Source organism: Cupressus sempervirens, chromosome 3 (genome assembly GCF_028749045.1).
Source record: "Cupressus sempervirens isolate cs-2001-9-10 chromosome 3, ASM2874904v1, whole genome shotgun sequence".
NCBI classification, from domain to species: domain Eukaryota; kingdom Viridiplantae; phylum Streptophyta; class Pinopsida; order Cupressales; family Cupressaceae; genus Cupressus; species Cupressus sempervirens.
In genome coordinates, this window is record NC_143120.1 from 532,105,751 (window position 1) to 532,249,929 (window position 144,179).

At 33.8% G+C, this 144,179-nt stretch overlaps 2 pseudogenes; both read right to left on the minus strand.

Moving 5' to 3' along the window:
* Positions 1-16,334: 16,334 nt before the first annotated feature.
* Positions 16,335-34,652, minus strand: LOC149567510 (subtilisin-like protease SBT3.9; annotated as a pseudogene).
* Positions 34,653-37,721: 3,069 nt separating this feature from the next.
* On the minus strand, positions 37,722-111,060 carry LOC149567511 (DNA mismatch repair protein MSH2-like; annotated as a pseudogene).
* Positions 111,061-144,179: the final 33,119 nt, after the last annotated feature.

Sequence of the window (144,179 nt, forward strand, 5' to 3'; positions counted from 1 at the left end):
GTGTTGATGAATCTATTATGTTTCATGTCTACATTTCTACAAGTTTTATGTGATTGCATAATCTTATGGATTTATGTATGATGAATAATGTTTTATGGGTTCAATAAGCTATGAAAAGTTTTATTTATACATCTAAACCTTGGATAACTAATTCACCCCCACCCCCCTCTTATTTATTCTAAAGTATTCCAACAATTGGTATTAGAGCCATGTGCATAAGAGGACTATTTTGAAGGTACTAGAAGCACAAAGATCAAGATGTCAAAAAGAGAAGTACCCAAGCTCAATAGAGATAAATTTCCTGCATGAAAAAGTTTGATGAAGCTACACCTTGGAGGACTTGGAGATCATGCATAGTCTACCATTACCATTGAGCATGTTAATCCTACTAGTGCCCCAACTGCTAAGGATATGAGAAAGAAGAAAGAACACAACTAGACAATGTTGGATATTCCCTTTGCTCTAAGCTATAATAAATTTGATGATATCAAAGCTCTAGATAGTACAAAGAAAATGTGGGATACTCTAACCACTATCTATGGAGGAGATGCAAATGTTCTAAGACCCAAAGTTGAAAGTCTTAGAGGTAAGTTTGATGATGTGAGAATGGAAGAAGGTGAAAATATTGCTCAATATGTTGCAAGGATAAAAGAAGTTGTTAATGCAATAAGAGGAGCTATTGGTAAATTAGATGATGACATTGTGCTAAGTAAAGTCTTGAGAACACTATTGCTTTTATATGCTATTAGAGTTTTTGCAATTCAAGAACTAAGATGTATACCAGGGAATGATCTATCACTTGACGGTTTGGTAGGTAGACTCCTCGCTTTTGAGCTATAACACTTTGATAATTAGAAACCTAAAAGTATTGAATCTAAGGTATCATTAAAGGAACCTAAAGAGAAGAAAAAGAAGAAATAGAAGTATGTGTTCAATGACAATGATACAGATGAAGAGGATGTAGAATAGCTTGAAGCGTTATTGAAAAAATGATTCCACAAAGGTTTCAAAGCTAAGGTATCATTAAAGGAACCTAAAGAGAAGAAAAAGAAGAAAAAGAAGAAGTATGTGTTCAGTGATAGTGATATAGATGAAGAGAATGTAGAATAGCTTGAAGCACTATTAACAAAATGATTCCACAAAGGTAAAGGTAAATTCAAAGGTAAATTACCTATCATTTTTTTCAATTGCAATGAGGATGGTCATATTGCTGCTAGATGTCTAGAGAAGAACTATAGAGGTGGTGACAAATATAAGAGTAGAAGAGATGAAGACAACAAGGATTACAAAGACAAAGGCAAGAAGTCTTGATACATTGATGAAGAGGAAACAGAGGATTATTCTAATGAACATGATGATGAAGTGGTGTATGTTGCAATGAAGGATGAATCTGATGAAGATGAGACAACTACACTTGTGACTTGTGTGAACAAGAATGATAAATAGATCATTGACAGTGGGTGTTCACATCACATGACTAGAGACAAAAGTAAGTTCATTACCTTGAATTGTTGTGATGGAAATAGTGTAAGATTTGGTAATGATGCACCATGTTTGATAAAAGGAAAAGGTTCTATCAAACTCATAGATTAGATTTTATGTGCCAATGCTTACTATGTTGAAGGAATTAACTATAATTTTTTGAGTGTGTCACAACTAAATAATTTGGGTGTAAGGTTGAGTTTGAAAACAAGATTCCTAAGAGATATGAAATTGATGGGAAATTGATTAGAAAGAGTGATCAGACTAGAAGTAATATATTCTATCTTGATATAGAGGATGCTACTTGTCTTGTTGTAAAATTTGATGATGTGTGGCTATGGCATAAAAGGTTATGTCATGCCAATTGTAATAACTTGGTCAGTATCAGTAACATGAGAAAAGTTAGAGGTTTTCCTAAGTTGAAGAATCCCAATAATGTAATGTGCAAACAAAGTTAGTTAAGAAAAATGACAAAGTCAAGTTTTAAGAGTAAAACTGATACCTCTAAAGCAATACTAGAGGTTGTCCATACTTATTTGTGTGGTCCAATTGATGTGTAAAGCTACAAAGGAGATAAGTACATTATGTTTCTTTTTTATGAATACTCTAGAATGATGATAGCTATGTTTCAAAAATAGAAATCTGATGCTTTCCAAATGTTTAAGTGGTACTTAGCAAGAGTTGAGAAGGAAACGGGCAAAAGTCTGAAGTGTTTGAGATTTGATAGAGGAGGAAAATTCACGTCAAATGAGTTTGAGATGTTCTGTAATGACAAAGGAATCAAAAGACAGACATCTACCCCTAGAACACCTCCACATAATGGAATAGATAAAAGGAGGAAGATATCTATAATGGACTATGCTAGAACACTCATGATGGAGAAGAATTTTTTATTGAAATACTAAAGAGAAGTTCTAAGTACAGTTGTCTATACCTTGAATTGTGTGCAAGTCAAGAAAGGTACTCATTCAAAACCTTTTGAATCAATGGTATGGATACTCACCCAATGTAAAATATTTTAAAGTATTTGGTAGTAAATGTTACATTCTTAAAGACTTCAAGAATGGTAAACTTGACAGAAAAAGTGATGAAGTTATATTCCTAGGATACTCCACAAGAACTAAAGCTTATAAGTGTTTAAATACTAACACTGGTAAAATTGTGGAAAGTGCAAATGTGAACTTTGATGAATTTACAGAGGTATATGAGGCTGAACCTATGAAAGAACCAAAAGAATAAAAAGCATTTTTATACTTTTATGAAGGTATACCTACTAAAGAAGATGCTACAAATCAAGCTATAAACCAACAACAAGTTTTAGTTACTGTTGAGTCACAACCTATGAATGCCAAGTTACATTCACCAACTGAGTTGCATTCATATGTTGAGCTACAAAATAAAGTAGGAGAACATTCTGATTGTGAGATTAGTGTTTATAAAAGAGATGTTGAACTACCTAATAGAGATGTACATAATGAATTTGAAGCTAGAAGACAAAATGAAAAAATAAGAGTTGAACTAAGATTGTCCAAATATTTGAAAAGGGATTATCCTACTGCTCAAATCATTGAAGATAAAAATGCTTGACCAATGAAAAGAAAAATATTGAGAAATGATACATGTTTGTTGAGTATGAAGGAACTCAAATTAGTGAGAGATGCATTAGAAGATGTACACTGGAGTAAAGCCATGAAAAAAGAGATTGAAAAAATAGAGAAAAAAAAAACATGGAGTCTAGTTCCTAGACTAGAAGACGAAAATATGATTAGCACCAAATAGGTATTCAAAAACAAGATAGATGAAAATGGTGATGTCACAAGGAATAAAGCAAGATTAGTTTGCAAGGGATATGCACAAGAAGAAGGAACTGACTATGGAGAGACATTTTCTCTTGTTACTAGATTGGAAGGAGTAAGAACTTTACTTGCTTATTCTACATACAAAAGTTTCAAAGTTTATCAAATGGATGTTAAATCTACATTTTTGAATGGTATATTAGAAGAAGAAGTTTACATAAAACAATGAAAAGGTTTTTTTTTATGTTAACAATAGAACATGGTATGTAGATTACACAAAGCTCTATATGGTTTGAAACAAGCACCAAAGGCATGGTATGAGAGACTTCATAATAATCTTGCGAAGATTGAATTTGAAAGGATTGATGATAACAACAATCTATACATGAAGGTAGAGAAACGAAAAGGTATTTTGTTATCTGAAATTTTTGTTGATGATATCATATTTGGAGGTCAAGATGCTTTACGTAATGACTTTGCAAAATAGATGAAGCAAGAATTTGAAATGTCTATGTTTGGAGAAATCAAATTCTTTGTGGGTTTGGAAGTATATCTGATGAAATATGGTATATACATTACTTAGTCAAAGTATGCCAAGGAAATATTGAAAACTTTTGGATTGAAGGATTCCAAACTAGTAAGTACACCTATGGTGACAAGACACAAGTTGTCAAAGAATGATGATTCAGCTATGGTGAATCAAACATTGTACAAGTCCATGATTGGTAAATTGCAATATATAGTACATATCAGACTTGATATTGCATTATCTATAGGGATAGTTGCAAGATTCTCTACTAATCTCAAGGAGAATCACTTGATAGCTATAAAGAGAATAATGAGACATCTGAAAGGAACAAAAGAGTTTGGTCTATACTATAAGAAGAATAAGAAATTTAAATTAAGATCCTATACTGATGCTGATTGGGTTGAAAATATTGATGATAGAAAGAGCGTCAATGGAGGAGCATTTTTCTTAGGCAAGAGGTTGCTTACATGGACTAGCAAGAAACAAAATTGCACTTCACAATCTACTGTTGAAGTTGAATATGTTACTATTGTTGTAAATTGTACAACCATTGTATAGATCAAACAACTACACAAAGGAATGAAGGAAGAGATCACAGAACCTGTAACACTTTATTGTGATAGTACAAGTGCTATCAATATATCAAAGAATCTAGTGATTCACACAAAGAGTAAGCACATTGCAATCAAGTATCATTACTTGAGAGAGTTAGTTCAAGATAAAGAGGTGGAGATGAAATATGTTAACACAAGAGAAAATTGTTGATATCTTCACAAAATCATTACCTAAGGATGCTCATGAGTATCTAAGAGGTAAACTAGGGGTGATACCCCTATCAAAGGCTATCTAAGTAACAAGTACCCTACATCAAACAAGTTGACGTTCATATGTTACACATTGATGAAATGGATCTTACTTTAGGAATTTCCTAAAGTAATCAAAGATCTAGAACTTCAAATTAGTCACAAGAAAGGTGACAGAGGGAGAAAACTAAAGAAGCTTATATCTACATGTTAAGATGAGAAGTTTTTGGCATAAATATTTGGCATTGTTGTCAAAGAGGGAGAGTTTTACTGATCGTAGAGGGAGATAATTGCTGATGATAATTATGATGAGGGAAATAGTAATATGCAAGAAAGATGGAGAAATCCTAAAATATACCTAGTAAGAGGGAGTTATAAGAAAGAGTTTGTAACCTATTCAGATGATGCAAGTTGCTGATAGAGGGAGAGATTTCAATACAAGTTTTCTTTTGGTATTGTCTTACTATTTTAACCTAGTTAGTTTGGTTGAACAAAGTGTTTACCATCTAGTTGATTTGGTTCATCAGTTTGGTTTGCCATCAATACCAAAAAGGCAAATTATTAAGAATAGATTGAAGAAGCTAATCAAAGAGGGAGATTTTAAAGGGAGATTGACGAGAAGATACAAGTATGACAAATATGCTTCAATCATTCATTTTTCACTAACGTCAAACCTGCTATTTGATGGTGAGACAATTGTTTATAAATTCAAGTACTATCACTTATTTGATTGATGAAGAGGATTTGATCAAAAGATATAACAATAGCACCTAGAGGAAAGGTTAAGTTATGATTATATAAAGGAGTATAAGAATCATTTAAGATAGTGGTGACATGACGCATTCATAATCTACTTAAGGTTGCAAAGGTTGGTTACACTAAGAAAATTTAGAAGAACAAGTTACACAAAGTTTGTCTGCCAAGCTTGACCAAGTGGATAGTAGGTGTCGAGAAAAGTTACTACAAGCTGAGAAAAAAATTATTTGGAGCCGAGTAAAATTTCATTCTAGTATATGCCAAGTGGAACAGTGGATGTCAAGTAAAGTTTAGTTGATGTTGAGCACTAGTAAACTTTAGTTTGTGCTGAGTGATTTCATAATGGATGTTGAGCAACACAATATGTGCCAAGCATTAGAAGTAAGATAATGTGGAGCTACTACATTATTTAAAATATTGTGAATTCAATGGATCTAAGCCGACAAGTTTGTTTTATTGGATTATGTGAACCAAGTGGAAGATAAGGTTGATGAGCTAATGGCACAGAATTCAAGGTAAACTATTTTTAGGTGAATTCAAAGAGGATTCTAGGAGAAGTTTCTAGAAGAGATATGGAATGAGTGGTAGATTCATTTTATCCTACCTAATTTATCCAAACCCTAAATTGGAGAATGGAGAATGAGTGACAAAAGATCTTAATTTCCTATTTATAGGAATGACTGGTCATGAAGCAAGGTTGTCATGTGAGAGAACCTAAGGATGACAAGGAGTCAAGGTTTTTGCTTCATTAAGTGACCTAAGAGAAGAGTTTTTAATGACATGTTAAGGAAGAATGCTTAAGGATATGAATGCTTGAAGGGTGATCAAGCTATCAGAGTTGTAATGTATGAAGGCCAAGCAGAATGGAGGACTAAATAATGATTTGTAATTTGTAATTAAAGTTGTAAGTTGTTATCAGATCAAGCTTTACTGTTACTCTCTAACAATTGTATTAGTCTAGGGTAAATCCTTTGGATTAAGGTTGACCTAACAAACATTTGTAAATCCTTTAACTAGGTGACATTCCAAGTGAATGATCTAAAGTCCTTTAAGAAGATTCACTCCTAATAGGGTGATTGAAATCCTTTAATAGGGTCACATTTTATAATGTGTATTGTAACCTTTAATAGGGTTGGCCTTTCACAGGACATCACTTTAGAAGAGTGAAAAAGAGTAGCATGTTACTGGTGATTTTTTCCAAATTGGGTTTCTATGTAAATCATTGTGTCAAGTGTGTTGATGATTTTTTTATGTTTCATGTTTACATTTCTACAAGTTGATTTGATAGCAACCTACAAGTTTTAAGTGATTCCATAATCTTATGGATGTATGCATGATGAATAATGTTTTATGTGTTCACTAAGCTGTGAAAAGTTTTATTTATACATCTGGACCTTGAATAACTAATTCAACCCCATCCCCCTAGTTATTCTAAAGTATTCCAACACCTTCTTCCTATTTTCTCATGGTTTCTTTGTTTTAAGACATGTAAAGGCTCATGTATCCATTTAATAATATAAATAAGGATGGTGTCCTACTTAGCACTAGTTAGAGAGTCAGTTTGTACATAAATAGATTTATTTTATTAGTTTAGAAGAATATGTTTGCATAAATGGACCTCTCACTCTCAACACAAATTGAGGAGATGATTTCTTCTAAATTCAGGAATGTAACATGTAGTTTAGGCCATTATTTTGATGCAATAATATATGTTATTGGTACTCTCATTTAGAGTGTAGTTGTTCTTGCCTGAGTGTGTTATATTTTGTGAATGTATGTTCATGGAGTGTAATGGAGCCATTAGTTTTATTGGATTATTTTGATTGAGTGAACTTTTAATTCTAGTATTTGCCACATGTCTACAGGTTTTGCTAGTGTACATAGTTCAAGAAGAGATCACCCTATTGTTCTTGCATAGCTTTTTGTCTCACATGAGTGCACTTTTTGTAGCCTTGCGATCTGATAGTGAAACATCTTACGGTTACTAAATTCCCATTGATGATTGCATCAATGGAATTAAGGAAGCATTGCTCATATTTTCATTGCTTACCTACCTATCTTTTCAAAGGCTTAACTCGTAGATGTGTTGTTTCTATTGCTTATGTCCATTAGGAATTTCCCTTTCATGTTATTTTCTTTCATCTCTGATTACCTTATCTTTGTTATTTTCTTTGCTAACCCTCGGTTAAATTAGGAATTCATATCGTTGCATTATTAGATTGCATTCATTTAAAAATAAAAAATACCAAAAAGATATCTTTTTTTGTGGTTAATTTTGAAACAACAAGTAGATTGATCATCTTATCTAAAATTGGTTGGAACCAACAAAGGCCTCCTTATGAACACTCACATTTATCTTCTATTGAGTGAATTCTAGTAGGTCACAAGATCACCTAGAACCTTGGAGTTTATCCCAGATCAAATTTTAAAGAGAGGAGTTCGTAAGGATTCCTATCGTTAAGCATCGTGAAAATGACAGCTCAACACATAGTAACACAAAAAAGTGAAAGTCAATATTTATGATTTATAATGGAAGGAATAAAATAAAGTAACTAATTGGAACTATTCAAAGTCGTCTCTACTATAGAAATCTCAACTTGAAACAATAGTTATAAATATGTATATAGCTATGATTTTCTTTAGTCAATATGTCCAAGGATATATATAGAATCCTAATTAAGCATCGATGTAGTCCAAAACATAATAGCCAGAGGAGAGAAAGGGGCAATATATATCTGACAAATAGATCTAACTTAGCAAGAGAAGAGGGGAACCGAAATCATAATCATTATAGATATACCTACATGCCACTACAAATATACAATGGGTAACCATGTGAATGAGAGAATAATATGTCAGCAAACCCCACAAAGCATTGAAAAGATAATTTTTGTCGAGGAACTTATGACATTAAGTCAAGGATTCCTTTGTAGTTTTGTAGCCACCATAATATAATGTGTAATTAATCATTTAGATTTACACACTCTTTCATGGAAAACCATAGATTTTGAATATCTTATCACCAACTTCAAGGAAAATACTACACTAATGACACATATTTCATAGCTACTATGCAAGGAAAATGCTATAGTGGCAGATCAAACAGATGCTACAGGACCCAACATGATTTAAAATGCTACAAGAAGTTATGCAAAAAGTTAATATCATGCTTTAATATTTTCAATTTTTAATGTTTGTAATAAAGTCCTATGTTGTGGTAGCATAAAGGGAGGAGTGATTTGATAAAATCTCCAATTATAGCCACATAGGACAAAGTGTGTTTCATTTGGATATTGAGTTGGTTTTATTTAAGTATGTTTTGTGAGTTTAATAATTAAGCCAACTAAACAACAGACATCTATAGGAAGTTGGTGGCAAATTCTAATTCCCCATGATTTCAAAAATGACTATCTATTCTTGATTTTGGATGATGTTTCATCTTCCTACATTAGAGATAGGAAAGTATTGAAAAGGAAAAAAATTTAATGTAATTGGGATCAGATACCGAGAGGAATAGAAGTTTTGAGTTTTATTTCTAATTTTTATGGTTTTGATTTAGAATGTGTGATTTTTTATTTGTTTTTCTAGAATTTGAGAGCCTAATATTCTGAGCATATGTTGATAGTCTAATGAGTGCATAATAGAATAGTATTTGGTTTTTTGTAGCTAAACTACATTTGCAAGTTTCAAAATTTACTATAGAACATTAATTTGGTTGAGTCATGAATGTAAATATCTACTATTTTGAGGGTCGTAACAGTCGATAGGAGTTGTGTAAAATCTCTGTACTCAGTTTTAGAGATCATAGATGAGTGATGTATCATATTCTTTTCTTGTTTTCATTTATTTTACTTTTTTTTTTTTACCCTGCATGTGGCCATGCGGGAATACAATCTCTGAATTTAGTGAATATGGTCCATGTATTTACCAATATGTTTAATCCCATAATTATCATGTGCTAGTGAGAAGAATCAACCCAAACCATGAAATGACAATTTTGATTCATGTTTGGAATGTCATGTTCGATAACTGGTTTGGGTTCAAGTTTTGTATTTTGCATGCAGACATACAATATAGATTTGAACATGGTTTATTGTTGATTGGGAGCCAGTCTAAAATTATTTTTATATTTGGTTTTACTTTTGAAGTAATCAAGTTGTCCATTTATTTTTATTCCAATGGGGACGAGTCTAGTCAGTATATGTTAAGTTGATGCAGAAAAAAAATGTTGTTATAGGGCATTAAAGAAGTTTATGTCGCACATAAGTGTATCAATTAGAATTAAGAGAATCAATTGGATAGAAATATAAGATTAATTTCAAATTGATCCTAGAAGGTGTATGTGCCCCTTAAAGCAACTTAGTCTAGTGATTCATTTGCTCCTGAGTTTTCCAAGGTGAGGCTCTGCATCATATTTGGTATCAGAGCTAAAGTGTTTTCAGATTGTGTGTAGTTACACGTTGTATATTCCTAAGAAAGAGTATTTAGTAGGGTCAAGCATGATGGTGACCAATGCAGAGTTAGCTAAATAGGTTGAGGAGTAGGAACAACTCTATCAGAAAGAGAATAGAGAAGTGAAGGGGATATTGACAAAATTAGCCAGTAAGTTAGTGTAAGGAAACTCAGGTGTGGAAATAACTTCCTACACTAATCCTTTAAGGAAAGTATTGTGCAAATTCTATTTAAATCCTAACAATTTTAGATTCAATATTATGTAAACAATAACATGGTAGTCAACAATGAATATAGAAAATAGATAAAGAAAGAAAACACAAACACAAAGATATGCTAGTGGGGAAAAACCTTTTGGTAAAACAACCCCACCCCTCCAAAACCTGCACAATGTATTATCTTCAACACAAAGGTTACAACACACTTGCAATGCAAGTTCTTTCAGAACACAGAAGACTAATCTAGTCACAACAAAACACTACCAATAATGCACTTTCACTCTCAGCTATCTACAACCCTAAAGTCACTTATATCATGCACTTTCCATTTTAAGGAAACTTTCAAAGAAGAACCATATTATGGTTTTACCATTCTTCAAAAAAGTAGGAACCCAAAAAAAAAATTAACAATGATGCCCTAAACCCGTGCACTAGATGGAGACTCGAGTGTATAGTACTCAATGAACAATTGCCACATGTCTTCATGTCTTCACCAATCATCATATCTTCCAAAGATAGCTCTTATGTGTCATACGAATCCGTCATAACCATTTTAGTCATGATCTCGTTACACACTATTCAAGATGCTAACACATGCAAGTGGAGTGACACATCAACATGCCAACTAGGAATGTACACTCACACTTAATTACATTATTTGAAAAAATACATTTAGAAAACAAATAATAAGAATAGGAATTGTCCAAGGTTGAGACACCTTATTCCTAACATTCGCCCACTTGTCAAACACCTTGTAAGAGCAACAGGAACATAATAGGAACTAACCACTATAGGCGAAAAGGCCCAAAGACTTTGAACACCATCTAAACTTCTTTGTGGCCATTGGTTTTCTCAATATTGTTGGAACTCAAAATTGAAGCCCTGATTTTGAGTACCATTGAAAAATCAAGCCCTATAAGTGCTTTTAATGCATACATACCCAACTATACTTGTGAAGCCCAAAAGGTATTCAATGTTTCTAACACCTTGTGTTTAGTGTATTCACTCATTCCATGAAGATAAATTGCCATTCTGAGCCATTATGTAAAGTCCTATTTTGAGCAATGTCCAATTCTGCATTTTTGCCTAAGTGCCAAACAACGATAGGAGGCTTAGTTTGCAATTGAATATCTTACACCTGGTAACGTTTCATGACTCACCACTTTGGGAGTGTTTAGTGTCCATTTTATAGAACCTATATATCATATTTTGAGTCATTTTAAATCTGTTTGACTAGGTTTTGAATCCCTCAAATTTGGTCATTTATTGTTGTCATGTTGATGTGAATTATTTTGAATTCTAGGAAGCCCTATTTGACTTGTTATTACTTTGCCCCAGTTGGCCAAAATACTAAAATTCCTATTGCATTTCATTCTAGAGGTTAGAGACTTACTATGTTTCAATTTTGAGCTTATGACGGATCCATTTGATCAATTTTTGAATGTGATTCCAAATGTAATCCCTAACTTTTACTAGTGTCAAGAAAGACAAATTGGTTAGTACTCCTATTCGTGATGTCATATCTCCAAATCCATGATGGGTGAGATTGAATGGATTGTACCACTTTGTTCTCCTCTAAAAATATTTCAAGTGTGTCAATTTTAAAGGTTTCACAAATCTGTCTGCACACTTTCCCAAATCAATTCCATTTGCAAAAAAAGTTTGTCATTGTTCCCAGCTCTGCAAATTTGAGTAGCCCACCTTGGCTGCTCACCGAACGTGACCAGTTATTGGTCATGAGCCCCAATAATAGATTCATATTTTCCTCCTGACACTAAACCAAAGTCCCAATTTTCATTTCCCCAAGTGTCAGTTTGCCATGTTTTTAGAGTCAATTCTAAATGTGATTTAATTCTTTCTGACATGTTTTCTTGCAGGCAGTTTTGAGAGGGCAACTTTGGCGGTCAATATCTTTTAACTGGGAATTTTTCATGAGATGAGATTCAACACAGTAAGAGTATGTGGAACAAAGAATTAGTAGGTTTAATTTTAGAGCCCGATCAAGTATTTTTGTCAGTTTTTAAACCTAGTCAAAGGACCTCCTAATGCAAAATTGACAATTTGCAAACAAGATGTGAAATGAGTTTTAATGATTAATTAGTGCTCAAAATTAATTCTAGTCATAAAGATAGAGTCAATAAATTAGTTTTATAGTTTCGTTGTTTGGAAATGAAATTATTTTTAGCCGAACCCACTTTTGGGGTCCGACTAATTGCATCTAACTGAAATGAATGGCAGGGTTGGTAGGCATCTTGAGTGAGTTATGGTAGCAATATGGTTACTTGGGTTGTAGGTAAAGAACCAAGTAACAATAGAATTCACAAATATAATATTCATTTTTTTAGATGTGATGATGAAGAAATGCAATGCCTTGTGAAGATTTGAGCTTTGGGAAAGAAGCAACATCAATACCTTGTGTGATTGATCAAGATTTAGTGGATCCATCTACCTATGGGCTCTTTAAAGAGGGTAATGATTTAATCATTAAAACATATGTACAAAAAAATTTCTATATCAAAGAAAGGCTTATGGACCCTGCACCTAGTCCTGATACAAAGAGTTCACAACTAGGGTGCACTTGCACACAACCACGGTGCTCTCCTAAATCTTGTGATCACGTTTATCACTTTGACAATGACAATGATGATGTAGAAGATATATGTGGACAACACATGCATGGGATATTTCCATATGATAGTACCGATCGAATAATTTTGGAAGAAGAGTACTTGGTATATGAATGCAACTCTATGTGCAACTATAATAAAGAATGCCCAAATTGGGTGTTGCAAAAGGGTGTACAAGTCAAAATTGAAGTTTATAGAACAAAGTAGAAGGATTGGGAAGTCAGAGCTGCATAAACAATTGTGCGTGGAACATTCATTTGTGAGTACCTTGGAGAAGTATTGCATGAAAAGGAAGCGGCATGAAAAGAGGAATGTGCAGGGGAGCACATCAAATCATGGTAGGGAGCTCTATGTAAAAGAATAAAGCCATCGCCATTTGCAACAATCAGAATGTGAAGCATGATCAGATGCGTTGGTAGGGATCAACCAAGCATTCATCCACCATAATTACTTGGTTCATGTCAGAGAAATATTTGATTAAAAGTCAAAATGGGAGTTTTCTTTTATTCTCATTATCCCACATTGCTTTTATGTGTGAGCTTTTGAGTGTTTAAACAATATTCCACATGCATTGTTAGTTATCTTTAATACAACTCCTTTTTGGGAAGTCGCAGGTTAGATGGAGGGGCCCACCATGGATGGCCAACTAGCCCAAAGACTAAATTTTGACTAAGCATGCAAGTCAAAATCTAACATGTGGCAGAGGCTTCAGACAAGGCATGCTTCTTGAGGTGCTGACATGGCAGAAAATGACGCCTGTCACAAGGTCTTATTGTTGTGATGACATGGCAGAGTGCTGACTAGGATAGCAAAATAGCGATTAGTGATGTGGCATAGTAACATGGTGATGCAAGTGGCCAATGAGATGATGCCATGTGGCATCCAGGTGGCACAGATTGAATGATGAAACAAAATCTAGCCAATCAAAACACGACACGTGGTAGGGTTGGTCAACCAAGTTTGACCCAAAATAAATTTGAGAGGGAAAAACCAAAAAAGTCATAAAAATTAATTTTTTATGTTTTTCTCTCAAAAATACGTGTAGGAACAAATTTAAATAAAGTTTGATTTAATGTTATAGTTTAAACTTTATAAAATGATCAAATATTTGCAAATATGTTATATGAAGCCTTAAGAAGAGCTAATTTTTCAAAGCTAGATCTTGGAGTTCCCAATAAGCTAATATACGCGTATTATATATCATCGAAATTGGGAGAAGGTTAACTTTCTGATTCTAGTGTTTGTTTTTGCATAGGTGGTCACTAGTTCAAGTTATAGGCAGACATGTGAAATTTGGGCCTTCTCGGTGAAATTGGTGAAAATTGAAAACACAGTCGTAGGCCTAGTAAAAATACATGGTAAAAGGTTTGTTGGGGTAGTTTTGAGAAAATTATGCCATTCTGGTATAATTTGGCTCCAATTTTTAGTTATGAGGAATATTATGTTTTCCATCTGTGATGAATTTTGGGATTAAAGTTGGAGTCATGATTGAAGAATCAGATCTTTTTGGAATGAAAGAGAAAAAATGGAAAATATCTCTTGGTGAAGATTGAATTCTTTCATCATCATATATGTATTTTCTCTCGTTCATTCAAGAGGTTGGAAAAAGGGAAAAGTTAGGAGTTGGAAATTGAAGCAGAAATAGTTTATGAAATTGATGAAGTTTGAGTGGAAAGTATCTGGGATGTGCTAGTTCCAAACCATGAAGCTATGCTTTGGTTGTGATACCCCCTTCCCATCCCATTGGTTTCAACTAGTAAATTTGAACTCAATTTTTAATGATTATTGGTCAAAATTTTGACCAAGTAGTTCATGGTAATTTTTCTCGTCAAAAAATTTTAATTTTTGCTAGCTCTAATTTTTTAGTGTTGGTAAAAATTTTCACCAATGTTTGGTCGAAATTTTTTTTGAATTGGTTGAAATTTTGACCAATTCTTAGTAGAAAACTACCAAGAATTGTTCAAAATTTCCACCAATGTTTGGTCGAAATTTTTTTTTATAATTGGTGGGAATTTTGATCAAGTCTTGGTAAAAAACTATCAAGAATTGGTCAAAATTTCCACCAATGTTTGTTCAATTTTTTTTAATAATTAGTAGAAATTTCGACCAAGTCCTCGTAAAAAACTATCAAGAACTTCTCAAAATTTCCACCAATGTTTGGTCAAAAGAAATTTCTATGTTGTATCAAGCAATTGTTTCTTATCCAAGCCATTTAATTTGCAACCTTTTAAATCTCTGCAAAGATAAAGTTGGAGCACAAGAATTTTTCTTCTCAAAGGTGTCCTATAATTGTAAAGTGTCCATTCCATTATCTGTTGAACTAGATGTGTCTTGTTTCTTGAATAGATAATGGAATGGATGCTTTACAATCAAAGGACACCTTTGAGAAGAAAAATTCTCCTGCTCTAACTTTATCTTTGCAGAGATTTAAAAGGTTGCAAATTAAATGGCTTGGATAAGAAATAATTGCTTGATATAGCATGGAAAAAATGGACATTTATGCATGGGCACCATCAATTATGTGAGTGATGCAACCAAATTTTTTGGGGTCAAAGCCACCAATTAATATAAGGTTTCTAATCTCTACAAGGTTGACATTGTGGTTGTAAGGGCTATGGAGAGGGCATTTCTTCATTGTTTGCTTCATCACTGATTAACTTGCACCATAGACCAATAGTCTTCATCTTTGATATGGGCTCCTATCCCTTATGCAAGTCAAAAAAATTAACAGTCTTCATCTTTTTTGTGGGTTCCTATCCCCTATGTGAGTCTTCATCTTTGTTATGGGCATGAATCAATATTTCAGAACTATTAGAACTTTTGAATGCACATTAAACAACATAAAGTATTAAAGACTAAAGAGAGTAAGCATAAAGATGCATACATTAATTTATTCACATAAAACCTTTATGGGTAAAAAACCACAGCATGCAAGAGCCTTTTATTAACCAAAATGAAAAATGGTCACCAACAACCCAGACTACAAATGCAAGCACCAACACAAATGCAAAACTTAATACCACTTTTCAAAAAATTCTCAACATTTTAGATAACTTTTTTATCAGCAATAAATGAAAAATGAATGTTGCACTATAAATATCATCTTCAAAGACAACATCTCAACTATAATGAAATGCACAACATCAAATAATATCTATCACACAACTCATTCATTTCTCCTTTAATGTATATTTTCACCTCCCAATCTGTAATAAACTTCTTATTTCTATATATCTGCTCTTACTACATTGTATGCTTGACTCGACTCATTCATAAAAATGAAATAGCAACTATATTCTCCAAGAGTTGGATATATATAAGACTTGTACCCAAATCGATACTCACTTAGTACACACATGATAAGAAGAATCATAGTTAGCCAAATCTCGAGCTCCTCACACATGCTCCAAGAACTGATATGACTTTCTTTATAAAATAACGACATATTCACCCTGGACTAAATAGTGCATGGCCCATGATAGCAGAAATAAAGAGTAATATTTTTGAAATTTGTAGTAGTGTATATTTCCACCAATACACATGTCTTTTCCTTCATTAAACTTTATCACAACGCATATAAGAAATATTCAACACAGAAGCCCAAACAAGGTCAATGTTGTATCAAATACATCCTTTATACATGACACTCCATTTTTTAATACAAAACATTCTCATACACACCAAATAGTAAGCTCTGACTGTCAAGAATAAAGACAAATCAAATCATTGCCAATAAGTAAATGATTTTACTTCTAAAAAAATGATTATTAAATAATCAATTTTGAATCCATTCAAGAGTATAATATATGCGATGGAATTTTGAAACACCCAACATTAGGAAGACAATCCTTTATGAAAATCAATCCGAATAAAGATGGGTCCCACAGTATTTATTATATCAATAGTGACATGGTAGTAGTGCACAAAACATCTCAAGGTAAAACTAAAGATGAAAATGAGTACAAGCATACAGTTGACTTACCTTAGACAAGCTTCACCTTAGAGAAATTCAACAACACGTGAACTAGAAATACTAAAGCTATGGGATGAGAAATAGATTTTAAACAGTGTGATCAGTGTTTGGTGTTTGTATTACCCAAATTGCTTGTGAAATTTCAAATTTAAATACAAGAGAAGAGGCCTAGTTTATAAGCAACTCAACTAAGGCAAAGGATATACTAAATGCACTGCAGACATTTCTAGACTTGGTTTCTATGCTGAAAGGACATCCATGAGAGGTGTGTTTCAAGAAGCCTGCTTATGATAGTCAAACATATGCAATTGAAAGCAAGTGTAAATGGCATATCATAAAACAAAAATGAGCAATAGACATAAGAATTTTTTTACATGATTATTCAATTCAATAACAAAGCAGGGGAATACATTCATTGCAACTTTCGTCAATATGAAGATTTCCATTTCTTTTTTGTTACAATGTTGACTTATAGTGACCCCAAAATTGTAAATAATTATTTCTCTCAAATTGTACGACACTTTTATAATTATATTTAACAAGAAGAACAATGTTTGTACTAAAGAATATCCAAGGTTAAGTTTTAGAGGCATTCAAAAATTTCTTGTTTTGCATCATTGTTTCATTATTGAAAGGAGACATTATCATTTGATATAATGTACACCGATCAAATTGGTTTCATAGTAAATAAATCATATTGCAAAAGGGCAAGAAGATTGCTATTGCTTACCTTTAATATTGTTGGAGACAAAGAGCTAGGTCCTCTAGAGGAGAAAAATGCAATTTGTGGAGTAAGTGTCATTTTGATAGCTATCTCTATAGCGGCTAGTCTCAAAAGTGGAGAACTATAGAGTATCAATATCAAGGAATTTTTAGTCAAAGTATTTTTTTAAAAATATTTTAGTTGCAAATGCATGGTGATAGCTACCTTTTTTCCTATGTAGAAATTACCAATTGATTACCTTGATGTCTGTATGTAGGAAAGAATACTAGTGCCCACTTCAAAATCCATGTACACATGGAATAATAGGGGAAGAAACTATAGTCTTGGTTTTGATCTAAGCATAGATCACTTCAATTCCTTGGGCATTGTAGACACTAAGTGTTGTAGCACTGCTTGGCTTTTGTGTTCTAGTTTGGAAGCACAGAACAAATTTACCTTTTGCTCAAGTAGTGTACACTAGAAAAGGTGCACTTCTCTAAATCATTCTATCTGAGGTTCTCCATAGATTGGAAAGCTCGAATGCCGACTTAGAGCTCCCTAGTCATGGAGTGCAAGGGGCATACAAATGAATATATAGGAGCTCTCAACTGAGCCTTAGAAATATAGCCCTTGCTAGTAAACCACAAAATGGGAGATTCTTTAGACAAGAGCAAGAGTGCTAGTGTCAAAGAACTCTTAGATCATGCAATGCAAAAATGAAACTAGATTAGGATGAGATGCACAATGCAAGCTATGCTAACAATGAGATGGGAATGTTAAAAATCCAACTATTAATCTATGTGATCTAATTATTTGCAAAGGAATCAAAGTTAAACTAAAATGCAACTATACTAAGAATGCCATATGATCTTATGCTAATGTGATGGAATGAGAGAATGAGACAAGAAATGAGAAGTTCTCCACAAAGCTCCAAAGCAACTTGTTAGAAAACCTGCAGCATAACAATATTCAAATGAGGATGGATCCTTTGAGGGGGAAAGCTCTCTCCCTTTTAAAGATGTATGGATGGTGGAGATCAAGATGAATATGGTGGATGATCAACGGTTGAATTCGAAAATAGGAGTGATCCATGTGCGCACACACAAGTCAACCAATAGAATATAAGTTGACTTGTCATATGAGACAAAAGTCTCACAAACCTTTTCTTTTAATTGTAAAATAGAAAAATGACTTTATGTGTGCACTTTAAGTGGGTTAGAAGAATGGGGTCTTTTATTTAATTAAAAGGAGACATGTTCTTTTAATCAAATAATGAACTTAGGATAGCATAGTCAAACTATAGGTTATAATCAAATAAATTGATTATTAGCAATTTGGTCTAGGTAAATGATTAAATTAATTTAGCCAAAATGCTGAGAAGGGGGCTAATAGTCTAGATGACCATTTTTAGGTGATTACATTTGCCCCTCTTTGACTAATGCGTGATCGATCTGGGAACACATTATGTCAAAGAAAATCGAAGCCAAGTAGGCGATGATAGATATAGATATCTGTTCCAAAGAATGAAATGCAGAAATAGATAGCAAGTCCTAAATGCACAGCCTGATAGCGGTAGTACTGAACATTAGGAAGATGATGTTAAGATCCTAAAAGAATTTTAACACCTAGCAAAGCGAATAGGTTGAGAGCAAGTGATAAGGTCAAACAAATGCTCCTAAGAAATATATAGCTGTAACAATCAGCAATAGAGTATTTCTGCCCCCTCGGGATCGAAATTGAAATGAGGTAAGGGGATGCAAAAAAATGGCTAGACATGAGCAAAATAGAATAAAGAAATGTCCAAGATGATAGATAGATGATTAGAACCCAAGAATGACTATAAGATATTGATAAAATGCCCCAGTTTGACTAGAGTTGACCTTGAAGGATATGGCATAAAAATTAGGTCAAATCGAGTAGAAAGAGGATTTAGATGTGAAAAGGTGAATAGAAGTAGATATGAAGTATGGAAATGATGAAGACATAAAGAAATGAAGATGCCCCAGTGATGATTTAAAGATTAGACCTCAAAAGGTCAGCTAACTGCTTAGAAGAAAGTAGAATTTTAAAAGACAATTTTGACCATCAAGATGAACTTGAATTTGGATTTTGATCCCGAAAATGAATCTAGGACATTGAAATTATTTAAGAGGTCAAAACTTTATATAATGTGATGATAAGATAGAAAAGAGATAAAGTGATAGATTAAGAAGGTGAAAATACATGAATAAGAAGAAAGTAAAGAAAATATATGAAAGGAGTTAGCCGATATGTCCACAAAAAGATGAAGAGAGAGCTCTCCCCATATGCAAGAATGCAAGACTAAGATAGAAAATGAACCTAAAATGCAAGCTAATATGCAAAGTGGTTTACCAGCAAGAAGTGCAACATTTAGACTCTTAATTTCATCATTGAGCATTGAATAGGGACATCATGAGATCATACAACCATCACTAGTATAACTATGAGGATATGAATATGATCAATATTAGATAGGTATGTGGAAATCCAATCTAAGCATCAGAGACATGTAAGTCAAGATAACTACATGATTAGATTCCCTAAGTTTAATTTAGCAAGATTACACATGTATCAAGGTATAAGTACCAGGATAAACCCCAAGTGTGGTCTTCCAAAACAGTCAAGGATGATACATTTATAAGTCAAAGTGTTAAATAGGACCAGCATAAATGCGTACAACACTATAGAAAAACAAAAGTATACCCACAAGCAGAAATCAAGAAGACATGCCACATGCCCCCAGTCTTCTAGTCAATGACATCCTTGAAAGACTATTAGGGAGGTAACACATGGCAAAGAAATCATCATAGACAACACACAAAGTAGATAAATGTCAGCATAGCTCAATCATTTAAGTGTTAAAGTGCATGTGTGTAAGTCACTTGGCCATTTCTTCCAGACTTGATTCTGATAGTGAGAAATATTGCGACATCGGAGACCGTAGGTAAACTATCTGTAAAGTGTTGAAAAACACTTGATGTCAAGGTGGGGGAAGTGTTGAGAAACACTATTTTGTGAGTTGTCAAAGAAACCCTAATGCACAAGAATACCTCAATAGGCTAAGCAGTTGTGCCCCCAAGATGAGGACAAGAAACAATTCCAAGCTAGGAAATGTGTAGTGAAGTGGATGGTTGAGATTGATAGACATAGGTGCAAGGGTTTCAAGTAGCGCCTATTTCCAGGTTTTCACCACTTGACAGATTTTTTTTTTTTTGGTGATACATCAAAGCGCCTTTTGCTAGGTTTTCACTAAGATGATCATTTTTTTAGGGCATTTTATGATTTTTAGGATTTTTTCAGCATCATATATGATTTTTTTTGGAATTTTTTAGAAGGTTTTAGATATCACTAGTTCTCAAGAAAGATCACATCATTTTCTCCCAATGTCTAGCAAGGTATAGGATATGATGGAGCAATGAGCCAGTGGATAAGAAAAGATGGATGAAAAAGAGTATGAAGCAAGTGAAAGTGATCCTCAAGGACTGACTCCTCAAGAGTACCCAAGCTAGGGAAAGATAGCCATATGAAGCATATTTTGGATAAGCAATGGAAGTAATGAGAAAGATAGCATGTAGGATAAGCAATGAAGCCAACAAGTGAGATAGCATGAAGTGTGTAGTCCAAAAGAGTAGCCATGTCAAGAGACCTATGAGAACCATGTTTCATTTATTATGATCAAGACTAAGGGGTCAACTAGATAGTATAGCAATGGGATAGAGCAATAAGAATAAAGCTCAAGATAGAGGCTATGAGTGAATGGGAGAGCACAATAGAAAATCTGGTGGATAAGATAGCCAATATGCAAAGATAGCTCAACATTGTCAAGATCAAAGAGAGAAGAGGGGATAGATGGATGATGGAAGAATTACGCATGACGCCTGTTTGCCAGGTTTTCATCATGGTACTTATCCAAGGTGCCACAAGAAGTAGTTTTCACCATAGGATAAATTTATTTCTCTTTACTTTTGCTACCAAGGTGCCACAAGAAGTAGTTTTCACCAAGGCACATTTTTTTATTTTTTTTGAATATTTAGAAAGAGCTCAAGTTGTTTGTAGATAGTGCTCCTATAGAAAAGATAAGTCATGATAAGCCAAGGCCATAGAAAGGTATGCTCAAAGATGTTGATAGGGTGATGAAAGAAAAATGGTAGTAGAAAGAGTATATGGAGGATCAGAGTTCATGTATGGAAAGTAAGTGTAAGCTTTAGAGGATTTCATGAGGATAGCTGAAATATTGGACAAGATCAACATTGACACACACCTTGAAGGGTATTGGAATGATGTAGGAATAATGGATGAAATAGCTTGAGATTTAGATGTATGAGCTGGTAGAAGAGATTTGGAAAAAAGTGGAGTAGAAGGCTTTGGAATATTTTTAGAAATATTTTTGCAAGAAGATGGAATGGAAGCCTTTGGAAGCTTGAATGTCAACTTTGAAGTATTTTCAATATTCAAGTCTTTTAAAAGAGACTTGGGAATCCATATAGCTTTAGATTTTCCTTTCGATACTTCAAAACACATTTTTTCAATAATGGGTTTAGGAACCCACATTTGCTTTGATTTAGCTCTCTTAATAGTTGACCTTTGCGGTCTCTTTTTTGAATTCTCCTTCTTAGCATTCACATGTCGATTAGATGGGAGATAGTGATCTTCATTTTTCAATGGATTCTTATGTTTATTCTCACTTCCAAAGGACTTGGGATTTATGGATGAATAAGGATGATATGACTGGTTTAGATGTATAGATGGGTGAAAAGTCATCAAGGATGAGTGTCTTTGTTGATCTTGAGGTATTATAGGAGAGCTAGGGAATGAGCTAGGAGTGAATGTAGGAGATGAAGGAACGTAAGGCCCCAATATGGATGGAAGGTTTGAAGGCTTTAGCTCTAATGGATGAGGACCAAGGATAGATTTAGAAGATGCAAAGGGATAGTGGGAAGGGATATCAACATCTTTAGAATGAGCAACATGGTCAAAGCCATCAATAGACTCATGATTACCTTTGATAGGAACAACATTTTTAATAAAAGCACTTGAAGCTTGAGCACAATTTTGAAGTGGATGTGGAGAAGTAGAACACGAGGGGACACTTTGATCTTGACAAGTAGCTTTGGATAGCATATGAAGAGAACTTTTCTCATAATTTTCAATAAGCTCAAGGGAGATAATGGAAGTTGTGTCTTCATCATACTTAGGAGGTGGATAAGACATAGGATATGGAGGAGTGACATTTTGAAGGAGATGAAAGGGTGCTTGATCTTGATCTTTCTTAACATTTATAGCTTTTTCTTTTTGAGAGTCCTCTTGACATGAAGCCACTTCTAAGGACAAGGGAGAATGAAGAGTGAATGGAGTAGTGCTTGGATTAGGCATAGTAGTGTATGAAGGTTGAGGATGTTTAGGATTAGTAGCATGGAAAAGGTTTGCAGCCAAATGAAAGTTAGCTTGAGTTTCTTTTAGAGGTAGCCCTTGAGGATACACGTAGTCAATGTGGAAAGCATTAGGTTCCTTTTTTGATAGAGGCATGTTGGAAAGATTTGAAGTGTTGGGAGATGCACGAGTGTTGGAAGAAGTGGAGGTATCAAGGAAACCATCACTAGACATAGGCTCATTAATATGATCTTTCTCAAGAAAAGTATCCTCATCACATGAATCATTAGAGGTATCAATAATTCCATTATCAATAAGATCTTGGATTTTATGTTTTAGCTCAATGCAATCTGAAGTACTATGCTCATTATGTTGATGATAAGCACAATAGTTATCCAAGAATGGGTTTCCATATGAGCTAGACTTAGGTAACATGATGATCTTATTGCCAAGAAGTTTTTGCAAAGTGTCATCATAAGAATTTTCCAAGGGAGCAAAAGTTCTATTAGAAGTATGTCTACAGTCCTTTGGTTGTTTCTCAAGTGAATAGAATGCATCCATGTCTTCATTATTATCTTGGTCAAAGATAGGTCCATCATGAAATTTTGGCATAGGCTCAAATAAGGTATGACTTGCTTGTTCTCTAAAGAGGTCTTTAGATCTAGAAGATGAAGACATTTGATGTCTTGAAGTAGAGCATGTAGACCTAGAAGAAGAGGATGACCTCAAAGAATGTGACTCACATGCATGTAAAGACCTTAAGTAAGATTCATGTAATGATGCAATTTTCTCCTCTAACCTTTTCTCAAGTTTAGACTTCATTTCTATCATGTGCTTAGAGGGATGAAGGTAAGAAAGATCATTTGTCTCTTCTAGTTCTTTGTATTGTGCATATAGATCTTGAAACTCTTTAGTGATATGGAGGATATCATGATCATCTAGATTTGGTTCAGGTTTGGTAGCACAAGATTTGAATTCCATAGTTTTAGATGCAAAGCCAAGCATAAAAGAACCTAGAAGATAACTTGATGTTGAAACTATAGGAGGTAGAGTGTTCACTTTCCAAGATAGTAGAGAGAGATTAAAGTGACTTGTAAAACAATATGTCCAAGAAACTTACGACATAAATGACTCAAGTCAATAGCTAGGCAAGATGCCCAAATAGCCAAATAGATAGAGCAAGCAGGGTGACAAGTAAACAACTCTCCAACCCAAGAGTGTAGTCAAGAAATCAAGGTAACCATTTCATCAAAAGAATAACTAGCAAGTAGACATAGACCATGAAGATAGGAAGACCATGAGTACTAAGACCAAAGATTCACTTTAAGCATGTTCAAGCACTAGAGACATATAAAAGAAAAGTCAAATGATGAGACTCCTCTTAGCAAGCAACACAAGAAAATTTTTGCATTTGATGTTTTGACTTGGTTGACAAAGTTTGACAATAGTTGATAGCATAGCAAGTTTGATGTTCAAAAGCAATTTCTTTCTAAGCAAGATAGTGACACATGGAGTAGTCTTCAAACAATCAAGCAAGGGACAAAGCAACCTTGCATGATACAAGCATATTTGAGGTCTCAAAAGAAAGTTGTATAACTATCATCACGTGTATGTTCAAAACATTTTCACTGGTATAACACATTCGAGAACACATCAAGCAATATCTACCTAGAAGTCATGGTTCATTACTCAACAACTTGGCCCACGCTTGATGCTCCTTTGCCTCACATCAAGTGGTTGCCCACAAGAGATATTGGCTTTGTCATGGAAATGCCATAAGCACAACCAAGGGAACACATATGGTGAGTGTAAAATCTTGGGGTGATCCGGGTAGTCCACTAGGATCGATCCTTGCACCAAGAAGTTAAGTGGCTAAAAAAAGTAGTTACTAACTTAAGGTGTTTAGATAGGGCTTCCATTCATAGTGTTCCTCTTGCTCCCAATTATGGGACACCTCACCTTGCGATGAGTAACCGATCTCACGATCACAAGAGTACCTTAAGCATTCTTGCCTAGTGATCTCCCTATGGTCGAAATCCCATAAACAATCACACTAGGCGAAGACAAACACTACGTCTACCAAAGTTTTGTGTCCTTGGTAGCCTTGAGTTTATAGTGGGTTGGAAGAGCCAGGTAATCAGCTTGTCCCCACTTGGGTCGTTCCTCTCAGGTTGTCCGAGAGCAGGCCCTCTAAAGGATTCTAAACTACACAAAGAGTGGATCAATTTTTGGAAGTCAAGATTTTTGATTCACCACAAGGGTGAAGAGCATACTCTCCTATTCCAATCATTTTCTCCCAAACACGCCAAGAAGATTCAATTGCCTCTTACTCTTGAAACCAAATGGTAAGTCAAGATTTCTGATTCACCACAAGGGTGAAGAGCATACTCTCCTATCACCAAAAGATCTCAATCGTAAGTATTAATGTGCCTAAAAAAAAATAAATAGTATATGCCACACATGTAAAAAGTAAAGAACAAGAAAAATTGGGTTTTTATGCATTGGGCAGCCCTACAAACAATGTTAGTAGCCCTTGCGCATTTGAAGCTTTGACATGCGTTCTTTTTATGCAATGTTTCAATTTTTTTTTTCATAAGGATGGCAACCTATAATCACAACTTGTTAGAACTAAAAGTTAGTATGAAATAACATAAAAATATGCAATAAAAAGTAGTGAGTTGCCTCAAAAATCCAATTTATCTTCCAACCAAGTGCATGCAAAGAAAGTGCAAGTTAATCACAAATGCTCTCATTTTTACTCTTTGATTTTGACCTAGTCAACAAGATTGGACTTGTTTACTATGATTTTTTATCCAAAAATAAAAATAGAAAGAAGAGACCCCTATTAAAAATCAGAGAGCTTTCCAAAAATGCAAAAAAAATTTAAAAATCTCTTCATTTGCGCTCTAGAGATCAATTTTGTCAAAATAAGACAAATTTATCAAATCGAGTTTTTGATCTTTAATACAACCTCAAAATTCAAAATACAAAGAAATAACCTCCATTATAATTGAAACCCATTTCTGAAAAAGTAAGTTTTTTAAAAAAATTCGCTGATTTGCGATCAAAAATGGCTTTTTATGAAAAAAAAAAGAAAAAATTATAAATTCCGCAAATCAAGTCAAAATTCTTTGAAAATTTAACTGAGACATTTAATACACATACCCAACCTGCAAAAAAAAATTCAGAACCAAACTCTAAGCGGTTTAAAAGATATGATTAAATCTTTAAACCAACTAAATTTTTGGCCTTCAAACCAATTTACTTATGGTTTGGCCTTAAAACCAAAGTGATAATTTTACAAAAGCATTTGATTAGATCCAATATGCTGCTGTAAAAAACCAGAGATGAAAAATAAAAGCAAATGGAGCTAGAAGCTTGATTCAAGCCCCACGGTGGGCGCCAAAAATGTACACTCGAAAGTGTCCCACTCTAAACTATCCAAACAATTCCATGAGTTGGAATGTTTGGATGCCGGCTTAGAGCTCCCTATCCATAGAGTACAAGAGAGTATATTTCAAGTTCAAGGGCTCTCAGATGAGCCTTAAAAATACTCTTCTTGCTAGTAAACCATGCAATGGGAGGTTCCAAAGACAAGATGCAAGAATGCAAATGTCTCAAGGAGTTCCTCAAGAATGCAATGCAAATGAAAATTAAGCTAGAATGAGATGCAAAGTGGAGCTATGCTAAAACATGTATGAGAGTGTTAGAATACCATTATTAAGCTATGTGAGATTAAGCTACATGTAAAAATAAAAGCTAGGCTAAGCTAGAATGCCATGATGCCATGGATGAGAGAATGTAGACAAGAAATAGAAGTTCTCCACAAAGCTCCAAAGAAATCTATTAGAAAACCTGCAGCATAACAATATTCAAAAGATGGATTGATTGAGGGAGAAATCTCTCTCTTTTTTAAAGATGTACGAACGATGGAGATCAAGATGAAGATGGTGGATGATCAACGGTTGAATTCGAAAATAGGAGTGATCCATGTGCACACACAAGTCAACCAATAGAATATAAGTTGACTTGTCATATGAGACAAAAGTCTCACAAACCTTTTCTTTTAATTGTAAAATAGAAAAAGGACTTTATGTGTGCACTTTAAGTGGGTTAGAAGAATGGGGTCTTTTATTTAATTAAAAGGGGACATGTTCTTTTAATCAAATAATGAACTTAGGATAGCATAGTCAAACTATAGGTTATAATCAAATAAATTGATTATTAGCAATTTGGTCTAGGTAAATGATTAAATTAATTTAGCCAAAATGTTGAGAAGGGGGCTAAAAGTCTAGATGACCATTTTTAGGTGATTACAAGTAGCATTAAGAGAGTTTGTTTCACAAGTCCTATAGATTTATTATTCCTATGAGAACCATTACTTCATTCAATGTGAAAGTTAGCAATAAATGTTAGAAGTCATACCTAGCTTGCGAGGCAGTAGCATCCCTAGAAGCAATGTTTTTTACATAAACAAGGCTATACAACTTCCCCATAAGCTTTTTGGTATACAATGCTTGACCCTATAGGACAAAATATGCCTTATATTAATGCCATCAAACTTTAACTTACTAAATTAGTAGAGAAAGAAAATTGATTTAAAATTAAATTGTGTACATGTTTTTTGTATCAATCTTTCCGATCAGATTTCATGATTCATCATTAGGATATTATGAATCATAGAGGGGTACAAAAATTGTGTACAAATTTAATCCAAAGATAGCTTTTTCTATATAATGTGGATTGTGGAAATTTATTATTATTGATACTAAGTATGAATGATCCAACTATATTAAACATCTTACACAATTTTCTAAATAGAGAAGAATGGGTGTTTAACCTTGAAGGTTTGATTGCTTCCAAGAATCAATGTAGTAAGGAAACTTATGTTAATTGTTTTTGCTACTACTGTGATTAACCAGGGAGCTATATTTGTAACTGTATCCAGGTAAGGTCCAGAGTTTCCAGCTAAACCTTTTTCCAAAGCATGAAATGACCCAATAGAAATTGCATCATCAAAATAAGCATCTAGTGGAGGTGGTGATCCAAGAGACACAGAGAGCACATCCACACCATCATGAATTGCATCACCAAATGTAGCAAGTATGTCGACTAAACTACAATCACCAGTAGCCCAACATACTTTGTATGTTGCAATGTGATATGTTGGGGCACCCCCCCCTCACAGATCCTAGAGCTAGCCCGAGAAAGCTCACATTATCTACCAAATTACCCATTGTTGTTGAAGAAGCATGAGTTCCATGACCTAATGCATTATGAGGTGACAAAAATTCTTTTACATTGCTCCTATTTAATGGCCCAAATTTAGCTTCATATGCTTTAATATACCAGCATGCACCGATGATCTTCCTGAACCATAAGCTCTAGTCAATAATGAATGTGTAAACATAGAATTTGACTACTTAAAAGAAGAGATGAATAAAACTATTTACAAATAAATCCATATTTTTAGGTGAAACTCATGAAGTATGACTTTGTGAAGCATGGCTCACATAACATCTAGGCCTAAAACAAAACTATAGTATTTTCACAAATATTTGAAGCTAACCCTGGCAATAATTTGAAAAATTACAAGATCTATTGAATAAACTTCACCCCCTATACATTAGACTTTATGAATAATGAGATGCCTAAGATATACAATATACCTATCACAATGTGATGTATTAAACAACTCTCCTTTCTGACATATTTCCTTCCAATGGGATGGTATTAGCACCATGTAACTATCGTCAAAACTTTGAGATTCAGGGTGTCTTGTTGGCTATATTGCCTAGTTTTGGTTTGTACAGGTGATATTGTAGCAAAAAATGTAACTAAAGTTATTATAATAGGTAAATAGTAGTTTTTAGATTTTGGGATTTCAATTTTATAATGGAGGAGTTGTTCATTTTTTATCTTATGACTGGGAGACCAATTTTGGGATTTTCTTTTTATGAATGAGGGACTCAACAACCTTCATTTAATGAATTGTATACAATGTATATGTACTTTAATTTTCAAAATAAAAATATTTTTTAAAAACCTAACCATAACTTGAAGAAATCAAAAGAAGTTGAAGTGTTCAAGTGCAAGGAAATCAGTTGAACTTGGAATCCATCTGATAAACTGATAGTAATAATTATAGACATATGCAAGAAAAGAAATGTTGCATTATACATGATACATAGCTAGTGGAAACATTGAGTCACTAGATTAGAAAGTATAGGCATCATCCAATGGATATATTGGTAGCTACTCATTGCTAGAAACTTGGGATACAAAGTTGCAGACTTTCTAGAATGGGGCCTTGATTGGCTGCACATCTTGGTTCTTATCAAGTTGTATTGGCTTCTTTGGCTCTACATTCTATTATGTTGGTAGGCTATACCCATAATGGGATGTCTTGTGAGGCATGATATTCAAGGCATTGTGTATGAACACATGCTTCTTTGCTTTTCAAGAGATAGGTTATGTTCCTCTTAGCAAAGTGGATGAAGTTATATGTTAGTCTGCTCTTTTTTGTAGGAAAGGATCTAAATACTTGGTAGAGAAGGTGAATTCCATGTGGATGCAACAATCTTCAAGGTTTATATAGTCACCACCACATATTTGGCCTTTTGCATGCCTTGCTGACCCTATCTGTATATGCTAATTTATTTGGAGGTCTTTGCAAGGCTCTTCTTTGTTTCACTGTTATCAATGGGAACACCTCTATTGGGTTTTTTTGCACATCATTTTGGATTCATGACATATGTTTTCATTGGTCAATGTGTGTTCAACTTCTTTCACTTCTAGTAAATATTGTTGTATTAAGCTTCTAAGGTGGTGTCACTCTCATGAATTGTAGCTTTATTCTAGGTAAACATGTTAACAAGGCACTTGTACATGTAGCTTTAAGAATCCCCAAATCTGATGCCAATGGAAAGTTGCGCTCAAATCCTAATTAACTCAAACTTGATCCAAACACATTGCTGACCAAAACCTCCTTATCCAATTTTCTTCCCTTGCCTTGAACTTTCACTCTTAGTCCAATCTTTTTTCTTGATTATAACTTTCTATGACTTCTACAACTTAATCATTTTCTTCAAAAAATGAAGTAGGAAACATACCAGATCTCAACTAGATTGAGGAATTCTTTCATCGAAAAGGATTGAAGCAATGTCAAGGAGTTATGATGGTTACACGCAAGCATGCACACCTCCTTTGTCTCTATCACTACCTTCTTGAACCATTGAATTTCACCAATGTTCTTGATCTCATGACATACACCTGATAAAGGGTACACTAGATGTGCATGTAGTTGGACACAACCAATTTACTTGGTTTCTCAATGAATATATGTAGCATTTTTAACTACTTGAACTTCATTAGAAGAACATTCTCCTCAATGTGCTCTCTAAAAATTTGTTATTGGAACCTTGCATCCTTACATTTTCTTGAGCTAGTGATCACCCTAAGGAAATAAGATCCATTCAACATGAAATCATTTTTTTTTTTTATTGGCTTAATAGAAAATATTTCTTAGAAACAAATTACAAAGGAAGTGACCCAACATTAAAAAACTTGAATGAGAGTAGAAGTGAGAAATGAGAAAACTAAACAAGGAGAGGAACAAAAAATGACATGATCAGCACAACTAAAAATAGTGATTATTCCCAAAAGAACTTAAAGTAAGAACAACATGTTGGTGTTTTAAAAATACTAAGCAACAAAATGCTTAATACCAAGATGACAATACTCACACAATCTAAAGACTAGCCAATTCTTATTAGCAATTGTATGTGCAAAACCATTTGGGCCCAACTTCAACAAAACCATGGGTGGTTTTCTACTCTTCAAGCTCTGCAAAACCAGGGTGGGTATACCCAGGGATGATTCATGACTGGGAAACACTGTATGAGGATTATTTTAGTTTCATTCTGATTCTCATCTCAAATCCTCAAATACATGTACAATTCTTGAGAATTTGATAAACACATCCCATATAGTAGATATGGCCAAAATTCTTCTATAGATCTACAGGTGTTCTCAGCAATAGTGGCTAACTGAAGCTAAAACATTCCATGCAAACAAGTACAAGCCAACTTTGAAAATCTTCAAGAAATAAAAGTAAGATTGATTTAATTCTACATTTTGACAACCATTTGTGACACATTTCTTTTTCAGCTGGATCAAATTTGATCAGTGCCTAATCCATTAGGGTTCAAAGTCTACTAAAAATTTCTAGATCTAATTTGTTGCCTTACAACAAATTTTATCATCAATTCTTATCATAATTCATCATTCAAAATCCTTTCCACTACTATAGAAATCTTATCACATTCATCAAAGCTTTTACTTAATCCATTGAATTAATAGCAGTGATAAACAGATATACAACCTAACTGAATTGCATTCAATTGCACAAGCCTTTACTCATACAACATCAAGATAACCAAGTAATCAAAAGGAGACAAAGTTTAGAAAGAACTAATATGGGAACAATTCATAATTTGTATTTGTTTTCCTTGAAAATTGTATACAATTTATAGTAAACTCAGAATGACCTTCACAAAGAAACACAAATCATTCTATATTCATGTATTCTCAAGATCTGACAAAGAAAATACACCACCAATTTTCTCAAAATAATAGACCAAAAATAGACTAAGTATCACTTAGAAAAATAGAATTCAGACCCTTTCTCTAGCCCTAGAATCTTACTTATATAGTGTGAGATGCAACAAGCTTCAGGCTAAGAGAAATTGACAGGTGTCCTTTTACAAAAATGAGTATATTACCCTTTTACAAAAGGAACCAGACATCTTAACTCAAAAAGGAACAATAAAAATAATAGCAGATGATAGCTGGAGCATAAAATCTTTAACTTTGTCTTTTTCTCTAACTGCTCCCTATTGGTAATGCTTTGATTTCTGTGATTGCTTCCCAGACAAAAACTTCTCTTTTGGTGGGCCATTCACATTCCTTAACTGTTGTTAATTCATCAACAGTTTTCTACCACCTGGCATTAGTAATCACCCTTCCTTCTATGGTAAACCTATTCATTTTAGTTGCAACCTTGAAAAGGGTATCAATTAGTTCATTGAAAAGACATTCATCAATACCATCTTGGAAAATGAATACCACTTGTGGAAAGTCTATAATACGATCAAAAGAACTAGACCACTCATTAAAATCTTTTAGCTTGTCATCAAAATTAATAATAGAAAGAATTAAAGAATAGAAACCACTTGTTAGCATTTTCATTTTTCTTTGAATTACTGTCAACTTCCCTGTGAAGATTTGTAATAAGTCTTTCACTTTATCCATACCTTCCTTCACAGTAATAACTTTATCTGGGAGATCTGGCTTCTTGGCTAACAAGGGTATCAACATGTCAAAGAATTGCATATATGGCCCCCATTGTTGAAAAATAGGCTCAAGCCATCTAATTGCATCCCTGCATACCTATTCTGCAAATTGTAGATTGATGAATGCATTATAAACATCTTGAGATATTCTTTTCAAAATGCTTATTCTATGATTTAATACATTTATCAAGGCATTTTTCTTGGTGTTACTGTTAGATTGGGAAACTTATGTTTCCACACTAATCACAGGCACTGGCACTGTTACCCCTATAGGTATTTCTTCTGTTTCAACCTCTGCTTCTACATTGTGCCTTCTTTCTTCCTCTTGTCTTGGTGCATGTTTTGCCTCTGTTTCTACCTTGAGTTGTTCCTTGAGGTATCTTATTTTTGTTTCTAGAATTTTAATTTTTTCCTCCAACTCTTCTATTCTTTGCTTTTGTACATGGCTCATTTTGAGCTCTTCTTCATATATTCTTCTAATATCAAGGCATTCATTGCACATTGCAGCTATCTTATCCTCAATTTTATCAACCTTTTCCTCATTCATGAGAGCAAAGTGTTTAATCAAACTTGAAATTTCTTTCCCAGTAGTGCTCTCCAATATCCACACAATCATATTGTCCTGTGCAGTCTCTTCTATATCCATCATTTTGGGCTTCTTAGTGTCAGAGGCTACACTCCATACTACTAGGATTTTTGTGTTTACATTAAAGCATGACCCTCTTTTAAAACCTTCACTGCTAGTGGCTTCATAATTGATGGCCTTGTCTTGTCTTCTCACTTGATCTGGCACAAAGGCCTTCTCAATATCCCAATGTGGTATTAGAATCATACCACTCCTATGTACCAATTCTTTGGCTTCTGCAGCAGTCATTGTTTCACTCTCAGGATCATAAGCCAATAATTTTTCAACTAATTCCTTATTCTTCTTTGGATCCTCTCCTAGCATGAGACCCAATGTGAGCTCATTTTGTTTGATTTTATAAAGAAAACTTTTAAACTCTAATGATTTAATGAAATCATCATCTTCCATGAACTTTTCAGATTGAATGAGCCTGTCATCCAATCTTGATGCTGCAACTTGTAAATCAATAGAAGCCTTCCCTGCTTCTGTAGCCCTTTGGTGAAAATAATTTTGCCTAGTATCAGCAAAATAGTCACTATTCCCAGACATTACTTGTATGGCTCTGCTTACCACCTTTTCAGGGATGTGCATTGTCTTTTATCTCTTATTTCCTTGTGGCACCCAGGCTGAAGTTGATGGTTGCTCCTCTTCTAACTCAATCTCCAATTGTGTATTTGGCTCAAGGGATTCTCTATTTACAATGGCTTCCTCTCCCTCTGGCTCATGAGGCATTTGTGACATAATGTGGTCAAAATTGTCCACCATATTTCTCAAATTATTAGGATATGGAATCTCTGTATAAAAATCCTTAAAATCAGGGTTGGTCCTCTTCAAAGCATTCTCCACCTTCCTTGTTTCCTCATATTTCGTTAATAACTCATCTACCTCCCCTGTTGCTACTATGTTGGCAATTAGGTCCTCTATAGGGATTGGCTTGCTTGAAGGTAGAATGTAACCCCTAATGCCCTTGACCTCATTTGTAATGTAATTGTCATGATCATACATCCTATAGGGCCCAGTAGCAAGTTTGTACTGACCTAAATACTCACTTAATTCCTCAAATGCATTCTTGCCTATTTCAAAATCTCCTACTTTAAAGGTTATACAGACAAAAGTAGGCTTATGCAAAGAAGGAGGGATCATTTCTTTATTCATCAAAAGAAATTGCCAAAAGAATTCAATAATAGCCAATCTAGGGGATAGATATTTAGGCAGTAGATGAGGAGACAGTGGGCATGCAAATACTCTGATTAAAGTGCACTCCATAAACAAAAAGATACTTCCCCAGTTATGATCTAATTTTTTTTTTTCATCTAAGAAAGAGGGCCTAAGCAGAGTCTTCAAAACATTGGGTGCCCTAAAGAAAGTATGATCTAATTGCCTCATGATAGCAGAACTAAACAAATTAAAGAAAACAAGGGCATCTGAATAACAAAAATCCTTATGCCAAATATGAGTCCAGAGTTGCATAGGTAACTCACCAAATTCATCAGAAGTTTGGTCAATGAAGTCCCCGCTGATGTATCCAATGTTGCTATATAGGATAAGGTGCATCAGTAATGAATAATGGTGGAACTTGAAGTCTTTCATCTCTCCCTTCTTAGCATCACAAATCTGCATGTGCATACTGTCAATGATGAAGGCCACATAATCATACTCCTTATGGTGGAAAGGGTCCTGTATATCACATGCCATTAGAAAAAGAGAACCATACACAAAATCCTCTGCACCATCACTTCCCAATACTTTGTGCAACCCATAGACTGTATTTTTGAAATAATTCTTGAACCTACTCAAAGGTAGAAAGTCTCCCACCTTTTTTGGAATTAACCTTACCTTTTTTACCCTATAAGGAATATCTGGTAGCATAACATTGTTCACAAAATAGGTTTTATTCCTATCAAACTTTCCCTGCAAATCTACAATGTCAATAGGTACATCCATTTGTCCTATTAATCCAAAGGCTTCGACAAAAGAAGTTTTGTCCAATGTGCATAATATACTCCCATTATGCCTATGGAATGTTTTGGTTATTGGATTGTAGGAATTTATTAGGGCCTTTAACAAATCAACATCAATGAATACTTTTGGAAATATCAGTTTTGTCATGTTTATGTTCCATGGGTTGCACACTGGCACATTTTCTATTCTATTCTGATAAAAGTACATGAAAAGATCGTAGTTAGTCACTCTAGGGAACTCAACATCTCAAACAAAAACATAAGGGTCTCTAAAAATATGGTCATTTTTTAGAAATAACATTTGACGACCTTGGAAGGAGTTTCAGCCAGTCTTCTGCATGCTTGTTTGGTTTTCTGACCCTTGTCTTCTTTTCTATCTTAGCAGCAATTTTTTTCCTTTTTCCCTCTGGTGTGACCTCTACAACATCATCACCCTTGTCTTTGACTTTGACTTCTTCTTCATGTATCTTTTCAACTTCTTTGTCATCCATGTTCTCTTCAAACTATATTTTGAATTCTTTCACAATAGCACAGAACACACAGAGTTCTATAACTTTCAAATTTCAAAATGGAACAAAAAACAAGCTTCTTCACAGTGGCAAATACACTGACATTCAATCAAATCCTTGATGTTTTAATCATACATCTACCAGATTTTTTAATAAATTTAGCATGCACAAGCTTTAAAACCATTTATGCAAGTTGTCATCAAGGTATATCAACCGCAACACTTGATTCTAATGTACTTTTTAAAGCTTTATTTTACTTGGCTACAGCGATTTTGTCTTTCTTGCTTACCTAGTGTGACATAATTAGTTGCTTTCTTTCAAATGACTATCTCCCATTCTTACGTTGAGTCAAACTTTTAATCTTCGTAATGCCAAAAATGCCCTTGATGGATCTCTACGTTCACTCGGAGATGCTTTAGCATACCCTAATCGTAAGAATGTAATGATGCCTTGGCACTATTTTGAAAATTGCTTTTACATTCTTATGATGCCCTTTATCCCATAGGATCTCAAACCTTTTCACTACATACTTTCATTTTTATGACTTAGACTTTTGTCGTATAAGCATAAAACCCTTATCTTAGCCTTCTTCACCTTTTACACTTATACGTAACCCTTCACACCGTGGGATCAGAAGCCTTTTGACTATCACCTTCGATCTCATGATTCAACTATTCCTTTTATGAGCACAAAACTCTTGCTAAGGCTTTCCCTTTTTCCTTTTATGCTCACACGTCCTTGTATCAGCAAAAACCCTAAAAATCTCTTCTATGTCGCTCCGCTAACTTCATTTCTCGAGACACCATAAGACTTCAAAATCTACCTTGCACTCTACGCTCTTAACTTTAACCATAGCATTGAAGTACCTTCTGGCTCTCTTTTATTAATCCTTTACGCCTTTATAGGTTACCTTTACCTCGTATGCTAAGAGAGCCTTCTCAATTGATATCCCGCTCTTACGTTTACCCTTTCTTGTAAAAGTGTAAAACCTTCTCCTTTGTCTTCTTTTATTTACCATTTTACACTTACACGCTGAGATTAAACTCATAACCATGGAGAAAGGATAAAATAGCCTTTCATTCATACGCTTGTCTTGCAAGCGTAAAGGTGTAATGACAAAATTTCCCTTTTCAAAAATCAATGACCCAAATTTGATCTTAGAAAAACAAAAAATAACCTCGTCGTTGATTTCGTGCACATATAAAATTCATACCTTAAGTTATATGCCACGCGGGCTGGGCCCATCTGACATGGATCTCATGTCTTCATCTAATTTGCTTGCACCAGGGCCCATCTAATAATTCAACATGTCCCACTCGACACCTTTACTACTAAAAAAGGGCTTTACGATTGTCTATGAACTCAAGAACGTATGCACATAATCACATTTGAACCTTACTTTCGCTCTTATGGAATCCTTTTACCCATAGAACCGTAAAACCTTTCATGCACCCTTTTAGATCAAACTTTATGCCATGTCGAGGCATTAAGCCTTTATGCTATCCATTGAAATGTATATGCGCATATCACAACTCAGTACCTCTCCAACCCTTTGCTCAAACTGCTTACTCATAACCTCGTAACAAGATTTTTCAAAGCACAATAGACCTTTACGCTTCTTTGCTTACAAAACCATTTGTATGATTGAGAAGCCTCTCGCCAAACCATTTTGCTACTACAAAAAACAAAAGCGTATCCCCGTAGAACATGAAATCCTTTACACTTCTTCGCTGCACTATAAAATAAGACCAGGGAAACAAAAGGAAAAAGGTATTCTGCTCTTACGTGAAACCTTACACCGTAAGATCATAAAGGACAAACTTTAAGCATTTTACAAATCCTTTTCAAAAAATTGAAGGGGAACCTAAGGTTTTCATATTTAGGGCATTTTCATGGCTACGTTAAGAGACCAACCTTGAGAAGTTAATAGAATCTAACAACACATGAAACAGGGCACAACTAGGGCAACCTAAAAATTTTGAGAAATAGGAGGAAAGAAAACCCTAATATGCTTAAATCAAAAAACCTAAATGATTTTTTCACCAGAATTTTAGAGTTTTTCTACACTGTGAAAAATCAGACCAACACAACATTCACTACAAATTCTAGAGATTGGGCAAGAGCAAAGAGAATTATAAGGTCTAGTTACTTTTAGAAGGAAGGATCATGCAATTAAGATAAAGAACTAAATCACTCCAAACACCACCAAATCAGAGCAAAAAACAAGAAACTTCTAGGTTTTTTATAGAAAACAAGAGTAGAATTGTCGAGATGCAACAACAGTTTAAGGCTAAAGCCACAATAATTCTTAATTGCTCACATAAAGATACTATCAACTTTGGCAATTCTTAGTGTATGGGCTCTACAATGCTAGATCAAACAATATCCAAACCAAAACAAAATCACAAAATTTTAAAATATCTAGTTCAATTTGACTCGGTTCACTTTTAAAATAAAAGATATAAATTGAAAACATATTAAGTAGCGTGATGTAAAGGAAAATAAACAATATGTAGTGCCATAGTCAAAATAAAACACCATACCTACCTAATGAAAGTTGATTTACTTCCCATGTTTGGTCCAGTGATGATTTGGAACTAGCTTTTACCCCTCACCTAGAAAATAGCCATATGATTAACATTATTACAAAGATAATAATATTATTGTAATGTAATGAAGGAAAGTAAAGATGAAAAAGTAGGCATTCTTCTGAATCCTATTTACACAATTCACAAGATGGCAATCATTGGTATGAAATTTACACCATCTTGAGCTTCAACAAAAGGATGCCTGCTCCCCTTAAGTATAATGTCTTCTTCCTCCTAATAACTCGAAGACATGGAAAACATATATTTTATTTAACAAGTCACAACCAACATAATTTTAGAGACAATTCAAATAAGAAAAATAAAATTGAAAACATATTGTTTGGAAAAGAATTTATCGATGAAGTGATATCTAGCCTCACATAAGGTGTCAGACAGCTCATAGCAAGATTAGAAAAACTAGGAAAAACATCCAGTTTAGAAATTATATTGGCAATCACTTCAAAAACTTGCATGCAACATAACAGATTAATCATATGAAACTAGAATTCTGAATTAATATTCATGAAGAAATCTCTAGAACACTTTAGATTATTCATAAAGGAAGTGATAAGTAACATTAATAATATTGTTGATATATACAAAACATATTACAAGTATTATTAATTTAGCACTTCAAGATTCAAAAAACCAAACTGTCAACTTCAAAATCAATTTTCTTTACACCTGATATGATACAATGGGCTCTCAAGCTCTACTTAAGAGTAGAGCATCTCCATTAATATACACAATACAAAAAATGGTCTAAACAAACTAAGAGTAGTGAAAAATCAAAATGGAGCATGACAATTGGAAATGGGGCATGAAATTTGGAAATGGTGCCAGAACTTAAGGTCATGCTACCATCTTATACTAACTCATCCTTAAAAGTGAGCTTAGATTTCCTGAGAGATATTGCTCTATAACAACATATAGTCTACATGTACACTTATGGACTTAGCTCAAATAAAATTACCCCATTCCCAATGATTAATGGTATCACAAATGGTCCTTTAGTTAGATTTCATAAAGGGGTAAAGGAGCTATCTTAAAGAAAACAAAAATGTAACCTCATTTTCTAGCCATTGCTGAAAAAAATATTACCATGAGGAACACTTGCCTTTCCATTACTTATACAATCTTGAAAAATTCCTAAAGAAATATGAAGCATAGAGTTAACTACTTAAGTGTTAACATAGTTTGTCATTATATGCTATCAAAGGCCTATGAGTTCAAGAACCAATTCATTCAAAATATTTCTAACAACATTTCTTTATTTCCATACAAAATCATCCAACTGGCATTAAGAAAATTTCAAATCAATCATCACCTACAACAAATTTAGTTTTCTTGCAATAATACATTCTTTTTGGAAGATTCAATAAACATGCAAAAGGAATAGCTTAATCTAGCCATTATTATTTGAAGTAATCATATAATCTTTGAGGACTTTAAATAAAAATAGTTAGGACTCAACAACGAGTAAGGGCATATGAGTTAAAGCCATAAATATATTTAAAAAGAACACACAAAATCAGAGAAAATTTTATTAAGACTATGTATAGAATTATTTCTCACAAAGATTAAATAGTAAATAAGGTAAAAAAATAGACTTGAAAAACTTACCTCAATAAATGTTGTTTCTGTCTATACCACATGAGTAACAAGTTGTCTTTGACTACTTGAATATTCATCTAATAACTTAATATATTGCTCACCAAGTCACTTAAGTTTTGCATTTTTGAATTTGACTCCATTCTTTCGTGTCTCTAAGACTATATATTGTGTATTCAACTTCTTCTATACTTTTGGTTCCTCTTCCTTTGTAATCCTAAATACATGTCCAAATTGTTTTCCTTTGTCCAATTTTAAAGCCTTGTCAACAAGAAGATCCAAATCATATGTTGCTTTATGATGTAATTTTTGAATTTGTTCTTCCACTTCATCTAGTTCACTCTTAAGTTTCATCAAAGTAGGATTGTAACCAGCTAAGATCATGTGCTCTCCATTGTCAAGTTGATCGAGATCAACAGCAGCCTCCACAAGTGCTGCAAACTTTGTCAAATGCTCTTCATTTGTCCAAAGGTCAAAGGCATTCAAATATCTTTCCTTGATCAATAAAGAAAAGTCCCCTTGATGTCATTTGAGTGAATTTTTGAGTATAGGAAATTGCATGCTTGTCTGTCACATGTACAATACCTATAGTGAACAAAAACAATCCAAAAATAGTGTTAAGTGCTTGAAAACCATAGTTCTTATCTTGTAAAATATGTGATATCTACTAACTACAAGCTTAGCATGATAGTTAAGAACAATCATAGATGAAAAAATACACCATTTAATTAGTAATTGCAATTGCACAGCACATAAGTGAATTTAGATACAAAGAATGATCAACTTTCATTCAAAAGCACAATGTCATTATTGTGAAAGAAACACTTAAGTTTAGTGCAAAAGTATCCATGTGATCATAGAAAAGAAAATACACAAACCATGTTTATTGCAAATGCATAGTATAAAAAATCAAATATATTAAAACTTAAAGGTCCTTGCCTGATAGAGCTTTACAATATCTTGTAGATTGGCCCTACCCTTCTCCAATTTCCATACAATTCAGTCAATATCTACAATTCTTTTTAGATGAAGTCTTAAATCTTGGCATATTGTTGCATCCTCAACAAATTCCTACACTATATCTAGTCTACACTTGGTCTCTTCTACATCTAAGAGAGGTTTCTTAAAACACCTATTTAACAGTCTCTTCCCCATGCCAGTAGTACATGTCATGTTCATCAATCCAAACAAGCTAAAGTTCTTGTTCACATTTGTTTTACTTTCAAGAACATTCAATGCTTATAAAGCTGCAGCATCTAGCTGCATAAATCTGCCTATGTGATAATGTTGAATGGTAAACTTTCCATAATTGTTTTCATCTACAAGAAAATCTATGTAAGAGAGGAGGGCCCCTAAAGCTCCAACAAAAAACTCTAAACTTGCAACTATGTTCTTCAATGACTCAATTGAACCTTTTACAGTGCAACAAAGATCTTGATCAACATCCCTAGACTTGAAATCAAATTTCTTCTTTTTAGTTAAGAGAACATTACAACTTGCCAATACATCATGCAGGCATTTATTATTAGTGGACTTTCCACTACCTAGAGGTAACAAGCATTTCCTAAAACCAAGAGCTATCATAGCATATTCCAAGTTTGAGTATTGGTTGTCATTAAGAAACTTGGTGATGCCTAAAGTTCTCTTTGTCAAGTCAACAAAGGCCATACCCACAAGGTAATCATTCTCATGAATAACATATTGAAGAGCAATTATCATTGGTGTATCTTGCATGTCATTACTAGCAAAGAGAATGTCCTCAAAACTGCCAAGCTTGCCAGGGGTTCTAGTTTTTGTCAACCTCCAATTTGATCCACTTCCCTCAAAAAGATGCACAGTATGATCAGTCTTCTCTAACAACAAGTTTTTAATAATCATTTCAAACATATTCCTGCTATTTCTCACACTTGAGAGAGTATCATGTTCATTACCCAACTGACAAAGAGAAATTGTGGTGTGGTAGTAAGCTTTTGCAATGACGAATGCATCATCCCCATGAGTACTATAGTAATCCTAATATCATTAAATCTTTAGTCAATTCTATGATCATCTTATCATTTTTCAACTTTAATAACTTAGATTTTGTGTTATTGGTAGAGGTTTGTGACTGCTCTTCTTTCATATCTCTTATATCTCTGTGTGCCCCCATCATTTGATAATCTATGATAGAGTGTTGAATCTTATTCAATGCCTAGGTGAATAGATGACTTCATATCTTAAAGCATTATATCAAAACCTCCATAAACCAATGACTATTTTATATGTGACTCTTGATTTGAGTCAAAGTGTAATATTTTGATACTTTTCCATTAATCAATAACTATCTATTGGACCCTCACCAATATTTAGTTGATATATAGTTGAACTGCTACCATTGAAGACTTACTGGTTTCCTTTCCACTCACTACCTTCCTCAAATGGGATGTTAGCATACTCTACTACTGCAATGTCCCCTATTGAGACTTTTACTGACTTACTCTACTATTCACAACTAGGGTTTAGATCTCACTAAGAAATAACGATATAAAACTTTCCTTACTAGGAGAGTGCCAATTCGTAATGATCAAATTTCATCATTATGCATTTGAATTACATTAAGGAATTATTGATGATTCACAATACATTTTCAACCATTCAATTCCTTGTTGCACTCTTCATCACTAACCTTGAGAAAGATGGGGAATTACTTGTCTGTGGGCCTTGGAAACCATTTCTAAGTAGACTCCCTCAAAGGATTTGTAGCACATATATCTAATACCTATCATGAGGCTATCTCCTCAAGGATTAATTGCTTGGCTATCTAAGGGACTTCAGAGAAGAGAATTTCTAATGAGGAACACGTAGGTGATAATTGGATGAACCTCATGGTATGCTTTTGGGTTTAGTTTGAAGTGGAGATGGTAAACTTCACCCAATTGGGTTTAGCATGGGATGAACCTAATCCCCTTCCCAAGTATCTACTTGTACCAAGACAAAGGAAAGGAATGGGACCTATAGTGTAGTGCAAAATACACTAACTATCCCTCCTTTAGGATGCACATGGGCGAGGAATAATTAGCCATTATATGTGAACTAGTCACTATTGTCTTGTGATTCACATGTGAGCAGGTCACTATAGTCTTTGTGATGTATGTTGGAGCTACTTACTATGTATCCGATGTATGGAAAGCTAGTTAACTCATGTACCTATGATGTGTATGAGAAATTTTTTGTATATGAGATAGGTGCTCATTATAATCACGATGTGTGTGATTTGTGATATGATCCTTATGAATATGTGTCAGTTGCTACAAATAATAATAGGTGACGGTAGAGATGGAACCATTACTTGAATACAATGAGTATATTTATTTGTGATGGGACTAAGTTTACACTTAATTAATAATAATAGTTAAAGAGAGATTAGAGATATCCTCAAGAGGAGAGAATGAGCTCCCTCTAACTATGAACTATGAAGCCTCTAACTTCCCACTCGAGAATACATAGGTAGGATCAGCAAGAGTGAACCCTTGAGGCTAAGTTCTAGGTCTAGAAATGACCCTAGTTAAAGAAACTAAACATTATCATGAGTATTCATGAAGTGTGGTATCGATTTATTTCCATTGTGATGAATGGAGGAGTTAAGAAATAGTTAAGCAATCATAAAATTACTTCTACTGTTATATATTGCACCATGCTACTCTAATATTGATAAATATGAGACATTTACTGCAGCAAGTCAAACTACAATATTGCTATTAGGGTTCAATTCTAATATTATCATTATACATTTTTTTCTTATCCAAAGACAAGAATGTAGGTCATTCCAAACTGATGTCAATTGAATTTGCAAAAACCAATGTTTGCAAAACAACATGCCTTAAATTCATATATTTTTTATTTCTCCTAGTTATTATCTTAATGTAGACCAACCAAGGGTAGAAACACACATGGAGCACATACTTGAGGATGCATGAATATGTGAAGAAAAAGGATATGCAAAATATACACATTGATGCATGAAGACATGAAGAATACATAGAACATACACATGAATGCATGAAGACATAGAGCATACATGAAGTATACACATTAATGCATGAAGACACGAACCATACACAAAGTTTACACATTAATGCATGAAGACACAGAGCATACACCAAGTATACACATAATACATTACGTTGTTAGAATTATTCTTATTGACTTAAAATGATTCCTTATTTTCATCCAATACCCTATAGGGTGGCAAGATAGTGCTTTGATCTCATTGTAAGGTCCCTTATTGAGACCTCCACTAATTTACACTACTATTCCCAACTAGGGTTTAGATCCTGCACAAAAATAGAAATATAAAACATTCCTTACTAGGAGAATGCCAATTCCTAATGATAAATGTTCATCATTATGCATTTTAATTGCGTTAACAAATAATTGTTGATTCATAATGCATATTCAAACATTCAATTCCTCACTGCACTCTTCATCACTAACCTTAAGAAAGATGGAAAATTACTTTTCAAAGGGCCTTAGAAACCCTCTACAAGTAGGCTACCTCAAATGATTTGTGGCACATATAAGAATTACCTATTTTTGGGCTACGTCCTCAAAGATTCATGATATACATCCATACCACTAGCTTAAAAGCTTCCTCCAACATGGTATTACTCCAACCCTAACAAGCCAACCTATCCTCTTAACTATATTAATGAGTGAACAAGGATTAGACTAAGTATATATTAATAACTCATAAAGTAAATGCACTTGGGGATATCAACTTGTAATGTTCCTTATCAGGAGAGTGTCAATTAACAATGATTAATTATGCAACACTACGTCTTACACTAGATTAAGAAACAATCACTTATTTAAAAAACATACCTATGCATTTAATCTCATACAACCCTTTGTACTCCCCAATCTTATGAAATTTGGAACATTACTTGTCCATGGGAATATTGGAACCATTTGTGATTAGGAGTGATTTAAATTTTAAATAAATGTTGATGAACTGTGATTCTATTCTATTAAATGATGAGGAGCAATTTAAATATATGATGAATAAGCATGATCAAAATTTAAGGAAGCAATTTTGATTTGGTGAATGAAGTGATATGATTTAATTAATATGAATTATTTCAATTTATCTATTTTTTGAGTCATACACTTTGGACTCTATAGCCATATAAAAAGGAGCCTACCCACTTCATTTCAAATCATAAACTCAATCAGCTCAAGAAAATCAAATAAGGAGAAAAGTAAATCTATTTACATCAGCAACTAACCATTTTTTAACAAGAAAAATTTGTGCACAATTTTGATCAATGTTCATGATCAAATCCGTAAACATTGAAACTAAGACTGCTCAATTATACAAATCCAGATTTTTGTGTGGAGAAATCAGCTCTAAAGGTTGCAAGCTATAGGTGTGTGTTGAATTTGTAAAATCTGAAAGTAATCATACCTTGTGAAAATTCAAAACATCTCCATCTTTGAATTTCAAGATAAGAGATCTCATTGAAATTAGGCAATGTGTCAAATTTTTAAAGTACTCACAAAATATGTGTGGTCGAATTGCTTAAAGAGTCATTAAGAAGAGAAGCAAATGGACAAATTAGAGTTAGTTGTGATCTTGAATTCTAATTTCTTAAATAATAACTCCTATTGATTTAAAGAAATATAAAAAGAAAAAACTTAATGTAGGGTGTTGCATGGCAGGTTAAAGAATGGCAAGAGCTAATTGAGGAGAAGGCTCAAAGAAAAAGGAAAAGGCACCTAAAGATGGAATAAACTCAAGAAAATGTAGAATTGTGCAGCTCAAACATGATTTATGAGACATGCTCCTCGAGACAAACTTTACATCCAAATGGAAGAAAATAAATGACACCAAACTTGCTCCCTATAACATGAATTTGATAAGAGATAAAATATTTCAACACAATCCATCACATGGGCAATAAAAATCTTGAAGTGTGGTATAGTTCATGCAATTGCATTTCCACTAGTCAAGCAATGGCCCAAGCTAATGGCAGAATGTACTAGAAGATATGCTATTAAAAAAAGTACTTGCCCCTAAAGGAAGTCTTGTGGTTGCAATCATACTTGACAACATAAGGGATCCATTCAATATCTCATAGCACAAAGATGGCTTAATCAGAACACGAGAGTTTTTCATGAAAGAGTTTGAAAAAAAAAAGAGGATGACTACATCACTCTTGTCAACAATGAATGGTTATAATCTAGGAAGCACAAAGTTGTCAAAGTTGACCAAGGAAGATTTTAAAGAAGATATCAAGACCTCATAATCACATTGAATAAAGCAATTGGAAGCTCACAAGTAGTACTATTCAGACCATGGATGAGCTATTTAATCAAGAGTATCATTCATGCAAGTGAAAGATTTGATTGGGCAACAATGATCAATGACAATTTAAATATACAATTAAGAACTATGATGAAATCAATGACATTTTACATGAGCTCGTGTATGATCTACATGATTGTGTGAGTACACAAGTACAAAGGATTGGAATGTTTGGGTGTAATTGGAATTGGACCAAGACAATATATGATATATTATTATTATCCAAAAATGTAACCTCAAGACAGGGATGGGTTTAAGATTGCAAAACAAGCCTTTGCTGCGCACATAGTGAGAGTATTACAAGGCACTTCTGACAAGATTATCAAGTTGAGTGGAGAAATTTGTGAAGAAGTATGGATAATGGTATGCTAAGTTTCCAAAATTCACCTACATCTGCGTATTAGAAAGTACAGTATGCCCAATCAAACTCCCAAGGTTTCTGCCAAATAGTTGTTGCTCAAGGAAGTTGCAAGGTAGTTAGTTATAAATGGCAGGAGTCAAAAGCATACGAACAGGCTAGGAATTTCATTTCCACATATTTTTGACACCAAAGCTTGTCCATTTCTTCTAGTAGTAAGTAACGGAGAGAGAATTTAAGCATTGTTCTTTGGAGTTATAGGAAATAAGATCTCATTTTGATTCATAATATCAAATTGAAAGAGCCTATGGAGTAAGATACAAGCACTTGACACATATTGAGGATCATTGATTGAATGCATTTGATGATTAAGAGATCATTTCCAAGATGTCAATATAACTAATTTGCACAAACATCATATACTCTTCATTGTTGAAAGGAGAACATATTGCAGAAATCTAGAAGGGCATATAAATGATATATTTAGATTCTTTCTGAATTCATTATGACATATGGAATTAAAATCTCACCAGGATGTTGTAACCTTCAAATGGAAAATCATGTGTTAATTCAGCTTGTCTAAGTATCAGATTCAGCTTCCTCCAGTGATTTATTTGCAAGAAGATGCAAATTCAAGGCACCATAGGTAAAGAATCCTTGCACTTGGGAAGCTTGGCTTTAGAGTCCATGGTGTACTTCACCTGTTGAGAAAATCTAGCCCAAGCATTCATTCTGGGATTCTTGGAATGTTGCTTTGATCACAAGTTCACCCTTTCAAACTTGACAAAATAGTGTAAACACTTCCTACTTTCTTCCTCCACCAATGTCTTAGAGCTGCCATATAATGAATGTAGTGATCATTCACCTTCCTCTAGGAATCATTCACCTTCCTCCAATGATGGATCCTACAAAATTTACCCATGAAGCCCCAATATTGCCCACAAGGATACCCTACACGGGCGGGAATGAAATAAGATCAAACAATAATATCATAGACTATAAGCCTATGTACATTTAAGATTAACATTTTTTTATTTCTTATTACCCAAGTTGGTTGAAATTTTGACCAATTTGGGAAAACTTAATACATTTTTGACCAATATGGGGATGAAAACCAAAAAAAAAAAAATCATACCTTTGGTCAAAAAATTTGGTAGAAAAACAAGTGCAAATGTACTAGTGTTCTCATTCCCACCATTTTCTCTCTTGTATGACAACATATGTATATTGTATAGTATTGTTTGTTTGGTATTTTGTGAGTTAATTTCATGCATTTTCATGTATTATTTCAAGGAAATCAATACAAAGAACAACAGGTATTGAGTTTCATCTTAAATCTTGTCTCCTTTCTCAATGATTTGTAATATTTTATGATCTTTGAACAAAGAGCTTAGATCATAGTTGCAATCCCTTAAGGTTGTATGCTGTTTCATTATTACCTATAATTCAATGAATTATGTAAATGCTTGAGGGAAATCAATAGGGTTGCAAGTTTATTGAGGAGGATATTAGGTAAGAATGAGATTTAGATCGAACATTGATATCTAATTTACAAGGTAAATGGATAGATCTAGAGTATTGGCATAGGATATGTGTCTTAGATGTCCAAAATGCATGAGAGAGATTTGTGAATTTCCCAATGGATGAGGCACTAATCAACTACAGGATCATTAGTTTGTTGTCCATATTTTGTTTTCATTCACTTTCCCCACCCACATAAAATCAAAACAAATTCAAATCACCTTTATATTTTATGTTTGAAGAGCTAAAATAGAATGCCCTCACTCAACTTATGAATTGCATTTAGTTATTGTAGATCTATGTTATTAAATGAGTCAATAGGAGAAATAAGGGTTTCATCTACCATTAATAGATTCAAGAATATGTTTAGCACTGGTACCATATAAGTGAATTTGAGGTACACCCACGTAGGTTTTGCAAAGCCGGAAGTAGAAGAAGGGTTTAGCCTTATAGTTGGCCTAATGTCTGAAAGGTATGTTGAAGATGAGAATTAGCTACCCCTAGATGTATCTTGTCTCATCGAGTAATTTGAAGCCATAGCATTTCAAAAAACCAACAAAATGGTGACTCTACTGGGGATAAAGGTTATAAATGCATGAATTATGGAGCTAGAAACCTCTGATATATTGTGCATATTCAGTTTTGTATGCAAGGCTTTGTGTTCCCCAATGATGCTTTGTTCAGGACAATAGGAGCTTTGAAGGATTGAATGTAGATTGTATTGCTACTGAGTTTTATTTTCAATTTACTTCAACCAGTTTGGTTCGCAAAGTGGTGTTGTAAATTTAGAGTCAGAATTGTTTAAAATTGGTTTCTCTCTTCTAAGTGTTTAATGATTTGCCAAGTTCTACAAGTTGAAAATCCAGTTCAGATCTATCATGTTATAAATCATGTTTTTAAAAAATTTCTCACAAATTTGAGTGGTGACTCTCTAAAATATCTTTGTACCAATGCAAATTTGTTCTATATAAATATTTTCAAGAGTTCTTAACTAAATTGTGCAGATATGAAAGTTATGATAAAAGTTAAGCAAGAAGAGAGAACATATAAGTTCTTGATTAATTGAGTTTTGAAATGTTGTGCTTGATTTGTTTTCATAGGAAATTTGAATGTTAAAATGAATCACAACAATGATTTCATTTTATTCTCCCCAAGGAGATGACAACTCTACAAGGATTTGATTAGTGGTGTGAAGAATTGAATTTTTCACCAGTGCCAAACTAGTAGATCAATAGTTTCAGCATCAACACTTGAGGTATTTTATTTTTCATGATGTTTTTATTGTCATGAAGGAAAGTGGTATATGTATGTGTTCTCCATCAAGTGATTTCCAGCACTATATAGGAGAATGGTTTGATACATCTCAGCATACTTTGTGAAGAATAGATTCAACAAATTGTTTTTATATTTTGAAGTATGTTCAGACTTTGAATTGGTAGAAGATTTTTAGATCTACTGCAAATAATAAATTCTAAAAATAATTATGGTGAATGAGTTTTAAGTTTGTGATAAATTCCAAATTTCTCTTCACCTAGTACACAGTTCATGGGTAAGAATTATAGATATGTTTCTACCAAGAGATACATGCCATTAGTTTTTGATGGCATACATGGTTTCCCAAACCCTATATTGTATAATCTTAGAAATTATTTGCCTAAGTTCAATGGGAAATATGAAAATTCAACCAATCATCATGTTTAAATATCAAGTAATTTGACAATGGATTTTGAAATTGCACATGAAGATGTACATATGAAGTTGTTTGTTCAAACTTTGGAAGGTGATGCTAGGGATTGGTTTTCCTTTCTGTTGGCACGTTCTATTTCATCTTGGGATAAATTGCATTTATCCTTCATGCAGTAGTTCAGGGAAAGAGTAAGCATCTCTGATTATTTTGATAAGTTCTTGAAGATTAGAATTAGGAGTGATGAATTAGTTCCTAAATTTAATATTAGATTTGCAAAGGTTGTAAGTGATATCCCTGAAAATGGTAAGCCAGATGATCAAATGTGTTTAGTGGTTTATCTTGATGCATTTGATAAGAAGATGAGTTATCTAATAAGAGATAAAGAACCTAAGACTTTGCATCAAGCATTCATGACATCAATGGAGATTGAAAATAACATAAAGTACAAATTAACTAGAAGTCATTTCTCTAAAAGTTTTTGTCGGCAAGAAGAGGTTCAAAGGAGAAATCAATATCATGTAGAGTGTTCAACTTCAGATCAGCAAGTAGGTACCCTTGTTGTGGTAGATAGTTTTGTTGAAAATTTAGAATCAAAGACATGTGCAGATGAAATTTATTGGTTTCAATGAAGGGATGATTATGTTATTGATGAACAAAGTGCACATGTTTGTAGTATTTTAGTAGTGGATGATAAGGTGGATTCACCTGATTAGTTAGATATGCAAGAAATGATTTCTCTTATTGATAGATTGGATCATGTTGAGAGTGTTATAAAATTTGAAGTTGAAAGATATTCATCTCAGTATGAGAATAAAGAAGTTGAAAGTCATGCTTCAAGTGATGAAGATAAATTTGTTGATCTGACATATTATGAAGAAGCATCATGTGAAGACAATGATGAGAGTTGTTACTTGAGTCAAGAAGAAGAAATGCATAGTGCATGTTCATCTTCATGTCAATCTAATGCAAATTAGGAATAAGAAAGTGATGATGGAAATGAACATTCATACAAAGGTGAAGTTATGAATTCCTTTTCTAAATCTGAAAGAGAAAATGCATCTTAGTTTTTGCATTATACAAATCAGTTAGTCAGTGAAGAATGATTTGTCCTCAAGGTATGAAGATAAAGAAATGGTGAATCCAATTGATGCTAATGAATTTGAATATGAAGATTTCAAGGAAGGGTTGTTAAGTGTTCTTGCATTAGATAGCAAAGTTGCAACATGTAGTAAAGGGTTTAGGAGTGAATCATTGTCTATCAGTAATGGTTATCCTAAACAAGAGAATGTAATTATGGATATTATATGCTTGGTAGAAGAAATAGAAAGTGAGTCTTCATATGGTTCTAATTTTTCTTCATATGCTGAGAATCTCCATGAAGATGAAATGGGTAGTGAGTTTAAAGTGTATACTAACACTTTATAATGAAGATTTTGATGATAATCAACCCATTTTTTGTTAAAATGTTCAAAGAGGATCATTGCACGGAGTTATCAATCCATTATTTGAAGAAGACATGGAAGTCTCAAATTTAGTTGAGAATGAGTTTAGTGATGATACGTTGTCTTACTACTATAAGAGATCAAATGATGCTTCTTCCAGATGTGACAGTGAAAATGATGATGTTGCATCTTATAATGTTGATAATAAGGTGTTTGATGAAGTTGTTATTGAAAATCAGCATGCACCTTGTAATGAGTTTTATGATGAATATTCTAGTATGATGGTTAACCCATTTTCTGATTTCAAGGAACCATTGGAGGATCCCATATTAGTTTCAGATTCTAACATTAATGACATTTGTGAGTATAAGTCTAATTTCTCACCCGAATACCACCCGATTATACATTAGGATGCACATTTTCAAGGTATGTGTGATTTTATTCCCCAAGTTGAGTATGATGCTTTCATATTCAAGATTTATAGCATGCATGATTCATTAAATGAAGTGGAGTTTCAATTTGAATCTGACATTTTTGAGCATGCTAATCAAAACTTTCATAACAAGCAAGTTGTAGAAAATGAATCTAGTTTTTATATGCATTATGAAAGTGAAGGTGTAGGTTCAATTTTTCCAAGTGACTTGTTTCAAGATGCTAATATGATTGGTGAAACTAATAGAATAAATATTTCAAGCTTACCTCATGAAAGCATAGATGAAAATCAGATTTATGACAGAGGTAAAAAAATTGTTCAAGTTCAATGGCCCGAAGCCATTGTTTGTACATAGTAGTAGTTGTTGTTTTTGCTTTCAATAAAGTTGTGCAAGAGAAGTTTGTGTGTGTGGTCTGCTTCTTTTGGAGATATGAATCCTTTCCATGGTTGCAAGGGACATGCATCCCCAAATAGAGCCACTATTGGGACTCAAAATTGAAGCCCTGATTTTGAGTACCATTGAAAAATCAAGCCCTATAAGCACTTTAAATGCATACATACCCAATTGTACTTGTGAAGCCCAAAAGGTGTTTAATGTTTCTAACACCTTGTATTTAGTGTATTCACTCGTTCTATGAAGATAAATTTCCATTTTGTAAAGTCCTATTTTGAGCAATTTCCAATTCTACGTTTTTGCCGAAGTGTCAAACAACGACAAGAGACCTAGTTTACAATTGAATATCTTGCACCTGGTAATGTTTCATGACTCACCACTTTAGAAGCATTTAGTTTCCATATTAGAGAACCTATGTTTTATATTTTGATTCATTTTGAATCTGTTTTTCTAGGTTTTGAATCCCTTAAAGTTGGTCATTTATTGTTGTCATGCTGATGCGAATTGTTCTGAATTCTAGGAAGCCCTGTTTCACTTGTTATAACTTTTCCCCAGTTGACCAAAATGCTAAAATTCCTATTGCATTGCATTCTAGAGGTTAGAGACTTACTATGTTTCAATTTTAAGCTTATGATGAATCCATTTGATCAATTTTTGAACATGATTCCAAATGCAATTCCTAACTTTTTATTGGTGTCAAGAAAGACATTGGTCAGTACCCCTGTTCATGATGTCATATCTACAAACCCATGATAGGTGAGATCAAATGGATTGTTCCACTGTGTTCTCCTCTAAAAATATTTCAAGTTTGTCAATTTTCAAGTTTTCACAAATCTGTCTGCGCACTTTCCCAAGTCAATTCCATTTGCAAAAAAATGGTTTTTTGCCATTGTTCCTAGCTCTACAAATTTGAGTAGCTCACTTTGACTGCTCACCAAACATGCCCATTTATTTATCATGAGCCCTAATCAAAAATTCATATTTTCCTCATGATAATGAACCAATTTCCCAGTTTTCATTTCCCCAAGTATCAGTTTGCCCTATTTTCAGAGCCAATTCTAAATGTGATTTATTCCTTTCTAACATGTTTTCTTGCAGGCAGTTTTGAGAGGGCAACTTTGGCAGTCAATATCTTTTGACTAGGAATTTGTCATGAGATGAGATTCGACAGGGTAAGAGTATGCAGAACAAAGAATCAATAGGTTTGATTTCAGATCCCAATCAGGTGTTTTTATCAATTTTTAAAGCCAATCAAAGGACCTCGTGACGCAAAATTGGCAGTTTGCAGACAAGATGTGAAATGAGTTTTAATGACTAATTAGTGCTCGAAATTAATTCCAGTCAGAAAGACAAATTCAATAAATTATTTTTGTTGTTTAGTTGTTTGGAAATGAAATTTTTTTAACCGAACCCACTTTTAAGATCCGACTAATTGTATCAAACTAAAATGAAAGGCAAGGTTGGTAGGCATCTTGAGCAAGTTATGGTAGTAATATGGCTACTTGGGCTAAAGGTAAAGAACCAAGTAACAATAGAATTTTCAAATATAATATTCATGTTTTTGGATGTCATGATGAAGAAATGCAGCACCTTATGAAGATTTGAGCTTTGGGAAAGAAGTAACATCAATACCTTGTGTGATTGATCAAGATTTAGTGGATTCATATACCTACAGGCTCTTTAAAGAGGGTAATGATTTAATCATTAAAACATATATGCAAAATTTCTATTATGTCACAGAATGGCTTCTGGACCCTTCACTTCTTCTTGATACAAAGAGTTCACAACTGGGATGCACTTGCACACAACCACAGTGCTCTCCTGAATCTTGTGATCATGTTTATCTCTTTGACAATGACAATGATTATGCAGAAGATGTAGACACCTAAATTTGTCCAAATCCCCTTATCCTAACTAATTAAATAGATATTTATTATTTATTTAATTACCCTACCTTTAATTAAATAAATTTACATTTATTTAATTATAGTCGTCTTTCCTTGATTTAAATAAACTAAGGTTTATTTAAATCCTAACCTATTCCCCTTACATGCTAACCCATTCATTTTAATTAAGTACTTCATTTACTTAATTAATCCCTTTCCTAATCCCACTTGGAATCAAATATTAAATTTAATCCTATTTGAGCACATGGCTCCTAACTTTAACCCTCATCTAACCTCACTTCCCTAACCTAACCCATCCTTCTAACCTAGGTCAATCTACTTACCCACTAATTAATTCTAGTTTCCCATCTAATCACATCCTTAATCATTTGTACAATCCTAGTCAAAAGATTAGCAAACCCTAGTCACATGTGACATGTGACTCTTACACATTTACAAATTTGTCCCCCTTCACATGTGAACCAAATGTGTCTCACACATGTGTGAGGAAACCTTGAGCCTCCAACCCTCTTACACATGTCATTGACCCATCACTTTCAAAGGTGTCTCACACATGTGTGAGAAACCTTGAGCCTCCAACCCTCTTACACATGTCATAGACATGTCACATCAAAAGTTTCTCACACATGTGTGAGCATATTGCCCCCTTTGAATGTTCAAAACCCTAATCCACATGGAGTCTACTTGGCCTCCACCTCATGGACACCTTATTGATCCTGAGAGATCCTAGCCTTCCATCTTGCATTCAATCTTAGCCATCCATTGCACCTCTTTTCCTATAAAAGGAGAGTGCTCTCCTCATTTCTATGAAGCACTATCTAGCCTATTGTTATGCTGCAGGATTTGTGAGCAACCACATCCCACAACAATGTGAAATCATCAATCACTTGGTGATTTCATGAGGTTTGCATACGTGCTATTTTCAATAGTTTAATACCCTATTTATTTCATGTTATGCTTAGTTACATGTTTATCTTTCATATTTTGAGGTTTTCATAATCATGTAGGAATATGCATTAGTTGCTTAATGTTTATTCCTCTTATTACATTTTTATGCAATACAGAAGATATCTATGGACAATGCATGCATGGGAGATTTCCATATGATAGTACAAGTCAAATAATTTTGGAGGAAGGGTACTTGGTATATGAATGCAACTTTATGTGTAGTTTTAGTAAAGAATGCCCAAATCAGGTGTTGCAGAAGGGTGTATAGGTCAAAATTGAAGTTTATAGAACAAAGAAAAAGGGTTGGTGTTGGGCCCATTTACCGTTGCACCAAAAGACATGACTGTTAGTGAACATGGAACACCACATAATTAACCACCTATGGGTAGGGGAGCGCATCGCATCACCCAACAATCTCCCCCTCGACGCCCATACCAGGTGCTTATGCGGGTCAGGAAGGCACCGGGGAGATTTGAACCCATGACCAAGCCAAAACCAGGCTCTGATACCAATTGTGGGGCCCATTTTCTGTTGCACCAAAAGCCATGACTGTTAGTGAACATGGAACACCACATAATTAACCACTTGTGGGTAGGGGAGCGCGTCGCATCACCCAACAGTTGGGCAGTCCAAGCTACACAAACAATTTTAAGTGGAACATTCATTTGTGAGTGCCTTGGAGAAGTCTTGCATGAAAAGAGGAATCCATAGGGGAGCACATCAAATTGCAGCAGGGATCTCCACACAAAAGAATAAAGCCATCCCCATTCATAGCAATTAGAATGTGAAGCATAATCAGATGTGTTGGTAGGGATCAACTAGGCATTCATCCACCATAATTACTTTTTTCACATCGGAGAAAGATTTGATTAGAAGCCATTTTTTATAGTCAAAATGGGAGTTTTCTTTTATTCTCATTATCCCACATTGCTTATATGTGTGAGCTTTTGAATGTTTAAATAATATACCACATGCATTGTTAGTTGTCTTTAAGACAACTCCTTTTTGGGAAACCACAAGCTAGATGGAGGGGCCCACCGTGGACGGCCAGCTGGCCCAAAGACTAAATTTTGACTAAGTGTGCAAGTCAGAATCTAACATGTGGCAAAGGCTTTAGATGTGGCATGCTTCTTGAGGTACTAACATGGCTGAAAATGACACATGTTGCAAGGTCATTATGTCACGATGACTTGGTAGAGTGCTAACTGGGATAGTGACATAGTGACCGATAATGTGGCATAGTGACATGGCAAAGCAGATGGCTAATGAGATGATGGCACGTGGTGCCCAAGTGGCAGGGGTTGGATGACGAAAAAAATCTAGCCAATCAAAACACAACACGTGGCAGGGTCGGTCAACCAGGTTTGACCAGAAATAAATTTGAGAGGGAAAAACCAAAAAAGTCATAAAAATTAATTTTTTTATGTTTTTCTCTTAGAAATATGTATAGGAATAGATTTAAATAAAGTTTGATTTAATGTTATAGTTCAAAATTTATAAAATGATCAAATATTTGCAAATATGTTATATGAAGCCTTAAGAGGAGCTAATATTTCAAAGCTAGATCTTGGGAGTTCCTGATAAGTGAACATAGGCATATTATATATCACTAGAACTGAGAGAAGATGAACTTTTTAATTCAGGTGTTTTTTTTTGCACAGGTGGTCATTGGTTCAAGTTATAGGAAGAAATGTGAAATTTAGAACTTCTTAGTGAAATTGGTGAAAATTGAAAACATAGTTACAGGCCTGGTAAAAACACATGGTAAAACATTTGTTAAGGTAATTTTGAGAAAATTATGCCATTTTGGTATAATTTGGCTCCAATTTTCAGTTATGAGGAGTATTATGTTTTTCAGCTGTGATGAATTTCAAGATTAAAGTTGGAGTCATGATTAAAGAATTAGATCTTTTTGGAATGAAAGAGAAAAATGGAAAATATCTCTTGGTGAAGATTGAATTCTTTCATCATATATATGTATTTTCTCTCTTTCATTCAAGAGGTTGGAAAAAGGGGAAAAGTTAGGAGTTGGAAATTAAAGCAGACATGGTTTATGGAATTGATGAAGTCTAAGTAGAAAGTATCTGGTATGTGCTGGTTCCAAACCATGAAACTATGCTTTAACTATGATACCCCCTTCCCATCCCATCAATTTCTCATTCCTACCATTTTCTCTCTTGTATGATAGCATATGTATATTATACAGTCTAGTTTATTTGGTATTTTGTGAGTTAATTTCATGCATTTTCATGTATTATTTCACGGAAATCAATACAAAGAACAATAGGTGTTGAGTTTCATTTTAAATCTTGTCTCATTTCTTAGTGATTTGTAATGTTTTATGATCTTTGAGCAAAGATCCTAGATCATAGTTGCAGTCCCTTAAGGTTTATGTTGTTTCATTGTTGCCTATAATTCAAGGAATTATGTAAATGCTTCAAGGAAATCAACAGGGTCACAGGTTTATTGAGGAGAATATCAAGTAAGAAAGAGATGTAGATCAAACATTGATATCCAATTTACAAGGTAAATGGATAGATCTAAAGTGTTGGCATAGGATATGTTTCTTAGATATCCAAAATGCATGAGAGAGATTTGTGAATTGCCTAATGGATGAGGCACTAATTAGCTATAGGACCATTATTTTGTTGTTCATATTTGGTTTTGATCCACTTTCCCCACTCACATAAAATCAAAAAAATTCAAATCATCTTTATATTTTATGTTTGAAGAGCTAAAACAAAATGCCCTCACTCAGCTTATGAACTGCATTATCTTTCATTTAGCTATTGCAGATCTATGTTATTGCATGAGTCAATAGGAGAAATAAGGGCTTCATCTACTATTAATAGATTCAAGAATATGTTTAGCACTAGTAGCATATAAGTAAATTTGAGGTACACCCACCTAGGTTTTGCAGAGCCTAAAGTAGAAGAAGGGTCTAGACTTATAGTTTGCTTGATGTCTGAAAGGGTATGTTGAAGATGAACACTAGTTGCCCCTAAATGTAGCTTGTCTCATTGGGGTAATTTGAAATCATAACATTTCAAAACACCAAAAAATACATCCACAACATTCTTTATAGTATCTACCTTCTCCAAATTTACGTTTCCATCTTCCACCATATCTCTCATAAAGTGAAACTGCACATCAATGTGCTTTGTTCTGGCATGGAAATTTGGATTCTTTGCAAGGCAAATAGCACTCTGACTATTGCACCAAATAGTAATCTATCTTGCATCAACACCAATATTAGAACACAATCTCCTAATCCAAATGGCTTCCTTACAAGCATGAGTAGTAGCCATGTACTTAGCTTCTGTAGTGGACAAAGCAACCACAGGTTGTCACTTACTCATCCAAATGATGGCACCACCAAACATTGTGAGCACATAAGCAAAAGTGGATCTCCTACTATCAATATCACCTACCTAGTTCTAATCCAAAAATCCATCAATACAAACTGAATGTGGAGCTCCAAAAGAGTTACCATGATAAAAAATGGAGTAATCTAATGTACCCCTCAAATATTTGAATACTCGCTTAAATGCATCCCAATGTACCCATCCAGGATTAGCCATAAACTAGCTCAGAAATCCCATAGATTGGGTTATGTCTAGTCTAGTATAGACCATAGCATACATAAGACTGCCAACTACACTAGCATAAGGTATTCTACTCATGTCCTCCACCTCACTAGGAGATTTTGGACAATCATCTATAGATAACTTTGTTCCCATAGAAACAGGATCACACAATGATCTACAATTTGCCATGTTGAACCTGTCCAACACAGACTTCGCATACTTACTCTAACTCAACCAAAAAAAATTGTTAGACCTATCTCTACTAATTTCCATACCCAAGATGTACCTTGCTACCCCAAGATCTTTCATCTCAAACTATGTTGACAATTGAGATTTAAAATTAGAAATCATACCCTTACCCTTCCCAAACAACAACATATCATAAACATATAATGCAACAATGAGAAGGTAGTAATTTTCAACTCTAAAATAAACACAATGATCTAATTTTGATCTTACAAATCCAATTGACAACACAAATGCATCAAACTTAAGGTACCACATCCTAGACGATTATGTTAAAGCATACAAAGACTTCTTTAATCTATAAACCAAAGATTCTTTACCCTTAATAATGTATTGCTCAAGATGTGACATATAAATCTCTTCCTCCAAATCACCATGAAGGAAAGCTATCTTCACATCCATCTATTCTATCTCTAAATCATATGATGTAGCAAGAGATAAAAGTAATCTAATCGATGTCAACTTTGCAATAGGAGAGAATATTTCACCATAATCTATTCCCTTTACCTGTGAGTACCCCTTTGCAACTGTAATCACCTAAAAATGGTCATCTAGACTATTAGCCCCCTTTTCAACATTTTGGCTAAATTAATTTAATCACTTACCTAAGCCAAATTGCTAATAATCAATTTATTTGATTATAACCTATAGTTTGACTATGCTATCCTAAGTTCATTATTTGATTAAAAGAACATGTCCCCTTTTAATTAAATAAAAGACCCCATTCTTCTAACCCACTTAAAGTGCACACATAAAGTCCTTTTTCTATTTTGCAATTAAAAGAAAAGGCTTTGTGACTTTTGTCTTATATGACAAGTCAACTTATATTCTATTGGTTGATTTGTGTGTGCACATGGATCACTCCTCTTTTCAAATTCCACCGTTGATCATCCACCATCTTCATCTTGATCTCTACCATCCATACATATTTAAAAGGGAGAGAGCTTTCCCCCTCAATCCATCTTTTGAATATTGTTATGCTGCAGGTTTTCTAACAGGTTTCTTTGGAGCTTTGTGGAGAACTTCTATTTCTTATCTACATTCTCTCATACCATAGCATTTTAGTTTAGATTCATGTTGCATGTTAGTTTAGCTTCTATTTTGCAATAATCTATCTCACATAGCTTAATATTTGGATTGTAACACTCTCATCCATGCTTATAATAGCTGCATTTTTCATTACCATCCTAGTTTAATTTTCATTTGCATTGAATTCTTGAGGAACTCCTTGGGACATTTGCATTCTTGCATCTTGTCTTTGGAACCTCCCATTGCATGGTTTACTAGCAAGAAGAGTATCTCTAAGGCTCATCTGAGAGCCTTCTTATTCTTGAAATATACTCTCTTGCACTCCATGGATAGGGAGCTCTAAGCCGGCATCCAAGCATTCCGAACTCATGGAATCGTTTGGATAGAAGGGTTTAGAGTGTGACACAAATCGAGTGTACATTTTTGGCGCCCACCGTGGGGCTTGAATCAAATTTTCAGCTCCATTTGCTTTCATTTCTTATCTCTGGTTTTTTACAGCAGCATATTGGGTCTAATCAAATGCTTTTGTAGAATGTTCACTTTGGTTTTAAGGCCAAGCCATAAGTAAATTGGTTTGAAGGCCAAAAACTTAGTTGGTTTAAAGATTTGATCATATCTTTTAAACCGCTTAGAATTTGGTTATGAAATTTTGTTTTCAGGTTGGGTATATGCTCAAAATGTGTCAGTCCAATTTTCAGAGCATTTTGACTTGATTTTCGGAAGTTATGATATTTTCTTTATTTTTCATAAAAAGCCGTTTTTGATCGCAAATCAGTGCATTTTTTGGAAAAACTTACATTTTCAGAAATCTTTTTGAATTCTAATGGGGGTTCTTTCTTTGTTTTTTGAATTTTGAGATCGTATTAAGGATAAAAAATTCGATTTGATAAATTTGGCCTGTTTTGACAAAATCAATCTCTAGGGAGCAAATGAAGAGATTTTTTAAAATTTCTTGCATTTTTGGAAAGCTCTCTGATTTTTAACAGGGGTCTCTTTTTTTCATTTTTATTTTTGGATACGAAATCATAGCAAAAAAGTCCAATCTTGTTGACTAGGTCAAAACCAAAGAGTAAAAATGAAAGCATTTGTGATTAACTTGCACTTTCTTTGCATGTACTTGGTTGGAGGATAAATTAGATTTTTGAAGCAACTCACCACTTTTTATTGCAAATTTTTATGTTATTTCACACTAACTTTTGTTGCTAACAAGTTGTGATTTCAGGTTGCCATCCTTGTGAAAAAAATTGAAACATTGCATAAAAAGAACGCATGTCAAAGCTTCAAATGCACAAGGGCTACTAACGATTGTTTGCAGGGCTGCCCAAAGCATAAAAACCCAAATTTCTTGCTTTTTTGTTTTCATGTGTGGCACTGAATAATTGTTCATTTTTCATAGGCACATAAAACTTGTGATTGGAGTCTTTTGGTAATAGGAGAGTATGCTCTTCACCCTTGTGGTGAATCAGAAATCTTGACTTGCTATTTGGTTTCAAAAGCAAGGGGTAACTGAATCTTCTTGGTGTGTTTGGGAGAAAATGATTGGGATAGGAGAGTATGCTCTTCACCCTTGTGGTGAACCAGAAATCTTGACTTCCAAAATTTGATCCACTTTGTGTAGTTAGAATCCTTTAGAGGGCCTGCTCTCGGACAACCTGAGAGGAACGACCCAAGTGGGAACAAGCCGATTACCTGGCTCTTCCAACCCACTATAAACTCAAGGCTATCAAGGACACAAAACCTTGGTAGACGTAGTGTTTATCTTCGCCTAGTGTGATCGCTTATGGGATTTTGACCATAGGGAGATCACTAGGCAAGAATGCTTAAGGTACTCTTGTGGTCGCGAGATCGGTTACTCATCGCAAGGTGAGGTGTCTCGTAATTGGGAGCAAGAGGAACACTATGAACGGAAGCCCGATCTAAAAACTCTAAGTTAGTAACTACCTTTTTTTTAGCCGCTCAACTTCTTGGTGCAAGGATTGATCCTAGTGGACTACCCGGATCACCCCAAGATTTACACTCACCATATGTGTTCCCTTGGTTATGCTTATGGCATTTCCATGACAAAGCCAATATCTCTTGTGGGAAACCACTTGGTGTGAGGCAAATGAGCATCAAGCGTGGGCCAAGATTTTGAGTAATGAACCATGTCTTTTAGGTAGATATTGCTTGATGTGTTCTCAAATGTGGTATACCAGTGAAAATCTTTTGAACATACACATGAAAATAATTCTAAGAAATTCTTTTGAGACCTCACATATGCTTGTATCATGCAAGGTTGCTTTGTCCCTTGCTTGATTGCTTGAAGACTACTCTATGTGTCACTATCTTGCTTGGAAAGAAATTTCTTTTGAACACCAAATTTGCTATGCTATCAATTATTGTCAAACTTTGTCAACCAAGTCAAAATGTCAAGTGCAAACATTTTCTTGTGTTACTTACTAAGGGGAGTTTCATCATTTGGCTATGATTTGTTATGTCTCTAGTGCTTGAACATGCTTAAAGTGAATCTTTGGTCTTAGTGCTCATGGTCTTCCTATCTTCATGGTCTATGTTTGCTTGCTAGTTATCCTTTTGCTAAAATGGTTACCTTGATTTCTTGACTACACTCTTGGGTTGGAGAGTTGTTCACTTGTCACCCCGCTTGCTCTATCTATTTGGCTATTTGGGCATCTTGCCTAGCTATTGACTTGAGTCATTCATGTCGTAAGTTTCTTGGACATATTGTTTGACAAGTCGCTTTAATCTCTCTCTACTATCTTGGCAAGTGAATAATCTACCTCTCTAGTTTGGACATCAAGCTATCTTGTGTCACCTTGTTAGCTTCCTCTAGTCTCCTTCATGCTTGATTATCTATCTACCACTATGGCATTCAAATCTTGTGCTATCAAATCTCAGCCAAATCTAGATGATCATGATATCCTCCATGTCACTAAAGAGTTTCAAGATCTATATGCGCAATACAAAGAACTAGAAGAGACAAATGATCTTTCTTACCTTCATCTCTCTAAGCGCATGATAGAAATGAAGTCTAAACTTGAGAAAAGGTTAGAGGAGAAGATTGCATCATTACATGAATCTTCCTTAAGGTCTTTACATGCATGTGAGTCACCTTCTTTGAGGTCATCCTCTTCTTCTAGGTCTACATGCTCTAATTCAAGACATCAAATGTCTTCATCTTCTAGATCTAAAGACCTCTTTAGAGGTCAAGCAAGTGATACCTACTTTGAGCCTATTCCAAAATTTCATGATGGACCTATCTTTGACCAAGATAATGATGAAGACATGAATGCATTCTATTCACTTGAGAAACAACAAGAAGATCCTAGACATACTTCTAATAGAACTTTTGCTCCCTTGGAAGATTCTTATTATGACACTTTGCAAAAACTTCTTGGCAATAAGATCATCATGTTACCTAAGTCTAGCTCATATGGAAATCCATTCTTGGATACCTATTGTGCCTATCATCAATCTAATGACCATGCTACTTTTGATTGTATAGAGCTGAAACATAAAATCCAAGATCTCATTGATGATGAGATTGTTGATCTTGGAACCTCTAGTGACTCATGTGGTGAAGATACTTCTCTTGAGCAAGATTACATTGATGAACCTATGTCTAGTAGTGGCTCCATTACATCTTCCACTTCTTCCAACACTCATGCATCTCCCAACACTTCAAAGCTTTCCAACATGCCTGCATCAAACAGAAAACCTAGTGCTTTCCATATGCAATATGTGTACCCTCAAGGGCTACCTCTAAAAGAAACTCAAGCTAACCTTCATTTGGCTGCAAACCTTTTCCATGCTACCAATCCTAAACATCCTCAACCTTCATGCACTACTCCATTCACTCTTCATTCTCCCTTGTCCTTGGAAGTGGCTCCATGTCAAGAAGACTCTCAAAAAGAAAAAGCTATAAATGTCAAGAAAGATCAAGATCAAGCACCCTTTCATCTCTTTCAAGATTTTTTCCCTCCATATTCTATATCTTTTCCACCTCCTAAGTATGATGAAGATACCACTTCCATCATCTCCCTCGAGCTTACTGAAAATTATGAGAAAAGTTCTCTTCATATGCTATCCAAAGATACTTGTCAAGATCAAAGCATCCCCTCATGTTCTACTTCTCCATATCCACTTCAAAATTGTGCTCAAGCTTCAAGTGCTTCTATTAAAAATGTTGTTCCTATCAAAGGTACTTATGAGTCTATTGATGGCTTTGACCATGTTGCTCATTCTAAAGATGTTGATATCCCTTCCCACTATCCTTTTGCATCTTCTAAATCTATCCTTGGTCCTTATCCATCTAAGCTAAAGCATTCAAACCTTCCATCCATTTTGGGGCCTTATGTTCCTCCATCTCCTACATTCACTCCTACCTCATTCCCTAGCTCTCCCATCATACCTAAAGATCAACAAAGACACTCATCCTTGATGACTTTTCACCCATCTATACATCTAAACCAGTCATATCATCCTTATTCATCCACAAATCCCAATTCCTTTGGAAGTGAGAATAAACATAAGAATCCATTGAAAAAGAAAGATCACTATGTCCCATCTAATCGACATATGAATGCTAAGAAGGAAAATGCACAAAAGAGACTACAAAGGTCCACTGTTAAGAGAGCTAAATCAAAGCAAATGTGGGTTCCTAAATCCATCATTAAAGAAATGCAATCTCAAGCACCCAAAGAACAAGGAAAATCTAAAGCTATATGGATTCCCAAGTCTCTTTTAAAAGACTTGAAGATTGAAAATACTTCAAAGTTGACATTCAAACTTTCAAAGGCTTCCATTCCATCTTCTTCCAAAAATCTTTCTAAAAATATTACAAAGCCTTCCACTCCACTTTTTTCCAAATCTTTTCTACCACCTCATACATTTAAACCTCAAGATACTTCATCCATGATTCCTCCATTGTTCCAATACCCTTCAAGGTGTGTGTCAATGTTGATCTTGTCCAATATTTCAACTACCCACATGAAATCCTCTAAAGCTTACACCTCCTTTCTATACATGAACTCTTATCCTCCATATATTCTTCCTACTACCATTTCTCTTTCATCACCCTATCAACATCTTTGAGCATACCTTTCTATGATCTTGGCTTATCATGACTTATCTTTTCTATAGGATCACTATCTACATTCAAAAAGCTTGAGCTCTTTCTAAAAATTCAAAAAAAAAAAAATGAAAAAATGAAAATATGCCTTGGTGAAAACTACTTCTTGTGGCACCTTGGATAAGTACCATGATAAAAACCTGGCAAACAGGCATCATGCATAATTCTTCCATCATCCATCTATCCCCTCTTCTCTCTTTGATCTTGACAATGTTGAGCTATCTTTGCATATTGGCTATCTTATCCACTAGATTTTCTATTGTGCTCTCCCATTCACTCATAGCCTCTATCTTGAGATTTATTCTTATTGCTCTATCCCATTGCTATACTATCTAGGTGACCCCTTGGTCTTGATCACAATAAATGAAAAATGGTTCTCATAGGTCTCTTGACATGGCTACTCTTTTGGACTACACACTTCATGCTATCTCACTTGTTGGCTTCACTTCTTATCCTACATGCTATCTTGCTCATTTCTTCCATTGCTTATCCAAAATATGCTTCATATGACTATTTCACTTCTTTCCCTAGCTTGGGTACTCTTAAGGAGTCAATTCTTGAGGATCACTTTCACTTGCTTCACACTCCTTTCTTATCCATCTTTGCTTATCCACTAGCTTGTTGCTCCATCGTGTCCTATACCTTGCTAGATATTGGGAGAAAATGATGTGATCTTGCTTGAGAACTAGTGATCTCTAAAACCTTCTAAAAAATTCAAAAAATCATATATGATCCTGAAAAAAATCCTAAAAATCAGAAAATGTCTAAAAAAATAAATGATCATCATAATGAAAACCTAGCAATAGGCACTTTGATGTATCACCAAAAAAATTCAAAATACAAAAATACAAAAAAATTGAAAAAAGTCCTAACAAAAATCTGTCAAGTGGTGAAAACTTGGAAACAAGCACTACTTGAAACCCTTGCACCTATATCTATCAATCTCAATCATCCACTTTGCTACACATTTCCTAGCTTGGAATTGTTTCTTGTCCTCATCTTGGGGGCATAGCTACTTAGCCTATTGAGGTATTCTTGTGGATTAGGGTTTCTTTGACAACTCACAAAATAGTGTTTCTCAACACTTCCCCCACTTTGACATCAAGTGTTTTTTAACACTTTACAGATAGTTTACCTACGGTCTCCGATGTCGCAATATCTCACTATCAGAATCAAGTCTGGAAGAAATGGCCAAGTGACTTACACACACGCACTTTAACACTTAAATGACTGAGCTATGCTGACATTTATCTACTTTGTGTGTTGTCTATGATGATTTCTTTGCCATGTATTCCCTCCCTAATAGTCTTTCAAGGATGTCATTGACTAGAAGACTGGGGGCATGGGACATATTTTCTTGATTTTTGCTTGTGGGTATACTTTTGTTTGTCTATAGTGTTGTAAGCATTCATGCTTGTCCTATTCAACACTTTGACTTATAAATGTATCATCCTTGATTGTTTTGCAAGACCACACTCAGGGTTTATCCTGGCGCTTATGCCTTGATACAGGTGTAATCTTGCTAAATTAAACTTAGGGAATCTAATCGTGTAGTTATCTTGACTTACATGTCTCTGATGCTTAGATTGGATTTCCACATACCTATCTAATATCGATCATATTCATATCCTCATAGTTATACTAGTGATGGTTGTATGATCTCATGATGTCCCTAATAAATGCTCAATGATGAAATTAAGAGTCTAAATGTTATGCACTTCTTGCTGGTAAACCACTTTGCATGTTAGCTTGCATTTTAGGTTCATTTTCTAGCTTAGTCTTGCATTCTTGCATATGGGGAGAGCTCTCTCTTCATCTTTTTGTGGACATATCAGCTAACTCCTTTCATATATTTCTTTACTTTCTTCTTGTTCGTGTCTTTTCACCTTCTTAATCTTTTGCTTCATCTCTTTTCTATCTTATCACCACATTGTATAAAGTTTTGACCTCTTAAATAATTTTGATGTCCTAGATTCATTTTCGGGATCAAAATCCAAATTCGAGTTCATCTTGATGGTCAAAATTGTCTTTTAAAATCTTACTTTCTTCTGAGTAGTTAGCTGACCCTTTGAGGTCTAATCTTTGAATCATCGTTTGGGCATCTTCATTTCTTCATGTCTTCATCATTTCTATGCTTCATATCTACTTCAATTCACTATTTCATTTCTAAAATCACCTTTCTACTCATTTTGACCTAATTTTTATGCTATATCCTTCAAGGTCAACTCTAGTCAAACTGGGGCATTTTGTCAGTTTCTAATAGTCATTCTTGGGTTCTAATCAGCTATCCATCATCTTGGACATTGCTATATTCTAATTTTCTCATTTCTATCCATTTTTTGCATCCCACGGTGGGCGCCAAAAATGTACACTCGAAAGTGTCCCACTCTAAACCCTTCTATCCAAACGATTCCATGAGTTGGAATGTTCGGATGCCGGCTTAGAGCTCCCTATCCACGGAGTGCAAGAGAGTATATTTCAAGAATAAGAAAGCTCTCAAATGAGCCTTAGAGATACTCTTCTTGCTAGTAAACCATGCAATGGGAGGTTCCAAAGACAAGATGCAAGAATGCAAATGTCCCAAGGAGTTCCTCAAGAATGCAATGCAACTAAAGATTAAACTAGAATGAATATGAAAAGTGCAGCTATTCTAAGCATGGATGAGAGTGTTACAATCCAAATATTAAGCTATATGAGATTAAGCTACATGTAAAAATGAAAGCTAAGCTAAGATGCTATGGTATGAGAGAATGTAGACAAGAAATAGAAGTTCTCCACAAAGCTCCAAAGAAACCTGTTAGAAAACCTGCAGCATAACAATGTTCAAAAGATGGATTGATTGAGGGGGAAAGCTCTCTCCCTTTTAAAGATGTATGGACGGTGGAGATCAAGATGAAGATGGTGGATGATCAACGGTGGAATTCGAAAATAGGAGTGATCCATGTGCACACACAAATCAACCAATAGAATATAAGTTGACTTGTCATATAAGACAAAAGTCACAAAGCCTTTTCTTTTAATTGCAAAAATAGAAAAAAGACTTTATGTGTGCACTTTAAGTGGGTTAGAAGAATGGGGTCTTTTATTTAATTAAAAGGGGACATGTTCTTTTAATCAAATAATGAACTTAGGATAGCATAGTCAAACTATAGGTTATAATCAAATAAATTGATTATTAGCAATTTGGCTTAGGTAAGTGATTAAATTAATTTAGCCAAAATGTTGAAAAGGGGGCTAATAGTCTAGATGACCATTTTTAGGTGATTACATTTGCCCCTCTTTGACTAATGCGTGATCGATTTCGGAACACATTATGTCAAAGAAAATCGAAGCCAAGTAGGCAATGATAGATATAGATGTCTAATTTCGAAGAGTGAAATGCAGAAATAGATAGCAAGTCCTAAATGCACAGCCTGATAGCAATAGTACTGAACACTAGGAAGAGATGATGTTAGAATTCAAGAAGAATACTAACACTTAGAAAAGCAGATAGAGTGAGAGCAAGTGAGAAGATCAAACAAATGCTCCTAAGCAGTGATAGAGTATTTCTGCCCCCTCGGGATCGAAATTGAAATGAGGTAAGGGGATGCAAAAATTGGCTAGAAAAATCTTACTTTCTTCTGAGTAGTTAGCTGACCCTTTGAGGTCTAATCTTTGAATCATCGTTTGGGCATCTTCATTTCTTCATGTCTTCATCATTTCTATGCTTCATATCTACTTCAATTCACTATTTCATTTCTAAAATCACCTTTCTACTCATTTTGACCTAATTTTTATGCTATATCCTTCAAGGTCAACTCTAGTCAAACTGGGGCATTTTGTCAGTTTCTAATAGTCATTCTTGGGTTCTAATCAGCTATCCATCATCTTGGACATTGCTATATTCTAATTTTCTCATTTCTATCCATTTTTTGCATCCCCTTACCTCATTTCAATTTCGATCCCGAGGGGGCAGAAATACTCTATCACTGCTTAGGAGCATTTGTTTGATCTTCTCACTTGCTCTCACTCTATCTGCTTTTCTAAGTGTTAGTATTCTTCTTGAATTCTGACATCATCTCTTCCTAGTGTTTAGTACTACTGCTATCAGGCTGTGCATTTAGGACTTGCTGTCTATTTTTGCATTTCACTCTTCGAAATTAGACATCTATATCTATCATCGCCTACTTGGCTTTGATTTTCTTTGACATAATGTGTTCCCAGATCGATCACGCATTAGTCAAAGAGGGGCAAATGTAATCACCTAAAAATGGTCATCTAGACTATTAGCCCCCTTTTCAACATTTTGGCTAAATTAATTTAATCACTTACCTAAGCCAAATTGCTAATAATCAATTTATTTGATTATAACCTATAGTTTGACTATGCTATCCTAAGTTCATTATTTGATTAAAAGAACATGTCCCCTTTTAATTAAATAAAAGACCCCATTCTTCTAACCCACTTAAAGTGCACACATAAAGTCCTTTTTCTATTTTGCAATTAAAAGAAAAGGCTTTGTGACTTTTGTCTTATATGACAAGTCAACTTATATTCTATTGGTTGATTTGTGTGTGCACATGGATCACTCCTCTTTTCAAATTCCACCGTTGATCATCCACCATCTTCATCTTGATCTCTACCATCCATACATATTTAAAAGGGAGAGAGCTTTCCCCCTCAATCCATCTTTTGAATATTGTTATGCTGCAGGTTTTCTAACAGGTTTCTTTGGAGCTTTGTGGAGAACTTCTATTTCTTATCTACATTCTCTCATACCATAGCATTTTAGTTTAGATTCATGTTGCATGTTAGTTTAGCTTCTATTTTGCAATAATCTATCTCACATAGCTTAATATTTGGATTGTAACACTCTCATCCATGCTTATAATAGCTGCATTTTGCATTACCATCCTAGTTTAATTTTCATTTGCATTGCATTCTTGAGGAACTCCTTGGGACATTTGCATTCTTGCATCTTGTCTTTGGAACCTCCCATTGCATGGTTTACTAGCAAGAAGAGTATCTCTAAGGCTCATCTGAGAGCCTTCTTATTCTTGAAATATACTCTCTTGCACTCCATGGATAGGGAGCTCTAAGCCGGCATCCAAGCATTCCGAACTCATGGAATCGTTTGGATAGAAGGGTTTAGAGTGTGACACAAATCGAGTGTACAGCAACTAATCTAGCTTTGTACCTTTCAAAACTACCATCTGTACAGAATTTCTTCTTAAACACCCATTTTCTACCAAGAGGTTTCTATCCTTTAGGCAAAGGTACAAGGTCCCAAGTTTTTTTTTTATCCAATTAAGCCATCTCATCATCCATGGCCTCAATCCAGGAACCTGCATCTTCCATATTCAAAGCCTCTTTCATAGATCTAGGCTCATCAGTGTTAGTAATCAAAGCGAAGGCACAATTGGAATCTAACATAGAATAACCAAACCTTTTTGGTTTCTTTCTTACTCTTGTGGATCACCTCAAGGGTTGAGGTTGAGGTTTTTCTTCCTCTTCTTTTGAACTATCAGAGCTACTAGAGCTCTCCTCATCATTAGACCCAACATGGTCTTTCTATTTAGTCTTTTCATGGGTAGGAGGCAACCGAACAATATCTTCTTTCTTCACTTTTTCATTTGGTTATAGCACAATAGGAGAAGATGTTAGCTCTCTAAAAATAACATTTCTTCTATACAACACCTTACTAGTTATAGGGTCCAAAAGCTTGTATCCCTTCACACCAAAACTGTATCTGATGAAAATACATTTGACAGCTTTGTTTTCCAACTTAGTTCTTTTCTCCTTTGGAACATGTGCATAAGCTTCAAAACCAAAACACAAAGATATCTAATTGAAGGCTTCTTACTAGATCACTCCTCCATGGGTGTCTTACCAACAAGGGCTGATGTAGGAGATATGTTAACCAGATAGCAAGGAGTGGCTATAGCTTTAGCCCAAAACCTTTGTTCAAGACTAGCTCCACTAAGCTACTCCTAGCCTTCTCCATTGGTGTCCTATTCATTCTTTCTACAACTCCATTTTACTATGGGGTATAATGAGTTTTCTTATGCCTCTTGATACCTCATTCTTTACAGAATTGTTCAAACTCTGCTAAGCAAAACTTGCCACCATTGTCAGTTCTCACACATTTAATCTTCTTACTAGTCTAATTCTCTACAAGGGCTTTAAATTTCTTGAACTGACTAAAGACTTGTGCCTTACTTTTTAGGAAATAAATCCATGTCCTACTATAATCATCTATAAAAGATACAAAAAATACAAACTTGGAGATTAGAGGAACTTTTATAGTACCAAATACATCTCAATGAATAAGATCCAAAATATTAGAAAATTTGTGAGAACTGGAGTAAAATAAAACACAATTTTGTTTATCATAGACACAATGTTCATAGAAGTCAAACTTGAGATTACAATCATTTAACCCCTCAACAAGGTTCTTGTTTTTTAGGATCCTAAGACCCTTCTCACCAATGTGGCTAAATCTCATATGCCACAGCATTGTCTTTTCTACAGGAAGCTTGCCTTCCAATGTGTTTGCACCCTTAGCTACACATGCTACATTGCCATCAGAACCAATAACCACAGTCTTTTTTACTACTCATTCAAATGGTGGGGATGAAGTGATAGATGCTCTCTTCTTTGAAACAAAAGAACTATTACACTGAGAAATGCATGCATCAAGCTAAAATAGAGTACCTCTCCTAGTACCCTTAGCAAGCACCATAGCTCCTCTCATCATCTTACATTCATCTTTAGAAAAAACAACTTGCACACCTACATCATTCAACATACTTATAGATAATAGGTTTTGTTTCAAACCAAGGATGTGCATTACACTATTGATCCCCTTTACTTGTCCATCAAGGATTCTGATAGTGACCTATCCTCATCCAACTATCTTTAGGTGAGAATCATCATCCAAGTACACCTTTCTACCATGAAAAACTTCATACTTTGAGAACCAGCTTTGATGAGAGGTCATGTGAAAAGAAGCACCTAAGTCTATCAACCACACATAATTAGATACATGCACTACCAAGACTGCAATGAAAGCATCACCATCTTCTTGAGATTTTTATGAACCTGAATTTGATGTCTTCTTCCTCTTCTTTGGCTCTTTACACTCTTTATAGAAGTGCCCAGTCTTATCACTGTTCTAGCATTTTTCCTTGGAATTTCTAGGAGTCTTTGATTTTCCATGGGATTTGGATCTACGCTTTCTAGACTTGTTGTCATTTTTCTTCCCTCTGTCATTGGATCTATCGTGAACAACAAGAGCTTCCTTAGTCAAATCTGAAGACTTTCTCTATGTCTCCTCAAATAACAACAAAGACACCACATCATCCATTATGAAAGTGACTAAAGTACTTCCAAGAACTATCACAAGATGGTCCCATGAATCTAGAAAGGAACATAACAGGGTCATACATTGATCCTCGTCCTCTATCTTGACACCAAATGATGTCAACTATGCAATTAGTAAATTAAAAGCATTTGGATGATCTATAACAGATCCTCCTTCCTCCATTCTTAGAGAATACAACTTCTTCCTCAGGAAAAACTTGTTTACCTGAGATTTGGCCTGATACACAAACCCAAGTCATGTCTACAAACTATTTGCGATCTTCTCATCAATAACATTCAGGAGAACTAAATTAGCTAGACAAAGTCTAATGAGACCCTTAGCTTTTTGATCCTTGACATCCCAATCTGCTTGAGATATTGTTGCAAGTCTCACATCAAGTGAAACCATCTCCCATAGATCATGATCTTCAATTAAGTCTTCCATCTTCAAAGTGAAGGAGAAAATCAAGAGAATAACAATAGAAGTAGAGGAAGATAGTCATTCAAAGGAAGAGTCGCATTTAGAGGAAGAAGCCCAAATTTTCAACCACAAATAGAGACATATAATGCAGTAAACAAGTTTGATAATTTCATAGGTAGAAGACCAAATCCTAGAGGAAGATCACTAGGAAGAATGAATGGAATAGTAAGATGCTACAATTATAACCAAGAAGGTCATGTGGCACACAAATGTCTAGAAAAAACAAGTTCTAGTGCTCATGGAGAAAGCAGAATACACCTTAATAAGAAGCTAATTTACAAGATGATTCAAAAATGTATGGTTATCTAGAAAGAGGAGAAGCCCTTATGATGAGAAGGACACTATTGAAGATGCCTATAAAAGTAGAACCACCACAGAGGAAGTCTATTTTTAGAACTACTTGTAAGTTTGGAGGAAAATTTTGCAAGGTATTGGTAGACTCTAGTTCTACAAAAAAATTGTAGCTCTGGAAATGGTGAAGTTAAAGTTACCAAGAATGGCACATTTGTATCCTTACAAAGTATCTTGGCTGAATAAAGGACATCAGACTATAGTTGAAGAACAAGCTTGATTTGAATTTTAGATTAGAGCATACAATGATAGATTATTGTTTGAAATTGTCAATATGGATGCATTTCATTTATCTTTTTGTAGACCAATGCAATATGATCTCAAGGAACAACATGATGGAGTAAAGAAAACATACACCATTACAAAGAATGGAAACATCATTGAATTGATACCTATAAACAAACCAAGCCAAGAAGAATCAAAAGCTACAGAAGCTAAGATCATGGTAATGGGTAAGAAAGAATTTTTAAAATAAGTTAAAGGAAAGAAGTGTCCACTTTTGCATTAGTTCCACTACTCAAAGATAAATTTTAGGAGAATGCTGAAAATTAGATTGAGGAAGAAAAATTAGAAATGGAACATGAAAACTTGAATGTAGAATGGTAGAAAAGAAGAAAAAAAGGTAGTAGAAGAAGTTAAACCAATTCTAGACAAGTACAAGGAAATCATAGCTAATGGAATACCAAGAAGTCTCCCACCTATGAGAGAAATCAATCATTGCATAGATCTCATACCAAGTTCAACATTACCCAACAAGGCTGCATACAAGCTAACACCACAATAAAATGAAGAAATGGCAAGGCAAATTGAAGAGTTACTTAAAATTGGTTTGATTGTAAAAAGTTTAAGCCCATGTGTAGTACCTATAGTCCTAGCACAAAAGAAGGAAGAAACATGGAGACTATGCACAGATTTGAGAGCATTGAACAAGATCACTATAAGATACAAATTTCCAATGTCTAGAATATAAGATTTACATGATTATTTGGGTAAGGCAAGATATTTTTCAAAATTTGATTTAAAAAGTGGATATCATCAAATAAGAATTAGGCCAAGAGATAAATGGAAAACTACATTCAAGACAAATGAGAGATTATATGAATGGAAGGTAATGCCATTTGGATTGTCTAACACTCCTAGAACATTTATGAGACTTATGAATAAAGTTCTCAAAGATTTTATAGGAAATTTTGTCATTGTATATCTAGATGACATTTTTGTTTTTAGCGACACAAAAGAGGAGCATTTGAACATATAGATTTGGTATTGAGGAGGTTACAAGAAGAAAATTTGATGGTTAATTTGGAGAAATACAATTTAATGTAAGAGGAGCTAACATACCTTGGATTTGTAATCTCAAAAGGAACACTCAAGATGGATCAAGATAAGGTAAGTGCAATTCTTTCATGGCCAATTCCTAAGACTATTACAGCAGTTAGAATTTTTCATGGTTTAGCCACTTTCTACAAAAAGTTCATTAGAAATTTCAGTTTGTGCACCTATTTTGAATACCATAAAAGGAGGGAAGAAATGTCAATTTGTTTCGACAGTAGAAGCTAGTGAAGCCTTTGAACTTCTTAAGAAGAAAGTAGCCCAACAACCAATCCTTGCATTTCCTGATTGTAGCAAAGTCTTTCAAATAGAATGTGATGCCAACAACATAGCAATAGGAGGTGTACTTAGTCAAGAGGGTATACCTATAGCCTTCTTTAGTGAGAAACTCAATGAAGCTAAATAGAAATATTCTTCATATGATTTGGAAATGTATGCCCTTGTCCATTCCCTTAACAAATAGAGACATAATTTGCTGCCCAAAGAATTCATTATATACATAGATAACTAGGCCCTTAGTTTCATAAATAGTCAAGAGAAACTAAATCATAGGCATATGAAATGGGTAGAGACATTGTGAGCATTCACTTTTTCTATTAAGCACAAAAGGGAGTTGCAAATAAGGTTGCTGATATGTTAAGTAGAAGAACTTTGAATACGTCACAAATTCAGTTGGAAACTATAGGAATTTCAAATCTAAAAGATATGTATGTTAATGATGTTGATTTTAAAGAAATTTATCAATCATTTACTAAACTAGATGATAGATACAATTGTGAGTATGCTAATGTTTTTATTCAAGAAGGGTTATTATTCAAAAGAGGACAACTTTGCATAGCAAAATGTTCTCTGAGAGATAACATCATACAAGAGAAACATAGTGGAGCATTATTTGGTCAGTTTTGACTAGATAAGACTTTAGAGCTATTTTGTAGATATTACTTTTGACCAAAATTATAGAAAGGTTGATGAAAATTGTGGAAGAATGCACCATTTTTCAAAAAAGAAAAGGTAGAAGTGATAATGCAGGATTGTATCAATCCCTACCTATTCCTTCAAGACCATGGGAAAGTATCACTATGGATTTTTTATATGGGATTACTAAGAAATAAAAAGGGGTATGATAGTGTTTTTGTTGTTGGAGAAAAATTTAGTAAAATGACACACTTCTTACCATGTAAATCCACTAAAGATGCTTCGTACATAACATATTTATTCTTCAAAGAGATAGTTTGAATTCATGGATTACCATTGAATATTATTTCAAATAGAGATGATAGATTTATAGGTCATTTTTGGAGGACCCTTTGGAAGAAACTTGGCACAAATTTATCTTTTTCATCTTCATATCACCCACAAACTAATGGTTAAACAGAAGTTGTCAACAAATCTTTGGGAAATTTGTTAAGATATCTTACAAAACAACATGGAGAAAAATGGGATTCTATAATTGCTCAAGCTAAATTCTCATACAATGATATGAATAGAAGTATAGGAAAATCTCCATTTTAGATTGTGTATGGTACACACCCACAAGGAATTCTCAAGCTGAGAGAACTTCCAAAGACTTTTTTGAGCAGTTCACATGGTGAAGAATTTGTTGAAGCTATTAAAGAGGTCCAAGATCAAGTCAAGTTACAACTACAAAATTCAAATTAGAAATACAAAGAATTTGCTAATCAGAAAAGAAGGGAAGTATAGTTTAAGGTTGGTGATTTAGTGTGGGCATATCTAAAGAAAGAAAGATTACCTCAAACAAAACATACAAATTTATTACCTAAGAAGGTTGGTCCTTCTCAAATTCTAGAAAAGTATGGACACAATGCATACAAGATTCAATTACCTACAGATATTGGTATTTTACCCATATTTAATGTTTGTGATCTCACACCATATAAAAGTTGAGAAAACCAACTAGCACATGAAGATTTAGTAACAAAAAATTTGTAGCAAGTATTTAAACCAACGCCACCTCAATTGGAGAAGATACTCGATACAAAGATATAGAAAAATTCAAAGAGACAATATACCTAGTATTTAGTCAAATGGAAGAATAGAACAACAATAGAAGTTATTTGGATGGATGAGAAATAAATCAACAAGGATGGTTCATCATTACAAAATCTCATCTCAAGTGGATTTGAGATTCATTCTATAAGGGAGTATGTTGCAGTGGCAAATCAGACAAATGTTATAGAAACTAACATGGTTAAAAATGCTACAGGAAGTTATGCAAAAAGTTAATGTCATATTTGTATGTTTTCAATTTTTAATTTTTGTAATAAAGACCTATGTTGTGGTGGCATAAAGGGAAGAGTGATTCAATAAACTCTCCAATTATAGCCATTGAGGATAAAGTGTGTTTCATTTTGATGTTAACTCAATTTTCTTTAAGTATGTTTTGCATGTTTAATAATTAGGCCAACTAAATAATCGACAGCTACAAGAAGTTGGTAGCAGATTCCAATTCCCCATGATTTTAAACATGGCTCTCTATTCTTGATTTTGGATTATGTTTCATCTTCCTACATCAGAGATAGGAAAGTATTGAAAAGATAGGTTTTTTAATGTAATTGGGATCAGATACCGAGAAGAATAGACAATTTTGATTTTTGATTTTGATTTTTGTGGTTTCAATTTAGAATGTATGATTTTTATTTTTTTCCAGAATCTAAAAGCCTAATATTTTGAGTATATGTTGATAGTCTAATGAGTGCATAACAGAATAGTATTTGGTGTTTTATAGCTAAACTAAGTTTGTGGGTTTCAAAATTTACTATAGAACATTAATTTTGTTGAGTCATAAATGTAAGTATCTATTGCTTTTAGGGTCATAAAAGTCGATGGGAGTTTTGTAAATGATCTATGATTGGTTTGAGAGATTGCAAATGAGTGATGTATCATATTCTTTTCTTGTTTTCATTTGTTTTACTATTTTTTTACCCTACTTGTGGATGCACAAGAATCCAAACTCTGAATTTCATGAATATGATCCATGTATTCACCAATATGTTTAATCTCATAATTGTCATGAGATGGTGAGAAGAATTGAACTGAACCATGAAATGATAGTTTTGATTCATGTTTGGAATGTCATGTTTGATAATTGGTTTGGGTTTGAATTTTGTATTTTGCATGCAAACATATGGTGTGGATTTTAACATGATTTATTATTGATTGGGAGCCAATCTAAATTTATTTCTATATTCAATTTTACTTTCAAAGTAATCAAGTTTTCCATGTATTTTGGTTCCACTGGGGAGGAGTCTGGTTGATATATGTTAAGTTGATGCAAAAAACAAGTGTTGTTACAGGATGTTAAAGGAGTTCCTATTGCATGTCATTGTATGAATTAGAATTAAGAGAATTAGTTGGATAGCAATTTTAGATTGATTTAAAATTGATCTTGGAAGTTGTCTATGCCCCTTGAAGAATCTTAGTCGATTGATTGATTTCTTGATTTTTCCAAGGTGAGGCTTTGCATCAAAAAATATTGTTGTTTAGTTTTTATCTATAATCTATGCCTCCTATTAAAGGAAATTGTACACTCATTTTTTATGCGCACAGTTTATTGTGCAATTTTTTCTCTCTCAAAAATGAATTTACAAATTCTTGTCTGACAGAAAATATTCTAAAAAGAGCATGCCAAATGGTTATTAAACAAGTTGATGAAATTTCAAAAGGCATGGACACACAAAGCACAAAGAACATGTACCTAAACACATTTCTTTTCATAGTCAAGCAGCCAGGTAACAAGAAAGCACCTAGAAAAAATATAGAGAGGAAAAATGATCGAAAAGTTTCTTTATGACTTGAGAAGAAAGATTTCCACAACCCCAAAAATGCATACAATCATCACTATGGAAATAGAAAAGTTAAAAATAAGTTTCACTCAATATGTCATTTCAAATCCACACTTACTAATCATATGATGCATTTTGTTTAATATTTATCATCTAATCTCTATGATGCAATTCCTTAAACTCAAGAGTAAAAAATAGAACAACAGGAAAAAGGTAGACTAGGTAAAGCATAAAAGGAGAAAAACAATGCAGATACAGATTGGGAAATATAGATTGCAAAGTGTAATTGAACTTTCAAGTTTATATATATGATTCTACAACATAGAGTCATACAAGGTTGTTAGGAAAGTCTTTGCAGTCACACTTTTTCATGAGAGCACATTTTCTCAAATAGTTTGCACACCTTCTCTGTGCTACCACTTAAGCATCTATGTACATCATTTCAAAAGAGATTGTTAAATCATAAATGTGCATCTCTTATTAAGGCTCATGTCTTACAAACACCCATGTTCCATTGTGCTTTGATGGATATCCATACTCTATTACAAAGCTCCCCTTTTGGGTATAGGGAAAGGAAATGTAGATGAAGGCTACCAAATCTTTCTTTACCCTTATGATTGGCTAATAATGAGTAGGGGATTAGCCTTTTCATTTATCTTTGTTGGTAAATTGGAATCTTTAATGGAATTTAAGTAATAAATGGCATCCAAATGAAGTGTATAAAATTTTCAAGCCTTGTTTTAAAGTAATTGGTTTAATCAAAAAGATATAAAAGTCATGTTAAGTAAAGGATTGTTGAAAATAGGTGTAAAAGAATATTATCTTTGATTATTTGAGCTTGAAATTTGGAATTTTTTTCTTAAATAAAATGTTAATTGGATATTGAACATAAGAAACATATATCATTTGTGTAGGAATCACACTCTAACGAATAGATTGTAATTGTAGAGAAGTTTGGATTGCTAGCATATGGTGGGATCTCAAACTGAGTCACATATTTTTTCTCTCTTCTGTATGGATCTATTTTGGAGCCTCTACTATGACAAGGACTTAACCATGTTTGATGATAATAAAAAGTTGAGCTTATGGGCTGTGAGGAATTCCAATGAAGATGCATTATATATATATATATATATATAGTAGATGAAGTGAGAAAGAAAATTTTCATTTCAACCATGCCACACATCTTAAATTTCAACTAAAGTAAATCCCAAATGCTAGCATATTCCATTTATTTATTTATTCAAGTCATTTGATTTCATTGTAGTTTCTTTGATTTTGCCCCATGGTGATAATTCCACAAGCAGCGGACATAATTATTGATTCACCCCAATGAAAGACTCAATGTCACTCTGTTTGATGGTTAAATATCTCATTGTCCATATCTTAGATGGCTCAAACCCTTATTCCCCCTACAAGCTCATTGATGGCGTGGAGTCTTCGAAGGTGGAACATCAAAGAGGTGAAGCTCATTTTTGGCTAACTGCAAGGCCCATAGCCCCAGTAAAATTCCTATCAACAAATAGAAGGAGAATTTTTAGCCTTCTATATATGTATTCTAATAATAAATCTACCAATATGTCTTTAATTTTTATTGATGTGATATATATTTGTATCATTTTATTAAAAAGATTATGTATTATGGTTTTTTGGATTAGATAAAAAATAAGTCTAATATAAATTTTTTATTAAATAAATGATAAAATACATAACTTAAAAATTAAATATGTTTATTTTAGTTTTATTTTATTTTGCATGAAATAAACCTAAAATTGTTATTAAGTGTTCAATTATAAAATGATTATTAATTATTATCTTGAATGTAAAATGAATAAAATTATAACATTATTGGACAAAGAGGGGTAACTAAAGGTTTATTCTAGTTTTGCATACATTTTTGTAAGAGTTTGGAGGTTTTCTATCAGTTATACATTAATTTTGGAGTTCATGTGTTGCATATATATCAATTGAAGATATTCAATCACTTAACTCCAATTTAAATTTAGTTCATCTCCTTCCATGCACAATTTCCATTCATACTCAACCCTTACAACTGTAGAAGTCTATTAATAGAAGGCACTTATAAATCAAGGAATAAATGAGCAGTAGTCATATATTCAATCATTTGTATTTGTGTGACCAATAATTTATTTGTGTGTGATGAATTAATCATTGATCATTCATTTACCTTTTTATTTTGGCGACTAATTATTAGTGACCAATTGTTTAGTCATTTATTTAGCCACTTATCTTTGTTTAATCTTGTGATTTTACCAAATAACCAAATTGTCATTTACTTAGTCACTTATCATTTATACTCATAAATTGAAAAATGTTACAATAATTTGATCAATTTTAGTCATGTGACTAAATATTTTAGTCTTGTGACAAATTTTTGGTCACATGGTTATTTATTTACCAAAATTCCACTAGTGACAGCTCTAGATTCAATTCTAGAGGACACCAGTGCGGAGGGAGATGAAGGGGATGATGGAGAAGATAAGGGGATAGGAGGGAGAGCCAAGCCTAGTAGATCAAGAGGTACATCAGGTAGTAGGACCCAATCTTAGAGTAGGGTCAAAGATGAGGAGGAGGAGGAGGAGCTAATAGAGGAAGAGTATCTAGTTAGACAACCTTGAGTGGATACAGATAGGGGTCAACAATAAGGGCCAACTACACCAGTTGAGGGAGAGGATTAGAGAGATAAAAAGATAAGGATACTAAAGGTAGAGCTCCAAGAGGCATAGATGATTATATCTATGAGGTACAACAACTAGCAAATGCAAGAGTAGAGGCTCAAGCATGGGAGAGAGTTCTACAAGAGGATCTTGTAAGAGAATGGCATGGTGTGGAGACACACAATGTGAGAGTAGACTACTACTCTTGTGCCTACATAGAAATAGTTCCCTTAGAGAGAGAGGTGCCCCACTACTCTATGAGAGAAGGGAGGTTACAAGGAGTTGCACAACCACCAGACAAGGCTCAAACACCTCCTCTGTAGCCACATCAAACCGAAGAAGGAGGGAGTTAGACCTAGGGTGTAGCTTAGGGTTCTATGTCCTCATGAAATTTTGAGACATTGATCTATATTTTGTACTCTTATTGGATGTATACTTGACATTTCACTATATATACACTTGTCTCATTTTATACTCATGTCATGGATGTATCTATATTTTAGTACTTATATTTATGTTTCCATGCGATGTTGATATGCATGATCATGTTTATGTGTGCTCATCTTATGTTAATATTCCCATGGATGTATTGATGTCTCTCTCTCATATTCTTAGTTTAATATTATGATATAAACTCGTGATTTGAAAATTTAGCACTCAGATAGATTAGGTATGATGATTAGATTAAGCCCTTGTGATAACAAGAAGCAAAGAAAGAAATAAGATGACAAGATTGAAAGGAGATAAAAACATGATTGTGAAGAATTAAGGAAGTCAATGTAGCTAAATAACATGTCATAAAGGATAAAGAAGACTCTCAAAACTCAAATGCAAGAGCTGAGTTAAAATGAACTCTAATTTGCAAGCTAGTATGCAAAAGGCACAATTGCAAGGGTTATATAAGGGGGTCCTAGTTTTTATAATCGAGCCTTATTGGGAACATCAAAATATCATACAATCATCATGAGAAAAACTATGAGGATATGAATAAGATCTTTATTAGATATAAATCTGGGAACCCAACCTGTGCATCAAAGACAAAAAGGTCAAGATGGCTTTAGATTCCCTAGATTTAGTGTAGCAAGATTATGCTCACTTCAAGACACAAAATGTTGAGATGGCCATGAGAACACACTTGTGAAAATAGACAAGGACATAACATTGTAGATCCTAAGTGTCAAGCAGGTCAAGAAAGATTCTAAAGACACCTAAGATCTAATAAAGTACACCCATAGAAAAAAAAAAAAAAAAAGGAAAGCATGCCCCATGCCCCTAGTCCTCTAGTTCATGACATCCTTGAAAGACTATTAGGAAGGAAACGCTCAACAAAGAAATTATCATAGACAATACACAAAACAAAACAAGCCAACAAGTTTCAGTTAGTTTTAGTTTAAGTGCATGTGTGAAAGTCATTTGACCATCTCCCAAGGACTTAAGTCTTCCAGTGAGAAATATTGTAGCATCCTAGACTAGGAAAAGTTGTTGGTAATATGGCTAGGAAGATGAATGAGTGTTTTCATTTATGGAAACATATATATTTTGGTATTTCAGTATCAAATAAAATAGAAAATTATCTAAGTATTGGACAGTTTGTAACAGCACAGAGATAGATTCCTTATGTATGGACGAGAGTATGAGTTAGCACATGCATAGTTGAGGACTGATAGTTGATAATTTCATGATGACATATGTCAATGTGCAGATTTGTACAGATGGTACAATGATAGTTACAGAGGAATTACTAGTATAGGCAATTGACAGAGTAGAACAAAGCATGATAGTAAAATGAATTGTATGGCTTAAGGAATTATTTTGGTAACAAAATGATTACTTAACTATGATGGTCTGACATATTAGATGTCTACTTCGAGTTATTTTTATAATTAGCCAAGTGTTTGGAAGCTTCAAAGATGATTGATCAAGAGTTTTGAGAATTTGTAATGTATAAGTAAAGATCATATCTTGCATAGCTAGTATGAAGTTATAATACATGATGTGAACTATTGTGAAGGAAGTTTATGTGATATGTGAGCTTTGTATGAAGTGAGATCTAGTGTATGACTAGAAGATTTGCAAAGTGCAGTAGTGAGACAATATTGTATGTATATCTATACTTGTGAAGAAACTTATTTGTATATTGCATGTTAGGAAAATGGGCTCTTCTTGCATATATTGTCATTGTTTAACCAACTCATAACATGGTTGAAGCAACTTCTAATAGGTTTGAGGCTTTTAATATGGCCTAGTCCTCTAACAAGGACTTGAGACACTATAAGTATTTGATAGAATCTTAACAGGATCAATATCCATAGCTAGATTCTTTTGTTTAGTTGATCATTCTCTAGATATCATCCTTAGTGGGGTTTTCCATTAGCTAGGATTTCCCTAGCTGACAAATAATGGTGTTATCAGTTCTCTCTATATATGGTTTTATTTACTATTCAACATTATTGGTTTACATTCATATGCATGTTTCAAAGTAATTAATAATATCCAGTTGTGGGTAAAAGTTTGTAGAATATTGATTCCCTCTCCCCTCTCGGTATTATCTATTTCTAACAATTGGTATCAAAGCCCATATACTCAGAAAAGGCTTAAAAAATTAATATCCCTATGGATATGGAATAGTTAAAGAGAAATCTTGAAGAATCTCTTGAGAAAATTGATTTTCTTACTTAAGAAAGAGATAACCTAAAAGATAGGTGTGAAGATGCAAACGTTACATTGGAAAACTAAAAGATAAGATTGATGATCTGAAATCTAGGAAGGAATCAAAAGAGTGGATTAGTGATAATGATGAAGTAGGAACTCTCAAGAAAGAAAATAATATCTTGAAGCATGAGTTGAAAATTATTGAACTTAAGTTGAGTCTAAACAAAGATGACTATAAGATTGAACTGGATTGTAAATTTGAGAATGCAAACCTAAAATCCTAGTAGTCTCAAGTACCATCTAAATTAGATTCTATTAAGATAGAGCATGCAAAATTATAAAAGTATAATACTATTGTGAAAGGAGAATTGATGCAAGCTAAACAAAAATTATAGAATCTTTATTCTAGTAGTGAGAAAATTGATGAACAACTATTTTACCATAGATCTTCTTATGATAAGACAGGCCTTGGATATCTCATTGGAGAAAAGTCAGCCAAGAAAACTGAAGTTAGAAAAGAACTAGATCTAGTTGCTGAGACTCCTAAGCATAAAGAAATTGATCATAGTAGGATAGCATATCTATAGAAGTATCTAAAGAAATTAAGCAATTTGATTTGTCTAAGAAACATGAAAAACCTAAGGAAAATGAGAAAATTAATCCATATGAGAAACATGATGAATCTAAGAAAACAAAATAGTCACCTAAGGAAGTTAGAGATGAATTTGGAGGTAGATATTTTATATGCAATGAAGTTGGTTATATGAAGAGATATTACACAAGTAAGTCCTTTAAACCCATCATTAATTTATATTTTTATAATTGTCATGGTTATGGTCATAAAGCAGTAGATTATAAGAAACCTAAGCTTGATAGTAGTAATGGAAATAGTAGAATGTTTAGGAACACTAACCTTGTAGGTAATGAAAGAGGGAGATCACAAAGTAGTTCTAATGATGGAGAAAGACCTAATAATGGAAAGAACTAGATTGTATGTTATAAATGTAATGATCTTAGACATATTGAAAGGATTTATAGAGCACTTGATAGTCAAAATGGAATTAATCAGAGAAGGAAAGCACTAGTATATCAATTATGCAATAAATTTGGACACACAACAAGATTTTGCAGAATGGATAGAAGGAATTTCAACAAGAATCCTAATTAAATAAGGAAAAATAAAAGAAATGATAATGGTAGTGATAACTATCAAAAGGAAGCACATAAAGAGCATGTTGATGAATTCAAAGAAGTATTTGTGAAAGCTAATCATACAAAAAGGTCTTATACAATTTTAGAAGAGAAGTGTTTTGATGCACCTAATAGAGGATTGAAGTTAGCAATTGTTTGTGACTCATCCTATTTCAATTAAGAATTTCTAGTAGAAGTAGGGTGTTAGTTGATTAGAACTAATGTTAGAAATAAATAGAAGTTGTGCAGTTAGCAAAAGGTAGAGGACATAGTAAGGAAGCTATGGTCAAGTGCGCATGCATTTTTATGATCACGGCATGTTGTAGGGAAGAAAGAAATCTTATTGGTAATTAGGAACAACTTTTTAAGATGAAGTAGACACACATTTAATGTGAAGTTAAATTTGAAATGATTTGAGGATAGTGCACAAGATTTTTAGTACCACTTGTTTGTGTAAATAATTTGGAGCATTTGTAATTGATTTGATATACAATTAAGAGCGAATTGAAGTGTCTAAAGTGCAAAGTTGAAGAAGCCCTAATACATGATACTCAAGGTGATTAATGAAGATTTTAGTTACTATTTTCAGCATAGTCAATTAGCGTAATGGCAAGCCAATCTATCTATGATGTTAGTGAGAGACCAAGGTACAAATTTAAGAAACACCCGTTTGTTTCTCTTATTGATGATCCTTTGGGAGCATTCTCACAAATCACACCTAATGTACTTCATGTAGAAGATGTTAGATGTTACATTCACTATAAATTTAAGAGTACTAGAGACAAAGACATTAAAATGGATTTATGTATAATGTATAATGGAAATCTAACCTTGAAACCTGAGTTTTCATACTTGAATGAGTTGAACCTGATCAAGTATAAGTTTTTTATGGAATTTGAAGTAGGATTATTTTTAGAAGAGTACATGAAGAAATGTTTTGGGAAGGAGATATACTTATTGTAATTGATAGTGACCTAATTCATAAGGTCATTGGATTGAGCAATGAAGGCTGTAATATGGTAGATGATAGAAATGTTAGGAAGACTATTGAAACAAATTCAAAAACTAAATTTGATGGTAGAAATATGAGAGTTGACCTAATTGAGAATACTGGAGTTAGAGTCTTGAGAAATATTATTGGATAGAAGCTCATTCATAGTTCAAGGGTAAATTTTGTGCTAGTAGGATTTTTGCATGCAACATATGTGATGACTTTTGAAAAGAAAAAGGTAAGCATGTGCAAGATTGTTAAAGTACAATTATTGGATAAAATTGCAAAGCTAAAGAAATATAAGAAATTAGTTATTGGATTTGAGTCTTTATTGACTTATTTTTTTCCCAAGCAACCAATAAATTCCCTAGAATGACAAGTTGGGATAGTAATGAGTGCACCATGAAGATGATCACTCAGTGTTGTAGGGCCAGACTTAAAGATTTCAGAGACAAAGACATAGACAGAATGATGAATAATTTTTAGTTGGAAATAAAATAGAGACATAGAATCCCTCCTACTATGGTAGAAAAGTATAAGGATGAAATGTGTTTTATGGTAGAAACTAATACAACCTGTATGGAGGTAGTGGAATCAAGAGTTACATTCATAGAACTTATGGGTTATGAAATGAGTGAAGAACTCACTGAAGGTTATGAAAAGATTATACTTCAATCAGAAAGAGACATTGAATGTTCTAGATGGGGAAAATATGAAGAAAATATGAGGAAAGTTCAATTTGAGCTTCAAAATAAGGAAATTAAGAAGAATGTTGAGAAAAGGATTGAATCCAATCTCAAGGAATTAAGAATGACAAGGTAGGAATATTATGAGATCAAGGGTATATTTGGAGATGAAGGCCAATAGTTAAATAGAGGTATTGGTAGCTACTCCTATTGCCATTGTATCACCTTCAAATGGAGTAACAATAGAAAGATCTATTACATAGATATATATTGTACACTATGCCATAGTTGTACAAGTGAAACTTGGTAGAGAGCAATCTGGATAGAAGAAGAAACTTAATGAAGATGTGGTAGTTACAACATGTTTGCAAAGACAATATGGAAGGTTGGTGAAGAAAGAACCTATACAATCTCCTAAGAGAAGGACCGAGCAAACTACCAATCATCTGGGAAAGAGAAGGAAAACACTATAGATAAGTGAGTCTGGTGAGTCTAAGAAGAGATTGAAGAAAAGGTCAATGAACAAGTAGTTGGTGAAGGTAGAACATCAATTGGTAAGAAATCCTAGAAAGCTAAGGTTGAAAATTTGATTATGCAGATCATTGAGAATGACAGTTTTGTTTAATTAAATAAATATTACAATTTGTATAGTAACATGGATAGAAGGCAGTTAGAGAATGCTATAGTAAGGAACATTATTCTAAGGACTAAAAGATTTGATAGTATTCAGAATAAGATACCTGAAGACTTGTATAATAGGCTACTAAACATAAAGAGAAGATTTTTAGAAGAAGATATGAAGTTAAGAACAAATCTTATTAAGAAATTATATGAAGTGAGCATTGATGATGACATAGAGATTATGTTGAAATGTATTGAGCCTTTGTTGAGAAATAAAATATTAAATTCTTCCTATGGGAGGAAATTATGAAGAGGTTATTGAAATCTAATTGAAAAGATCATTGTTGAAGAAAAAAGAGGGAGATTGTTGAAGAAGACTATGTGTTTCAATCATTGTTTTGTCACTAATGTCAAACCTGTTATTTGTTAGTAAGACAACTTCTTATAAGATTCAAGTACTATCACTTAGTTAATTGATGAAGAGGATTTGATCAATAAGAGGTAACAATAGCACCTAGAAGAAAGATTGAGTTATGATTATATAATGAAGTACAAGGATCAGTTAAGATAGTGATGACATGACATATTGATAATCTACTTAACGTTACAAATGTTGGCTACACTAAGAAATTTTAGAAGAATAAGTTACACAAAAAAAAATTGCCAAGCTTGATTGAGTGGATAGTAGATGTCAAGCAAAGATAGTGCAAGCCAAGTAGAAAGTCAATTGGAGCCAAGTAAAAGCAAATTCTAGTGAATGTTGAGCAAGACAGTTGATGCCAAGTAAAGTTTAGTTGATGCTGAGTACCAGTAAACTTTTGTTGATGTTGGGTGATTTTATAATGGATGTCAAGCAATGCAGTATGTGTCAAGCATTAGAAGTTTGATAATGTCGAGCTGCTGCATTATTCAAAAGATCAAAGATTCGCTAAATCTAAGCCAACAAGTTTGTTTTCTTGAATTTTGTGAACCAGGTGGAAGATAAGGTTGATGAGATGGTGGCATAGAATTTGAGGAAAACTATTTTTAGGAAAATTTAAAGTGGATTCTAAGAGAAGTTTCTAGAAGAGATATGAGATGTGGGGTAGATACATTTATCCTACCTAATCCATCTGAACCCTAATTTGGATGATGGAGAATGAGTGGCAAAATATCTAAATTTTCTATTTATAGGAATTTCTGGTCATGAAGCAAAGTTGTCATGTGCGAGAACCTAAGGAAGACCAAGGAGTAAAAGGTTTTTCTTTATCAAGTGACCTAAAAGAAGAGTCTACAATAACATGTTAAGAAAGAAGGCTTAAGGAGATGAATGCTTAAAGGGTGAATGAGCTATCAGAGTTGCAAAGTATGAAGGCCAAGTAGAATGGAGGACTAAACAAAGATTTGTAATCTGCAAGATAAGTTGTAAGTTGTATCAGATGAAAGCTCTACTATTACTCTCTAATGATTGTATCAGTCTAAGGTAAATTCTTTGGATTAAGGTTGACCTAACAGTCATTTGTAAATCATTTAATCAGGTGGCATTCCAAGTGAATGGCTTAAAGTCCTCTAACAAGGCTCACTCCTAACTAAGAAATTGAAATCCTTTAATAGGGTCACATTTAATAGTGTGTATCATAACCCTTAACAGGGTTGGCCTTTCATAGAGCATCACTTCAAAAGAGTGAAAAAGGGTAGCATATTATTGGTGGTTTTTCTCAAATTGGGTTTCCACATAAATCATTGTGTCAAGTGCATTGATCAATCTATTATGTTTTATGCTTTACATTTCTACAAGTTGATTTGATAGTAACCTACAAGTTTTTAAGTGATTGCATAATAGTATGGATGCATGCATGGATATAAATGTTTTAAGGGTTCACTAAGCTGTTAAAAGTTTTATTTATACATATAGACCTTAGATAAGTGATTCAACCCCCCCCCAGTTATTCTAAAGAATTCCAAAAATTGGTATCAGAGCCATCTACTTAAGAGGACTAGTTTGAAGGTACTAGAAGCAGAAAGATCAAGATGTCAAAAAGAGATGTACCCAAGCTTAATAGAGATAAATTTCCTACATGGAAAATTTTGATGAAGCTACCTTGGAGGACTTGGAGATCATCCATAATCTACCATTTTAGTGGAACATGTTGATCCAGCTGGAGCTCTAACTGCTGAAAATATGAAGAAGAAGAAAGAACACAATCAAGCATTGTTGGAGATTGCCTCTACTCTAAGCTATGTTGAATTTGATGATATCAAAGGTTGTGACAGTACAAAGAAAATGTGGGATTCCCTACACAACATCTATGGAGGAGACAAAAATATTCAAAGAGCCAAATCTAAGAGTCTTAGAGGTAAGTTTGATGATATGAGAATGAAAGAAGGTGAGAATATTGCTCAATATTTTGCTAGGATAAAAGAAGTTGTTAGTGCAATAAAAGGAGCTATTGGTTAGATAGATGATGAAACTATGCTAAGCAAAGTCTTGAGAAAACTACTACCTATTTATGCTATTAGATTTTCTACAATTCAAGAACTAATATGTATTCCAGGAAATGATGTAACCCTTGAGGGTTTGGTAGGTAGACTCACTTCTTTTGAACTATCTAACTATGACAATTACAAACCTGAGAGTCTTGAATCTGCTTTCAAAGCTAATTTTTAATTAAAAGATTTTGATGAGGTGAAGCAAAAGAAGAAGAGAAAGATAAAATATGTGTCTAGTGATAGTGATACAAATGAGGAAGATGTTGAATAACTGGAAGCACTACTGGCAACAAGATTCCATAAAGGTAAAGTTAAGTTCAAAGGTAAGTTACCTATCATTTGTTTCAATTACAATGAGGTTGGTCATATTGCTACAATATGTACACATAAGAAGAACTACAGAGGTGGTGATAAGTACAAAAATAGAAGAGAAGATGACAACAAATATTATAGAGATAAAGACAAGAAGTCAAGCTACATTGTTGAAGAGGAAACAATGGATGATTCTGATGAACATGATGATGAAGTGGTGTATGTTGCAATAAAGGTTGAATCTGATGAAGATGAGGCAACTACACTTGTGACTTGTCTGAAAAAAAATGATAGATGGATCATTAATAGTGGATGCTCACATCATATGACTAGAGACAAAAGTAAGTTGATTACCTTAAATTTTTATGAAGGAAATAGTGAAAGATTTGGCAATGATGCACCATGTTTGATAAAAGGAAAAGGTTCTATCAAACTCAAGTTGATTATCTTAAATTTTTATGAAGGAAATAGTGTAAGATTTGGCAATGATGCACCATGTTTAATAAAAGGAAAAGGTTTTATCAAACTCACAAACAAGATTTCATTTGACAATGCTTACTATGTTGAAGGACTAAACTATAGTCTTTTAAGTGTGTCACAATTAAATAATTTAGGATGTAAGGTTTAGTTTGAAAATAAGATTGCTAAGATATATGATACTAATGGAAAATTGATTGGAAAAAGGTGATCAAACTAGAAGTAATCTATTCTATCTTGATATAGAGGATGCTACGTGTCTTGTTGTAATATTTGATGATGTATGGCTATGGCACAAGAGTTATGTCATGTTAATTTTGATAACTTGGTTAGTATCAGTAACATGAAGAAAGTTAGAGGTTTTCCTAAGTTGAAGAAACTTGACAACACAATGTGCAAACAATGTCAGTTAGAAAAAATGACAAATTCAACCTTTAAGACTAAAGCTTATACCTCTAAAGAAATACTAGAGATTGTTCATACTGAATTGTGTGGACCAATTGAGGTGCAAAGCTATAAGGGAGATAAGTACATAATTTTATTTGTTGATGATTATTCTAGAATGATGAAAATCATGTTTTTTAAACAAAAATTTGATGCTTTTAAAATGTTTAAGTCATACTTAGCAAGAGTTGAGAAAGAAATAGGAAAGAGTCTGAAATTTTTGAGATCAGATAGAGGAGGAGAATTCACATCAAATGAGTTTGAGATGTTCTGTAATGATAGAGGAATCAAAAGACAAACATCTACCCCTAGGACCCCTTCACAAAATGGAATACTTGAAAGAAGAAATAGATCTATAATGGATTGTGCTAGAACACTCATGATGGAGAAGAATGTTACTCTGAAATACTAGAGAGAAGTTGTAAGTACAACTGTCTATACCTTGAACCATGTGCAAATCAAGAAAGGTACTCATTCAACACCTTTTGAACTATGGTATGGATACTCACCCAACGTAAAATACTTTAAGGTATTTTTACGTAAATGTTACATTCTTAAGATGTTAGGAATGGTAAAATTGATGCAAAAAGTGAAGAAGGTATAGTCCTTAGATATTCCACAAGAAGTAAAGCTTATAAGTGTTTGAATACTAACACTAACAAAGTTTTGGAAAGTGCAAATGTGAACTTTGATGAATATACAAAAGTACATGAGGCTAAACCTATGAAAGAACCAGAAGAATACAAATCATTTGTATAATTTTATAAAGCTACACCTGTTGAAGAAGATGTTGTAAATCAAGCTAGAAACCAACAGCAAGTTTCAGTGATTGTTGAGTCACATCCTATGAATGTTGAGTTGCACTCAGGAACTAAGCTACATTTAGATGTTGAGTTATAGAATGAAGTGGGTGCACATTTTGATTCTAAGGTTAGTGTACATGAAAGAGCTACTAAGATACTTAATAGAGATGTGCATAGTGATTCTACATTTAAAAGACAAAATGAAGAAACAAGAGTTGAGCCAAGATTATCTAAATATGTAAAAAGACATCATCTTGTTGCTCAAATCATTGGAGATAAAGATGTTAGGCCAATGACAAGAAATACATTGAGAAGTGAATCATGTTTGCTAAGTATGAAGGAACTCAAAATAGTGAAAGATGCATTAGAAGATTTGGACTGGTATAAAGCCATGGAAGAAGAGATTGAACAAATAGAGAAGAACAAAAAATGGAGTCCGATTCCTAGACTAGAAGACAAAAATGTAATTGGCACCAAGTGGGTATTCAAAAACAAGTTAGATAAGAATGGTGAAGTCACAAGAAACAAAGCAAGATTAGTTTACAAAGGATATGCACAAGAGGAAGGAATTGACTATGGAGAGACATTTGCCCTTGTTGCAAAAATGGGAGTAAGAATTCTACTTGCTTATTCTACTTGCTTATTCTGGATACAAAGGTTTCAAATTTTATCAAATGGATGTTAAATATGCATTTCTGAATGGCATATTAGAAGAAGTTTGCATAGAAAAACCAGAAGGTTTTGTTGATGTTAACAATAAGAACATGGTATGTAGATTGCACAGAGCTCTATATGGTTTGAAACAAGCACCAAAAGCATGGTATGAGAGACTCTATAATTATCTTGTGAAGATTAGATTTGAAAGGAATAATGATAATAACAATCTGTACATGAAGACAGAGAAAGGAAAAGTTATTTTGCAATCTGAAATATTTGTCGATGATATCATATTTGGAGGTTAAGATGATTTATGTAAAGATTTTGCAAATTAGATGAAGCAAGAATTTGAAATGTCTATGTTTGGAGGGATCAAATTTTTTTTAGGTTTGTAAGTATATCAGATGACATATGGTATATACATCACTCAGTCAAAGTATGTTAAAGAAATATTGAAGACTTTTGGATTAGAGGATTCTAAACGAGTAAATACACATATGGTGATAGACACAAGTTGTCAAAGAATGATGATTTAGCTGAGGTGAATCAAACATTATATAGGTCTATGAGTGGAAAATTACAATACATAGTACATAGTAGACTTGACATTGCATTATTTGTAGGAATAGTTGCAAGATTCTCCACTAATCCTAGGGAGAATCACTTAATGGTTGTGAAGAGAATAATGAGATATCTAAAAGGAACATAAGAGTTTAGTTTATACTACAAGAAGAATGAAAATTTTAAATTGAGAGCCTACACTGATGTTGATTGGGCTAGAAACATTGATGACAAAAAGAGCACTAGTGGAGGAGCATTTTTCTTAGGCAAGAGACTAGTTACATGGACTAGCAAGAAACAAAATTGCACTTCACAATCTACTATTGAAGCTGAATATGTTGCTACTGCTATAAAATGTACTAACATTGTGTAGATCAAGAAGTTACTCAAAGGAATGAAGGAAGAGATCATAGAACTAGTGATACTTTATTGTGATAATACAAGTGCTATCAATATATCAAAGAATCCAGTGATGCACATAAAGATCAAACACATTTCAATCAAGTATCATTACTTGAGAGAATTCAAGATAAAGAGGTGAAGATGGAATATGTTAATACAAAGGAGAAAATTGATGATATCTTCATAAAAGCATTACCTAAGGATGCTCATGAGTATCTAAGAGGTAAATTAGGGATGATACCCCTATCAAAGGATATTTAAGTAATAGAAGAAGTACCCTACATCAAACAAGTTGATATTCATATAATGTAGTGGATCTTACTTTAGGAGTTGCCTAAAGTAATCACAAAGCTAAAACTTCAAATCAGTCACAAGCAAGGTGACAGAGGGAGAAACAAAAGAAACTGCAAAAGCCTATAGCTACATGTTTTAAGATGACAAGTTTTTGGTGTATGTCTTTGGCATTGTTGTCAAAGAGGGAGATATTCTACTGATCAAGAGTCAGAATAGACAGGGAGATATTGATCAAAAGCCAGAATGTATAATTATAGAGGGAAATGTTCTACTAATCAAACTAGTATAATTTTTTATTAGAAAAGGACACATGTATGATGAGGGAGATAGAGAAGAATGTAAGAAAGAGGGAGAAATCCTAATCTACCTAGTAAGAGGGAGATACAAAAAGGAACTAAGAGGGAGTTATCAAAAGGAATTTGTAACCTAATCAGAAGATGAAAGTTGTTGATAGGGGGAGAGATTTCAATACAAGGAATTATTTTCTTTTTGATATTGTCTTACTATTTTGACCTAGTCAGTTTGGCTGAACAAGATGCTCATCATTTGACTGACTTAGTTGATCAATTTGGTTTGTCATCAATGCCAAAGAGAGAGATTGTTGAGATCTGATTGAAAATATCATTGTTGAAGAAAAAAGAGGGAGATTGTTGAAGAAGACTATGTGTTTCAATCATTGTTTTGTCATTGATGTCAAACTTGCTATTTTTTGGTAAGACAAATGCTTATAAGATTAAAGTACTATCACTTAGTTAATTGATGAAGAGGGTTTGATCAATAAGAGGTAACAATAGCACCTAGAGGAAAGGTTGAGTTATGATTATGTAATGAAGTACAAGGATCAATTAAAATAGTGATGACATAATGTATTGATAATATACTTAAGGTTGCAAATGTTGGCTATACTAACAAATTTTAGAAGAACAAGTTACACAAAGTTTGTCTACCAAGCTTGACCGAGTGGATAGTAGGTGCCAAGCAAAGATAGTGTAAGTCAAGTAAAAAATCAATTAAATGATGAACATCGCAACAAAGAAATAATTGTTTTCACATAGCTCATAATAGATATGAAGTAAACATGCAATTGAAATCCACATGCAAGAGAATAGACAACATACCCACAAAAATTGTGACACAAGATATATCCTGGGAAACCTTCATTGAGGGAAAAATCTAGCCTCCAAAAACATCTATCAGCATGTATTATTCAGCAACAACACCATTGCAATACAACCATGGAAGCCTTCAAAGCCATAGCCACAACTGAGAAATCTATGTGAACAAGCATGAATCCACACATTTAATGCCATGCTTCTAAACTTCACAAATGTTCCCTTGGCTAACTTGTCAAGCCTTGTCCTGCTCAACTCTTTCTCTTTTTTTCTTCTTCTTCTCACTCCAACAACTACCCTTATGGCTGCTTATATAGTAGCAAGTCCCACAAAACCACCAAGTGGTATTACATAAATCATGTGCTAAAACTATGTGCTACCTAACCCACTGACCCCACATTTAATATTGGAAATTTAACTCTTTTCTCCAATATTAAATAATTATATGAAATATTATCAGAATGTTACAATAAAACTCATCAAGTATATCCAATGGGAATCTTTACATGTTGCACGTCCATCTAGGTGCAACATTACATAATAAAATAAAATAATACAATATAAAAATACTATGCAATGTGTGCAACACCCATTTTCTCAACAATCTCTCACTTGTTGTATATATTGCATAGGGTCAATGTGTAGCCACATAAATGAACAAGGGAAAAATCCCTCCCAATACATCCACCATCATGGATCAAAGTACATAAAGTACTCCATCCTAGTACCTGCAAAAAAATCAAAGTATCTAGCTTCCCAAACATGAATAATCTCACATCCTATTATGCCACTACCACTGGACATACATAGAATCCATCCAAAGAGAAAGCCACTTAACCTATTGCATTAGAAGATCATAAAATCCTATACCAACTAAAATGCCAAGCACAAAAACCTGACCCAAAGGTAATCACATGCATTTTTAGTTGTCAAAAATATTCATAGCTGAAATAGCACCCACACAAAGTGCCAAATCCATCCAACTATCCATACCTCCAAAGGTATACCAAGTGAATCTCACATCATTAACATATACAATCTATAACCTATAATCACAAGCCTCAAGAGCAATACCTACCACATATATACTAAGAAGCTCCCACTACAAAAGATAATGTCAATTCTATAACCAATTCACTCAAGACATCTTAAAGAAGTGAATCCATGTAACCTCAAGGACATCCACAATACATAAACCAATAACCTACAAGAACAACTCTCATAAGAAGTCTCCAATGCTCTCCCACATTCTCCACAACCAAAAAAGGAAAGAGATAAATAAATAAACATGTCATCTCTCACATGACATACATGAGCACAAATTAATGATCACAATTTCTAACCAATCTCAAATCCAATGTTAGTGAAACAGTACATCCAAGAAGATAACCAAGACCAAAGAAAAACCATGACAATCATAACCTGTATCATGTCCTCCTACACACACCTCTATATGTAAACTATATATGATCTCCTCCATAAAACCCCAACAAGAAGCCTCAACAACACCCAAACCATACCATAAAATAAATCATGGATGTAAGCCTCTCACAAGAAGATCAAACTCATAAACAATTCCTAACTCAAGGAATAACCATTCCTAAACCAAGGAATATGCCCAATATAAAACCATATCCCAAACTGAACCAACTTAACAACATATGCAAATGGAGATAACCAATGCTAAACCATCTCTCAAATGAACCCTCGAGAAGTAAATCATGTGCCATAGCTCAAGATCCATTTCCATGAAAGACAAGCATAAATGTAATGCACCTAAGAGAAACAATGGGCTATACCTCTCAAGTAGCAAACCATCCAGTAGACTAAGAGTGGGGAATGAGAATGTTCACCAAGATATCCAAGTCTCCAACCAAGACTCAAAAAGAACAATCTCCTCTCAGGTCCATATTAGGTGACTACCCCTCGGTCTTCCTATTGAAACCATCAACCGTCCCAACAAATACTTCTCTAATCCAAGAGAAATCAACATCACCACCATCTCTAAGTATCCATGACCACCTTTAACCAATCAATCTATGCCAACTCCAAATGCAACATAGCAATATAATGAAGTATCCAGCTTATGATCAATATACTCAGTACCAAGAAACTATACCAAGATCAATGTCAAAGTTCCAACCATGGCCTCAAGAACATAAATATGACAACATGATCTAATTATCTCAACCAAAGAGATAACATGCTCCATATGAACATAATATAACATACCAAAAATCTAAATGCATATCAAGAGTATACCATGACATAATAATAAAACCATCCTCACACCAAGGATAACATGTCAAATGAAAGCATAAGCCACACCTTTACCAAGACTCCACAAGTCCTCAAGATATAACCATCTCCACACATTATGAAGATAACCAAGTGCACCATGCAAATGTCAAAGATGCTTTTGAAGCAACACAATCTAAGAAAAACCTCCAACATCTGCAAACATTGAATAAATATACCAATGCCAACAACTCCCACTCAATTGTGGTACCTAGTAGCCCATGGCATCATAAAATCCATCTCCTAGATGAAGATCCTCCAGGTCTACACTCACACAACCAAAGTGTCAGTACCAAGTGAAACCAAGATCTCCAAACCAAGAAGATACAAACCAAACCAAGAACTAATCTTGCACTGTCACCTCATCACTATCACAAGTTCCCACTAAACTCTGTATCCAAGTTATCCATGACATCATGATAAAAACCATCATCTAACCATGAGAATCAATCAAGGCATCAAACCATCAAAGAACTCAAAGTGCACATCATGAGCTCCTCAAAAGAAACCAAATAACCATGATCCTCAACCAAGAAGATAATATACCACTATAACCAAATCAAGAATCCAAATCAATGAACATTAAGGATGTACCTATATGTCCAATCATGTCATGCCAAAATCCATGGCACCATGATCACATCCATGAACCGAGCATCTGGCTCTCAATATGTGCAACCTAATAGTATAAAATAGTCAACCACAATCCTCCACCATGACTATACCTATTAAGAACATCTCATCCTTTCTACATGAATTAAAATCAACAAATCATGTGACTTAGGGCATAGAAAACCCAAATACAAGCCACCAATCTGAATATGCATCAATAATAAAAGATCAATAGGCAAAGACAACCCATAACCAAGCCATAAATGCAACCTATAAGTGTAAAGCATTTACAACACTGCACAACTTGTAGACCCAACAAGTCATCATACATATTCAAACCAAATGATGATAACCATATCATCATGAGAACAATCTAAAATATGAACTGAGTATACAATGACATCAAATCCAAATCTCCAAAATATACAATGCCATAAATTCACAATGTTACCATACTCAATATATATCATAAATCATTCATATCAATATATCACCAAATAAACCATTCCAAAACTACACCAAATTTGAGCCAATGTGTAGAGATCTCCAAGAGCTTTTTTTTTTTACTACTCAAAGTCCAAAATCTGACTCCATATGCCCAAGTTATGCCCTAATCTATTCTCAAAATAAATAACATCTGACTTCTAGGCTCTTAAAACTTCAAAAAAATTTAAAATCACAAAACTAAACCTACACCAAGTTTTAGTGCTTTGAATTAGCTTTCGAACACCTATAAGAAGTCTAGAATCTAATATTCTAAGAGAAAGTTATGGTCATTTTACTAATACTATCTTTTTACCATTTTCATTGCAATTTTTTTGACTAACTTAGTTGATCGGTTTGGTTTGCCATCAATGCCAAAGAGGGAGATTGTTAAGATCTAATTGAAAAGATCATTGTTGAAGAAAAAGGAGGGAGATTGTTGAAGAAGACTGTGTTTTAATCATTGTTTTGTCACTAATGTCAAACCCGTTATTTTTTGGTAAGACAACTACTTATAAGATTCAAGTAATATCACTTAGTTGATTGATGAAGAGAAATTTGATCAATAAGAGGTAACAATAGAACCTAGAGGAAAGGTTGAGTTATGATTATGTAATGAAGTACAAGGATCAGTTAAGATAGTAATGACATGATGTATTGATAATCTAGTTGAGGTTACAAATGTTGGCTACACTAAGAAAGTTTAGAAGAACAAATTACACAAAGTTTTTCTATCAAGCTTGACCAAGTGGATAGTAGGTGTCAAGAAAAGATAGTGCAAGCCAAGCAAAAATTTAGTTGGAGCTGAGTAAAAGAAAATTCTAGTGAATGTCAAGCAAAATAGTTGATGCCAAGTAAAGTTTAGTTGATGCCAAGCACCAATAAACTTTAGTTGATGCCGAGTGATTTTATAATGGATTCCAAGCAATGTAGTATGTGTCAAACATCAGAAGGTTGATAATACCAAGCTGCTGCATTATTCAAAAGATCAAAGATTTGCTGAATCTAAGCTGAAAAGTTTATTTTCTTGAATTCTATGAGAAGTTTCTAGAAGAGATATGAGATATGGGGTAGATACATTGTATCCTACCTAATCCATCTAAACCCTAATTTGGATGATGGAGAATGAGCAGCAAAATATCTAAATTTCCTATTTATAGGAATGTCTGGTCATGAAGCAAAGTTGTCATGTGCAAGAACCTAAGAAAGACAAGGAGTAAAGGGTTTTTTTAATCAAGTGATCTAAATGAAGAGTCTAAAATGGCATGTTAAGCAAGAAGGATTAAGGAGTTGAATGCTTGAAGGGTGAACAAGCTATCAGAGCTAAAAAGTATGAAGGAAAAGTAGAATGGAGGACTAAACATAGATCTATAATCTGTAAGATAACTTGTAAGTTGTATCAGATCAAAGCTCTATTTTTAGTCTCTAACAATTGTATCAGTCTAATTAAATCCTTTGGATAAAGGTTGACCTAATAGTCATTTGTAAATCCTTTAACCAGCTAGCATTCCAAGTGAATAGCCTAAAGTCCTCTAATAATGCTCACTCCTAATAGGGTGATTGAAATCCTTTAATAGGTTCACATTTAACAGTGTGTATTGTAACCTTTAACAAGATTTCCTTTCATAACGCATCACTTTAGAAGAGTGAAAAAAAGTAGCATGTTACTGGTGGTTTTTCTCAAATTGGGTTTCCACGTAAATCATTATGTTTTATGCTTACATTTTTGCAAGCTGATTTGATAGTAACCTACAATTTTTTAAGTGATTGCATAATCTTATGGATGCATGCATGGATATGAATGTTTTAAGGGTTCACTAAGCTATGAAACATTTTATTTATACATTTGGACCTTGGATAACTAATTCACCCCCCCCCCCCCAGTTATTCTAAATAATTCCAACAGAGGTAAACAAGAAACTGAAGGAACCATAGTTAGTTATATGACTTATATGCCTAAATCCACTAAGGAGAGTGATAGCCAAAAAGAGAAAGCCCAGTGTATTTTGAGATCAGTACACCTACTGATGCTAAAGAAGAGGTTGAAGAAACTTAACAAACTAACTCACCTCCACATATAGTTATTGGGACTGAATCCATGCAAGTAGATAGAACACATATAACTATAGATGATAAAGAAAATCCTTTTGCAAAGTATGGAAGTAACATTGTTGGCAATATTACTGCCTATTATAGCTATGATGAAGAGGATGATGAGGAAGAGGAAAAAGGAAATGTTGAAAAGGAGAAGATTGAAGAAGAGGAAAAGGAAAGGAAAGAATAAGAAAAATAAATGAAGAGAATTGAAGATGAGAAGAGAAAAGAGGAAGAGGAAACAAAGAAAGAAAACAAGAGAAAGGAGTAAGAAAGAATGAAAGAAGAGGATGATGATCAAAGGGGGTTGATGACTTCTTTGAGAAAATTGTTGGAGAAGAAAAATTTTGTTAAGACTTTAGAGAGAACTTTGGAAAAATTTATGGACAGAACGAAAATTATAGTGCCAACCATTATTGTAGAATCTAACATTCAAAAGAAGGCTAAGGAAATGATAAGATTTTTTGATGTAGAGTTCACCACTTTGACTGACATTGCTTTAGTGCAAGCTCAAACTAAGCATGATGCATCACTATTTGACACAATATGCACAAATGATAGAAATGACTTGCAGATTTTGAACATTTACATAAAGGAGCTAAGGAAGTGCATAGATGAAAGAAACAAATTGTATGGACAATGTGGAATGTCTTACAATTACTTATCAGAGTTTGATAACCTGATCAAAGGAAGAATGAGTGATCTTTAAACACTCATTATCAAATTACATCAGCCTAATCTAAGCATTGAAGATATTGAAGCTAAGATGGAGATAGTTCACAATGCTATTAGAGGCATTGAATTTGAAAAGGAGAAGGTGATCAAGAGATTATCTATCCACAGAGAATATTTATCCTCTAAAATTACCATTTTTCTGAAGCAATTGGAGTGTCTTGCAAAAAAGGCATCCAATGAAAAATTTGCCTACAAAAATTTGAGCATTGTTGAAGTTGCATCATATGCATTGTGCACACTTATCAATATATCTAATACAGTAAAAGAGAACTTGAAGAAGGAACTTGAGAAGATGAAACTTGGTTTTACAGATTGCATATCAAGAATCTCAAGTTAGAACAAAGTAAGGTAACATACTCTTTTTTTGAAAATATAATTTTGGACACCTTTTTCATTGATGTAAAAGGGGGAGAAGAATGTATAGGAAAATTGTATAAGAGTGTATATACATGTAAGGGGGAGCTTAGCTATGTACATAGGAAATCATTGTAAAAGGAGAGATAAGGAATGTAATGATCCATCAAGGCTAAATTGTATAAGAATGTATATACATGATAGGAGGAGCTTAGATATGTATATAGGAAATCACTATAAAAAGAGAGATAAGGAATGTAATGATCCATCAAGACATGAATAAACTTTTCAAGTTTTGAATGCTAGTTTTGAGCAGTATCTTTTTCTATTTAATGTTGTTTTGTATGACATCATTTTGGGACTTAGCCATTTTTCCCAAATATTTCCATCAATTTCAAAGGGGAAGATTCTTGGAAATATGGTTAGCAAGATGAATGAGTGTTTTCATTTATGGCAATATATATATTATGGTATTTTAGTATGAAATAAGAAACAAAAAATTGTCGAAGTATTGGATAGTTTGCAACAACATAGAGATAGATTTGATATGTATGACATAGTACAAGTTAGCACATGCATAGTTGAGGAGTGATAGTTGATAGTGTCATGATGATGTATTTCATGCACAAATCTATACAAATAGTATGGTGATAGTTATAGAGGAATTACCAGTACATGTAAGTGACAGAGAAGAACAAAGCACGACAGTAAAATGAATCGTATAGCTTAAGGAATTATTTTGGTAACATAATAATTACTTTACTATGATGTTCCAACATCTTACATGTTTACCCCAAGTTATTTTTATAATCATCCAAGTGTGTGGAAGCTTCAAAGATGGTTGATCAAGAGTTTTGATAATTTGAAAGGTATAAGTAAAGATCATATCTTGTGCAACTAGTATGAAGTTAATATATGTGATGCAAATTATTGTGAAGTTTATGTGATATGCGAGATTTGTATGATGCAAGATCTGGTGTATGATAAGAATATTCAAAAAGTGCACTAGTGAGATAGTATTGTATGTATATCTATACTTGTGAAGAAACTTATTTTTATATTGCATGTTAGGGAAGTGGGCTCTTCTTGCACACATTGTAATTGTTCTACCAACTCTTAACAGGGTTGAAGCAACTCATGATAGGGTTGAGACCCTAATTCAACTAAGAGACCTTGATAAGCTTAAACAATTTGCGCCCCCTAGACCTAGACAAGAGTTAGCTCCAAGCTAGGTAAGGCAAAGAAATATGAGATGAATGGTTCATGACTGAAAAGAAAGATGATGATAGATATAAGTGAAAGGGTCTCAAGTATCACTTTTTTCCAAGTTTTCACCACTTAGTAGAATTGACTAGCTCTTAAGAAAGATCACATTGTCTTGTCCTAGTGTGTGTAGGAATAGAAAATAGGTGCATTAGCATACTATGAGAAACCACAAAATCAATTAAAATATGAAACATCTACTCTAGTACACCATGAAAATTATTGAAAATAAGGAGATTGAAAACAACAAAATCCCCTTTTCAAATCTAGTTCACATTTCCTTTTTTCTTCCCCATTGTTGATATAGCTCCAATTGCCTATAGTGTACACACAATTGAAAGCAAAAAGGCTAACAATAAAGTGATAGGATGAATGCTACTAAGAATACTAGAAGAATGGTTTGGGAATGCTTCAAGAGAACATGGTTCAAGCCTCTAAAAGAGTGTAAAATGGCTCAATTTATAGCCAAAATGCAAGAGATTAGACATGAATGAGGAGATGGACATTTGTCATTTCAAGTGTACAATTTGGCACAATATTCTTTAGAATATCTATGATAAAAATGATGCAATATGCCATATGTATGATTCCATGACACATATAATTCATCATGACCAAAAATAGAAGAGAATCTATGCCAAGCCTATGACACATCATAGCCAAGTGTAGACAAGAATCTGACAAGTGCGGCTTATTATAGTCATGCGCAAGAAATAATATATGCCAAATATGACACATATTATCCAAGTGTAGAAAGAGGATAAATGATGCACTATGACTATGTGGTAGGACTATGTGGAATTTTGAATTAAAAATTCATAATTTCACACAATTTAAATTAGCAAAGTAGAAATTAGAAATGGGAAAATAGGACTTAGAAAATTGAGCATTCCCCTAGTTCACAAATGGATCAATTAATCAATAAATATTAATTAAATAAGAGTAATTAGTAAAGTGGGATGTAAAAAATTGATAGAAATAACATAGGAACATATTATGGGCTATCTAATCCTATAAATAAAATTAGTAAATGATTGGCCAAATTGATAAAATAAATGTGGGATTACCCTTTTGATGAATTGTGATGATTATGCAGATCAACTAGGATGATGGTGGGTAGATCAAAGCCATGATCAGACATTGTAAATGCCACAAGATCAAAGTCGATTGATATGATTGATCATTATAACATCAACATACATCATCAATGTTATTAAATTGACTAGATAAGGCCAAAATTTGATACTGAGGGACTCAACAATGTCAATTATCACATGATAAATATGATAGATCAACCTAGCACTGAGGGACATGGTTGTGCTATGGTAGGATTTGATAGGTTTGATAGATTAAAAAGGCACTAAGGGACATGAAAATGCCTAGGGCTAGATAAGTTTTAATTGATTAGGGATGATTGACATGTTTATGACTGATTAGGGTTGACTCAAAATGGTTTAGGGTTGATTCAGGGAATTTTTGAGTTGATTTGAGATAGTTTTGGGTTGATTAGAAAGGATTCCAATGGTATTGAAATGGTTGAGGGTTGATTGTATAAGATTTTGATGATGTTGAAATGATTAAGAGTAGGTTTTGGAAAATTTAGATAAAATAGGATTCGATTCTAAAATGATCTACAGTTGATTTGAAAGGGGATGTGAATGATGAAGAATATGTCAAATATATTTGAATGATGATCAAGTTTGGCAAAAAGATCAAAATTAGTGAAATGAGAAAATGAGACATATTAGTATGAAGATTTGATGCAATAGTAGACACGAACCATTTTTTAGCATCTCCATTTTCCCCCTCTTTGATACAATGTGATTTAGAGCATTGTGTCAAAGAATAACTGATGAAAAAGGAATAAAAATACGCCCCATTAGGGGTGGTATATATGGGTGCCCCACTAAGAAATTGACCAAAAATTACATATGATAGGTTAATTTTTTGACAACAAGGAGATGAATCCATAGAAACTAACATACCAAGAATTGGAGGTTAAATGCAAAAGTTATGGGGTTCAAAGTGCAAAAAGCATCGCGACCAACATAGAAAAGGCCTCTTGCATTTCCATCTAGGCAGAAAAAGGGCTATAAAATGGCATGGAGAGGGATTTGGAGGTCATTTTCATCCTCTAATTTGGAATAAAAGAACTTTGGAGAAAGAGATATGGAAAAAGCTACCAAGGAAGCAACATTGTAGAGAACAAGTATGTACCTATCAATGATGGGAAGACATAGGACCATTGGCAAGTACATAGAGGCCTCTCTGTGTATTTTATGCACTTACACATTACTAGGGTCAAACAGGGCCTCTAGGGTAGCTTCAAGTGCCCGACTACCCCAAGTATACTCAATACACACCCAATTGCACCTAGGGTACAATTGGCATGACCAAGTGGGCCATGGGCACAGTTGATAAGCCCAACTACACCCCTAGATATTGTGGGGGTGAAAACAATGCAAATAGATTCTAAATGGCCCAAAATTTGTTGTGCATGCTCAAAAACCTACGAAGAGGTCAAAACTTTGTTGGAAATTTTGTCAACACTCCCTTTGGGATTCATGATAAGGGCTTAACTACCTCTCATGTACTATAAGTTGAGTGGTTATATGAGGCATTGAAAAATTAGTCTTTTGGTGCAATGACAACTCCACTCTAACAAGTGGTATCAGAGCTTGTTCCTAGGTATGAATCCTCAGACCCTCAAATAAAACTGAATGGGATATTGTTGGAAATCTTTTTAGCACTCCCCTTGGAATTCATGATGGGGGCTTAACCACCTCCTATGTACTATAAGTTTAGTGGTTGCATCAGGCATTGATAGATTGGTCTTTTGGTGCAAAAAAACTCCACTCTAACAAACTTAGGTCAACTTGATCAAACATGGTCAAATGTAGTCAAAATTGGCCAAACATAGGTCAAACTTGGTAGAAAGCCACAAAAAGTTGATAGAAAGTGTATGATCATGCAAAATGACCTTCTCTTTTTGAATATGAGGGGACATAGGCCATAGGTCCTATCCTTCTATCATAAGATGACCATTGGTGAGTGAGAGATACTATCTAGGCTCAGGGTTTTCTACATTACCTTTATGCTTGAGATTATGGGTAATAGGGGCTTGTTGACAACATTGATAGAGAGATGACACTCAAAGATGAGTCCCTTCCATATACCAATTGAAGAGGCTACTATAACCTTGGAGGATGTATGGTGCATCCTTTAGATTTTGATACATGGGTTATTGGTAGGATACAACCCCATGATAGAGTGAGTTGTACTACATCAAATATTTTGATGTGGGGATGCAGAGTTAATGCATTAGAGATGATGAGATAGCATGGGAGGTGCTAGTAGCTCAACATGAGTGCTTCATTGTAGTGATCTATTGGGTGATGGGTGGCTTATTGGTTCCAGTTAGGAGAGGACATGGGTTCCCCATGGGATGAGATTGAGTCCTAGAGTAGATGGTGATGAATGAGACAATGATTTTGTGGGGGCCTTGCCTACTATGGATGTTATATTATTATCTCCACTAGGATTCTTATAGAGCTGAGTTTTCCTTAAATACCAAATCCATATTGCTATAGATTTGGGCCCATGAGCACATCATAGTATTCAAACCTATTAAAGAGAGAGAGATGGTGGAGGATATGCCATATGTGTACAACTATGGGGGACCATTAGTGCAGGGAACATTGGAATACACATTGTACTTTAGACATTAGTTGGACACCTTGAGGTAGTTCGTATAGAGGCCATATAGAGATTTCTTGAGGTGGGAGGAAGATGGCATCCACCTACCTTACTGCAGATAAGAGTGATACCTAATTGGGTATACTATCATTGAACACTTGGTCATTGAGATGTACTTGCCATAGAGAGTATGTCAACAATTTAGGGAGACAAAAGATGTTCCTAAAAGACTCATACTATGTGTGTGATCAAGAGAAGAGGTCAAGGAGTGGGGAGCACCTAGTAGGAAACATGTAACCTATGCACAGTTGTAGGAGCTACAGACCAAGCTACAGGAACGAACAACATATGTGATGGATGTGGGCATGATGCCAACAAATGAGTAGTTATTTTCTCAACACCTACCATGAGGCATTTGATAGATCCAAGCATACTAGTATTGAGGGGTAGGCCATATATAGACTAGGGTGGGGAGGAGGAGGAGGAGGGTGATGATGAGGAGGAGATAGATGGGGAGGGAGGGGATGGCAAGGGTTAGGAGGGTGATGAGGAGGGGGGAGATGATGATGAGGAAGGTGGAGACAATGGGGGTGGAGATGATGATGAGGAGGGTGGGGATAGTGTGGGTGGGGATGATGATGAGGATGATAGTAAGGGTGGAGATGATGACAAGGATGATAGTGAGGATGTGGGTGAGTCTAACAAAGATGAGGACATAGGTGTGGAGGCAGCCCCAACAATGGATATAGATGAGGGTCCTTTAGATGGCATAGAGGAGATGCTAGTGCTAGCATAGATAGGTCACATAGAGTCAAAGATTCATGTGATGTAGGTTATCATAGGGTTCTTAAGTCAGTTAGAGGAGAATTTGATAAAGATTGAGTAATTGAGGATTGACCGTGACTGAGCTACAGTAGAGAGGGATGTGGTGGCAACCTCTCAAGATGTAGTAGTATAGAGGGCACAAAGAGTAGTACAAGAGTCTTGATAATTCATTAGTAGTATCAGGGAGGTATTTATTTTGGAGGTGGACAGGATGGTGGGTGAGGCAAGTGTAGAGGAAAACTACTTGAGGATGCATTATGGGATGCCAGTGCCACAAGAGTGGAGGGTAGAGAGCTACCAAAGGTTGAGATCACAATCTCGGTAGACATAGAGCACACAAAGAAGTGGATGAGTGATGGGACCGATGGTCACCATCGAGGCTAGGCAAACACCCTAAGGCTAGAGACAACATAGGTTGACATAGACACATTCTTTTATAGAGGGGCTTCTTTTATTTATTGATATGCTCTTTCATGGTTCACACCTATAGGAAATTAGTATTGGTGTAAACCGTGATCATGTATTCTAATACTATTTTGAGACATTTATGATATGTATATTTTTTATGATGACTTTATGATATGTATTATGCACATGCTTTACGTGCTTTATATGAATGCATTTATGTTTTTTCTATGTGGAGTTTATATGATAACATAGTGTGTTAGTTTATCACATTATATGCTTAGAAAATGGTATCTTTATGTCTGCCACATGCTTTTCTCATAGATTGAATGCAAATGAAATGTAAAATAATGTGGATGCCATGTATATAAATGTATTGCTTTGGGATTTTGGACTTTTGACATATGTAGGAATGCAAGCTAAGGATGTTTTTGGTGTATCAGAACACTAAACCATGTGGTAGTGGATGAGATGGACATTAGAAGACTAAGGAGATGAGATGAGGACCAATTAGTATGAAGTGAGGAATTTTTTGCTTTCATAAAGTACACTAAATATCAAAGGAGATTTATTTTGATATGGAAAATGAAATGCAGTGCATCGTGGCATAAAGTTGGGCCAGAGTGCAAATACAAGCCTTTTTCATTAAAAAATATGATACAAATAGAGAATGACCTTATCTATCTTGAGGCATAAATACATGCCCCAAACTCTCAAAGGGACATTTGACAGACAAAAAAGAAAAAGATGACCATGATATTAGAAATAGATAATACTAGGGGGTGGTGAATCAATATTCTAAAAACTTTTGCCCACAACTGGATATTATTAATTACTTTGAAAAATGCATATGAAAGTAAACCAATAATGTTGAATAGTAAATATAGCCATGCACAAAGAGAACTCATAACACCATTATTTTTTAACTAGGGAAACCTTGGCTAATGGAAAACCCCGGTGGGGATGGTACCCACAGAATGATCCACTATACAAAAGAATCTGGTTAAGGATATTGACCTTGTTAGGAAGCTATCAAATACATATAGTGGCTCGAGTCCTTGTTAGAGGACTAGGCCCTGTTAAAAGCATCAACCCTATTAGGAGTTGCTTCAAACCTATTAGGAGTTGGTAGAACAATTACAACATATGCAAGAAGAGCCCACTTCCCTATCATGCAATATACAAATAATTTTCTTCATGAATATAGATTTAAATACAATACTCTCTCATTGCTATAATTTAGACTTGATCTAATCATTCATCAGATTTTGCATCACACAAAGCTCACACATCACATATACTTCCCTCACAATAGTTCACATCACATGTTCACTTCCTTCTAGCTGCACAAGATATGATATCTACTGATACCTTATAAATTATCAAAACTCTTGATTAGTTGGCCTTGAAGCTTCCACATGCTTCACTAATTATTAAAATATCTTAGGGTGGACATCTAGGATGTTGGGCCATCATAGTTAAGTAAATATTTTGTCACCAAAGTAATTCCTCAAGCCATAAAATTTGTTTTATTGTTGTGCTCTGTTCTTCTCTAACCTTGTTAGGAGTTGGTAGAACAATTACAATTTATGCAAGAAGAGCTCACTACCCTAACATGCAATATACAAATAAGTTTCTTCACAAGTATGTTTTACATACAATACTGTCTCAGTGCTATACTTCATACTTTCTCTAACCATTCATTATATTTTTCATCACACAAAGCTCACACATCACATATACTTCCTTCACAATAGTTTGCATCACATTTTCACTTCCTTATAGCTGCGCAAGATATGATCTTTAGTTATACCTCGTAAATTATCAAAAATATTGATTAGTCTATCTTGAAGCTTCTATAGACTTGGCTAATTATTAAATAATCTTAGGGTGAACATCTAGGATGTTGGCCCATCATAGTTAAGTAATTATTTTGTTACCAAAATAATTCTTTAATCCATGAAATTCAATTTACTATCATGCTTTGTTCTGATCTATTAATCACCTATAGTAGTAATTCCTCTATAACTATCATTGTATTGTATGTATAGATATGTGCATTAACATATATCATCATGACATTATCAACTATTAGCCCTCAACTACATATTTTCTAACTTGTACTCTATCATCCGTACATACCAAATCTATCTATTACTGCTACAAACTATCCCATACAATTTTTTGTCTCTTATTTTATACTGAAATACCACAATATATATGTCACCATAAATGAAAACACTCACTCATATTCCTTATCATATTTCCAACAATATCTCCCTTTTGCATTGATGGCAATATTTGGGAAAATTTGCTAAGTCCCAAAATGATGTCATAGAATAACAACAATAAATACAAAAAGACACTACTAGAAAACTTACCTTCAAAACATGAAAATTGTATTCATGTCTTGATGGATCATTACATTCCTTATCTCTCCTTTTACAATGATTTCCTATATACATAGCTAAGCTCCCCCTTACATAAATATACATTTTTATACAATTTTCTGTTACATTCTTCTCCTCCTTTGACATCAATGACAAAGGTGTCCAAAGTTATATAGTCAAAACAAAATTGTGTTACCTAACTTTGTTCATACTTGATATTCTTGATATGAAATCTACAAAACCCAGATTCATCTTCTCAAGCTCCATATTTGAGTTTTCTTTTACTGTATCATATATACTAATAAGTGTGCACAAAGCATATGATTCAACTTCTACTATGCTCAAATATGTTTAGGAAAATTTTTCATAGGATGTCTTTGCTACAAGACACTCCTACAATTACATCTACAAAATGCTAACACTCCTACAATTGCCTCTACAAAATGTTAACTTTAGGGGATAAATGTGTTAGCATGAATGTTGATGGTATTCCTTTGGGGGAGTATCCTAAGCATTGGAGAGTATTAAAATTTTTCATTCATGACTATGTTTGTCATTCATGTCAACATACCATTAATTCTATGAAGAGTGGCAAAGGAGTAGATAGAGATCACACTTGAATGGATAGAGTTTTCATGTACAAGAGAAGTGCATTTAAAGACATGTTGTACCTTGTGTCCTGATGATGAGGTTAAATGCATAGATTCCAAGTCAAAGATGTATGGACTCTATAAGTAATTTACAGAGAGTAGTGTAGAGACAAAGTGCATGGAAAGTAGTTTCTAATGATCTTATTATATCTTCTAGCAAAGATATAGTCTAGTGATCTGTGGTCAACTAGTAAGAAAGGATAGTCTAATGATGATGTTAGCAAGTGTGCATGTCCTAAATTCACATGTGTAAGAAGTTGTATAGACTATGAGCCGAAAGTGCTATCGTAATTGTAAATTAATTAATTATCTTATAATATTTAATTGGGAAATCCTCAAGGCTGACTCAAGGAATTATTTTAAAGATATGGTATAAATGAAAGATGTTTTCCTTGTTTGTAAAAATTTAATTGAGTTTATGTTCTATCCAAAGTGTGATAAGGAGAAGAGTGTTTGGTGAATGTGAGTAAGTGATCCAAGGGATTAATGGATACAATATTTGTGATCTGGTTACAAGATCAGAAGGGGTAGAAGTCAAGTTGACAGGACAAATAAAGAGGAAGGAAGTACAATTTAATTCTATTAGTTTGCAAGGAATAATACATAGATCATTTGGATAGTGGGTTCATTGGTCTTTCCCTTGAAGCTGTTTGAATAGTGGGTCCATCTGCCTTCTACAACTCCTAATAGGATTTGTAGAACTTGTAACAAGGTCTGAATCTCCTAATAAGGATTCAAAGTCTCCTAAAAATGATGGGTATGTATTTAATTTTGTAATAGACTCCTAATAGGGTCCATCCTCTAACAAGGAATATTTGTATTAGTACATCATCCTGTGTGTACCACCCCCACTGGGTTTTTCCCTATGATCAAGGGTTTCCCCACTTAACATATCTAGTGTTATTGTGCATGAGTATCTTGTTGTGGAATCTAATTATATTTTTGACATGGTTATGTTTGATTAAGGTTGATAATTGGAATAATAGTTGTATAATTAATTCACCCAGCTAGTTATATTGGTAGACTATATATTCTAACAAAATATTCTCTAAGGATAGAGAATCTCTTGATCACCTTCTCCTCTTCAAAATCAATGCCTTTGATAGCATTGTGAGTTTTCTCCATCTCAGCTTCAATATCTTTAATGCTCACATCTGGTTGTTGTAATCTAATAGTGATATTTTGAGGCTTATTCATTCTACCTTTAATCAATTTATCAAACTCTGATAAGTAATTGTATGACATTGCACATTGTCTATACAATTTATTTCCTTCATCTGTGCTCTTCCTTAGCTCCTTTATACAAACATTCAAAGTTTGCAATTCATTTCTAACATTTGTGCATACTGTGTCAAATAGTGATGCATCATGCTTAGTCTAATCTTGCACTGAAGCAATATCGGACAAAGTGGTGAACTTTGCATCAAAAGATCTTATCATTTCTTTAGCCTTCTTCTAAATGTCATGTTTTGTAATAGTGGTCTATAATATCATTTGCATTCTATAGATAGCTTCTACCAAAGTTCTATCTAAGGTCTTATCAAACTTATTCTTCTCCAATAATTTTCTCAAAGAAGTCATCAACCCTTTTTGATCATCATCCTCATCAGATACTATAGGCAATGATGTTATTGGGGTAGCTGCTACAATATGTGTAACTACTTGAAGTTCAAAAAATTTCTTCTCTTCTTCTTTCCTATCTTTCTCCTTCTTTTCTTCTTTCATTCTTTCTTCCTCCTTTCTATTTTCATCTTCAATCTTCTTCATCTCTTTTTATTGTTCTTCCCTTTTCTTTTCTTCTTTTGCAATCTTTTTCTTTTCAATATTTCTCTTCTCCTCTTCCTTGTGATCCTCTTCATCTAAGCTAGAATAGGCAATAATATTGCCAAAAAAAATTCTCCCATACTCTACAAAATGATTTTCTTTATCATCTACTATTATATGAGTACTATCCACTCTTATGGATTCAGCCCCAATAACTATATGTGGAGGTAAGTTAGTTTGTTAAGTTTCCTCAACTTCTTCTTCATCATCAATAGGTGTCCTAGCCTCAACATACATAGGGCTTGCTCTTTCTAGTTGTGCACTCTTCTTAGTGGTTATTGTCATAGAATGCATATAGCTAACTATGGCTCCTTCAGTTTCCTTATTTACCTCTTCATAATTTCCTCCCATAAGAAGAATTGCTCTTCTCTTATTTCTCAATAAAGGATCAATACCTTTCAAAAATATTCTCTACATCGTCATCAATACTTACTTCACATAATTTCTTAATCAAATTTGTTCTTAACTTCATATCTTCCTCTACAACTCTTCTCTTTCTATTTAGTATCCCATTAATCAAGTCTTTAGGGATCTTATTCTGTATACTATCAAAAAAAATATTCCTTATAATCATGTTCCTTACTATAGAATTCTCTAACTTCCTTCTATCTATGTGATTATATAAACTATAATATTTATTTAATTGAACAAAAATGTCATCCTCAATAATCTGCATATTTAGATTTTCAACCTTAGGTTTCCAAGCTTCCTTACCAAATGGTGTTCTGCCTTCACCAACTACTTGTTCCATGACCTTTTCTTTACTCTCTTCCTTAGACTTCATTAGATTCATTGATCTGCGATATTTTCCTTCTCTTTTCTAGACCACTAGTTGTTTTATTGGTCCTTTTCTTAGTAGATGGTGTAGGTTCTTGCTTTATCTTTGCCAAGCTTTCAAATTTTCTTTGCACAGATGTTATAACTACCACATCTTCATTAAATTTCTTCTTCTATCTAGATTTCTCTCTGATAGGTTGTACTTGTGCAATTATGACATAGCGTGCAGTAGGTATCTATGTAGTAGATCCTTTTACTACCACTCCCTTTGAAGGTACTATAATGGTAAAAGGAGTAGCTTCCAATACCTTTGTTTGACCATTGGCCTTTGTTAGAAAGGTTAATCTTTCCTTGGATATATTAATTGGGATATTCCAAGGGTCCCTAAATGTAGTTTGTCCTCTTGTACACATGTGGAGGACATGTCATTGTTTGTCCGTTATTCCACATGTAAGGACAACTCTTGTTTATTTCTTTATTTAGTTTATCCTCCTTAAGAGGATTGTGACACTTTGCACACACCTATTATGAATGTGGCATTCATAGAATTGGGAGTTACAAATGCAACTCCTTTCTCATCTCTATATAAGAGATGCTCCTCCTTCTTTCTTCTTCACTCTTATCACTTTGATGTTATTGTATTGAGCTATTTTGCTCCAACACTCTCTCTCTCTCTTCTCTAGGCATTTTCCTTCATTCATAATATTCACAAGGGGTTTTCTTTGCTTTCCCCTTATAAATCCTTGTCTCCATTGTTGAACCATCTTGGTGTATGCTCTTGGATTTTGCTTATCTTATGGTAACATTGTTTCACACTTAACTTACTTGGATTGTTTCTCGTTCCTTGCTCAATCTTATCATTTCTTACAGCCTTCATTTCAAAGGCTATACCATTGATCTCATTAAATTCTTGTCTTGTTATTCTTGTTTATTTGAGAATATATTCTATCCTTTTCTCAACATTCTACTTGATTTCCTTGATGTGAAGTTTAGAGTGGACTTCCTTCATCTTTTCTTCATGTGTTCCTCATCTAGGGCATTCAGTATCTCTTTCTTATTAGAGTATAATATTTCCATAACCTTCAATAAGTTCTTCACTCATTTCATAACCTATAGGTTCTATGAATTTAACTCTTGGTTCCACTACCTCCATACAAGTTTTATTAGTTTCTACCTTAAAAAAAAATTTATCCTTGTACTTTTCTACCATAGTAGGAGGGATTTTGTATCTCTATTTCATTTTCAACTAGAAATTCTTCATCATTGTGTCCATAGCTTTGTCTTTTCCATCTTAAAGTCTGGCCCTATAACACTAAGTGATCATCTTCATGGTGCACTAATTACTATCCCAACTTGTCATTATATGGAATTGCTTGGTTGCTTGGAAAAAAATAAGGTCAGAAAAGACTCAAATCTAAAAACTATATTCTTATATTTCTTCAGCTTTACAATGTTATCCAAGAATTGCATTCTAAAAATCTCACACATATTCACCTTTTTCTTTTCAACAACCATCACATATGTTGCATGTAAAAATCTTTCTAGCACCAAATTTACCCTTGAACTATGATTAAGCTTGTATCCAATAATCTTGCTCAAAATTTTATCTCCAATATTCTCAATTAGGTCAACTCTCATATTTCTACCATCAAATTTTGTCTTCAAATTTGTTTCAACCATATTCTTGGCATTTCTATCATTTATTACATTACAACCTTCATTTCTCAGTCCAGTGACCTTATGAATCAATTGTAATAGGTGTATCTCCTACCCAAAACATTTCTTCATGAACTCTATGCAAAATAATCCTACTCCGTTCGTGATTGCTGAATTTCGTATAAAACATATACTTGATTAAGTTCAACTCATTCAATTATGAAAACTTGGGTTTCAAGGTTAGTTTTCCATTTCACATTATACCTGAATTTCTTTATCTCCAATACTCTTAAATTTACAATGAATGTAACTTCTAACATTCTATGTGAAGTACATTAGGTGGATTTTGCGAAAATGCTCCCAAAGGATCATCAATAAGAGAAACAAATAGGTGCTTATTAAATTTGTACCTTGGTATCTCACTAACATCACATACAAACTAGCTTACCATTATGCTAACTGATTATATAACTAAAAATTCCAATTGAAAGCTTCATAAAATACCTTTGTTATCATGTATTAGGGCTTCTTCAACTTTACATTTCAAACACTTCAATTCTCTCTTAATTCATTGTCAAATTGCTCAAAAATGCTCTAAACTCTTTACATGAACAAATGGTACTGAAAATCTTGTTCGCAATCCTTAAATCATTTCAAATTTTAACTCCACATTAAATGTGTATCAACTTTATCTGCAAAAGTTATTTTGAATTACCAGTAAGCTTGCTTTTTTTTTTACAACTTACTATTATCATAAAAATGCATGCACACTTGACCACAGCTTCCTCACTATGTCCTCTACCGTCTGCTAACTAGGCAACTTGAAATTTTCTTTCTAACATCAATTATGATCAACTGATGCTCAACTTCCACTAGAAATGCTTAATTCAAAAAGGATGAGTCACAAATAATTAATGAGTTCAATCTTCCATAGAATGCATCATAATTATTCTCTTTTAAGACTATTTAAGAACTTTCTAGATTACTAGCTTTCACAAATGCTTCTTGGAATTTATCAGCATTCTCTTTAATTGCTTCCTTTTGACTGCTATCACTCACATTATCATTTGTTCTATCATTTCTGTTATTGTTTAGTTTGTAATTACGATTTCTATTAAAATTTCTTTTCTCCATTCTGCAAAATCTTTTTGTATGTCCAAAGTTATTGCATAACTGACATACATGTGCATTCATTCTCTAATTTGTTCCATTCTAATTATTAGGTGCTCTGCAATTCCTTACAATATGTCTAGGGTTTTTATATTTGTAGCATACAATCTAGTTCCTTCCCTCATTAGGTATTTCTCCATTATTGGATATACTTTGTAATCTCCCTCTTTCATTACCTATAGGGTTAGTATTCCTAAACATTCTACTATTTCTATTACTACTATCAAACATAGGTTTCTTATAATCTACTACTTTATGACCATAACCATGACAATTATAACAATATAAATTAGTGATAGGTTTAAAAGACTTACTTATGCAATCTTTCTTCATATGACCAACTTCATTTCATATAAAATTAAAAACATTTACCTCTAAATACATGTATGGCTTCCTTAAGTGATTCAACTTGGTTAGATTTATCAACTTGCTTTGTTTTCTTTGGTTCATTATATTTCTCAAACAAATCAACTTATTCAATTTCTTTAGATACTTCTATAGATATTCTTGATTCTATCCCACTCTAATTAGTTCTTTAGGTGTAGGGGTTTCAATAACTAGATCTAGTTCTTTCCTAACTTTAGTTTTCTTGGTTGACTTTTCTCCAATAAGATATCCAAGGCTTGTCTTATCATAAGAAGATCTTTGGTAAAATAGTTATTCATTTATTTTCTCACTATTGGAACAAAGCTTCTCTAACTGTTGTTTAGCTTGTGTAAATTCTCCTTTCACAATAGTATTCTACTTTTCTAATTCAGCATGGTCTATCTTAATAGAATCTAATTCACATATTACTTGAGACAACTATGATCTTAGATCTACATTCTTAGATTTCAAATCTTGTTCAATCTTATTGTCATCCTTCTTTAGACTTAACTTAAGTTCAATAATTTTCAACTCATATTTCAAGATCTCATTTTCTTTCTTGAGAATTCCTACTTCGTCATTGTCACTAGTCTACTCATTTTATTCCTTCCTAGCTTTCAGATGATCAATCTTATCTTTTAATTTGTCAATGTAATCTTTTTCATCTTCATATCTATCTTTTAGGTTATCTCTTTCTTCAATAAGACAATCAATTTTCTCAAGAGCTTTTCCAATATTTCCTTTTAACTATTCAATATCCATAGGGATCTTACTCAGTATGTTAAGCCTCTTCTGAGTAACTATGCTCTGATACCAATTGTTAGAAATAGATAATATTGAGAGGGGGGTGAATCAATATTCTACAAACTTTTGCCCACAACTGGATATTATTAATTACTTTGCAAGATGCATATGAAAGTAAACCAATAATGTTGAGAAGTAAATATAATCATATAGAAAGAGAACTCATAACACCATTATTTGTTAACTAGGGAAACCCTGGAAAGGGGAAAACCCTGGTAGGGATGGTAACCACATAATGATCTACTAAAAAAAAGAATCTGGTTAAGGATATTTACCCTACTAGGAGTCTATCAAATACATATAGGGGCCCGAGTCCTTGTTAGAGGACTAGGCCCTGTTAAAAGCCTCAACCCTATTAGGAGTTCATAGAACAATTGCAATATTTGCAAGAAGAGACCACTTCCCTAACATGCAATATACAGATAAGTTCCTTCACAAGTATAGATATACATATAATATTTTACTTCACACTTTCTCTAATTATTCATTAGATTTTTCATCACAAAAAACTCAAATATCACATATACTTCCTTCACAATAGTTTGCATCACATGTTCACTTCCTTCTATCTATGCAAGATATGATCTTTACTTATACCTTGTAAATTATCAAAACTCTTGATTAGTCAACCTTGAACCTTCCACATGCTTGGCTAATTATTAAAATATCTTAGGGTTAACATCTACAATATCAGATCATTATAGCTAAGTAATTATTTTGTTACCAAAATAATTCCTTAAGTTGTATTATTTATTTTATTATCATGCTTTGTTATGATCTGTTAATTACCTATACTAGTAATTCCTCTGTAACAATCATCATACTATTCATATAGATTTGTGCATTGAAAAACATCATCATGATACTATCAACTATCAGTCCTAAACTATGCATGGGCCAACTTGTACTCTGTCATCCATACATATCGAATCTATCTCTGTGCTTCTACAAACTATCCAATACTTAGACAATTTTTCGCCTCTTTTTTCATACTAAAATACCAAATATATATGTTTCTATACATGAAAATTCCCACTCATCTTCCTAGCCATATATCCAACAAATGAACCATCCTGGCCACTCTCATAGATCAGTTTATATCATCAAGTGGCATAGGAACATGATTAAAGAAAAATAAAGAAAAAATAAAATACTCAGAAAATAGAGTGAGCCAAAAACTATTATCATCCATTATTACTTTCTTTTTAGTGTCTTTTTGGGTATTTAGAGAGTGCTTGTTAGATCGATTATGTGGGAGGTTTGATTGTCGGTTCAGTTGATAGGAGCATAGTGACAATTTGAATTGATTATTGGTTCTCATTGCTCATATAATGATTTAAGGTGTGATTTTTGTTGAAACACAATGCTTTGAGTTTCAATTTGCAAATGTCTAACTGTTTAAGTAAAAGGGGGATTATCCACTTTGATTACTTATAAGGTTTATTGTAAATTTTTGGTGGGTTTTTTTTATTTTTTAGGGTTTTTGAGGATATTTGATGTTTTTGTATTGCTAGTTTTTCTAGGACTTTTTATGTTTTTAGGATTCATTTCAGGACCTTCAATGATTTTTAGGGATTTTGTAGGACTTTTTATGATTTTTCGATCTTTTGTAAGTATCATATTTGATTTTTATCATTTTGTTCAAAATATTATATATTTTTAAGGTCTTTTCTCAAGATCATGTTTAATTTTTATCTATTTTTTCATGACATTATATAATTTTTAGGTATTTTCTCAAGAACATGTTTGATTTTTATCAATTTTTTTAGGATCATAAAGGATTCACAAATGTTGACTCCAATCTAATATGCAACAAGTCCAATGGATAATGTGTTCTTAGGGAGATTCCCTCAGTTCAATTTTAAGCTCATGCACTATGTAGGTTATATGCCCCTAGACAAGACACAAACTATGTACAAAGGCCAAAGATTAAGTATGTACAAACTGGTGACACTTGGTTAGGATAACAATAGATATTAACCAATTTGCAAGCCATGACCAAGGACTATGGATGTCTTACAGTATGAAGGATGTGACTAGGGAATGACATGGAGGGAAAAACTAGATGGGATCTCAATCAATGGAGGAGCAACAACTGATTACACATGGTACTTGTATGTTAGGTTTTCACCATGATACATGCCCAAAGTGCCTATTTGCTAGGTTTTCACTTTTGGATAGAATTTTTCTCTTGACTCATTTTTTTGTTCCAAGACACCTATTTTCCAGGTTTTTATCAAGGCATCCATTTTTTCTTGACTTTTTTTCATTCTTCTGATATTTTTTCAGGACTTCTTGCCATTTTTTTGATATTTTTTAAAGGACTTTTTGGAAAAAATCATGGATGTTATTGTTGTTGTAGTTGTACTAGGCATGGTTTACCATAAGATATGGGAGAAAGTGGTAACTTCCCAATGTGGAATGCTTTAGACATAGAGTATTCTCCACAATCTTTGTCTTCAATCTTTATCTTTTCCTTGGTCTTACCGAGTTAGGGTCCACATATTTAGAGGAATTTGTGGGTTGTGCTTTATTATTTATTGGGACTTGGTGTGTAGTAGTATCTCTCAAATCAGCACAAAATTGGGAAGGATTTGGATCACTAAGGATGGTAATGTCTACATTTTTATAGGCTACCTTTAGACACTGGTGATATGTAGAAGGCACTACATTCATGGCATGAATCCAAGGACATCTCACTATCATGTTGCAATTCATTTTTACATCTAGGACTTAGAAAAATATGTTCTTAGTTGTAAGACCAACTCTGATAGGTAATATAATGAAACCCTTGGAGAAATGTTCACCATCATTATAGGATTTTATTGTTATTCTATGGGAAGGATCCACATATTCTTCAAAGTAACTAATACCTTTGAAAACTTTTAGGGTACAAATATTTAGTCCTTCTCTTCCATCTATCAAGATATGTCTGACTTTATCTTTATGCATGAAGGCCTCAAGATAGAGGGGATTATTATGATTAGGTCTATCTCTAGGGATGTCTCGAGGCAAAAAGATGATATTTTTTGACTCAAACAAGTTCCAAACCATGGTGTGGAACTGGGAAATATTGATGTTATTAGGTACTACTAACTCTTTTAGGGCTTGTTCAAGCAACTTTTGATGTTGGGAGGATGAGTGTGTAAAATCTAGAATGGATATTTATGTGGTGGTCTTACGAAGCTAGCCAGCAAGGTTGTAACCAAAAGAAGTTATAGGTTTTTTGGGAGCAATCAATCTACCAGGAGCTATAGGTCTAGCAGAGGCTCTAGGGAAAGTAATCTTGGTGTGAGTGTAGTTAAAACACAATGAGGATCTTCATTCTTTAAGGTAAATGTAGAAATGTATGAGTCATAATCATTAAATAAATTGATGGTATAGTCATGTCTAATGCAAGTGTAATTGACATTAGCCTACAAATTTGAATTTTAACTGGAGGCTTTCCCTTTATCATGGTTTCCCAAAGGATCCTTGAAAATGATATGATTGGAGTTGGAGGACAAAAATAAAGGGTCTATAGCAAGCACTCTATCATCAATTAGATCTTGGATTTCATATTTAAGATGGAAACACATAGATCTTGTGTCCCTTGGTATGATGGTAGTCTCAAAACTTGTTATCATCCCACCAAGAGGGTTTGGTTGTTGGTTCATTCTTAATTAGGGGTAGTTATAAGAAGTTATTGTTAAGTAAATATTGAAGTGTGGTCTTGCGTGGTATCCCTAGGGGTGTAAATTTTCTATCTTTATTCATGGGATGTCTTCAAGGTCTTTCATGTGTTAAGGTATCATTTATCTTTTTTTGAGGTGGCACTTGGTTAGAGGTTTGTGAACTCATGGGATTTGAACCTTTAAGGGTCATCTAAGGTTGTGCCATGCTAAGTTTTTGGACATCAACATCACCATCATTTGTGACATTCTTATTCTTAGAAAAGAGCTTCACTTTGTTAGTAGAAGAGTTTTTGTTAGTATTTTATTTGTTTGTCTTTGGTGTTCCTTTATCAATGAGGGCATCTTCAATGCTATCTCCCTTTGTCATTAATTTGGAAATAGTGCTAGGACTCTTGATCTTAAGTTCATACATCAAATTAAGGGCTATATTTTCAGTGCATAGGTTAGCTTGTTGTTCTTTTGGAATATCCAATCAGAATTGGCTAACAAGGCTTCACTAACATAATATGAATGTCATAAATGATTCTCCTAGATTTTTGTTTGTTGAGAACAAATTGAATAATGTCACCTCATTTGTTATGTTAAAATAAAAATGGGATGGTTTAATCCAAGATTTTATATTGCTAGGTAATTTAGATACCATTCAAGTATTGGTCCACCGAGAGAAAGAGGTAATAATCTCATAAGATATTTTAGTTCATCACTGAGCTTGGTACAAGAGGCTCAAAATTCTTTGATACAGTCAAGTGGGTTGCCTTTTCCTTGGTATTTCTCAAATCTTGGTGCCTCATAATGTCTTGGAAATGGAGGCACATATAGACTCATGTCAAAGGGATTAGGATGTAAATCATATTTTGTGTATATAACTTATTTCTTTTGGAATCCTAATGCCTCCACTAGTTTATCCAATTGTCTAAACTGGTGCATCAAATTGTTATTAGGTTGTTGAGCATTAGTTCTTTCTTTGAGTCTTTTATATCTTTGATTAGATCTTTTATTATGGTCAAAACTATGTCTACTCAGTTTAGAAATATCTATATCTAAAGACTCTAGAGATGTATCACTAGGAGGTGGAGGTATGTTGGCACCACGAAGACAGAAAGGTCTTTGTTTTAATTATTGTATTATCGGTTATGATTTTTGTGTCATCAGTTGTGATTGTTGTGCCATTGGTTGTGGTTGTGGTTGAGGTACCTCTATTTGTTGAACATATGGCCACATATGAGACTCTTATTGTAGAGGTATTTGTTGAGCTTGTTATGGCACATGATATTGATGCAACAATTGTTTTTGGTAGACAATCTATTATTCTAATCATTGTTGATATTCCAACTATTATTTTATTACTCTTATTGCTTTACAAAAATTGCTTGTTATTATGAAAATTATTGTTGATAAATTACATGTATGTCAAGTATATTTTAATTATGTTGTGTGTTAGGAATTTTAGGTCCTTATACTAGTTGATTATGTTTTTGTTTATTTGGATATCGATACATTGCATGGATGTTAAATGGATTTTGATTAGGTTGTGTGTTAAGAATGTTGGGTCCTTATACCACTTGATGTTGTTGTCATTGTTATGGATGTTGACAATTTCCCTTAGACATGAGCATTGATTTATGATCCTTGACTTGATATGTTTGATTATTTGATGCTTCACCTTGGGACATCATGTTTATTTGAAATGGGCTACATTCCTTTGTGGAATTGGTGAGATATCAATGAGATTCTTTCTTTGTGTTTTGATAGGTGCACTTACAAAAATGGTTGATGTTTTCATGGTGCACTCATAGGTGCCCCATAATAGTTTATGTTGAAGTAGTTGGTAGAGTTAAGAGAAAGATAGAACTTCTTTGTTTTTCTTCTAAAGGAAATATGTTTGTCATTCCTATGGTGCAAGTATACTTATGAATTTCTTATTTTTGCATTATTTGGTTAAGACCAATCCTTAATGGCCTTTTAGGGTACTTTAAAAGAGTCTTGTTTCCATTAATTGATGGGGGTTCATCCAATAGGGGTTTAGTGTTGATATGTTCAAAGGTACCTTGGAGAATCTCAATAGTTGACTCTTGTGAGGTCTCTTAGGAGTTACCTTTATAATTCAGAATTCCAAAGGTTGCTTCGCCTTATCTAAGTCTAAGTTGATAATAGGTTGCATGTTTTTGAATGTAGGGTTGCCTTGACTCTTAGACTTAGGTCCTTCCAAGTTAGTATTAAAATTCACTATTTATGGGCCACCAAGAGTTTGAAGTTATTTAAAAAGGTTTTATCTTGACACACTTTAGCCATTTCTTCACTGGGGACCCCATAGTCTATGTCAGAATCATCACTCAAATAAAGGGTACCTTGTTGTATGTTTGAAGAATTAAAGGTACTTGTGTAAGGTATGCAAAATTCAAATGGATGGGTATGTTCATCTTAGGTGTTGTAGGCACACTTCCACATATGGGTGGCATAGGTACAAATAGAGGTTCAAAATTGGGACTACATTAAACTATTCCATGTGTAGGTGATGTTTTAAGAGGTAATTTCATGTTGGACATGTTATCTTGTCTTGTGTCTTGAGGGTAACTTCTTAGAGGATACATGTTTAGCGAGTCCACTAGTAATGGTTGTGAAACCTTGGTTTGACTTGGGTCAAAATTTTTTGAGGTTGCTTGGTTTTCTTTTGTCTTGGATGAGGTTTTCATTGTGTTTTTACTTAATAAAATAATGGTTGACGTAGGTCTTTTGTTCTTTGAGTTGACTGTGTCCTTGTGAGAGATGGCATGATATCTAAGTATGTAGATTTAATGAGGGATTTTGAAAGGGATTTTTTGTCTCCCTAGTGTGCATCTAAAGTACCAACTATACCTAGGCAATACCATGTGCACTTCTAGGGTGTGCACTTGGAATCGAGAAGGGTGTAGTTAGTAAATGAGGTGTTCAGGTGATGCAAATGCAAAGTATGTATGCTCTATATGTTTTCTAGGGTTTATAAATGAAATGCATGTTGTTGAAATGAAATTAGGGACTCTAGAACATAAGATGGACTCCTTAGTTACCAAGTGTTCTCTAAAAGTACCAAATGTGTCCCAAAAGGACCAAGTTCACCCCTAAGGTGTGTACTTGGTAAAATAGGTTGAAACTTAGTAATTTGAAAGGGTGTGTGCAAGATATGACTTATTTTGGGATTTTGAGGGTTTAGGTATATTATGCAAGTTGTAGAAGTGCAAAGTGACCTAGGGTTATGGTATGGAAGGTACAAATGACCTATGGGATGATGCACAAATGAAAATTCAAATGAAATTTTGGACTTTTGACAAAGGGATATGAAGATGATCCTAAGGTATACAAAAATGCATATTGTTTTGGGCCTTAGACTTGGGATTTGAGAAAAGGAGACTGAGAATTGATGTATGCAACTAAGATTGTACTATGAAAAGGGGTATCCTAGGGGTGATAATGATATATAGGAAATACACGATATGGATGTGGGATTATGCAAAGTGTTTGCTTTGACAAATAGTTAAGGGCTTGGATAAGTTGATTGTTGGATTTAGGAGGATTTTGATATGTGGATAAAATTATAGGGTTTTGAAATAATGCGTAAATTAGGGTTTTAAGAAAAATGACATTTAGGGAAACTAAGGATGTGCTCATGTTATGAAAAGTTTATGGAAGGTTTGGACTTAGGAGAAAATGTTTGAAAAATACCAATCTAAGAGTTTAACCTTATGAAGATGGACTTTGGATCTTGACCAAAAGAGACAAAATTAAAAAGATCAAGATGATAAAAATGACTAGGCCAAATCCACCAAGACATAAATATAATTTAAGCCAATGAAAAATATAAAAAGGACAACAAAAAGACCAAGGTCAAGATCCTTCAGTCATCGACATAAGGAGATCCTCTAAGACTCATACTTTGTTCTAATATTTTACTAAGTTCAAAGTGGTTCTAGGTTCGAAATGAGGTCTATAAGGTGATAAAAATGAGGGCTATGTGAGGTGGGTATGTAAAATGCAAGCATCATAAGGTGCAATATGAGGTATAGGACATGATCAGAATGAGGATCTATGTAAGCATCTAAGGGAAATTCTAGGGTCTAGACATGCAATCTCGAGGTCAAAATACAATCTTCTAGCAACCAAGTGTGCTAAAAAAACACCAAGTGCACCTAGACATTGCCAACTATGCTTATGGTGTAGTTAGGGCCCAAAAGGGCACAATTGGTAGTTTAGGGGCATAATTGGTAAATAGGGATAGAAAGTTGGGGATTTTAGACTTAATGACTTTTAGATTGCAATACTAGAAAGTGGGTTGATTAAGGATGATGTTATGATCAGAATGAGGACTACACAAGGCTAAAAATGAGGGCAAGGACATGAAAAATAAGGAGTAGGGTGTACAAAATAAGGGCTAGGATATGCAAGACTATAAGTTGGGGGATGCAAGATGATGACTAAGGGCTAGAAGATGAAGACTAAGAGGAGGACTAAGGGATGCAATATGAAGCCTAAAGAATGTTCTATGAGGATTATGGAATGAAAAATGAGGGCTAAAAGATTTAATTATGATGATCAAAAGATGGAAAATGCAAGAATGTGTTATGTAAAGATGAACTATTAATCACACCAATGACTCCTAATGCTACAAGTTCTCATATTTGCAATGTCCTCAAGGTTTTGACAAAATGTTTTCAATGTTTTTACAATTTGTATGTTTGAAAGTGCCAAAGGTTTAAATGTGTTTGGTGAGAGTTTTCAAATTTGCAATTATCTTGATTAATGTTATACACACACAAGAAACAATAGACAAGAATAGTTTTTTTAAAACTTAAAAGACACACCACAACCTAGGTTTTAAGACTATATTCACTAAATTCCCACTTGAACCAAAGTTTAGCCACACTTATCTAGAGTAGACAACCTAGGATCTGGGCACCACAGACTCCCCCTTACAACACACTCACTTCTCAGGGCTACCAAGATCCACTTCCCTAGGGCAATCACTTCCCAAGGTATTTTTGCCTCTACTAAGGACCCCAAGATCATGGGATGTCTTCACAAGCATGGGTGACCCCTTGATCCAGTGGATAGAAAGGATTTTGGCTACCAAGTCATGGTGTTTAGTTTGGGTACTCTATTCTGCAAGGGGATGATAAAGTTACTTAGAAGGTCTCCCAGATCCAAGAACCAAGGTTTGACACACCACAAGGGCACTAGGGGAGAGATATCACCAAAAAATACCACTGACAGGTCATTAACCATATCGACTCTTTTATAGTGACTAGAGTGTAGACTTGGCATTGGCTTGTTACTGCTTTAAGGTCGACACTAGGGACCCACCAAGTGGTGAGCCTTGGTTCCAAGGAAGGCCTCTCTAAAATAAATTGCATAGATTTCTCTTACACCCAAGATCCATGAATGGAGAGGGGAGAGGATAAGTCCACAAAAATATTTAGATGCTAAATAGTAGAGACGCCAATCAAAATAGAAAGTTCATTTTAAAGAACCAAAACCAAGTGTTTGCTAATCTAACCAAATCCACACACATAGTTTTGAAAAACATATGGGGTCTTCGCCTAACATCCTGTTTATTAATATTTATCAAAGGATTAGTCTTCTCCCAATAAATTTCATATGATGCAAATAGATCATTGGTAACACCAAAATACCTGCATTATAAGTTCTTAAACCAAAATGAAACCCTAAATAAAGATTGATACTCAAATTTGACCTCTCTATGAACCAACAAAGGAGTGATAGTACCAACTACACTAGGGAGGACTAGAAACCTCTCAGAGGATCCCCAAGTGCACTCAAATAGTACCAAGTGGGCCCATGGTGTAGTCAGGACCTAGAACAGTGCAGTTGGTTACTTAGGTGCTAGAAAACTAAAAGTTAGATAACTAGATTGAGCTCTAAACAAGCATCCAAGAACCTAGACATACAAAGATAGGGGGTCACTTCCCAAGTGTGGCATTGGTGCACTTGGGGCTTAGAAAGGTACATTTGGTAGTTTCGGGGTATAGTTGGGGAACTAGGAACTAGACAAGATGACAAAGAGTCAAAATGATGCCAAAAATGAGCATAATTCAAACTAGGGTTACCAAGTACACTCTAACAATACCAAGTGCAGCCATGGTGAAGTTGGGGTCTAGAAGGGTGCAGTTGGTAATTTAGGGTTGTGGTCGGTCATATTAGAGAAGAAAATAGGGCAAATTCCAAGATTTAAGCATGTAGGATAGCTTCCTAAGGCACTCAAGTGTAACTTGACAATAGTAAGTGGACACCTGGGACAAAGAGCTATAAAAATGCATAAATAATGGAAAAAAATATTATTGAACCTTGTAATTAGACTAGGTGTGATCATAATGAACAAACCAATATTAATTTCCTTCAAATGAGCTCCCTCATTATACCTACAAGTATAAACAAAGAAAACCCAAGTTAGTAAGCACGATTCACATCGGGTTCACCAATTGTAGGACTAGAAAAAAGGTATAACAATATTAACATACTATGAGAAACCACAAACTCAAATACAATATGCAACATCTATTCTAATCTACCATCAAAACTATTGAAACTAAGGAGATTGCAAACAATAAAACCCCCTTTTCAAGTGTACTTCCCATGTCCTTTCTTCTCCATTGTTCATATAGCTCTAATTGCTTACAGTGCACACACAATTAATAGAAAAATGGCTAGTGAAAAAGTGATGAAATGAATGCTATAAAGAATACTAGAAGCATAGTTTGGGTGTAGTTCAAGATAACGTGATCCAAACCTCCAAAAGAGTACAAAATGGCTCAATTTATAGCCAAAATGCAAGAGGTTAGACATGAATGAGGGTATGGACATTTTTCATTACAAGTTTATAATTTGGCACAATATTCCTTAGAATATCTATGAAAAATATGACTCAATATGCCATATGTAGGATTTTATGACACATATAAGTCAACATGACCAAAAATAGAAGAGAATCTATGACTACCCTATGACACATCATTGCCAAGTGTAGACAAGAATCTATGACAAGTGTGACTTATTATATTCATGCATAAGGAATAATATATGCTAAATATAACACATATTAGCCAAGTTTGGAAAGAGGATGTATGACACATTATGGCCATGTGTCAAGACTCGGTTGAGTTTTAAATTAAAAATTCATAATTCTACACAAATGGAAATTAGTAAATTAGAAATTAGAAATGGGAAAATAGGATTTAGGAAATTGAGAATTCCCCTAGTTCATGAATGGATCAATTAATTAATAAATATTACTTATATAAGAATAATTAGTAAAGTGGGATGAACAAAATGATTAAAATGAGATTGGAATAGATTATGGGTTATCTAATCCTATAGGGAAAATTAGTAAATGATTGGCCAATTTGATGAAATAAATATGGGATTACCCTTTCGATGAATTGCGATGATTATGTAGATCGACTAGGATGATGGTGGTTAGATCAAAGCAATGATCAAATAGATTGAATGGTGAGGATTGATGACATGTCAAGAATGTATGATATGGATTAATGGGATATGAAATTTAATTACCATTATAAATGTCATAGGATCGATGCTGATTGATATGATTGATCATAATAACATCAAAAGACATTGCCAATGTTATTAATTTGATTGGATAAGGTCATAGTCTAACACTAAGGGACTCGACAATGTCGATGATCATATGATAAAGATGACAAATTGACCTAGTGTCAACGGGACATGGTAGTGTTAAGGCTAGATTTTGTTAGGATTAACCTTAGACAGAAATAACAATTGTATGCAAATATAACCAATATCAAAAAATAATAGATTGCACATAAGAGAACACAAGGCACCAAGATTTAATGCGGTTCACCTAATCCCTGAGCTACATCCACCAACAACAAGTCCAATATTATTATTATCTAGTAATTACAATTTGTAATCCCTTATAGCTCAATACTACTACAAGAAGCTACAATATCACCATTACATTATGAAATCCCTAACCCTAAGCCTTTTTATACAAGCTTTTTATCGCTTACTCAATTAGGGCTAAAATAAGTCATCCAATAGGAAAATAGCACCTCATGCCTTTTACAATATAAGGTCATTTTTGGATTTAGGGGAACTACCCCCATGAGGATGTTTCCCCTTGACCCAACCTATACTCTAATAAGGAGAGCACTTGGGGCAGTTCCCTAGGACCCTGCAGGGGTGCTGCCACTTGACCCCATCTTGGGGCACTACCCCCAACCCCCGTAGAAATAATATGGGGAGAAAATTGTGCCAAATAAACCTCCAAGTCTAATTAGGCTCCAAATCAAAAAAATCTCCCACTTGGAGACTAATCAAGCTCCACAACAATACCCTCCCACTTGGAGGCTAATCATAGCATGACTAAACATGTAGCTCCCACTAGAATATCAAGCCACCTTGGACTCTATTGTTTTTTTATTTTTTCAGTCAAGAATACCAACCAAAGCTGAAGAGGAGTTCAACTTCTCCCTTATTACTACCTTGGTAAACATATTTGTTGGTTAGCATCTGTATGTATCTTCTCTAGCTTTAACTATCTATCATCCAAAACTGATCGAATAAAATGGTACCACAACAGTATGTGCTTAGTCTTTGAATGCAAAGCTAAATTCTTTGCAAGATGAATGACACTTTGGCTATCTATAAACAAATAGTTATCCCTCTATGGATGTCCCAACTCTTCCATGAAGACCTAAAGCTATATCATCTTCTTGGCTACCTCTGTAGTAGCAACATACTCTACCTCTATAGTGGATAAAGCATTAACCTTTTGTAACCTAGAAACCCAGCTCACAATTGCCCCACCAATAGTAAATACATAACCTATAGTACTCTGCCTAGTATCAATATCCCCTGCCAAATCTAAGTCAACATATCCTTGTAAAGCAGTAGTTGAGCCCCTAAAATTTAAACACTTACTAGATGTTCCTCTCAAATATCTAAGAATCTATTTAACTCCATTCCAATGCTCAATTCCTAGATGACTCATAGACCTGCTAATGACTCCCACTACATGTGCAATATCTAGCCTTGTACATACCATAGCATACATCAAGCTTCCTAAAACTAAAGCATAAGGTACCATGGACATCTTATCCTCTTCTTCTTGTGTGTTTGGACACATCTCGTTAGACAACTTCAAATGACTAGGTAAAGGTGTGCTAATAGCTTTAGAATTCTCCATAGAGAAACATTGCAACACCTTTGCAATATAATTAGCCTGAGATAAAGTCAATTCCATGCTCTTCCTATCTCTACAAATCTGCATACCAAGGATTTTTTTTGCTGCCCCCAAATTCTTCATAGCAAATGCATGTGCTAACTGGTGTTTCAATCCTTTAATGTGACCCATGTTAGACCCAACTAAAAGCATATCATCAACATATAAACATAAAATAATGTAGTTGTCATTATCCAACGTCTTAAAGTAAACACAATGATCTAAATGCCACCTACTATATCCATGATCATGCATAAAACTGTCAAATTTTAGATACCATTTCTGAGGTGCTTACTTCAAGCCATATAAACCTTTCTTCGATCTGCACACTATGTTCTCCTTAACTTTGACCTCAAATCCCTATGGCTATGCCATATATATATCTTCATCCAAATCACCATGAAGGAAGGCTATTTTAACATCAAGCTTCTCCAAATGCAAATCTTCAGTACCCACAATACTTAAAAAAATGCGAATAGAAGTCATTTTAACAACAGGAGAGAATATCTCATCAAAATCATTGCCTTTTTTTGTGAAAATCCTTTTACCACTAACCTATCTTTAAATCTTTTCTTACCTCCATCCTCTTCTTTCAACGTATAAAGTGACTAATTTTGTAAAGCCCTTTTGCCTGCAAGCTATTTGCATAAATCTCATATCTTATTTTTTAGCAAAATGTCGATTTCTTCTTTCATTGCAGACTTGCACTGAATCTTTGTATCCACCTGTAGAACTTCATCATAACATTTAGGTTCACCAGCATTAGTAAGTAAAATAGAATACAAGGAAGGAGAAAATCTTTCTAGAGGTCTACTTAGCCTTGTTGACTATCTAACATTCACTGGGGTGTGTGGTATTTTTCATTGTATTTGTTCTAAATCATGAGTAATTGTTGGAACATTAGCTTTTGGAGTATCATCTAGTACTACATAATCATCTTCTTTCTTCTCATGTTGCTGCAACAAAATCTTTGTACAACACTTTCTCATTGAACATGACATCCCTGCTTCTTACAATTTTAGGATTTTCAAAATCTCAAAGCCTATAACCAAATTCATCAATGCCATATCCAAAAAATACACATTTCTTTGACTTAGCTTCCATCTTGGTTCTATTTTTAGAATGGTTCTATTTTTAGAATATATATGAGAAAATGCTTCACAACCGAAGGTTTTGAGAAAAAATAACTCATCTTCTTACAAATCCTTACTTCCTTTAGAATACCACAACCCAAAGGAGTAGAGAGACCTTTATTAATCAAATATACAATATTATTGATAGCCTTCACCACATTTTTAAGGGCAACCCTGCATGCAACCTCATGGTTCTTGCACGCTCCATTATAGTCATGTTCATGTGTTCAGCCACTCCATTTTCTTATGGAGTCCTTAGAAAAAATTTCTGTCTATGAATACTATTAGCAGAGCAATAATCTTCAAATTTATGATAGCAATACTCACAACCATTATAAAATCTGAGACATTTTAATTTCTTTCCAGTCTCATTTTCAACCAAGCATTTCCATTTCTTAAAAGTTTGAAATACATCATATTTCTATCTAAGGAAATAAACCTAGACTTTTCTAGTTGCATCATCATTAAATGTAACATAATAATGGAAGCCATCAAGGGAAGATACCTGAGCTGGTCCCCATACATCTGTATGCACAAGCTCTAATCTCTCACTTTCCTTTTCCTTCCCATTCTTCACAAAACTCGCTCTACTTTTTTTCATACAAGGAAATTTCACAAAAATCCATATTGACACATTTTAGACTTGGTTAAACCTTCTTTGAATGAAGTAATTTCATACCTTTCTCACTCATGTGCCCAACTCTATTGTGCCACAATGTTGTATCAGAATCTACACTAGCTATTTGTTCTCCCTACTCAACTGTAGCAATTGTTCCTAACCAATCATTTTTTTTTTAAACAATCAAAGCAAAAGGAACAATATGACATGTACAAAGATATAAGGTGCCTAATTTCACACCTTTTGCTACTATAAGGGAACCTTTTAAAACCTTACCATTTTTATCATTTAAAGTAACTACACAACCTTCATCACTGAGTCTTCCTACTAAAATTTAATTCCTACTCAGCCTTGAAACATGTCTTACCTCATGTAGTAGCCAATGATTCCCATTCTGCAACTTAATCTTAACTTTTCCCTTTTTGACAATATGACAAGGTTCATTATCCCTCAAATAAACAAGCCCAAAATCCTTTTAGACATAATGAATAAAATAACCTCTATGAGGTTTAGCATGAAATGAAGCAACAAAATCTAAAACCCCTAAATTATCAACACTTTCTAAAGACAAAAGAAAAACATCCTCTTTGGGTTTGTTACTTACCACATTTGCTTCCTTGTTCCCTTCTGGTTTATCTCCTTTATTGTTCTTTTGAGTCTAGCAATCTTTATTCTTATACCCTATTTTACCATAGTACTAGCAATCTCATGGTCCTCTAGATTGAGACCTCTTCCCCTTTTACTTTCCTCTTGATTTCCCATGATTTCTAGAATTATTTCGTCTCTCAATCATTCTATCTCTGCTTTGTGTATTCAAAGCACTTCCTAATGTAGATCCACCTAAGGTTTTCCTATGAGTTTCCTTGCTCAAAATAACACTAATCACATCATTATATTTTAGGGTATTAGATCTAGAAATAGAATTACTCACAATTATTACCAAGTCATTCCAGCTTTCAGGCAAAGAACACAAAATCAAGAGAGCCCTAATTTATTCATCAAAACTAATACCCATAGAAGATAACTAACTAGTAATAGTATTAAACTCATTTAAAATGATCTACAATAGATCCACCTTCTCTCATCTTCATATTAAATAAATGCTTCATGATAAATACCTTATTTGAAGCAGGGGGCATTTCATACATTTCACTAGGGTTTCCATCAACTCTTATGTTGTCTTTGTTTTTGTAATGTTAAATGTCACTGATGGTGTCAAGCATAACCAAATGCTTCCAAGTGTCTTTCTATCTAAAATCTCAAATTCCTCATTTGTCATAGTTCCCTAGTTTTTAGTTTTTCCTTCCAACAGCTTTCATAAATCCTTTTGATAGAGATAGTCCTCCATTTGTATCTTCCATAATTGAAAGTTCTACCCATTAAACTTGTCAACCCTCAACTTACCCTCATCTACCATCACTCCCACTCAACCATAATACTCTCGATCAATTGTGAGACTCCCACTCAATCGTAAGACTCCCACTCAATTGTGAGACCTTCCTATAGAGGATTGCTAAAAAAATGATGATGATCTATCTAAAAATGAAAAAAAAATGATGATCATCTAGCTTTGATACCACTTGTTAGGATTAACCTCAAATAAAAATAACAATTACATGCAAATATAACCAATATCAAAAATTAATAGATCACACATAAGAGAACACAAAACACTAAGATTTAACGTAGTTCACCCAATCCTTGGGCTACATCCACCAACAACAAGTCTAATACTATTATTATTTAGTGATTACAATCTTAAATCCCTTACAACTCAATATCATCACAAGAAGCTACAATATCACCATCACATTATGAAATACCTAACCCTGGGCCTTTTTATACAAGCTTTTTAATGCTTACACAATTAGGGCTAGAATAAGTCATCCAATAGGAAAATAGTAGTAGGGGCACTGCCCCCAAACCCCTGTAAAAATAATATGGGGAGAAAACTACACTAAATAAACCTCCAAGTCTGATTAGGCTCCACATCATAACAAATTTGATAGTTTTGATAGATTAACAATGCCTAGTATTGGATAAGTGTTGATTGATTTGGGATGTTTGACATGTTTTTGATTGATTAGGGTTGACACAGAATGGTTTAGGGTTTATTCAAGATAGTTTTTGGTTAATTTGGGACAATTTTGGGTTGATTAGAAAGGATTATGATGATATTGAAATGGTTTAGGGTTGATCGGATGAGATTATGATGATGTTGAAATGATTTAGAGTAGGTTCTAAAAAGTTTAGATAAAACAGGAGTAGATTCTAAAATGGTGTACAATTGATTTGTAAGGGGATGTGAATGATGAAGAACATGTCAAAATATGTTCGAACAATGATCATGTTTGGCCAAATGATCATAATTAGTGAATTGAGAAAATGGGATGTATTAGTATGAAAATGTGATGAAACAATAAATGCAAACTACTTTTTAGCATCTATAGTGTTGAGAAAGGTACAAGGTATGATGGAGTAGCAAGTTGATAGATAATATGAATACACAATGATGCATGAAGTAGGATGAATGTGATTCTCAAGGACCATCTCCTCAAGAATACCCAAGCTAGGGAAATATATTCATATGAAGCATGTTTGGCATAAGTAATGGAAGCCAGTAAGTGAGGTAACATATAGGATAATGACATGATATCATGAAAGTGTATAGCTTAAAAGAGTGGACATGTCAAGATGTTTCTAAGAACCATGTTTTATTCTTTATTGTGATCAAGGCCAAGGGGTTGACTAGATATGACAGTGATATGATAGAGAAATAAGAATAGATCTCAATATGGAGGCTACGAGTGAATGATTTGTTAGGATTAAACCATAGATAGAAATAAAAATTACATGTAAATATAAACAATATCAAAAAACAATAGATCGCACATAAGAGAACACAAGACACCAAGATTTAATGTGATTCACCCAAACCCTAGGCTATATCCACCAAAAAACAAGTCCAATATTATTATGATCTAGTGATTATAACCTAATTACAATCTATAATCCCTTACAGCTCAATACTACCACAAGAAGCAATTTTGCATCACACATTATGAAACAATCCCTAACCTTAATCCCTTTTATACAAGTATTTTTTCCACTTTAGGGTTAAAAGTAGTTAAAATATGTCGGCCATAAATTGGAAAATAATGAGCCATAAATTGGCGAATAATAGCCAAATAAAATTTGGGTCGATGCCTTGAACCCCATCAAATTTATGAAGTATGTATAGTACTTCCCTAATCAACCACCACAAACTAACAATCTCCCACTTGGGGACTGATTAGACTCCATAGCATACAACAATCTCCCACTTGGAGACTAATCCTATAGCAATACTACTACCATGTGGAGCTCCCACTAGATCAAACCACTTTGTACAATATTGTTCATTTATTATGTTTAGTTGAGAAGACAAACTGAAGTTAAAGAAGAATTCAACTTCTCCCTTGTCATTACTTTTGTAAACATATCTGTTAGATTGTCATCTATATGTAGCTTGTCCAGATTTAATAGTCCATCATCCAAAACTATTTTAATGAAATGGCACTACAAGTGAATGTGTTTTATCTTTGAATGCAGATATGAATTCTTCACAAGATGAATGACACTTTGACTATTAGTAAACAAATAATTATAATTCTGTGGATGTCCCAATTCTTCCAGGAAGAATTGAATCCATATAATCTCCTTGGCTACCTCTATAGTAGTAACATACTATGCCTCGGTAGTGGGTAAAGTGTTCACCTTCTATAACCTAGAAACCTAGCTCACAACTTCCCCACCAACAGTAAATACATAACCTATGGTACTCCACCTAGTATCAATATTCCCCACCAAATATGAGTCAACATAGCCCAATAAATCAATAGTAGAACCCCCAATATGTAAACACTTACTGGATTTTCCTCTTAAATATCTAAGAATCCATTTGACTGCATTCCAATGCTCAATTCCTAGATGACTCATATACTTGCTAATGACTCCCACTGCATGTACAATATTTGGGCTTGTACATACCATAACATACATCAAGCTTCCTACAACTAAAGCATAGGGTACCTTGGACATCTTTTCCTCCTCTTCTTGTGTCTTTGGACACATCTCCTTAGTCAACTTCAATGACTAGGTAAAGGTGTGCCAATAGCTTTAGCATTCTCCATAGAGAGACATTGCAACACCTTCATAGTATAATCAGCTTGAGATAATGTCAATTTCCTATTCTTCATATCTCTACAAATATTCACACCAAGGATTTTTTTTTGCCCCCAAATCCTTTATAGCAAATACATGTGCTAACTAGCTTTTCAACCCCTTAATGTGATCCATGTTGAACCCAACTACAAGCATATCATCAAAATATATACATAAAATAATGTAGCTATCATCACCTAATAGATACAATGATCTAAGTGACACCTTCTATATCCATGGTCATGCATAAACCTATCAAATTTTAGATACCATTGCCGAGGTGCTTGCTTCAAGCCATATGAAATTTTCTTCAATTTGCACACTAAGTTCTCCTTACCTTTGACCTCAAAGCCCTATGGTTGTGCCATATATATCACTTCATCCAAATCACCATGAAGAAAGGTTGTTTTAACATCAAGATGCTCTAAATGAAAATCTCTAGCAACCACAATACTTAAAACAGTGCGAATAGAAGTCATTTTGACAATAGGAGAAAATATCTCATCAAAATCAATGCCCTTTTTCTATGAAAATCCTTTTACCACTAACCTAGATTTGATACCACTTGTTAGGATTAAACCACAAAAAGAAATAAACCTTACTCTAATACCATTTGCTAGGATTAAACCACAGACAAAAATAATAATTACACGCAAATATAAATAATATCAAGAAATAATAAATCACACAAAATAGAACACAAGACACCAAGATTTAACATGGTTCACCCCAACCCTAGGCTATGTCCACCAAACAACAAATCTAGTATTATTATGATCCAATGGTTACAACTTGATTACAATCCATAATCCCTGATAGCTCAATACTGCTTCAAGAAGCAATTTTTCATCACACATTATGAAACAATCCGTAACCCTAAGCCCTTTTATAAAAGTATTTCACCACTTTAGGGTTAAAATTAGTTACAACATGTCAGCCATAAATTGGTAAATAATTGGCCTCAAATAATTTATGAAGTATGTACAGTACTTCCCTGATCAATCACCACAAAATAACAATCTCACACTTGGGGATTGATCAGACTCCATACTAGACAACGTGATTTGGCATAAGAAGCTTCATGATAGGGTAAGCTGATAGATAAGATATCCAATGCACATGAACAACTCAACATCATCAAGATCAAAGAGAGAGTAGGGAATATATGGATGATGGAAGAATTATGGATGATGTCTATTTGCCATGTTTTCATCATGGTTCTTATCAAAGGTACCACAAGAAGTGGAATCACCGTAAGACAAATTTATTTATCTTTACTTTTGCTACCAAGGCGCCTATTCACCCAGTTTTCACCAAGGAATGTTTTCATTTTTAGTCTTTTTTCTATTGAAATAGTACTCCAATGAGAATGATAAGTCATGATAGCCAAGGAACACAAAAAGGTATTCTCAAAGATGTTGATAGGGTGATGGAGAGGAGATGGTAGAAAAGGTATATGAAGGATAAGGGTTTATGCCTTGGAAGGCTAGAAGTATGAATACCAAATAAGTGTAGGCTTGAAAATATTACATTAGGATAGGTGAAAAAGTAGGCAAGATCAAAATTGACACACACCTTGAAGGGTGATGGAATGATGAAGGAAAAATAGATAAAATAACTTGAGGTTTTGATATATGACATGGTAGAAATTTTTTGGAAGAAGGTGCAATGGAAGCCTTTGGAATTTTTTGAGAAAGATGTTTGGAAGAAGATGGAGTGGAAGCCTTTGAAATCTTGAATGCCAACTTTTATTTATTTTCAATATTAAAGTCTTTCAAACGAGACTTGGGAATCCATATAGCTTTTGATTTTTCTTTTTCTTTGGGTACTTTAGAACACATTTCTTCAATGATAGATTTATGAACCAATATTTTCTTTGATTTTTCTCTTTGCTTAGTGTACCTTTGTGGCATTTTGAATCTTTTTTATTTGTTTACATTCACATGTTGATTAGATAGGACATAGTGATCTTCATTTTTCAATGTATTCCTTACAAAAGCCCCTTCTTGAAGCTATGATATGGATTTTTGAAGACTAAAGATATGCAAACATATGAATGAATGACATTTGATCAATTATACATCAATTAAAAGAAACAATATTAAAAAAAAAATTAGAAAGGGGATAGAGCGTTGAGCATGGAAATAAGTATCATGTAATGAGACTTGACTCACTGGAGGATTACATGTCATATTTTCTGACTCTAAGGAAAACATGCTTGATAGTACATAGTTTTAGAATATGTATGGGAAGGAAAACATATCACAAAGTGACAATAAAGTGATGGAAGTCATACAATGAAATAGACCTTGGAATGATGTGGTCAAGCAATGAAATGAAATCCATACTTTCCACATCACCATCTCTGTGCCACCAAAATACAAATATGATAGTGAGGTAAAAACATCCTCAACAAATAAATTGAAAGAATATATTTTATAAGATGGAAGATATGATTTTAAAGATATCACTGAGGAAGAAAGGCTCTCAATACTTTAAAAAATGATTCTCAGGAAGAAAGGATCTCAATACTTAAAAAATGGAACATGAGCCATGTCATTGATGTGCAGTTTTCAAAATCTCGGGCTAATTGAGATCTATAGTGACTATAGAAACTTTCCAAAATTAGAAATTATGTCTTCCTTGAAGATCACTCATTAGAGGAGTTGTATGAAAAATATTAAAGCTCGTCACATATACTCATTAGTTGCAATTAATAAATGAAGAGATCTTGTGATCATATTCTATGGCTTGAGGAATATATTTGAATATCCTATGATGAATGGTAGCTATTTTGGGAGAAAATGTTAGAATGTAAATTCCACCAATATAACTAAGAGGGGGTGCAGTGAATTAATTATCCAACTATTATAACAATTATCAACCTTATTAATCCTTAACCATATGACCAATATAATCAGCAACCACAACAAGATACTTATACACAATAACACCAGATATGTTAACTAGGGAAACCCTTGATCAGAGGGAAAACCTTAGTGGGGATGTTGCCCACAAAATTATGTACTAATATAAATATTCCTTGTTAGAGGATGGACCCTTTTAGGATTCAATAGAACATTTCATACATATCAATCCCTATTAGGAGACTTTGAATATGTGTTAGGAGATTCCAACCCTATTAAGAGTTGTGCCAAACCTATTAGGAGTTATAGAAGACAAATGGACCCATTGTCCAAACAACTTCAGGGGAAAGACCAATAAACCCATTGTCCAAATGATCTTTGTATTATTCCTTGTAGAATAATAAAATTAATTGTACTTATACTTCCTCTCCCTTTGTCTTGTCAACCAGACTTCTACTCCTGATCTCGATACCAAATTGCTAACTTCATATCTAATAATCCCTTGGATCCCTTACTCGCATTTGCCAAATATTCTGCTCTTGTTCACACTAATCAATAAAAATTGATATCCACATCATGATTTACCAAAAGGAAAATAACCTTCCTTTATGCCATGTCCTCAAACAATTCATTGAGTCAGCCTTGAGGATTTCCCAATTAATTATAATAGGACCACATTAAGATAATTAATTATTTTGCAATTACAAAACATTGTCAACTCACAGTCTTTACAACTTCTTACATATATGATTCCAAACCTTGTGCACTCACTAACATCATCATCAGATTGTCTACTCTCATTGTACAACTTTTCATATCATGATTCTATCTCTATTAAGAGATATAATCCAACCATCAGAAACTACTTATCAGGTACTTTATTTGTGTATTGCTCTCTATAAATCAAGCATATATTTTTTATGTATTCAAATTAATTCATGCACACTTAACCTTATCATCAAGACACATTGTAGAACACATCCTTAACTATGCTTCACCTTATCATACCTACATTGACCATACAACCTCTATCTATGTCTGTTACTCTACCAAACTTCACAAAAACCACACTATGTTGTCATCAATGACAAACACATCCATGAATGAAAAATTCAATCATGCTACCAATATCCACATGATGGTGATGTAGGAGCATTGGGACATGTAATGATCCCTAAAAAAGATAAAATGTGGATTAGAGGCAATGAAGAGTTTAAACCAATCAATTGGTAAGTGTTGAAGCCAATCATGGACTTAGGAGGCTTGAAAGTGTTGGAAGCATGAATGTTGGTGATACTTCTATGGGGGAGTATTGTAGAAACATGATTAGATCATTATCATGATGATATGTTACATTCATTATTGTGTTTTTCATTAATGTCAGAATAGCAATTTTTTGTGGTATCTAACAAAAGAATAATGGGAAGATCAAGTTGGTATGGATAGATCATTTAGTACTTTCACTAGAAAGCTTAAAGGGAGATAATAATAAGTGTCTAGTATATGTAGCTAACCTCAAAAGCATAATATATTAAGTCTAGAAGAAGTTATGCAAGTTTTGGTGAAGACTATTCTAAGATAGAGTTTACAAAAGCATGTTCTGATAAACTTATCATATCTCTTAGCAGAGTTGTTATTCTAAGAAGTTGAAGTTAAAGTTGTGTAAAAGACTTGTTGGAGATGATATAGCTAAGCTCTCTCATCATACTCCTACACATATAGAAATTTATTCAAGTTATAAGGTGAAAGATCAATGTTATCACTAAGTGTAATGTGTTCTTAATGTGATCCTATTATAATTAATTGAGAAGGTGTAATAACTGACTCAGGGAATTGTTTTATGAATTTGGTATAAAGGAAGGAAATTTTTCTTTGTTATAAATGAAATGCAAGTGAATGATTTTAAGCAACATGAAGAGTGAAATGTGAAGATAAGCAAAGAAGAATAAATTTGGAGAGAACTTCATTGTTGAGGTTTTATAGTGAGATCTTAGGTTTGTTATTTGGATCCAAGGTTCATGACCTAGTCTATAAGGTCAAATAGAGATTGGTCTAGTTAATAAGATAGAGGAAAGAAGTTAAGGTATAGTACAGACAATTATTCTATAAGAAATAGTTGAAAGATCAGTTGGACAGTGAGTTTAGTGGTCTTGACCCAAAAGTTGTTTGGATAGTAGGTCCTTCTGCCTTCTACAACTCCTAGCAAGGTTGGCACAACTCCTAATAGGGTTGGAATCTCCTAATAGAGATTCAAAGTCTCCTAACAGGAACTCATATGTACTAAATGTTGTAATAGACTCCTAACAGGGTCCATCATCTAACAAGGAATATTTATATTAGTGCATCATCTTGTGGGCATCATTCCCACTAGGGTTTTCCCTCTGATCAAGGGTTTCCCTAGTTAACATATCTAGTGCAATTGTGTATGTGCATCTTAGTACGGTTGCTATTTGCTTTGATTGAATGGTTAATATTATTTAAGGTTGATAAATGTTTTAATTGGATAATTGATTCACACTCCCCCTTCTCATTTATCTTAGTGCACTATTATTTCTAACAATTGGTATCAAAGCATCAGGTCCTTGAAGAAAAAGTTTAACAACTTCGGGAGATCCATAGAAAACATATTCAGAAAGGATAGTCCAAAGTCTAATGGACCAAATTTTGACATCTAGAAGGAAAAGATGAAGACACATATGATGTGTATGGGTCTAGGATATTGGAACTTGACAAAATAAAAAAAGCTAATCATTTCTAAAATTTCATTGGAGACTTGTACCAAGGATAAGAGAGAACTTTTCATGTGCGACATGAGAGCTAGAGAACCACTATTGTCTGCACTTCCTAAAATTGAGTACAACCAAGTAAAATCACTTGATACTTCTCATAAGATTTGGAAAGCTTTGGAAAATAGTTTTGAAGGTGATGAACATTCTAAGAAATTGAGGTTACAAAGTTGGATTTGTGAATTTCAATATGCTAAAATCATGGAAGATGAATCTATAAGATCATATGTAGGCAGGATATTATTACTGCAGGTATCAAATCTCAAGGAGGAACCAAGGAAGATGATGAGGTGATCTAGAAGATATTGAAGAGCTTAATGCCACCATTAAATTAAGCAGTTCAAATGATATATGTGTTGATCTCTTGTACTGAAGATTTCACAAAGGAGACACTACTTGGGAGACTTGAAGCAGTTGAGAATGAGCTGAGATAGTCTATAAAATTGACCAAAACATAAAAAAAATTCAGTGCCCTAGATATTTGACCTAGTTTTTCAAGGAGCACAAGTGTTAGAGGAGACTTTTCTAGCAGTAGAAGATTTGATGAGGATAGAAAGATAGAAGGAGTAGCCCTTCTGGTAAGAAGAGAAAAGGATGGTAATAAAAATTTTAAATGTTGGTCTTGTAATGAGTTTCGTCATTATGCATCTAAGTGTCCTAAAAGAGACAAAAAGTATAAAGGAAAGTTCAAACCTAGAAGAGATAGAGAGTGTTTGTATGAAATTGAAGAAGATGATTCTGAAGAACAAGCAGTAAGTGCTAGTGATGATGAAATAGGATTTGTAGCTATAAAAGAAGAAAGTCTAAAGAAAATGGTTTTGGTATCATAGGTTGAAAAGAAATCTAATTGGACAATTGACAGTGGTTGTTCACATCATATGATAGGTGATATGAACAAGCTTTTTGACTTGAAAAGTCATGATGGAGGCATTGTCAAAGCTAGAAATAATATAGTGTGCCATGTTAAATGTATTGGATCTATAACTCTTTATGGTAACACTAACACAGAGGATGTATATTTTGTTGATGGTTTGAAACACAATCTTTTGAGTTTTGGGCAAGTAGTGGATAAAGGTTATCAATTACAGTTCATAGAGAAGACATGCATGATCAAAGACAAAGATGGAAAGGTAATTTGAATAGGAACCAGATCTAGAGGTAATGTATTTCAGTTGATTCCAACTAAAATTACATGTTTGGTTGCTAAGGTAGATGAAAATTGGTTATGGCATAAGAGATTTTGTCATATAAAATTTGACAACATTATGAAATCTATTAGTATGGTTGCAGTTAGAGATTTTCCTAAGATTGTTAAGCCTACTAACACAATTTGCAAGGAGTGTGTATTGGCAAAGCATACCAGAACTTATTTTCCCAACAAGGAGTTGACTACTACAAAAAAGTTGGAGATTGTATATACAGATCTTAGTGGTCCTATGAAGACTAAAGGATTCTATAGTGAAAGTTATTTCATGATTTTAGTTGATGACTTTTCTAAAATGATGTGGTTTGCATTTCTTAAAGAAAAATCTGAGGCATTTGATAAGTTCAAGATATTCAAGAATAGAGTTGTGAATGAATCAGGCATGAAGATCAAATGTTTAAGATTAGATAGAGGAGGAGATTTCACTTCAAATGAGTTTAACATACTTTGTGAAACTAATGTAACCAAAAGGCAATTATCAGCTCTAGGAACCCCTAAACAAAATGGAATTATAGAGAGAAGAAATAGGTCAATAATAGAAGCAACAAGAGCTATGTTAGCTAAAAATGATGTATCTAAGATATTTTAGAGAGAAGTTGTGAATACAATGGTCTACACTATGAATAGAGTGTGAAAGACACAAAGAAGAACCCTTATGAACCATGGTTTGGTCACTTACCTAAGTTAAGTATTTCAGAATTTTTGGTAAAAAATGTCATAGCAAAAGAGATGATGATGTTGGTAAATTTGATGCTAGAAGTGATGAAGGTATGTTTCTTGGTTATTCATTGAAAAGAAAAGCCTATAGATGTTATAATCTACTAACTAAAACTATTGTTGAGAGTGCAAATGTAAGAGTTGAGAAATTCAGGATACAAGAAAGAGTAGTTGACTACAATTTTGATGATGAGAATGTTGTTACTAAACCAAGGAATGATGAAATATTCTTTGAGACTAATAATGATTTGCAGAATGAAAGAGAGAAAAGGCATGAACAAAGCCTAGAATCTTCAATAGAGCTAAGAGTTGAGATAAAAACTCCTACTCTTAGTAAGATTATGGCAAAGAATCATCCACCAGAGTAGATCATCAAAAGTAGAGATAGAGGTGTGATGACAAGAAGTAGAATCAATGAAGAACTATGTCTAATATCTCAAGTTGAACCAAAGCATGAAGATGAATCATGTAAAGATGAATATTGGAAGAAAACTATGAAAGAAGAGTTGGATCAAATAGTGAAGAATGAGACATGGGAATTGGTCCCCAGACTAGTAGACAAGAACGTAATAGGTATAAAATGGGTATTCAGGAACAAGATGAATGAACATGGTGAAGTTGTAGGAACAAAGCAATATTGGTATGTAAATGTTACTTGCAGCAAGAAGAAATAGACTATGATGAAATCTATGCTATTGTCACAAGAATAGAAGCAGTGGTGCTATTCTTAGCCTATGTAGCACATAAGAAATTCAAAGCCTATCAAATGGATGTAAATTCAGCATTTTTGAATGGAGAACTTGAAGAAGAGGCATACATAGAACAATCTAAAGGTTTTCCTTTAACAGATGACAAGGACATAGTATGTAGATTAAAGAAAGTATTGTATGGCTTGAAGCAAGCACCTAGAACTTGGTATGCAACGTTGGATAAGTATTTAACAAAGGTTGGATTTAGAAAAGGCATGGAAGATAGTAATCTATATTGCAAAGAAATAGATGATGGATTGATAATTTTAATAATATTTGTTTATGATATCATATTTGATGGAGATGATGATGAAAGTGACAAGTTTGTAGAAAAAATGAAGAAGGAATTTGCAATGAGTATGATAGGAGAAGTGAAATACTTCCTAGGATTATAGGTTGTGTAGGATAAAGAAGGAATCTTTATTTCCCAAACTAAGTACTTGAAAGATCTACTAAAAAGGTTTGGTATGGAAACATGTAAACCATTTGGAACACCTATGGTAACTGGACACAA